Below are 144,179 nucleotides of genomic sequence, written 5' to 3'. Positions count from 1 at the left end.
AACATACAGTCAATAACACAATAGAAAAGTCTATATACAGTGTGTGCAAATAAGGTAAGATAAGGGAGGTAAGGCAATAAATAGGCCATAGTGGCGAAATAATTACAATTCAGTAATTAAGCACTGGAGTGACAGATGCGCAGAAGATGAATGTGCAAGTAGAGATACTGGGGTGCAAAGGAGCTATTTACAGATGGGCTATTTACAGGTGCAGTGATCTGTGAGCTGCTCTGACAGCTGGTGCTTAAATTTATAGAGGGAGATATGAGTTTCCAGCTTCAGTGATTTTTGCAATTTGTTCCAGTCATTGGCAGCAGAGAACTGGAAGGAAAGGTGGCCAAAGTAGGAATTGGCTTTGGGGGTGACCAGTGAAATATACCTGCTGGAGCACATGCTGCGGGTGGGTGCTGCTATGGTGACCAGTGAGCTGAGATAAGGCGGGGCTTTACCTAGCAACGACTTATAGATGACCTGGAGCCAGTGGGTTTGGTTACGAATATGAAGCGGGGCCAGCCAACGAGAGCATACAGGTCGCAGTGGTGGGTAGTATATGGGGCTTTGGTGACAAAACGGATGGCACTGTGATAGACTGCATCCAATTTGCTGAGTAGAGTGTTGGAGGCTATTTTGTAAATGACATCGCGGAAGTCAAGGATTGGTAGGATAGTCAGTTTCACGAAGGTATGTTTGGCAGTATGAGTGAAGGATGCTTTGTTGCGAAATAGGAAGCCGATTCAAGATATAATTTTGGATTGGAGATGCTTAATGTGAGTCTGGAAGGAGAGTCTAACCAGACACCTAGGTATTTGTAGTTGTCCACATATTCTAAGTCAGAACCGTCCAGAGTAGTGATGCTAGTAGGGCAGGCAGATGCGGGCAGCAATCGGTTGAAGAGCATGCATTTAGTTTTACTAGCATTTAAAAGCAGTTGGAGGCCACGGAAGGAGTGTTGTATAGCATTGAAGCTCGTTTGGAGGTTTGTTAACACAGTGTCCAAAGAAGGGCCAGATGTATACAGAATGGTGTTGTCTGCGTAGAGGTGGATCAGAGAATCACCAGCAGCAAGAACGACATCATTGATATATACAGAGAAAAGAGTCGGCCCGAGAATTGACCCCTGTGGCACCCCCAAAGAGACTGCCAGAGGTCCGGACAACAGGCCCTCCGATTTGACACATTGAAATCTGTCAGAGAAGTAGTTGGTGAACCAGGCGAGGCAGTCATTTGAGAAACCAAGGCCATTGAGTCTGCCGATAAGAATGCGGTGATTGACAGAGTCGAAAGCCTTGGCCAGGTCGATGAAGACGGCTGCACAGTACTGTCTTTTATCGATGGCGGTTATGATATCGTTTAGGACCTTGAGCGTGGCTGATGTGCATGCATGACCAGCTCGGAAACCAGATTACATAGTGGAGAAGGTACGGTGGGATTCAAAATGGTCGGTGATCTGTTTGTTAACTTGGCTTTCGAAGATTTTAGAAAGGCAGGGCAGATTGGACATAGATCTATAACAGTTTGGGTCTAGAGTGTCACCCCCTTTAAAGAGGGGCATGACCGCGGCAGCTTTCCAATCTTTGGGGATCTCAGACGATACGAAAGAGAGGTTGAATAGGCTAGTAATAGGGGTTGCAACAATTTTGGCTGACTATTTTAGAAAGAGAAGGTCCAGATTGTCTAGCCAAGCTGATTTGTAGGGATCCAGATTTTGCAGCTCATTTAGAACATCAGGCCCAAAAAACTATACAGACAATCCCTTCATCAAACAACACCGTTTCACGATGCATCAGTGACATGGCAGGTGATGTTTTGAAACAATTACTGCTTCGCATACAAGCCAGTGAATTCTATGTGTTACAGCTGGATGAGTCAACAGACGTGGCGGGCCTGGCACAGCTCCTGGTATATGTCCGTTACGTTTATGGGGGGTCAATTAAGGAACACATCCTCTTCTGCAAACCACTGGAAACCAGGAAAACAGGAGAGGATATTTTTTAAGAACTGGACAGCTTTGTAACATCAAATGGACTTTGGTCGTCAAGATGTGTTGGTATCTGTACTGATGGCACAAAAGCCATGACAGGGAGACATTGTGGAGTGGTAACGTGCATGCTAGTAGTTGCTCCCGACACCACTTGGGTACACTGCAGCATCCACCGAGAGGCTCTTGCTGCCAAGGGAATGCCTGACAGCTTGAAAGACATTTTGGACACTACAGTGAACATGGTTCACTTTTAAAGCAAGGCCCCTGAACTCTTGTATATTTTCTGCATCATGCAATGATATGGGCATCGACCATGTAACGTTTTTACAACATACAGAAGTGTGCTGGTTATCAAGGGGCAAAGTATTGACACATTTTTTTAAATTGAGAGACGAGCTTAAAGTTTTCTTTACTGACCATAATTTTCACTTGTCTGACCGCTTGCACGATGATGAGTTTCTCACACGACTGGCCTTTCTGGGTGATGTTTTTTCTCGCCTGAATGATCTGAATCGATGATTACAGGGACTCTCCGCAACTATATTCAATATGCGAGACAAAATTGAGGTTACGATTAAGAAGTTGGAGCTCTTCTCTGTCTGCATTAACAGTGACAACACACAGGTCTTTCCATCATTGTATGATTTTTTTTGTGCAAATGAACTCAAGCTTACGGACAATGTCAAATGTGATATTCCGAGGCACCTGAGTGAGTTGGGTGTGCAATTACGCAGGTACATTCCCGAAACGGATGACAAACAACTGGATTTGTTATCCCTTTCATGCCCTGCCTCCAATCCACTTACCGATATCTGAACTAGAGAGCCTCATCGAAATTGCAACAAGCGGTTCTGTGATAATTTTATTTAATCAGAAGCTACTGACAGATTTCTGGATAGGGCTGCGCTCAGAGTATCCTGCCTTGATAAATCGCACTGTTAAGACACTGATGCCCTTTGCAACCACGTACCTATGTGAGAGTGGATTCTCGGCCCTCACTAGCATGGAAACTAAATACAGGCACAGACTGTGTGTGGAAAAGGATTTAAGACGGAGACTCTCTCCAATACCACCCAACATTGCAGAGTTATGTGCATCCTTTCAAGCACACCCTTCTCATTAACCTGTGGTGAGTTATTCACAATTTTCAATGAACTAATAAGGTTTCATATGTAAGATGGCTAAATAAAGAGCAAAATTATTGATTATTATTATATTGTTATTTGTGCCCTGGTCCAATAAGAGCTATTTGTCACTTTCCACGAGCCGGGTTGTGACAAAAACTCACACTCATTCTTATGTTTAATAAATGTATCATATAGTGTGTCTGTGGCAGGCTTACAATGATGTCAAAAAACAATATTTGAGATTGCGCTGACCCTGGTGCTAGAGGGGGTACGCAGCTGGAGGTTGAATGTTTGAAGGGGTACGGGACTATAAAATGTTTGGGAACCACAGTGTAAGGGGTGCGTACTGGTGGCAGAGAAGTCAGGCGCAGGAGAGCAAAACTGTGTTTACAACGACGCAGTTTAATAATAAAAAACACCGGAAACATAGCAATCAAACAATGGGCACAAAACCCGTCGCACACCAGCAATAACGTGCACAAGCACTTACAAATAAACAATTCCGGACAAGGACATGGGGGGAACAGAGGGTTAAATAGACAACATGTAATTAGGGAATTGAAACCAGGTGTGTGGGAAGACCGGCGATGCCGTGCTAGAGTGGGCATCCAGCCTGGTAGGAGGATGCCTGCGCAACGCGTCTGGTCGCCAGTGCGCCTCCTAGAACCAGGCTACCCTACGCCCGCTCTACGCACGGTAACCATCAGGCCCCTGCACAGCCCAGTTCACCCTGTACTAGCACCCCGCTCGTACAGGGCTGCTAGTTCCATCCAGCCAGGACGGGTTGTGCAGGAGGTGCGATCAAGACCGCCTGTGCGCCTCCATGGCCCAGTATTTCCAGTTCCTGCCTCTCGTGCTGACCTGGAAGTGCGAACCCTTAGTCTGGCACGTCCAGTACCAGCACCACGCATCAAGCTTCCAGAGAGTCAGCCTAATCCTACTCAGCCTGTTCCCGCTCCTCGCACTAGCCATGAGGTGCGTGTTCCCAAACTGGCACTTCCAGTACCAGCACCACACATCAGGCTTCCAGTGCATAATACCAGTTCCACTCGGCCGGTTCCTGCTTCCCGCACTAGCCCTGAGGTGCGTGTCCCCAGGCTGGTACCTCCACTACCAGTCCCACGCATCAGGCTTCCAGTGCGTCAGCCCAGCCTCGAGTGTCCGGAAACAGTGCCCTGTCCAGAGTGTCCGGAAACAGTGCCCCGTCCAGAGTATCCGATGACAGTTCCCCGTCCAGAGTATTCGGCAACAGTGCCTCGTCCAGAGTATCCGACAACAGTACCCCGTCACGAGTATCCGGTAAGAGTGTTAAGCCCGGAACCGAGTGAGACGGCCTACAGTTCGGAACCAAGGGAGACGGCCCACTGTGCAGAACCGAGTGAGACGGCTTACAGTTCGGAACCAAGGGAGACGGCCCACTGTGCAGAACCGAGTGAGACGGCCCACAGTTCGGAGAGGGGTGAATGGGTCTACAGTCCAGAACCGAGTGAGTCTGCATGCAGTCCGGAACCGAGTGAGTCTGCCTGCGATCCGGAACCGAGTGAGTCTGCCTGCAGTCCGGAACCGAGTAAGTCTGCCTGCAGTTCGGAACCGAGTAAGTCTGCCTGCGATCCGGAACCGAGTGAGTCTGCCTGCGATCCGGAACCGAGTGAGTCTGCCTGCGATCCGGAACCGAGTGAGTCTGCCTGCGTTCCAGAACCGAGTGAGTCTGCATGCAGTCCGGAACCGAGTGAGTCTGTCAATGGTCCGGAACCGAGTGAGTTTGCCTGCGGTCTGAAACCGAGTGAGTGCCTGCGATCCGGAACCGAGTGAGTCTGCCTGCGATCCGGAACCGAGTGAGTCTGCCTACGGCCCGTAACCGAGTGAATCTGCCTACGGTCCGGAGCCAAGAGAGTCTGCCTACAGTCTGGAGGGCAGTAGGCCAGAACCTGAGCCACCTCCAGTATAGGTGGGTTGGGGAGGGGGGGGTGTAGCACAGCCACCCTTCCTTCCCTCCCTTTAGTTAGGGGTTTATTTTTTGGTTGTTTTTTGGTTGTTTAGGTGCATTCGGGGTATGCACCTTTGGGGGGGGGGGGTACTGTCACGTCCTGACCAGCAGAGGGAGTAATTGTATTAATATTTGGTCAGGACGTGGCAGAAGGGTATTTGTTTTGTATGGTTGGGGTTGTGTGTGTTATTAAAGGGGTGTTTGGTTTATGTAGTCTGGGGTTTGAGTATATGTTCTAGTGTTGGTTTTCTATGGTTTTCTAGTCTGTCTATTTCTGTGTGGTTTGTGTGGCTCCTGATCAGGAACAGCTGTATGTCGTTGTTCCTGATTGGGAGTTATATATTAGATGCTTATTTTCACCTGGGGATTTTGTGGGTAGTTGTCTTTAGCACTGCTGTTGTGAGTATAGCCTGTTAAACTGTCTTTTGTCGTTCTTCGTTTTGTTATTTTTTCCGTGCTCTCTGTGTTTAATAAATATTCAAGATGAGCATCCACATTCCTGCTGCGTTTTTGTCATCTCTACCCAACGACAACCGTGACAGCCTGGTCTGTAGGAAAGGGTGAACACAAAACGGGTGAAAAACATGGCCCACCTTGCCTGGCGAGGGTTCAGTCTCCTCGCTGCCCGGATGTACTCCAGATTGCGGTGGTCAGTCCAGATGAGAAAAGGGTGTTTAGCCCCCTCAAGCCAATGTCTCCATACCTTCAAGGCCTTGACGACAGCCAACAGCTCCCGGTCCCCCACATCATAGTTTCGCTCTGCCGGGCTGAGCTTCTTCGAGAAGAAGGCACAGGGGCGGAGATTCGGTGGTGTACCCAAGCGCTGAGAGAGCACAGCTCCTATCCCAGCCTCGGACGCATCCACTTCCACTATGAACGCCAAAGAGGGATCCGGATGGGCCAGCATGGGAGCCGAGGTAAACAGAGCCCTCAGGTGACCAAAAGCCCTGTCCGCCCCAGCCGACCACTGCAAACGTACCAGGCCCCCCTTCAGCAGTGAGGTAATGGGAGCCGCTACCTGACCAAAACCCCGGATAAACCTCCGGTAGTAGTTGGCAAACCCTAAGAACCGCTGCACCTCCTTTACCGTGGTGGGAATCGGCCAATTACGCACAGCTGAAATGCGGTCACTCTCCATCTCCACCCCAGAGGTGGAAATGCGGTACCTTAGGAAGGAGACAGACTGCTGGAAGAACAGGCATTTCTCAGCCTTGACGTACAGGTCATGCTCCAACAGGCGACCAAGCACCCTGCGCACCAGGGACACATGCTCGGAGCGTGTAGCGAAGTATATCAGAATGTCATCAATATACACCACTACACCCTGCCCATGCAGGTCCCTGAAAATCTCATCTACAAAGGCTTGGAAGACTGATGGCACATTCATCAACCCGTACGGCATGACGAGGTACTCATAGTGCCCTGAGGTGGTACTGAAAGCTGTCTTCCACTCGTCTCCCTCCTGGATACGCAACAGATTGTAAGCGCTCCTGAGATCTAGTTTGGTGAAGAAACGCGCCCCGTGCATTGACTCAATTGATGTGGCTATGAGCTGTAGCGGGTAACTATACCTCACAGTGATCTGGTTCAGACCTTGATAGTCAATACACGGGCGTAGACCTCCCTCCTTCTTCTTCACAAAAACGAAACTCGAGGAGGCGGGTGAAGTGGAGGACCGAATGTACCCCTGATGCAGGGATTCGTAGACATATGTTTCCATAGCCGCCGTCTCTGCCTGTGAGAAGGGATACATGTGACTCCTGGGAAGCGCAGCGTCTGCGAGGAGATTTATCGCACATTCGCCCCGTCGATGGGGTGGTAATTGAGTCGGCTTCTTTTTGGAGAAGGCGAGAGCCAAATCGGCATATTCAGGGGGAATGCGCATGGTGGAGACCTGGTCTGGACTTTCCACCGTAGTAGCACCAACGGAAACCCCTAAACACCTCCTCGAGCACTCTCGCGACCACCCTGTGAGAGCCCTCTGTGGCAAAGAAACAGAAGGGTTATGACAAGCTAACCAGGGTAGGCCTAGCACCACGGGAAATGCAGGAGAGTCAATAAGGAAGAGACTAATTCTCTCCTTGTGACCCCCCTGCGTCACCATGCCCAGAGGAGCGGTGGCCTCCCTAATCAACCCTGACCCTAATGGTCGACTATCTAAGGCGTGAACGGGGAAGGGCACAGCCACGGGAACAATGGGGATCCCTAAACTATGGGCGAACGATCTATCTATAAAATTCCCAGCCGCGCCTGAATCGACGAGCGCCGTATGCTGGGAATTACATTTTACATTTTAGTCATTTAGCACACGCTCTTATCCAGAGTGACTTACAGTAGTGAATACATACATTTCATGCATTTTTTATTTTTTTTTGTACTGGCCCCCCGTGGGAATCTAACCCACAACCCTGGCGTTGCACACACCATGCTGGCGTTGCAAACACCATGCTCTACCAACTGAGCATGGTGTTTGTGGGGAAAACTCAGGAAAAGTGAAATACAAAAACATATGTGCAACAGAGGGCTCTGGGTGAGAATGGTGCCGGCTCACCTGGGGTGACGCCAGAGCGCCCTGCCTGCTGCCTCGATACCCAGAGGAACCAACGCCGCATCTCCCTCTCTCCACACGGCGTTGGCCCACTCCAGGGCTTTCCCGGTGAGGCACGAGACGAGGGCGGACAACCTCTCACGGCCCGAAGGAGCCGGGTGGACAGTTGCCAGGTATAAGTCTAGCTGCAACAGGAACGCCTGGCAGTTCGCAGCCGTCCCATTGTATTCCTGGGGAAGGGAGAGACGAATCCCACTGGGACCAGGAGAAGGAGGGGCGCGTAGTGGAGACCCCGGTTATGCTGGTGGAGGCGCTGGTAGAACTCCCTGTCTCTCCCAGCGGTCCATTGTCTGGACAACGCGGTCCATGGCGGTGCCAAGATGGTGGAGCATTGCTGCGTGCTCCCGGACGAGCTCCTCCACCCCTATACCCAGGGTAACTGCTCCTGCTGAGTCAATAAGTTTGGTCCGGAATTCTGTATGGGTGCGTACTGGCGGCAGAGAAGTCAGGCGTAGGAGAGCAAAACTGTGTTTACAACGACGCAGTTTAATAATAAAAACCACCGGAAACATAACAATCAAACAATGGGTACAAAACCCGTCGCACACCAGCAATAACGTGCACAAGCACTTAAAAAGAAACAATTCCGGACAAGGACTTGGGGGGAATAGAGGGTTAAATACACAACATGTAATGATGGAATTGAAACCAGGTGTGTGGGAACACAAGACAAAACATATTGAAAATGAAAAGTGGATCGATGATGGCTAGAAGACTGGCGACGCCGACCGCCGAACGCCGCCCAAACAAGGAGAGGAACCAACTTCGGCGGAAGTCGTGACACACTGTGCTAAATGAATACATGATGATTGTGAGAAAAACCTATCTATTTTAGAAATATTCAAATCATTCAACATAACACATTGAAATATGCCACATAGTATCACATAGGCTGCAATTACACAGGCAGACCAATTCTGATCTTTTTTTTCCAGTAATTGATCTTTGACCAATCAGATAACTCTAAAAAAGGTTTGCTGTGAAAAGATCTGATGTGATTGGTCAAAAGACCAATTAGGGGGAAAATAAATATCAGAATTGGGCTGCCTGTGTAAACTCAGGCATTGTGGCATCTATGGATGCGTTTAGACAGGCAGCCCAATACCGATCTTTGTTTCACTAACTGGTCTTTTGACCAATCAAATCAGCCCTGATGTGATTGGTCAAAAGACCAAAATGACTGGAAAAAATATCATAACAGTCTAAACGTAGCCTAAGTGGAATATAAAAAGTCACATTGTGGTGATAACAAATCAAATGTAAATACTGAACGTAATATAGGTGTGTGACAAATCATGGAGGGGATGCATTGATTATTATCCAACCAAACTGATGCAGAAGCACGGAGAGAGATACCAGCCTGCTGTATCCTTCCAATAGAGCTGAGCCACCCAGTCTTTCTTCTCATCCCTCCCTCGTTCCCTCCCTCGTTCCCTGCCTGTGCCGCTATCTTCTCATGCCACCTCTGTGCCCAGGGCAATCAGGAGGAAAGCTGGCCCCATTTGGGGCCTACTGATTGGTTCCCACCCAGTATGTGCGCTTCAGCTCAAAAGAATCCAGAACACCTTTTGTATTTGATTCCCTTGTATACTAAACTAATCGGGATCCTGCAGTCATTGTGAAAAATGGGATTGGTAGGAGCAATAGGTTTTTCTTTAGTATTGGTATCTCTAACACAGGTAAATATATATTTTTCTTGGAATATACTTTTTTGTGTGCAAACTTGTATATTTATGTTATATTGTTTTGTCAAATGAATGTTGGAGTATAATTCACTTATATTTGCTGTTTTTCAGATATCATACACAAAAGCACAAGGTAAGTCTCCAGCTATATCATTAGTTGATGGACTTTGAATAAAGGGAAGATGTGGATGTCAAGCAGTCAATAATGTTTATTTATTCATAATATTTTTTTAATATGATTCTGTGTTCAAATGTTCAAACTACAGAAAAAGTGTAAGTGAAAGATTCGACACAATTTGGGGGAGATGAACTTGAAAACGTAGTGTCATCCCCTCAGGCAACGATGCTTGATAGAGTATTGAGATGTCTACTGATTTACTCATCAATCAATTCTACTAGGCTATTCTCTCCTAGATACCTTTTTTCTATTGAATTTTACTCAAACTTCTCTCTCTCTCTTTCAGTATGCAATATTACATCAATAACATCTCCAGCTGCGTCAACACTTCTAGTGAAATGGAACAAATACAATGGAGCAACAAATTACTTTTTGGACCTTCGGGTAATAAATGCGACAGATATAGCACCTGTCGTGGTAACGCTACCAGCTACCAGTACAGAGAAACTGGTCCAGGGCCTGAGACCTGGAACCTTGTATAGTGTTACGGTCAAAGTGTTCCAGTTCTACTATGTTATGTGCTTGAAATCACAAGTGGCCAAAACAGGTAAGTATCATTCTCCACCGGAAAGCAAAGTTGTGATAAACATGAATTTTAACCAGTAAACTCAAATATTTCATTTAAAAACATGTGCTATTTATCAAGCCTAGTCTTAGGCCCACCATGGCAACAAATCTTTTCCAAATACATTTTTTGCAGATTTACGCATGGACTTTTGCGCATGGACTGGTCTACTGAACAATATTCTAGAAATGCTAATAATAGCTTACATTGCCCCCTCTTGTTACTATTTTAGTTCCCGACACCTCTCAGATAACCTCCTCAAGGGCATTATCAAGTACTTCAATCCAAATAGAATGGGTGCGCGTGTACACCGCGGACCTTTATCACCTGTTGATGGAATCAAAGACCATGGTAGAGAGGCTTAATTTCACCTTCACCAACATAAGCGCAGTGGTCCAAAACCTGCAGCCATCAACCGTCTACGACTGTTACATCTACACCGCAAACCAAGCTGGTCTTGGAGCGAGAAGCAGAGTGAGGACCATTTCTACCTGTGAGTGAACTATTTTATCTCGATTAACATTAGACTACATTCTGGTTGTGGGTAAACTGGTTGTAAATGCAAGGTCTAAAGAATTTTAAAGGCAGCGTATTCTAGCTTAAATGTTTAACGTTTCACTTTTAGCTTTATACTTAAGGCATTCAGCCTTCAACTAGCCTACCACAGGTGAACTCTAGTCAGTGGTCCATTATAGGTCTACATGACCGTTCATTTGTCCCTCCATAGTGATCCAACCGCCAAAGGGAATTACAGCCAACCAGATTGGAAATAATTCAGTGCGCCTGTACTGGCAGCCAGTGGAAAAGGTTATTCTTTACCAGGTGACGGTTACCGACCTGGATGAACCAGACCACGCACTGTTCAAGACAAAAGTGTCACACAACCAACTGGACATAAGGGATATCCTGCCATGTTCCTCTTATCAGATATCAGTGGCTTCTGTCAACACCTTACTGGAGCCAGGAGAGCCTACTGAATACACATATACTACAAACAGTGAGTAAGCTTTTATAATCAGTTTTACAATTAGTCATTACTGTCCGATAAACTAGGTATTTTCAGACCTACTGTATATTTATATATTATTTTTTTTTCCTCAAAAAGGTTTCTCCTTTGCACTGAACTGATATTCAATAAGTAAATATGTAATTTTCAAGTAGGCAAGCACCGAATGATCCTCACATTCACATGAACCAAATCCAGTACTTATGCAAGAATTATATGTCATTTTCAGCATTAAGTGCTGTGATGTCCATATCAGTGGAGTACAGCTGTACCAGCGGCACAGCCATGGTATCCTGGGCCCGAGTGTTCGGAGCAGACTCGTACAGAGCAGTTGCTACCGGCAGCGGCAGGACCGTCCTATCCTGCACTTCTCAGGGCACAGAGTGCCAGATCACAGGGGTGGGCTGTGGAGAGGATTACATGGTGCAGGTCACCGCTGTGTCCAAGAGCTGTGAGAGCAAAGTAAACACCACCTCACACTTTGTCACAGGTAAGGACACTGAGACCAAGGAGGTATACTTTTGGACAGGTGAGACAGTGAGACACCTTTGACATACGTAGGACACCTAGAGACAGGTGAGACACAGGTGGGACACTGATTGAGAAAAGGGAAACACCAGGACCCACAATAAAGTGGACCCACAATAAGACAGAGGAGGACAGAATGGAGGGCAAACATTCTAGAAGGCTGAATGAATGGCACTCTTACACTTCTGACCCTTTAATCCCTCCAACTGAACACACAGCTATGCTCTCCCCTACTGTAGGCTACAGCTTAACCAACATCCTATCTCTCACACAGCCTCCTGAGGGCTTAGCTGCTGCAGATCAAGGGCAACAAACAAGTGTTGTTTCTCACAGGATGTACAGTACACCCACTGTACAAGGGATGTGTCCAACAAAGTGCTTTACCTGAATTCACTTCTTATATCAGATTTGACACATATTACAGTTCACATATGATGACAATACAACATAGTGTATAATGCAAAGCTGTAAACAGCCTTTCTTTTGCTGTTTTTGTTAGGATAATATCGGAGGTCATATGGGAATAGGTTTTTACCTTCCTGCTTTTCCATGGTCCTCTATGTCTGTTTATTTCTTATTCACATAGACACAGACCACACCCACAAATTACTGCATAGGCATCATCCTTGAGAACTAGGTCCTCTATTGAGCTGCAAAGTCATGTTATATTATATTCTGTAACCTATTTTAGAGAAAAGCAGTCCCTTTGTGAACTCTATACCCCAGTGGTTTGCTGTAATCTTATACATCAGGGTTTTGATGTTTCTCCCTTTTCTATCTCTTCTCCCATTCTTCTCTCTCTCTCTCCCTCACTCTCACCCTCTCATATTTCTCTCTCTTTTTCCCTCTACCGCTCTCTCTCCCTCCCTCCTCCCTCTCTCTCCCTCTCGCAGTCCCCTGTCCTCCCAAGAATCTCAACCTGTACCGTGAGTGTTCCAGCAACGTGATCATCTTCTCCTGGGCTGCCACCAACAACACGGCTCACTACAGGGCCAGGGCCGTGGACTCAGAGGGAGAAACCATGGACTGTATGACCTTAGACACTTCCTGTTTCTTCACCAACACTGTGTGTGGCCGTCGTTACACCTTCACTGTCTACTCTGTCAGTAGCGGGTGCAACAGCCAGGCCAGCCCACCAGTAGCAGTCCGCACCGGTACGACCACAGACACACTCAGGCTGCTTCTGAAATGGCAACTTAGTCCCTATATAGTACATTTTACATTTTAGACATTTAGCAGACCCTCTTATCCAGAGCGACTTACAGGTAATGCATTCATCTTAAGATACCGTAGCTAGGTGAGACAACCATAAGTACAACTTTTGACTAGGGCCCATAGTTTTTTCATTATGAGAATATAGTAGGCTATAGTGGTCAGCTGTTTGCTCACCCACACCCGACCGCAATTGCTAATAACCCAACCACCCAACAATATGTGATAAAGTGAACATCTGAGACCGCACCCAACCCTAAACCACTAATATAGAAAATGCACTGTAAACTACAGTCAGAGACAGATTGTTTTTTTGACAGGGGGTGCAGGATTTTCTTTTGCCTGATTTAGATATGTTTCTGTTTATAATTTCCAACATTTTGGTAGACTATATGTTAGTCAACTGGTCTATAATTAGATACATGCAGCTTCTCTCCTGTCATTATATGTTGTCCTAGAAGACTAAATAAACCCCTGCTCACCAGAATAATGTCATACACGTAAATCAATAGAATGAATGCTTCAAACAAGTTGACATCGGTAAAGTTGTCTCTGTCATCTCTGATTCTTTCGCGGAGTAAAGACGTTTAGGGACGGGGGAGAAAATGCAATAATCCAACCACAAAAAAATGGAAAGATTTTCTGTGCAAAATGTCCAAATGACATCAGTTTGACCGGTTGTAAGGAAATAGAAAGTTGTGAAAACAACCCAACATGTTTCTGATAAGATTTCAGTTCAACTTGGATGCATATTTTATGTGGTTGAAATACTATCAGCTTTTATGATGCTGATAAAGATAGCACCTCTACAGACGGTATTTAACTGCACATTCACATTCTCTCAAGATGATGAAAGAAATCATATTTCTCCATTAAATAAATTGCCTACATTTGCTGTATAATTTTACCACAAGAAAATAAGGGGAGGGACAGAAAAGTAATGTTTGGGAAAGATTTGTTGAAGTGGTAAAAAAATGTTTAATTCTGCAGGAGTTAATAGTAAGGCTATGTGAGAGGTTATAGACCTACAGTCAGTGTCCAGATTTCAGTTTCCATTTAACCCATCTGAACAGTAGGCTACAGTTCCCTTGACATTCCATAGGCTTATTTGAAGTCCCCGCCTTGTGACTGTCGAATTTGTATAGTGACTGTCGAATTTGTATAGCTTCTCACAATCATCACACATAACATATCATCCTCTTTTACCACTTCAACAAATCTTTCCCAAACATTACTTTTCTGTCCCTCCCCTTATTTTCAACTCTCCATTTCGCAGCTTTTCTCTTATTGAATTAAACTTCGACATTGTCCTTTTTGACTCCGTGAATCGATGTTAACTTTTTCTAACCCTTCCCAAAAGCGTTTGGCGATTGCTGTGTTGGATATTTGGTGCACACACAGCTAGGCCCTAAAGCGTAAGCTTATGCACTAATGCTAGATTGCATAAAATAATGAAAGATAAACCTCAATGTAGCCTATTGATATAAATTGCACATAAATGATACATTTGTGGATTTTTTCAGTTATTGTTTTCTCTTTATTCAACCAACCCGCCACCCACCCGTCCTTCATCCACACAATATTTCATGACCCTAAACCTGCCCGCCCTGCGGAAAAAACAGCGGGGACTGTGAGTTATAAATCAACCCACGCATTACTAGTAGACTACACTCATATTCTGTATGATTAGGATGACAACTGGCGCTGTGTGGGACCGTCTAGCCTAGCGTCTGATCTTGACGTTCTAAAGTGAAAGGACCAGTAGGTGTCAGGGTTCCGAAAGCATTCTACATGGAACCCAAAAGGGTTCTACCTGGAAACAACAAGGGTTATTCAAAGGGTTCTCCTATCGGGACAGCCAAAGAACCCTTTTAGATTGTAGATACCACCTTTCTTTCTAAGATTGTAATTTACAAAACTACAATGCTTGTGAAATAATAATAGCTTGAGTGGGAATCAAATCTATTTATAAAGCCCTTCTTACGTCAGCTGATATCTCAAAGTGCTGTACAAAAACCCAGCCTAAAACCCCAAACAGCAAGCAATGCAGGTGTAGAAGCACGGTGGCTAAGAAAAACTCCCTAGAAAGGCCAAAACCTAGGAAGAAACCTAGAGAGGAACCAGGCTATGAGGGGTGGCCAGACCTCTTCTGGCTGTGCCGGGTGGAGATTATAACAGAACATGGCCAAGATGTTCAAATGTTCATAAATGACCAGCATGGTCAAATAATAATAACTACAGTAGTTGTCGATGGTGCAACAGGTCAGCACCTCTGGAGTAAATGTCAGTTGGCTTTTCATAGCCGATCATTGAGAGTATCTCTTCCGCTCCTGCTGTCTCTAGAGAGGTGAAAACAGCAGGTCTGGGACAGGTAGCACGTCCGGTGAACAGGTCAGGGTTCCATAGCTGCAGGCAGAACAGTTGAAACTGGAGCAGCAGCACGGCCAGGTGGACTGGGGACAGCAAGGAGTCATCAGGCCAGGTAGTCTTGAGGCATGGTCCTAGGGCTCAGGTCCTGAGAGAGAAAGAGAGAGAGAGAGAGAGAGAGAGAGAGAAAGAAAGAAAGAATTAGAGAGAGCATGCTTAAATTCACACAGCAACTAACAGCAACTCTTTATCATCCCTCTCCAGCCCCCTGTATGCCTCAGAACTTGTTATCCTCAGCCAACTGTCGGTCTGAAGTCCTGACCAGTACATGGGACCGTGCTGAGGGGGCTCTGGCCTACACGGTTGAGGCATGGGGAAACAAGGATGAAAGCAACCGCTACAACTGCAGCTCCTTCACCAACAGCTGTGCCATACCCTCGGTGCATTGTGGGGAGAGTTTAACCATGTACATCACAGCTTTCGATGACAACTGCCCCAGCTACAGGACTCTGGGACAGGTGGCTGAGACAGGTGAGACATGGTCAACTCTTCACTGCAAGTAAATTACATACATTACATCCACATGATTTTTGTAGCCGTTACCCTCCACTGAATTCATTAGCCATATTGATGTGACTTTCATGCACGGCTTTCACACCTGGCTCAATAACCTTATCTTGAAGGGAAAAGCCATTAAGCAGTGTATATTGTTCAACTGGGGCATTCACTACCCTTGTAACTAACTAGTACCAAACCACACACAGACACTCTGAAACCAACACACACACACACACACACACACAACTGAATGTTCCCTCCCTGCTGCAGTTCCCTGCGCTCCTCAGAACGTTTCAGCAGCAATGCACTGTGGATCCGACTCCATCACTCTGAACTGGCAGGTTTCCTACGGCTCTCTGTTCTACATCGCCACAGCAACGGATGACGCTGGCGTGGTTCACACCTGTAACTCCATGGATACCAAGTGTCAGATCAAGGGCCTCCGCTGCAGCTCCACCTACAACGCCTTCGTCACTGCAACAAACCTCAAGTGCAACAGCTCCAACAGCGAGATAGTCACCATAAAGACAGGCATGTTACTGTCAATCAGTCAATCAGATATATTTATTAAGCCCTTTTTACATCAGCAGTTGTCACAAAGTGCTTTACTGCTCTGCTCTCTCCAGTTTGGGGACAGGCAGGCTGGTGATGAGTTCTAAATGGTTTTATAATAATAATGGTAATAATAATTATAGTTTTATTACACAGGAAGTAGTAGTAGTCTTGTTATTCCGTGCCTTTTGAGCAAGGCCTACTATAAAGCTCAATAAATACATGATTTCCAAACTGTTATTTGCCATGTTTATATGAGTGTTGAGTGTCTCTCACGTCACATGATCCCCTCTCCATCCCCCTCCAGCCTCCTGCCTTCCGGACCACATCGAGGCCTTCCTCGACTGTGCGGCGAACCACGCTCTGATTGTGTGGCAAAGCCATCACAGTATACTCTCCTACACAGCCACCATTGAGGACACGGAGGGAGGCCTTCTCAGCTGCAGCACCACAGGAAACAACTGCACTGTCCCCAGCCTGAAGTGTGGCCAGCTCTACTCTGTCTCCGTCATGCACCATGACGGCATCTGCCCCAGCATACCCTCCCAGGCCATCACCATGGAGTCAGGTAGGAACCTCCACCATTAACAGTACACACAATACTAGCCCTAATTGAAGAATTTGGCAACCGCCGAATCCTTAATCCAACAACTAGAGTCAGGTAGGGCATCGCAATGACTTATATGCAACTTACTTAACCTAACACTTATTGATTCAGTCTTACTCAGTTTTGACTTTAGTCCCCAAACCTCTCCACAGTTATATGACCCCTAGATTTAACCATAACCCTGATATACTTCTATTTTAGTATACTACTGTACATACTGCATGTCTTTGGTCAAACTTACCTCCTCTCTTCTCCATCACTCTCTCTCCAGTCCCATGCGGGCCTGCCAACGTACAAACTGAGATGGATTGTGGGTCTGGAACGCTGACGGTAAGCTGGGACACGTCGCTGCGTGCGTTAGGTTACACCACCATCATCTCCCACGGCAACAGAGAGCAGGTGACCTGTAACTCTACGGCAACCAGCTGTAGCGTGGACACACTGGACTGTGGAGAGGAGTATGTTGTGGAGGTTATGTCTGTTAACAGATCCTGCCTCTCTAAGCCCAGTCAGGCCATGATCATCAGGGAAGGTGAGACAGGATACAACTAGTTTGTGAAATTAATTCCGTTTCATTCCATTGAGTTCCAGCCGTTTGAACAATCTCTATCAAAATACTACTCAAATTTCAATCAGGTAGACGCAACAATGGAACAAAAAGGCGTTATATAAACTTGTATAACTGATCAGTTACTCTATATAAACTGTAAGAATCTATTTTCCTCATCTTCCTCCCCTCTCAGTGCCCTGTGTGCCCACTAACGTGACAGTGCACCGTACCTGTGGAGAGAGCCCTGTAGCCGTCACCTGGGACGCCAGCCGTGGGGCCAAGATCTACACTGCCATCGCCATAGGCAACAGCGGCCACCGTACGGAGTGCACGTCCAACGACACCACCTGTAGTCTGGAGGATTTGCTGTGTGGTCAGACGTACAGCCTCAGTGTATTGGCTGTGGACGACGCCTGCTCCAGCACGGAGAGCAGCATGGTCACCCTACAGACAGGTAAAGACGGAGTAATAAACAGTGGGGTTGATGTGATATGTTTCTGGGTTAAGCAATCAATCAATCAAGCAACCTGCTTGATTGGTTAAGTCAGGAAAAGAGCATGGTGTTTGGTGTTTGCAACACCTGGGTTGTGGGTTCGATTCCCACGGGGGACCAGTATGGAGAATAAATGTATGAAATGTATGCATTCACTACTGTAAGTCGCTCTGGATAAGAGCGTCTGCTAAATGACAAAAAATGTAAAATGTAAATGCCATGAACATTATTATTTTTGTAAGCTGCAGTAATGTGCGTTTGGAGTCATATTCTCAACAAAACCATGTTGACAGATACATTTACATTTACATTTTAGTCATACCCTAGTATGTGGACACCCCAGATACACACATGGCCAAAAGTAAGTGGACATGACTTCAAATGAGTGGATTCGGCTATTTCAGCAACACCCTTGCTGACCGGTGTATAAAATCGAGCACACAGCTTATGCAATCACCATAGACAAACATTGGCAGTAGAATGACCTTACTGAAGAGCTCAATGACTTTCAAAGGGGCACCGTCATAGGATGCCACCTTTCCAACAAGTCAGTTCGTCAAATTTCTGCCCTGCTTAAGCTGCCCCGCTCAACTGTAACTGTTGTTGTGAAGTGAAAACGTCTAGGAGCAACAATGGCGCAGCCACGAAGTGGTAGGCCACACAAGCTCACAGAATGTGACCGCCGAGTGCTGAAGCGCGTAGTATGTAAAGATTGTCTGTCCACGGTTGCAACACTCACGACAGAGTTCCAAACTACCTCTGAAAGCAACGTCAGCACAAGAACTGTTTGGTTTCCATGGCCGTGCAGCTGCACACAAGCCTAAGATCACCATGCTCAATGCCAAGCGTCAGCTGGAGTGGTGTTAAGCTCGCCACCATTGGACTCTGGAGCAGTGGAAACGCGTTCTCTGACGTGATGAATCAAGCTTCACCATCTGGCAGTCCAACGGACGAATCTGAGTTTGGCGGATGCCAGGAGAACGCTACCTGCCCAAATACATAGTGCCAACTGTAAAGTTGGGTGGATGATGAATAATGGTGTGGGGCTGTTTTTCATGGTTCAGGCTAGACCCCTTAGCTCCAGGGAAGGGAAATCTTAACGCTACAGCATACAATGACATTCTGGCCTGCACAGAGCCCTGACCTCAACCCCATCGAACACCTTTGGGATGAATTGGAACGCTGACTGCACTAGTATGTGGACACCCCCCATCAGTGCCCGATCTCACTAATGCTCTTGTGGCTGAATGGAAGGAAGCAAGTCCCCGCAGCAATGTTCCAACATATAGTGGAAAGCCTTCCCCGACGAGTGGAGGCTGTTATAGCTGCAAAGGGTGTACCAACTCTATATTAATGCCCATGATTTTGGAATGAGATGATCGACGAGGTGTCCACATACATATTTATAGGCATTCAGAGTGGTGTATCTCAAAACATAAGGCTAACTACATTACACAGAGCCACAATCCAAGTCGGACCATAACCTCTTCTCTCCTCCTCCCCTCCTGCAGTGCCTTGTCCTCCCACCCACGTCTCCAGCTGGGTGGACTGTGGCAGTAACACAGCCTCCCTCTCCTGGGATGCCAGTCCCAATGCCATCTCCTACTCTGGCAGTGCGGTGGGCACAGATGGGCACAGTGTGCGCTGTGGCGCTGCCACCCCAGGGTGCCAGATGGCTGGGCTGCACTGTGGTCAGGAGTATGTCTTCACTGTGTCTGCCTCTGATGGTAGCTGTGAGAGCCCTGAGAGTGACACGTTCACACAGGAGACAGGTGAGAGAGACAGAGACAGCGTCTTCTTCTTCTGTTCAGTTAGAGATTATATTACGGACCATCTTTTCTTCCTCTACTATCTAATACTACTACAACTACTACCGCTATTACTGCTACTACTACTGGTACTACTACTACTTACTACTATAACTACTACCGCTATTACTGCTACTACTTACTACTATAACTACTACTTACTACTATAACTAATACTACTACTGCTAATCTTTCAACTTCCTCTCACATTCCCCTTTGCTACAGTACTAAACATTCAAAAGTGATTTTCTATTCCATTTGATCTAAATGAGTATTCTTCCTCTCCCTGTCAGCCCCCTGTGCCCCTCAGAGTGTAGTGAACAGTCTGTTCTGCAGGACAAACACTCTGAGCGTCAGCTGGGCCCCTGCAGCTATCGCCCTGAACAACAGTGTCACCGCCATCGCTGGTGATGGTACTACACTCTCCTGCACAACAGAGGGCTCCACCTGCGAGCTGGACGGGCTACAGTGTGGACAACAATACACTGTTGCCGTGACAGCAACCAGTCGCAACTGTATCGGAACTACCAGCGCTTCACAGACAGTCCAGACAGGTGTGTTATCTGTCTAGCATTGCAGATGGAGAGTCTTATCAGAGGTATTTAAAGAAAGAGCAGTTGTACTGTACTGCATACTGTTATTACACAGATCTCTCTCTCTCTCTCTCTCTCTCTCTCTTCTCTCTCTCTCTCTCTCTCTCTCTCTCTCTCTCTCTCTCTCTCTCTCTCAGTGCCATGTGTTCCCTCCAGTGTGCATGGGGTTGTGGACTGTGCCTCTAACACCCTGCAGGCCTCTTGGGATGCCACGGATGGGGCTCACGCTTACATTTCCACAGTGACTGGGCCAGACAGTTACACCTCGACGTGCTCTACCGCCAACCTGACCTGTTTCTTCACCGGCCTGAAGTGTGCCAAGGAGTACAGCGTCAGCGTGGTTGCCAAAGACGACCAGTGCAACAGCTCTGTCAGCGTTGACGTCTCAGTGGCAACAGGTAAGCTCAGAGAAGATAATATAAGATAATATAATAATCCATGTATTACATTGTATTAATGTTACAGTGATGTACAAAAACCCTCTCTGACCCTGTTGCACAGTATCCTACAAATTGGTCCTTCGAGCCGGATATGAACAAGCAACCAATAGGCCAGGGATCATCAACTAGATTCAGCCCGGCCTGATTTTTTATTGAGCGGATGGTCGGGGGGCTGGAACATAATTGCAAATAATTCGACGGCAAATTTATTGCAAGAAGCCCAAACAGATATAATGTTTGACTAAAACATAATAATTTAAAAACTTGCGGACATTTGTATTCATTCATATTTCTCTCTATTATGTGTGGGAATACTTGGGAACAGATTTCTTAAATTAAAATCACTTGGAGCTGATTTCCTGGTGTTTTTAGTCTATTATGTCCAACAACAACAAAAAATTGCTAATAAAAACACATTTGGCACACGGCCCGCCAGTTGGGGTACCCTGCTATAGGCTTTGATGAGGCTTATTCCCCAAAACATGTGTAAACATACTGTGAGCACATTATCAGGTCATGTGACCAAGGTCATGTGACCAGTAAGAAAAAAGTATGAATAAGATAAGAGTGTCTGCTAAACGACTAAAATGTAAAATGTTATTATGTTCTCTGACCCTGTGCCACGACTTCTTCCGAAGTCGGTTCCTCTCCTTGTTCGGGCGGTGTTCAGCGGTCGACGTCACCGGTCTTCTAGCCATCGCCGATCCATTTTTCATGTTCCATTTGTTTTGTCTTGTTTTCACACACACCTGGTTTCAATTCCCTAATTACATGTTGTATATTTTCCCCCATGTCCTTGTTGGGAATTGTTTATTTGTAAGTACTCGTGCTATGTGTTACTGGTGTGCTACGGGTTTTGTACCCATGTGTTTGTTGTTTTGTATGCCGTTAGTTTTATATATTAAACTGCTCTGGCTATTCACCAAGTTCTGCTCTCCTGCGTTTGACTTCCCTGCGACCAGTTACGCACCCCTTACACCCTGTTTGTGACCCCCTCCCCAGCCCCATGTGACCCAGAAAACGTGGCTTCCCTGCTGCAGTGCAGCTCAGGCGTGGTGACGGTGTCCTGGGAGGCTAGTGCTGGAGCCACTGGATACACTGCCTCGGCACAGGAGGACGGAGAGACACACTTTACTGCCTGCAGCACCACAGGCACTTCCTGTGACCTCACCCAGCTGGAGTGTGGAGAGATTTACACCGTGACAGTTGTGGCCAGGGATGGAATCTGCAACAGCACATTGCTGGCAACAACCACCATCGAGACAGGTAAAGGAGGGAGAAAGATAGTATGTGCGATGGAGAGAATCTGACAGACATAAATATTGAGATGACGATAGAACCAAAGAGAGATAGATAACAGTATGTATCTCTGTGATATATAATTTGATCTAACACAGAGAGAGGCATTTGATATAATAGACAGAGACACTAGTCCATCTCCAGTCCCTGACCTGTCCTCTTCTCTTCTCCGCCTGCTCCAGTCCCCTGTCCACCCACCATCAAGGACCACTCCCTGGATTGTGCCTCAAACCAGGCCTACATCTCCTGGGTTGACAATGACGATGCTGTGGGCTTCCTCATCAACGCCAGCTCTGCCCTGGGTCACACCCCCTTCTGCAGCTCCACCAACACCTCCTGTCTCCTTGACGACCTGCTCTGTGGACAGACCTACACTGTGCATGCCATTGCCCAGGGAGACCAGTGCAACAGTGAGCCCAGCGAGTCGTTCGAGATCGTCACAGGTGTGTTTTTAGACTAGAGCTGTGTGTGATTGACGTGGGATTCATTTGCTGTTGTCATTATTATAAGACCCAGCTGGTCCACCAACGGCCCACTGCTGGAAAAGATGGCGGCCCACTGGCCCCACTCATGTTGTTGTGACCATCTGTCTCTTTTTGACTGATCAAGTGTATTTGTGTGTGTTTCCACAGCCCCTTGCACCCCAGCCAACGTCCGGTCCCAGTACGAGTGTGGTACGAGTATAGCTCTGCTGAGCTGGGACGAGACTCTGGGGCATGACAGCTTCATCGCCCGTGTAGAGTCTGGTGACCACAGTGACTCCTGCAGTACGACTGAGACCCAATGCTCTTTGACCACGCTCATGTGTGGTCATCTCTACAATGTGACTGTGAATGCTCTGGCTGGACACTGCAACAGCAGCCAGTCAGCTGCCACACAGATACAGACAGGTAAGGGGATAATGTTCCTCAGTGTAGTCAGTATCAGATACATACTCTGTTATATTTACATATATATTATATATGTACAGTAACAGTTTATTACTTTAACATTGTCTCGCTGTCCTATCCTCCCTTCAGCTCGCTGTGCCCCGCAGAATGTCAGTGCCAGTCTGCTGTGTGGAAACAACACCGTGGCTGTGACCTGGCTGGCCAGCTCTGGTGCCGTGGGCTACACTGTGACCGCCCTTGGTCGCGACGGCGACGCCAAAACCTGCACCACAGACGACACCAGCTGTGATCTGCCAAACATGCACTGTGCTCAGACCTATGAAATCACTGTCACCCCCTTCTCTGAGACGTGTGAAGGCTTCCAGAGCACTGCCTTCACCTTCATTGCAGGTGTGGAAAACAAATACAGATCAGGGAAGCTACTTAAAGACATTTATATTCTTAAGAGTGCTCCATTGGCTGCTTTAACTCTTAAAACCCCTGTCTCAAGAACTGTCCTTAACAACAAATCCCCCCCCCCTTCTCTCTCCCTCTATCTCCCCCCCCTCTCTCTCCCCCACCTAGGTCCCTGTCCCCCCACCGAGGTCCAAATCTCTCTGCAGTGCGAGAGTAATGTGGGTTCCGTGTCCTGGGTCGCCGCCCCCACCTCCAAGATGTACATTGCAACAGCGACCGACCAGGACGGCCACGCCCACACCTGCATCACCAATGGGACGGCGGGCTGCTCCTTCAGCGATCTGAAATGCGGCGAGACCTACAACGTCTCAGTGGTAACCATGGAGAGGGGATGCCAGAGCGAGCCCAGCGCACCAGTCACCCTCAAAGCATGTGAGAGAAGATAATAAATCCCTATACTAATGATTGTATTCATTAGCATTAACTTAACAATAACGATCTGTTAACTGTATATCTCAGTTTAAGTTTTCAACAAACCTTGACATGGAATGCATTTTGCAAAGTAATGCTAATTATTGGGTGGGTTGGATATGTGTGCAATTTCAAAACCAAAAAGCTAACACTCTTTCCCTCTTCCTGTTTCTCTCTTTCCCTCCCTCTCTCAGCCATCTGTCCTCCTACCAGCCTGGCTGGAGTGACGGCCTGTGACACCAACGACCTGACTATCACCTGGGACCAGAACCCAGAGACCGGTGTCACCTATTTCCTGTATTCCCAGAAAGAGGGCGGAGCCAACACCAGCTACTCCACTGTAGACACGTCCTATGTGATCTCAGGGTTGCAGTGTGGAGAACACTACAGCTTCAGGGTCACGGCCAAGGACTCTGTCTGCACCAGCAACCTAAGCTCAACCATGGAGATGGACACAGGTACCAACCACAGGCAGGGTCTCTTTACTACCTATTCTCAGATTATCACATTAAAACAATGAGACTCTTCATCTACTTTTTTTATACAGTGTGTCACTCAAAGCCACTAAATACTGTGACTGTGTATAACAGGCATACAGTTGCTACTTACTTAGACCTTTTACCGTTTTCTCCTGGAGCATAGGCCATCGACAACAGTTCCACCATTGTATAATCTATAAAGAACTTGTCTTGTACTGATTCACAACGTCCTTCCTTGTTCTGAAACTGATTTCCAATGCCCTATCTGGTTCCCGCCCACAGCTCCTTGCCCGCCCACCAACCTAACTGCCCAGGCAAACTGTAGCACCAATGGGGGCACCATCACCTGGGACTTGAGTGCAGGAGGCGTCACCTACACCGCCATGGTAACCGGTACAACCCACAGCCTCACAGCCTTCTGTACTTCCAACGCCACTTCCTGTTCTGTGAAGCTGGACTGCGGACATCCTTACTCAGCCTCTGTGGTTGCCTCCACTGGGACCTGCAACAGTACCATGGACACCATTCAGTTCGACTCAGGTAGTTAACAAAATAATGAACTAACAAACTAGCCGACTAACTAACTAACTGACTAACTGACTAACCTAACCAATTGACTAACCAACTTACTGACTAACTTACTGACTGACTAGAATTGAAGAGAATCGAATGGAATCTAACTTTTATTCTAATTATAAACTACAGGTGATATGTTCAATTAGTGAGCAGATGAAACGTGATAAAACTATTTCTATCCTTCAGTGTCGGCCTTCAGTTGTAGTTGTCTTACATTAGATGATCATACTGTTACTCAACCTTGTTTTCATTCACTATAGATAATGCACCATGCACTATGTTACAGTAGCGTCAGTCTCACAGTTATGTCTCTCTCTCACCTCCAAACCTGTCCCCCTCCACAGCCCCCTGTCTACCTGGCAACGTAGCAGCAGCCCTGGACTGCAGTGCCAACACATTTGCAGTGCAGTGGTCAGAGAGTGAGGGGCACCGCAACTCCTACACAGCCCTGGCCATCGGCAGTGACGGGTCTAATCTCAGCTGTGGCACCAGCTCTACAACCTGCACCATCAACAGCCTGGCCTGTGGCATCACATACAGCATCGCTGTCAGCACCGCCAATGTCAACTGTGCCACTATCGAGGGATCAGACTACCGAATCCAGTCAGGTAAGGCTCTGGTTCAGAGTCAGACAACCACCCGTCTTACTGTACACCTCAACTGCCTGGACCCAAGATCAGTCGATCAATCAATCCAAATTCTCATGGAGTTCTGGGATTCATACATTTTCCCTAAACCCTCATAAATGTAATGTCTTGTACTTCCTGTATGTATACTCTTTTTTCTCCCCTCCTGTCCTCTCTCCATCTTTACATTCCTCTCTCCATCCTTCCTGTCCTCTCACCATCCTTCCATCCCTCTCTCCATCCTTCCATTCTTTTCTCCATCCTTCCATTCTTTTCTCCATCCTTCCATCCCTCTCTCTATCCTTCCATCCCTCTCTCCATCCTTCCATCCCTCTCTCCTCTCCCCTCAGCTCCCTGTAAACCAGAAAGCCCTGCGGTGAGCCTGGAGTGCAGTACTAATGTAGCCAAGGTGACGTGGGACAACGCTGGACCTGACCAAATCCACATGGTGTCAGCGGTGGACTGGCAGGGAGTGAAGAGCTCCTGTAACAGCACTGGCTCCAACTGCACCTTCAGCTCTCTGAGCTGTGGACAGGCCTATACAGTCACTGTACAGGGCCTCACTGACACCTGCAAGAGCAAACTCAGCACCAGCATGAACCTGCTCACAGGTGACACACAGACAGATATGGTAGAGAGAAACTTTACTATGGAACGCCATTTATTGGGTCCTACCATGTCTATAAATAAATGTGTCAAATACTTAACAGTAGTGTAGTGACTCCAGATGTAGTGACTCTAGCTCTGTATAAGAAAACATGCTTCATTTTGTATAGCATATTGTGTAAGCAGCATGTAGGCTACTCTCCTTGGATGTCACAGTGTAATCTTAGTTTAGTAGGGCATGGAGCCATCTCTGGTTTCCCAGTCATTTGTCACACCTCTTTAATCCTCATTGCCATGGAATCAATGGCCACAAAATGGAAGTGTGCTCAGAAAAATATAATTTATAGAATGGGTTTCTACATTCAAGTCAATAGGTCTGTGACAGGTGGATGGGTAGAATTCTATCTCACTGTATCAGTATTAAAACTCAACACACACCCTGATCTAGCACTCACCACTCTGTCCCCCTAAGTGTTTATATTAACAGATGTTAATTAAATATAATAGTGTTAGAATCTTTAAAGCCCAACACACATGCACCCTCCTGATCCAACACATTCCTGTGTCCCCTTCCAGCCCCCTGTGTCCCCACCCACTTGACAGCCGATGTGGACTGTGAAGCCGGCATCACGTCTGTGACCTGGGACTCAGCCCGCGGTGCCACCGGCTACACAGTACATGCAGAAGGCAGCGGTGGGCACAATGCCACCTGTACCAGCTCAGACACCAACTGTGCTTTCCTTGATCTGGTGTGTGGACAGGACTACACTATGGTGGTGCTGGCTAACCACGACAGCTGTGTCAGCCTGGCCAGTGAGTCCATCACTACTACCACTTGTAAGTACGCCAGCACACCGGTAACCATGAAAAATGATCTCGATCTCTCAGATCAACCAACCAAGAATCTTATAACAGACAGTTATGAAGCCTCATTCACTGTAATTCACTAATATATTTTGTGAACGTTAACCCAATGCTGAACTAAGCCCGTCTAGTCAACTCCTCTCTCTCTCCTCTCTCTCTCTCTCTCTTCCCCCCTCTCACCTCTCTCCAAAACATATACACACCAACGTGTTTCTCTCTCTCCTCTCCCTCCAGTACCCTGCCGCCACACTGGCCTGCAGGCCTACCTAGACTGCAGTACCAACACAGCTCAGATCTCCTGGACGTCTGGTAACGGCACTCTGATCTACAAAGCCTTGGCCGAGGGCTTTGACATCAAACACCAGCTCACCTGCTCCAGTCCCGGCTCCGGCTGCAATATCAGCAACCTGCAGTGTGGAGAGAGGTACAGGGTCAGCGTCAGGGGAGAGGGGCGCACCTGCCCCAGCCCCGCCCGCGACTGGGTCGTAGTCAACACAGGTAAAATACAGTCCTAACATCATACCAACAGTCCTACCAGCAAACATCTACACACACCTACAGTACCAGGCAAACATCTACACACACCTACAGTACCAGTCAAACATCTACACACACCTACATAACCAGGCAAACATCTACACACACCTACAGTACCAGTCAAACATCTACACACACCTACAGTACCAGTCAAACATCTACACACACCTACATAACCAGTCAAACATCTACACACACCTACATAACCAGTCAAACATCTACACACACCTACAGTAACCAGTCAAACATCTACACACACCTACAGTACCAGTCAAACATCTACACACACCTACATAACCAGTCAAACATCTACACACACCTACATAACCAGTCAAACATCTACACACACCTACATAACCAGTCAAACATCTACACACACCTACATAACCAGTCAAACATCTACACACACCTACATAACCAGTCAAACATCTACACACACCTACATAACCAGTCAAACATCTACACACACCTACAGTACCAGTCAAACATCTACACACACCTACATAACCAGTCAAACATCTACACACACCTACATAACCAGTCAAACATCTACACACACCTACATAACCAGTCAAACATCTACACACACCTACATAACCAGTCAAACATCTACACACACCTACATAACCAGTCAAACATCTACACACACCTACATAACCAGTCAAACATCTACACACACCTACAGTACCAGTCAAACATCTACACACACCTACAGTACCAGTCAAACATCTACACACACCTACAGTACCAGTCAAACATCGACACACACCTACATAACCAGTCAAACATCTACACACACCTACATAACCAGTCAAACATCTACACACACCTACATAACCAGTCAAACATCTACACACACCTACATAACCAGTCGAACATCTACACACACCTACATAACCAGTCAAACATCTACACACACCTACATAACCAGTCAAACATCTACACACACCTACAGTACCAGTCAAACATCTACACACACCTACAGTACCAGTCAAACATCTACACACACCTACAGTACCAGTCAAACATCTACATACACCTACATAACCAGTCAAACATCGACACACACCTACAGTACCAGTCAAACATCTACACACACCTACATAACCAGTCAAACATCTACACACACCTACATAACCAGTCAAACATCGACACACACCTACAGTACCAGTCAAACATCTACACACACCTACAGTACCAGTCAAACATCTACACACACCTACAGTACCAGTCAAACATCTACACACACCTACAGTACCAGTCAAACATCTACACACACCTACAGTACCAGTCAAACATCTACACACACCTACAGTACCAGTCAAACATCTACACACACCTACAGTACCAGTCAAACATCTACACACACCTACAGTACCAGTCAAACAGCTACACACACCTACATAACCAGTCAAACATCTACACACACCTACATAACCAGTCAAACATCTACACACACCTACATAACCAGTCGAACATCTACACACACCTACATAACCAGTCAAACATCTACACACACCTACATAACCCGTCAAACATCTACACACACCTACATTACCAGTCAAACATCTACACACACCTACAGTACCAGTCAAACATCTACACACACCTACAGTACCAGTCAAACATCTACACACACCTACAGTACCAGTCAAACATCTACACACACCTACAGTACCAGTCAAACATCTACACACACCTACAGTACCAGTCAAACATCTACACACACCTACATAACCAGTCAAACATCTACACACACCTACATAACCAGTCAAACATCTACACACACCTACATAACCAGTCGAACATCTACACACACCTACAGTAACCAGTCGAACATCTACACACACCTACATAACCAGTCAAACATCTACACACACCTACATAACCAGTCAAACATCTACACACACCTACAGTACCAGTCAAACATCTACACACACCTACAGTACCAGTCAAACATCTACACACACCTACAGTACCAGTCAAACATCTACACACACCTACAGTACCAGTCAAACAGCTACACACACCTACATAACCAGTCAAACATCTACACACACCTACATAACCAGTCAAACATCTACACACACCTACATAACCAGTCGAACATCTACACACACCTACATAACCAGTCAAACATCTACACACACCTACATAACCCGTCAAACATCTACACACACCTACATTACCAGTCAAACATCTACACACACCTACATAACCAGTCAAACATCTACACACACCTACAGTACCAGTCAAACATCTACACACACCTACAGTACCAGTCAAACATCTACACACACCTACATAACCAGTCAAACATCTACACACACCTACATAACCAGTCAAACATCTACACACACCTACATAACCAGTCAAACATCTACACACACCTACAGTACCAGTCAAACATCTACACACACCTACATAACCAGTCAAACATCTACATACACCTACATAACCAGTCAAACATCGACACACACCTACAGTACCAGTCAAACATCTACACACACCTACAGTACCAGTCAAACATCTACACACACCTACAGTACCAGTCAAACATCTACACACACCTACAGTACCAGTCAAACATCTACACACACCTACAGTACCAGTCAAACATCTACACACACCTACAGTACCAGTCAAACATCTACACACACCTACAGTACCAGTCAAACATCTACACACACCTACATAACCAGTCAAACATCTACACACACCTACATAACCAGTCAAACATCTACACACACCTACATAACCAGTCGAACATCTACACACACCTACATAACCAGTCGAACATCTACACACACCTACATAACCAGTCGAACATCTACACACACCTACATAACCAGTCAAACATCTACACACACCTACAGTACCAGTCAAACATCTACACACACCTACATAACCAGTCAAACATCTACATACACCTACATAACCAGTCAAACATCGACACACACCTACAGTACCAGTCAAACATCTACACACACCTACAGTACCAGTCAAACATCTACACACACCTACAGTACCAGTCAAACATCTACACACACCTACAGTACCAGTCAAACATCTACACACACACAGTACCAGTCAAACATCTACACACACCTACAGTACCAGTCAAACATCTACACACACCTACAGTACCAGTCAAACATCTACACACACCTACAGTACCAGTCAAACATCTACACACACCTACAGTACCAGTCAAACATCTACACACACCTACAGTACCAGTCAAACATCTACACACACCTACAGTACCAGTCAAACATCTACACACACCTACAGTACCAGTCAAACATCTACACACACCTACAGTACCAGTCAAACATCTACACACACCTACATAACCAGTCAAACATCTACACACACCTACATAACCAGTCAAACATCTACACACACCTACATAACCAGTCAAACATCTACACACACCTACATAACCAGTCAAACATCTACACACACCTACAGTACCAGTCAAACATCTACACACACCTACGGTACCAGTCAAACATCTACACACACCTACATAACCAGTCAAACATCTACACACACCTACGGTACCAGTCAAACATCTACACACACCTACATAACCAGTCAAACATCTACACACACCTACAGTACCAGTCAAACATCTACACACACCTACAGTACCAGTCAAACATCTACACACACCTACAGTACCAGTCAAACATCTACACACACCTACATAACCAGTCAAACATCTACACACACCTACAGTACCAGTCAAACATCTACACACACCTACAGTACCAGTCAAACATCTACACACACCTACAGTACCAGTCAAACATCTACACACACACCTACAGTACCAGTGAAACGTTTGGACACACCTACAGTACCAGTCAAACGTTTGGACACACCTACAGTACCAGTCAAACATCTACACACACCTACAGTACCAGTCAAACGTTTGGACACACCTACAGTACCAGTCAAACGTTTGGACACACCTACAGTACCAGTCAAACATCTACACACACCTACAGTACCAGTCAAATGTTTGGACACACCTACAGTACCAGTCAAACGTTTGGACACACCTACAGTACCAGTCAAACATCTACACACACCTACATAACCAGTCAAACATCTACACACACCTACATAACCAGTCAAACATCTACACACACCTACAGTACCAGTCAAACGTTTGGACACACCTACAGTACCAGTCAAACATCTACACACACCTACAGTACCAGTCAAACGTTTGGACACACCTACAGTACCAGTCAAACGTTTGGACACACCTACAGTACCAGTCAAACGTTTGGACACACCTACAGTACCAGTCAAACGTTTGGACACACCTACAGTACCAGTCAAACATCTACACACACCTACATAACCAGTCAAACATCTACACACACCTACAGTACCAGTCAAACATCTACACACACCTACAGTACCAGTCAAACATCTACACACACCTACAGTACCAGTCAAACATCTACATACACCTACATAACCAGTCAAACATCTACACACACCTACAGTACCAGTCAAACATCTACACACCTACATAACCAGTCAAACATCTACACACACCTACAGTACCAGTCAAACATCTACACACACCTACAGTACCAGTCAAACATCTACACACACCTACAGTACCAGTCAAACATCTACACACACCTACAGTACCAGTCAAACATCTACACACACCTACAGTACCAGTCAAACATCTACACACACCTACAGTACCAGTCAAACATCTACACACACCTACAGTACCAGTCAAACATCTACACACACCTACAGTACCAGTCAAACATCTACACACACCTACAGTACCAGTCAAACATCTACACACACCTACAGTACCAGTCAAACATCTACACACACACCTACAGTACCAGTCAAACGTTTGGACACACCTACAGTACCAGTCAAACATCTACACACACCTACAGTACCAGTCAAACGTTTGGACACACCTACAGTACCAGTCAAACGTTTGGACACACCTACAGTACCAGTCAAACATCTACACACACCTACAGTACCAGTCAAACGTTTGGACACACCTACAGTACCAGTCAAACATCTACACACACCTACAGTACCAGTCAAACATCTACACACACCTACAGTACCAGTCAAACATCTACACACACCTACATAACCAGTCAAACATCTACACACACCTACAGTACCAGTCAAACATCTACACACACCTACAGTACCAGTCAAACATCTACACACACCTACAGTACCAGTCAAACATCTACACACACACCTACAGTACCAGTGAAACGTTTGGACACACCTACAGTACCAGTCAAACGTTTGGACACACCTACAGTACCAGTCAAACATCTACACACACCTACAGTACCAGTCAAACGTTTGGACACACCTACAGTACCAGTCAAACGTTTGGACACACCTACAGTACCAGTCAAACATCTACACACACCTACAGTACCAGTCAAATGTTTGGACACACCTACAGTACCAGTCAAACGTTTGGACACACCTACAGTACCAGTCAAACATCTACACACACCTACATAACCAGTCAAACATCTACACACACCTACATAACCAGTCAAACATCTACACACACCTACAGTACCAGTCAAACGTTTGGACACACCTACAGTACCAGTCAAACATCTACACACACCTACAGTACCAGTCAAACGTTTGGACACACCTACAGTACCAGTCAAACGTTTGGACACACCTACAGTACCAGTCAAACGTTTGGACACACCTACAGTACCAGTCAAACGTTTGGACACACCTACAGTACCAGTCAAACATCTACACACACCTACATAACCAGTCAAACATCTACACACACCTACAGTACCAGTCAAACATCTACACACACCTACAGTACCAGTCAAACATCTACACACACCTACAGTACCAGTCAAACATCTACATACACCTACATAACCAGTCAAACATCTACACACACCTACAGTACCAGTCAAACATCTACACACCTACATAACCAGTCAAACATCTACACACACCTACAGTACCAGTCAAACATCTACACACACCTACAGTACCAGTCAAACATCTACACACACCTACAGTACCAGTCAAACATCTACACACACCTACAGTACCAGTCAAACATCTACACACACCTACATAACCAGTCAAACATCTACACACACCTACAGTACCAGTCAAACATCTACACACACCTACAGTACCAGTCAAACATCTACACACACCTACAGTACCAGTCAAACATCTACACACACCTACAGTACCAGTCAAACATCTACACACACCTACAGTACCAGTCAAACATCTACACACACACCTACAGTACCAGTCAAACGTTTGGACACACCTACAGTACCAGTCAAACATCTACACACACCTACAGTACCAGTCAAACGTTTGGACACACCTACAGTACCAGTCAAACGTTTGGACACACCTACAGTACCAGTCAAACATCTACACACACCTACAGTACCAGTCAAACGTTTGGACACACCTACAGTACCAGTCAAACGTTTGGACACACCTACAGTACCAGTCAAACGTTTGGACACACCTACAGTACCAGTCAAACGTTTGGACACACCTACAGTACCAGTCAAACGTTTGGACACACCTACAGTACCAGTCAAACATCTACACACAACTACAGTACCAGTCAAACATCTACACACACCTACAGTACCAGTCAAACATCTACACACACCTACAGTACCAGTCAAACGTTTGGACACACCTACAGTACCAGTCAAACGTTTGGACACACCTACAGTACCAGTCAAACGTTTGGACACACCTACTCATTCAAGGGTTTTTCTTTCTTTCTTTTTTCTTTCTTTTTTCTTAGGGGTGAATCGGCTTTATATTGCGTAAAGTTTGTTGCTTCCATCAATGTAATTGTCTGCATCATTTCAAATCCCCCATATCTTTTTTGGGTAAATATAAACTCAGCAAAAAAATAAACGTTCCTTTTTCAGGACCCTGTCTTTCAAAGATAATTCGCAAAAATCCAAATAACTTCACAGTTAAAAGGGTATAAACACTGTTTCCCATGTTTGTTCAATGAACCATAAACAGTTAATGAACATGCACCTGTGGAACGGTCATTAAGACACTAATAGCTTACAGACGGTAGGCAATTAATGTCACAGTTATTAAAACTTAGGACACTAAAGAGGCCTTTCTACTGATTCTGAAACCACCAAAAGAAAGATGCCCAGGGTCCCTGCTCATCTGCGTGAACGTGCCTTAGGCATGCTGCAAGGAGGCATGAGGACTGCAGATGTGGCCAGGGCAATAAATTGCAATGTCCATACTGTGAGACGCCTAAGACAGCGCTACGGGGAGACAGTACGGACAGCTGATCATCCTCGCAGTGGCAGACCACGTGTAACAACACCTGCACAGGATCGGTACATCCGAACATCACACCTGCGGGAGAGGTTCAGGATTGCAACAACAACTGCCCGAGTTACACCAGGAACGCACAAGCCCTCCATCAGTGCTCAGACTGTCCGCAATAGGCTGAGAGAGGCTGGACTGAGGGCTTGTAGGCCTGTTGTAAGGCAGGTCCTCACCAGACATCACCGGCAACAACGTCGCCTATGGGCACAAACCCACCGTCGCTGGACCAGACAGGACTGGCAAAAAGTGCCCTTCACTGACAAGTCGCAGTTTTGTCTCACCAGGGGTGATGGTCGGATTCGTGTTTATCGTCGAAGGAACTGCTGGATCGGAGGGTGAGGGCTAGGGCCATTCCCCCCAGAAATGTCCGGGAACTTGCAGATGCCTTGGTGGAAGAGTGGGGTAACATCTCACAGCAAGAACTGGCAAATCTGGTGCAGTCCAGGAGGAGGAGATGCACTGCAGTACTTAATGCAGCTGGTGGCTACACCAGATACTGACTGTTACTTTTTATTTTGACCCCCCCCTTTGTTCAGGGACATATTATTCCATTAATAATATTATTCTGTTAATCATGTCTGTAGAACTTGTTCAGTTTATTTCTCAGTTGTTAAATCTTGTTATGTTCATATAAATATTTACACATGTTAAGTTTGTTGAAAATAAACGCAGTTGACAGTGAGAGGACATTTCTTTTTTTGCTGAGTTGAAATATCCATATACATACACGTACATACCCATACATATACAGTTGAAGTCGGAAATTTCCATACACCTTAGAGGTTTAAACTCAGTTTTTCACAATTCCTGACATTTAATCCTAGTAAAAATTCCCTGACCACCACTTTATTGTAAGAATGTGAAATGTCAGAATAATAGTAGAGAGAATGATTTATTTCAGCTTTTATTTCTTTCATCACATTCCCAGTGGGTCAGAAGTTTACATACACTCAATTAGTATTTGGTAGCATTGCCTTTACATTGTTTAACTTGAGTCAAATGTTTCGGGTAGCATTCCACAAGCTTCCCATAATAAGTTGGTTGAATTTTGGCCCATTTCTTCTGACTGAGCTGGTGTAACTGTGTCAGGTTTGTAGGCCTCCTTGCTCGCACACGCTTTTTCAGTTCTGCCCACAAACTTTCTATAGTATTGAGGTCAGGGCTTTGTGATGGCCACTCCAATACCTTGACTTTGTTGTCCTTAAGCCATTTTGCCACAACTTTGGAATTATGCTTTGGGTCATTGTCCATTTGGAAGACCCATTTGCGACCAAGCTTTAACTTCCTGACTGATGTCTTGAGATGTTGCTTCAATATATCCACATAATCTTCCTACCTCATGATGCCATCTATTTTGTGAAGTGCACCAGTCCCTCCTGCAGCAAAGCACCCCACAACATGATGTTGCCACCCCCGGTGTTCTATGGCTTGCAAGCATCCCCCTTTTTCCTCCAAACATAATGATGGTCATTATGGCCAAACAATTCTATTTTTGTTTCATCAAACCAGAAGACATTTCTCCAAAAAGTACAATCTTTGTACTTTGCAGTTGCAAACCATAATCTGGCTTTTTCATGGTGGGTTTGGAGCAGTGGCTTCTTCCTTGCTGAGCGGCCTTTCAGGTTATGTCGATATAGGACTCGTTTTACTGTGATAAATACGTTTGTACCTGTTTCCTCCAGCATCTTCACAAGGTCCTTTGCTGTTGTTCTGGGATTGATTTGCACTTTTCGCACCAAAGTATGTTCATCTTTAGGAGACAGAATGCGTCTCCTTCCTGAGCGGTATGACGGCTGCGTTGTCCCATGCTGTTTATATTTGTGTACTATTGTTTGTACAGATGAACGTGGTACCTTCAGGCGTTTGGAAATTGCTCCCAAGGATGAACCAGACTTGTGGAGGTCTACAATATTTTTATGAGGTCTTGGCTGATTTCTTTTGATTTTCCCATGATGTCAAGCAAAGAGGCACTGAGTTTGAAGGTAGACCTTGAAATACATCCACAGGTACACCTCCAATTGACACAAATGATGTCAATTAGCCTATCAGAGGCTTCTAAAGCCACAACATAATTTTCTGGAATTTTCCAAGCTGTTTAAAGGCACAGTCAACATAGTGTATGTAAACTTATGACCCACTGGAATTGTGATACAGTGAATGATACATGAAATAATGTGTCTGTAAACAATTGTTGGAAAAATTACTTGTGTCATGCACAAAGTAGATGTCCTAATCGACTTGCCAAAACTATAGTTTGTTAACAAGAATTTTGTGGAGTGGTTGAAAAACGAGATTTAATGACCAACCTAAGTGTATGTAAACATCCGACTTCAACTGTACATATGCATACATAAACATACATACATACATACATACTTTTTTAGAATATACCTTTATTATTCCCCTCAAACCCTACTACCCTTCCCCCAATTGGAGTAAACTAATAAACAATAACACTTAGGCTTCTACCTTCAGTTTATACATATTATACACATTTTACACACAATCTATTTTACAATAGTTATATTTTGTTTGTTTTTAGTCCTTTCTCTATTTCTGATGTCCATCCAGTTTTATTTCTATTTGTAACTGTGCTATTTAACAACATTTCTGAACCTATATACATTTTACAGACCTCATATGTTTTACATTGGTTATCTTGTTATTAGTCCCACCCTTCAGCTCCACTCAACCCCTCCCATCTATCTCTTAACACCATCCATTTTGGATTTCTATTTGCCATATATTTTTAACTGTACTGTGATGCTTCACAAAAAGTACTGAACCTTTCTATTCTCATAGCTTCTACAGATTGTAAATTAAAGATTAACATTTTTGCTAAAATAATTATTATATTATTGATTGATTGACTATGGCTTTTCAAATCACCCATTATTGCTATCTGCAGCGTTAGGTCTAGGCAAATGTTGCAATTCTTCTGCCAATCGTGGACCTGTGACCAAAAACGAGCTTCCAAAATAAATTATCTAATGACTCTGCCTCCTCACAGCAAAATCTACAGAGCTGGAAAGATTGTAACATTCTATTGGTTGCAAGAATTTTGTATAGTAATTTAAATTGTAAAATTAGAAGTTTTGAATCCGGCATTGTTTTGCGTGTCAATTCATAAACCATGTGCTATGGAATGGGTACATCGAAAATCTCTTCCCAACTCTTTTGCAATCTGTACATTTTTTGGTCCTAAATGAAATTGGTATATGTTTTTATTTATCACAATTTTCTTTAACCATTTATGTTCTTTAATGCAGGGCCGACAGACAAGTTCCTTACTTTTTTCCCCTTCTACTTGCCTCTTCCATTTTTGTGGTAATGCTGCAATTAGTTGGTTGTAATTTTGGGTAGAGCAGACATTTCCATATGTCTGTGTTAGCTGTCCTATTTATATCATTCACTAAAATTATACCTTTTTAAACATTTCATCGAAAAATATGTTTTTTTTATCAATTAGTATATTTGAGTTAAACTAAAATATTTGTTGTATTATTTGTTTTGTCTTTTCAGTTGAATTAAACTGAAATTGCAATCAACTTTCTAAGGCTTGTTTAAAAAATAAAGATATTTTGGAGACGATTTCCTTTTCAAACAACCGAAAGTGAGCAGTTGTAATCTGAATAAAGGGAAAAAGGCCATTCTTGAAAATGGGGTGAGACATTCCTACCAATTTACTAGAGAACCAGTTTGGATTTAAGTATAACTTTTGTATGACTGATGCCTTTAGTGAGAGGTCTAATGCTTTAATATTTAATCATTTCTGCCCTCCGAATTCATATTCGTTATATAAGTAGGCCCTTTTAATTTTGTCTGGCTTGCCATTTCAAATAAAATTTAATATATTTTGTTCATATAATTTAAAAAGCAGGTCACTAGGTGTAGGTAAAACCATAAGCAAATACGTAAATTGTGATGTGACTAAAGAGTTAATCAGGGTGATTTTTCCACAAAGAGACAGGTATTTTCCTTTCCATGGTAGCAAGATCTTATTTATTTTGGCTACCTTTCTATAAAAATGTATTGGATTGAGATCATTTCTTTCTTTTGGGAGTTGTATACCGAGTATGTCCACATCCCCGTCAGATCATTTTATTGGTAAACTACACGGTAATGTAAAATTAGCATTTTTTTGTGATCCAATACGTAATATAGTACACTATTCATAATTTGGTTTTAATCCAGAGATGTTAGCAAAATCATCTAGATCCTCTATGAATCCCGTAGGGATTCTAATTGTGGTTTTAAAAGAAAACATGAATCATCGGCGTACAATGACACCTGTTTTAAAGCCACAGATTTCTAATCACTTAATATCATTGCTGGATCTAATTTTAACAGATAACATTTTGATGGCAATAATAAATATATATGCCGATAGTGGACAACCTTGTTTTACTCCTCTAGACAGTTTAAAACTTTCCGAGATGTAGCCATTATTTACTATTTTACACCTAGGTGTTACTATACATAACTTTAACCCATTTTATAAGAGATTCTCCAAAATGTAAATATTCTAGGCATTTATATATAAACTCCAGTCATACTTTATCAAAAGCCTTTTCAAATCAGCTATGAAAACCAGGCCTGGTGTCCCCGATATTTCATAGTATTCTATTGTTTCCAGTACTTGTCTTATATTATCTCCAATGTATCGTCCATGTAAAAAATCTGTCTGATTAGGATGAATAATATCTGACAATACCTTTTTAATTCTATGTGCCAAGCATTTAGCTAGGATTTTTGCATCACAACACTGAAGTGTAAGAGGCCTCAAATGTTTTTAATGGACAGGATCTTTATATATACACCAGTTGGGTCCAGTTTCAGTAATAATGATATCAGACCTTCTTGTTGAATGTCCGATAATCTACCATTTATATAGAAGTGGATAAAACATGCTAATAATGGTCCTCTGAGTATATCAAAAAAGTTTGAGCCTGTAATCAAACCCACAAATGATGATGTTCCAGATACTCAACTAGTCTAAAGAAGGACAGTTTTATTGCTTCTTTAATCAGCACAACAGTTTTCAGCTGTGCTAACATAATTGCAAAAGGGTTTTCTAATGATCAATTAGCCTTTTAAAATGCTGAACTTTGATTAGCTAACACAACGTGCCATTGGAACACAGGAGTGATTGCTGCTGATAATGGGCCTCTGTATGCCTATCTAGATATTCCATGAAAAAATCTGCCGTTTCCAGCTACAATAGTCATTTACAACATTAAGTGTCTACACTGTATTTCTGATCAATTTTATGTTATTTTAATTTCTAACTGACCCCAAACATTTGAACGGTAGTGTACATGCAAAACCCAATACTGTACATCCAAAGACCAACTCAATTGCACACAAAGGCCTGGCAAACTACACCCCTAAACTCAGACAGTGAAATCCTTCACACACACCATACTGACTAATCCTCGTCTGCCCGCTCTCCTCAGCTCCCTGCCCCCCTACGGCTCTCAGCGTTCAGTCCTCTTGCAGCTCCGACAACATCTCTGTCTCCTGGGTGGCATCCCATGGTTCCATCTCCTACACGGCTATCGCCGTGAGCAACGAGGGCCACTGGTTGTCATGTAACACCAGCACAACAGCAGGTGATATCTCAGGACTGTTGTGTGGACAGGAGTACAAGGTCTACGCTGCCGGAGTGGATAACAGCTGTGTAGGAGCCAAAAGCAACATCTACATTGTCAATACTGGTATGTGTTTTTCTGAAGACTGGGACTAGATCATGGGATAGAAAAACCCCACCACTTGCTACTGTCCTATTTACTGTTAAGATCACATCATAACACAGCTATACTATTGGAACAGAGAGAGCTCTTTAAAATAAACTTTGGATTCAACATACAATTCATTAGACAATCCCTTTGGTGAACCCCTCTCTGACCTCTGACCCTCCTCTCTCTCCTCCCAGCTCCTTGTGTTCCCACGGACGTGCAGAATGGCTTGGACTGCTTATCAGGTGTTCTCACCATCACCTGGCAACAGAGCGGCTACACCCCCAACCATTACCACGCCGAACTGACGAGCAGCGAGGGTTTGCTGACCGTGTGCGACACGAATGTGACCACCTGCGTGGTTTCCAGAATGCAGTGCGGTCTGACCTACAGTGTTGTGGTGGTGGCTCACGACGATGTGTGCAACAGCTCCTACAGCCCCGCACAGCAGGTCACAGCAGGTAGGACTCATCTCTACTGAAACACACCATGGTCAATACTTATTGGCCATACATAGAAATAGTGGTATTCAGGGATATATTGATGACTACTAGAGAAATTGGTATTTCCTTGAGATACATTATAAAGTACTTAAAATAATCCTTCTACACTATGACTAAAAGTATGGGGACACCTGCTCGTCAAACATCTCATTCCAAAGTCATGGGCATTAATATGGAGTTGGTCCCCCCTTTGCTGCTATAACAGTCTCCACTCTTCTGGGAAAGCTTTCCACTAGATGTTGGAACATTGCTGCAGGGATTTGCTTCCATTCAGCCACAAGAGCATTAGTGAGGTCGGGCACTGATGTTGGACGATTAGGCCAGGCTCGCAGTCAACGTTTGATGTTGGACGATTAGGCCAGGCTCGCAGTCAGCATTCCAATTCATCCCAAAGGTGTTCGATGGGGTTCTGGGCTTTGTGCATGCCAGTCAAGTTCTTCCATACCGATCTCAACAAACCATTTCTGTATGGACCTCGCTTTGTGCACGGTGGCATTGTCATTCTGAAACAGGATAGTGCCTTCCCCAAACTGTTGCCACTAAGTTGGAAGCACAGAATCATCTAGAATGTCATTGTATGCTGTAGCATTAAGATTTCCCTTCACTGGAATTAAGGGGCCTAGTCCAAACCATGAAAAATAGCCCCAGACCATTATTCCTCCTCCACCAAACTTTACAGTTGGCACTATACATTTGGGCAGGTAGCATTCTCCTGGCATCCTCCAAACCCAGATTTGTCTGTCGGACTGCCAGATATGAAGCGTGATTCATCACTCCAGAGAACGCGTTTCCACTGCTCCAGAGTCCAATTGTGGTGAGCTTAACACCACTCCATCTGATGCTTGGCATTGCGCAAAGTGATCTTAGGCTTGTGTGTGGCTGCTCGGCCATGGAAACCCATTTCATGAAGCTCCCCACGAACAGTTATTGTACTGATGTTGCTTCCGGAGGCAGTTTGTAACTCGGTAGTGAGTGTTGCAACCGAGGACAGACGATTTTTACGCACTACACGCTTCAGCACTCGGCAGTCCCGTTCTGTGAGCTTGTGTGGCCTACCATTTTGCGGCTGAGTCGTTGTTGCTCTTAGATGTTTCCACTTCACAATAACAGCACTTACAGTTGACCAGGGCAGCTCTAGGAGGGCAGAAATTTGACGAACTGACTTGTTGGAAAGGTGGCATCCTATGACGGTGCCATGTTGAAAGTCACTGAGCTATTCAGTAAGGCCATTCTACTGCCAATGTTTGTCTATGGAGATTGCATGACTGTGTGCTTGATTTAGACACCTGTCAGCAAGGATGTGGCTGAAATAGCCGAATCCACTAATTTGAAGCAGTGTCCGCATACTTTTGTATATATAGTGTATCTGCCTCTCTCGTTTCTTCTCTTTTTATCTTCTCTTCTTCTCTCCTCTTCTGTTCTCTTCTACCCCCTCTCAGCTCCCTGCCCTCCAGATGCAGTCAGTGCCGTGGTGGACTGTGCCACCAACATTGTCACGGTAACCTGGGACAACAGCGTTGCCGAGGTGCTGTACACAGTTACTGCTGAATGTCCCAGTGGTCAGCACTACACCTGCAACCTCACGGGAATAGGCTGTGACCTCAGCACCCTGTCATGTGGCACAGAGTACAATGTGACTGTCACCCCGTCACGTGGCGGCTGTGTCGGTGTCAACACACCGTCTCAGCTGGTCAAGACAGGTAGGGATCAATCAATCAATTAGTCAATCAGTTAGATGTCTGTAATTACGTCAGTGACATTTCTGTAAATCTGCATAAATACTTGTGAACCCGACACACACACAAACACAGACACACTGCTCTCCCTCTCCTTCTAGCGCCCTGCGTACCCCGCCTCACCGAGGTAGAGATGGACTGTCTATCAGATTCCGCCTGGGTGGTATGGGAGGAGTCAGTGGGTGCCGAGCTTTACGTTGCCGTGGCGACGGACAGCCAGGGGCAGACGTTTGAGTGTAACTCAACCGACAGTAACACGTGCGCTATGCCAGAACTGCACTGCGGACATCACTTTACCTTTACCCTCACCGCCTTAGACCAAAAGTGCTCCAGCGCACCTAGCAACGCTGTGGTGTCCGAGACAGGTGAGAGACTGACGTACTTAATGCATGTTAACATTTGTATTGAAGTAGCTGAAATGTATATTTAGCAGTATATTTTCCTAGTGACATTTCTATTTGGTTAGCATTTTGGCATTTTTCACAGTGTTTGGTTGTACCACCTGGGAACTGTATACTCTATGTGCACCTCACTCAACCTCTCTGTCGCCCCCCCCCCCAGCCCCTTGCCCTCCCCAAGACATGCAGACCAAGGTGGGCTGTGAGAACCATACGGTGAGTGTGTCCTGGACCCCCAGCGTGGGAGCTCTGATGTACACGGTCACCCTGGAGCGCACAGACGGAGAGATCACCTTCTGCACCACCGATGGCACAGGATGTGACATCACACAGCTGCCCTGCGGAGAGATGTACGTCCTGGCAGTAACCGCTGAGGGACGCACCTGTAACACCTCCGAGAGCATGCGGACTATTGTCAGAACAGGTACGCGCGCACACTCACACACACGTTTCTATCCTTGTGAGGACCTTGACAAAACACCTACTAACTGAGGACCAGTCTATCTATCTCACACATATTAAACACAGACAACACACCTCCTAAAATATTTAGCCACTCCACTGTCAGAGCTATTAGAACATAATTTTGTAGTCACAACAGTTACATATCTGACACAGACAGAGTACATATTAAGAAGTAGTATGGGTACTCAACACTTCACCAAAAGCCATAGATCAGATCCCATTATAAACATCTCTCAGTCATGGCTTTACAGTGTTGCTGAATGAAAGTGACTTAAGTTCTATTCTTCCCAAAAGTACCCTGCATACCCCAGCGTCTGCAGGCCAGTGTGAGCTGCAGCAGTAATGTGGCCAATATGATGTGGAACACTAGCCGTGGGGGTCAGCTCTACTCTGTAGAGGCTACCGGAACCGACGGACACGTTGCAGGATGCATGTCCCATGACACCCGCTGTGATCTCACCGGCCTGCACTGCGGCCAGCACTACACCGCCACCATGGTGGCACAAGACAGTGACTGCACCAGCCCTGTGAGTGACACTGTGGAGCTCAAGACAGGTGAGCTCACAACACACATATGGGAAAATGTAGAGACACTTTATAAGCAGACAGTTCAAGTCGGTTAGGACATCTACTTTGTGCATGACACAAGTAATTTTTCCAACAATTGTTTACAGACACATTATTTTACTTATAATTCACTGTATTACAAATCCAGTCAGTCAAAAGTTTACATACACTAAGATGACTGTGCCTTTAAACAGTTTGGAAAATTCCAGAAAATTACGTAATGGCGTATTACGTAATTACGTAGACTAATTTACATAATTTGAGTCAATTGGAGGTGTACATGTGGACGTATTTCAAGGCCTTCCTTCAAACTCAGTGCCTCTTCGCTTGATATCATGGGAAAATCAAAATAAATCAGCCAAGACCTCAGAAAAAAAATTGTAGACCTCCACAAGTCTGGTTCATCCTTGGGAGCAATTTCAAAACGCCTGAAGGTACCACGTTCATCTGTACAAACAATAGTACCCAAGTATAAACACCATGGGACTACGCAGCCGTCATACTGCTCAGGAAGGAGACACGTTCGGTCTCCTTGAGATAAACGTACTTTGGTGCGAAAAGTACTAATCAATCCCAGAACAACAGCAAAGGACCTTGGAAAGATGCTGGAGGAAACAGGTACAAAAGTATCTATATCCACAGTAAAACGAGTCCTATATATCGACATAACCTGAAAGGCCGCTCAGCAAGGAAGAAGCCACTGCTCCAAAACCACCACAAAAAAAGCCAGTACGGTTTGCGTCTGCACATGGGGACAAAGATACTTTTTGGAGAAATGTCCTCTGGTCCGATGAAACAAAAATAGAACTGTTTGGCCATAATGACCATCGTTATGTTTGGAGGAAAAACGGGGATGCTTGCAAGCCGAAGAACACCATCCCAACCGTGAAGCACAGGGGTCGCAGCATCATGTTGTGGGGGTGCTTTGCTGCAGGAGGGACTGGTGCACTTCACAAAATAGATGGCATCATGAGGTAGGAAAATTATGTGGATATATTGAAGCAACATCTCAAGACATTAGTCAGGAAGTTAAAGCTTGGTTGCAAATGGGTCTTCCAAATGGACAATGACCCAAAGCATAATTCCAAAGTTGTGGCAAAATGGCTTAAGAACAACAAAGTCAAGGTATTGGAGTGGCCATCACAAAGCCCTGACCTCAATACTATAGAACATTTGTGGGCAGAACTGAAAAAGTGTGTGCGAGCAAGGAGGCCTACAAACCTGACTCAGTTACACCAGCACTGTCAGGAGGAATGGGCCAAAATTCTCCCAACTTATTGTGGGAAGCTTGTGGAAGGCTACCTGAAATGTTTGACCCAAGTTAAAAAATGTAAAGGCAATGCTACCAAATACTAATTGAGTGTATGTAAACTTCTGACCCACTGGGAATGTGATGAAAGAAATAAAAGCTGAAATAAATCATTCTCTCTACTTTTATTCTGACATTTCACATTCTGAAATAAAGTGGTGTTCCTAACTGACCTAAGACAGGGAATTTTTACTTGGATTAAATGTCAGGAATTGTGAAAAACTGAGTTTAAATGTATTTGGCTAAGGTGTAAACTTCCGACTTCAACTGTAGATATTCATAAACACTCACAGCAATGTAAAAAAATCCAGCCCATTGGTGAACCCTCATATAACACGCATGTACTGCAAAGTACAACGCACACTAAGCCCTGACGTTATCACCCTAAACCCAAAACTAACCATGTCCCTGTCTATCCCTCTACCCCTTCAGCACCCTGCATTCCTGCCACTGTGTCCACTGTGATGGACTGTGCTGCCAACGCCATGTCCGTGTCGTGGTCTAAGAGCTCGGGGGCTGACTCCTACATAGCCACCCTGCAGGACAGCGACGGAAACTCCACCACCTGTCAAGCCCTGAGTGGAGCAGCTTCCTGTAACGTCACCACACTCAGCTGTGGTCAGATCTACCATGTCACTGTAGCTGCCTCTGACAGATCCTGCAGCAGCCCATCTACTGATGTCACCGACACCCACGCAGGTAGGAAGGGACAAGGAAGTCTCACACACATTCCCTCTATCTAGAGGGAACCATACTTAGGTCAGTCTGCAGTCAAATATACATTTTCCTGAATATCACCAAAGGCTCCATTTCAGGGCCTGTTTTGTTCACCATTTATATCAATGTTATAGGCAAAGCATTGAAAAACTGAAAAACTTAACCTATGACTTATATTTGACCTAACTTGTATTTCCGAGTCTACTCTCCTCCTCTATCCTTCTCTCTCTTCCACCAGCACCCTGTGCGCCTAGTAACATCGAGACAGTGATGGACTGCGAGGCCCGTGTTGCCATGGTGTCCTGGTCTATGAGTGCCGGGACTGTGTCCTACGTGGCTACAGCCACCACCCTGTCAGGCCACGCCGTCACCTGTGAGACCAGCGACACCTTCTGTGAGCTGGGAAGCCTGGCCTGCGGAGAGAGCTACTCTGTGTCTGTACAGGCCTGGGGAGAGAGCTGCAGTAGCATGGCTACCATGACAGGACAACTGGTCACTGGTCAGTTGATGCTTCCTCCATGTTATTGTACATCACTCTGACAAAAAAATACTTTCGAATGTAATGATATTTACCGGTAACTGACAAAATAAAGGAAATACCAACATAAAGCGTCTTAGTAGGGCGTTGGGCCACCATGAGCCAGAACAGCTTCAATACACCTTGGCATAGATTCTATATGTGTCTGGAACTCAGAGTGATGCATCACCATTATTCCACAATAAATTCCATCATTTGATGTTTTGTTGATGGTGCTGGACAACGCTGTGGTGCTGAGTGATTAACTGACATTTTAGTTATTTTTCGTTTTTTAAACAACTAATTGACCGATGTCGGTTCAATTATTTGAATTCCACTTTGCTCTGTTTTTTTCTGTGAGCTCAATGTGCAGATCAAACCTGAACTGTGCAATGTAGTAGAGAGTTGTAGTTTTCAACAGGCTAATATTCTACATAGTTTAGCGTAGAAAATGTGGTATTAACTACAATGACCATAATCCATTGCATGTCCGCTTACACTTGTTTGTTCTGTGCGGAGCAGATACGGAGACTGATAAAAGAAAGAACACATGATCGAGAGGGATAGAAAGCAGTTGCTTCACAAGTGATTGTTAGTTGGTATTCAGAAGTCATAAAAGTATGCCTTAAGTACTTTTAATAACTACTAAAATACAGTAGTGATTTTGTCAGACAGCATAGGCAGCAGCTCTATAGAGATGCGATGATGACTTGGAATGAAATAATAAAGTCATCAAATAAAACAAATATACACAAAAATTGAAATATTTTATTAAAGTAATGTGATTTTTTTAATTTCACCTTTATTTAACGAGGTAGGCTAGTTGAGAACAAGTTCTCATTTATAACTGCGATCTGGCCAAAATAAAGCAAAGCAGTGCGACACAAACAACAACACAGAGTTACACATGGAATAAACAAACATGCAGTCAATAATACAATAGAAAAAGTCTATATACAGTGTGTGCAAATGAGGTAGGATAAGGGAGGTAAGGCAATAAATAGGCCATAGTTGCGAAATAATTACAATATAGCAATTAAACACTGGAGTGATAGATGTGCAGAAGATGAGTGTGCAAGTAGTGATACTGGGGTGCAAAGGAGCAGAATAAAAATAAAAAATAACAGTATGGGGGATGAGGTAGTTGGATGGGATATTTACAGATGGGCTGTGTACAGGTGCAGTGATCTGTGAGCTGCACTGACAGCTGGTGCTTAAAGTTAGTGAGGGAGATATGAGTCTCCAGCTTCAGGGATTTTTGCAGTTCGTTCCAGTCACTGGCAGCAGAGAACTGGAAGGAAAGGCGGCCAAAGGAGGAATTGGCTTTGGGGGTAACCAGTGAAATATACCTGCTGGAGCATGTGCTACGGGTGGGTGCTGCTATGGTGACCAGTGAGCTGAGATAAGGTGGGGCTTTACCTAGCAAAGACTTACAGATGACCTGGAGCCAGTGGGTTTGGCAACGAATATGAAGCGAGGGCCAGCCAACAAGAGCATACAGGTCGCAGTGGTGGGTAGTATATGGGGCTTTGGTGACAAAACGGATGGCACTGTGATAGACTGCATCCAATTTGCTGAGTAGTGTTGGAGGCTATTTTGTAAATGACATCGCAAAAGTCAAGAATCAGTAGGATAGTCAGTTTTTTACAAGGGTATGTTTGGCAGCATGAGTGAAGGATGCTTTGTTGCGAAATAGAAAGACGATTCTAGATTTAATATTGGATTGGAGATTCTTAATGTGAGTCTGGAAGGAGAGTTTACAGTCTAACCAGACACCTAGGTATTTGTAGTTGTCCACATATTCTAAGTCAGAACCGTCCAGAGTACTGATGCTGGACGGCGGGCAGGTGCAGGCAGCGATCGGTTGAAGAGCATGCATTTAGTTTTACTTGCATTTAAGAGCAGTTGGAGGCCACAGAAGGAGAGTTGTATGACATTGAAGCTTATGTGGAGGTTAGTTAACACAGTGTCCAAAGAAGAATAAATGATGGTTATTAAGTGATAAGCAGTATTGGGCAGTTACTGCCACTTCTATTGTTTTATTCAGTGTTGTTACAGAATTCAACCCACATAATACATAGTACATTTTATGTTAAAAAACAACAACATTGAAACCGAAATCGAAAACCGTGATCATTTTTTTATTATCAAACCGAAACGACTTCAAAAAGCACTAACCGCTCAGCACTAAAACGCTGTCTCAGGCACTGCTCCAGAATCTCCCATAAGTGTTCAATTGGGTTGAGATGTGGTGACTGAGACGGCCATGGCATATGGTTCACATCATTTTCAAGCTCATCAAACCGTTCAGTGACCACTCATGCCCTGTGGATGGGGGCATTGTCATCCTATGGGGGAATAGCCATGGTAGCGAAAATAATGGGCTGACCAGCATTTTTATACATGACCCTAAGCATGATGAGATGTTAATTGCTTAATTAACTCAGTAACCACACCTGTGTGGAAGCAACTGCTTTCAATACACTTTGTATCCCTCATTTACTCAAGTGTTTCCATTATTTGGACAGTTACCAATACACTAAACCTTCTACATATAGTATAATATTGCAATTAGATCCATGCGATGGGACCTCCCCACTTCCCAGTCTACCTTATCCTGTCTGTTCTCAGAGCCCTGTGTGCCTTTCCACCTGAGTGCTAAGTACAGCCTGACCATAGGCCAGGTGTTGTGGGACGTGAGTCAGGGTGCTACCCTGTACAGCGCTGAGGCAGTGACGGAGGAGGGTCACCTTATTAGCTGCAACACCAGTGACACCTACTGTGCCCTCTACAACATGGCCTGTAGCCAGGTGTACAACGTCACCGTCACCGCACACAACAACATCTGCCAAGGCATGGCTACGTCCAAGTCTATCAACCTCAAGACAGGTGAGTCCCTCTCACCTAGCAATGCACGGCACATAATAATGTATCATTGCGCTCCCATAATACCCTACCCAGCTATAACAACACATAGACCAGTATAATGTACTGTACCACCGTGGCTACTGGATACACTCATATCTTCATATTATATTTTCATTTAAACAGTAGTTAGAAGTTTTTCGAAGCAGCCATACCATCTGCATCGTTATCCATGGTGTCCCTTGTTGTGTGTGTTTCAGAGCCCTGTCCTCCCAACAACGTGGAGACAAGTGTTGACTGCGAGACTGGAACAGGCGCTATTTCCTGGGAGATGAGCGTTGGGGCATTGGGATACATAGCATTCTTCAACGGACGCGATGGAGACTCTCTGTCTTGCCACACCTTGGCACACCACACTTCCTGTAGGGTAGAGGGACTGAACTGTGGCACAGTTTACTACGCCCGCGTCAGAGCCCTGGGAGACACTCTTAATAGCACCGACTCTACCACTGTTCTGCTGGCCTCAGGTCAGTAACATAGCAAGGAAACATTCCTTTAGTGGTGAGTACAGAAACAAATCTGAGATCAGGGACATTATGTCTCAAGCATTTCAGAGAAGGAGAGCTGATTTAGGATCAGGTCCCTCATGTCCATATAATCCTATTGATTATGATCTAAAACGCTAAACTGATCTTAGATCAGTACTCTGAAACACTTGATACATAAAGCCCCAGTATAATTGCCATTAAGAAAATTCACTGGATATAGTAGACAATAGAAAAAAGATAAAGTACTAACAAGTTCCTCCGTCCCGTCCCCAGCTCCCTGTGTCCCCGCCAGCATGGAGGCAGAGGTGGACTGTGATAAGGCCACGGCCCTGGTGACCTGGGGCTGGAGCAATGGAGCCCAGTCCTACATCCTCACTGCTATGGGCAGCGACGGGCACCAGGCCTCCTGCCACACAGAGGAGAACTACTGCAACATGATCGAGCTGGCCTGTGGTGAGGACTACGACCTCACCCTGACCGCCATCAACAACAACTGCCAGGTGGAGACCCTGACTGAGGTCAGCTTCAGCACACGTGAGTAGAGAGCACGGACACAGGAGCCTCAAACACTATTTATAAATAGCGGATTATTGCCGAAAGTTAGTTTTTCACTTGCAATGACTGATATGTTGTAGTTTATCTACCTTAGTTGAATGCACTGACTGTAAATCACTCTGGATAAGAGCGTCTGCTAAAAGACCAAAATGTTAATTAAAGAAATAGAGCTGTGGATACTAAATAGTTTGGCTGTATTACAGAATTGTCATAACTATTGTTGGATGCATGTGCAACACAGTGCTCTAGTATCAACTAGCGCTCATGTGTCATAGAAACCTGTACTGCGGTGCAGGTCTTTAGCCCTGTAATGCCTGTAAGGTAATGTACAATAAGTTACCCTACTGTACAAACTCTCACATGGTCTGTATACTGACTCAATCTGACCTCTGACCCTTAGGTCCCTGTCCCCCCCTGCATGTGGGCGTGGACCTGCAGTGTGGGACCCACACTGCCACCTTGTCCTGGGAGCAGAGAGAAGGGCTGCAGTTCTATGTTGCTAGTGCCACCTCCAGGGCTGGAGGATCTACTGGGTCCTGCAACACTAGCAGCTCTAGCTGCCAGTTCCCTGCTCTGGACTGTGGGGAGACCTACAGCTTCACTGTGACCGCCCACAGCAGCCTGTGTCAGAGTGAACTCAGCAGCACTGTCGAGATCAAGACAGGTAAGACTTTTTCTCCTGGTCCTTCCATGTCAATCTACCTGTCAATCCCCTACTCTTCTACAATCTCTCACTGTTGTCATGTCCCTCTTGCATGTGCCTTATGTTGCTAAATTCTGTGTACATTTGATCAATTACGCCCCTGCCAGCGCTGACAATTCTATGATCAAAGAACAAAAGGTACATACATTTATGTAGCAATATTCTTCATGCTATAAACAATTCAAAAATAAATTCAATAAAGTCACCAACCCAACCTTTCCCTTTTACCTGCGTAGAACCTTGCCAGCCAGACCAGGTGACAGCTACAGGGTCATGTGACAGTGAGACAATGGTGGTTGTGGCGTGGGCCGAGGCCGAGGGGGCGGTGGTCTACATGGTGACGGCCATGGGAGACCTGGGATACATGACAGCGTTCCAGACCAATGAAAGCAGCCTGGAGGCGGAGCTGCCCTGCGGACAGACCTACAGCTTCACTGTGATTGGCCAGGACGAAAGTTGTGATAGTCCAATCAGTGATGCTGCAAAGTTCAGGACTGGTACGTGGAGATATTTAATTACTTCACAGAAATACACTCCTTATGTTTAGAGTTAAGTAAAGCAGGCTACGTATAATCTACTATCATGCTATGTATCTCATAATCTAGATCTAACCTATGTCCGTGCAGGTGCACAGCTCAATTCTGTGTCTCCATGTGTGGGTCTTGATTATGGAAGCACATTCATGCCAAAACAAATCCAAACAAAGACTTTGCATCTGTTTACATACCCTGTCTCCTCCTCCAGCTATGACAGTATGTTGTCTAGGGCCAGGCTATAATTCAATTCAATTGAAGGGAATTTATTGGCATGGGAAACATATGTTTACATTGCCAAAGCAAGTGAAGTGGAATGGATAAACAAAGTGAAATAAACAATAAAAAGTCAACAGTAAATATTACACTTACCCAAGTCTATATGAGTGTAGTGTTGTGTTTCTGTCCCTAGCCCCCTGTGTGCCCCAGCATGTGGAGAGCTACACTGTGTGTGAGAACAGCCTGGGCTCAGTGAGCTGGGCCGAGAGCGAAGGGGCGGAGTCCTACACCGCTGTCGCCGTCGGAACAGACGGCCACACCCACATGTGCACCACCAACTCTACCAGCTGCACCTGGGAGGACCTGCACTGTGGAGACCTCTACACCGTCCACGTCATCTCCAACGACTACCTGTGCAGCAGCTCCCCTAGTAACAGCACCACCGTACGCATAGGTAGGCACGACACACACCTACTCAGTCATACCATTGTCCCAGTTACCTCTTCTCTGTGGCACAGTTTTACCCACCACAGTTACCCACGTCTCCCCCATTGCCCAAATATTCATCCTGTTGGTGTTTAACTGACTTGTTTGTTATCTTCCACAGCTCCCTGCGTGCCCCAGAACCTGGTGCCCACTCTGGACTGTGGCAAGAGGGTTGGCTCCCTGACCTGGGACCTGAGCCACGGTGCAGACTTCTACATGGTGACTGCAGAGACCAACGCTGGCCACAAGGTGGAGCTGAGCACCAATGACACCAACGCTTACATCTCAGAGTTCCAGTGTGGTCAGGAGTACTACCTGTCTGTCCAGGCAGTGGATTCAGAGTGCAGGAGTGCACCCTCCCCCCCTGCAACACTCAGGACAGGTACATAACATCACACCCAGCAACACTCAGGACAGGTACATAACATCACACCCAGCAACACTCAGGACAGGTACATAACATCACACCCAGCCCACCTGCAACACTCAGGACAGGTACATAACATCACACCCAGCCCCTCTGCAACACTCAGGACAGGTACATAACATCACACCCAGCCCACCTGCAACACTCAGGACAGGTACATAACATCACACCCAGCCCACCTGCAACACTCAGGACAGGTACATAACATCACACCCAGCCACCCTGCAACACTCAGGACAGGTACATAACATCACACCCAGCCACCCTGCAACACTCAGGACAGGTACATAACATCACACCCAGACCACCTGCACGACACAGATGTCATACATACACTCACAGACACTGTGTAGAACAATTAATTACAGACAGGTACTGTGACAGGTGCTACACTGTTATTAAGCACACCAATGTAACCGTAAACAAACACAGGTTGCCATTTATTGGGATAAATCTTGTCCTGGAAGCAGCTTTGCAGGGTGGTCACTAGCAGGCCTAGCCACAAAGTCATAAACCTAACCCTAAACTTAACCCTAACCACACAGCTAACCTTATGCCTAACCACACAGCTAACCTTATGCCTAACTATAAACGTAACCCTAACCACACAGCTAACCTTATGCCTAACTATAAACGTAACCCTAACCACACAGCTAACCTTATGCCTAACTATAAACTTAACCCTAACCACACAGCTAACCTTATGCCTAACTATAAACTTAACCCTAACCTTATGCCTAACTATAAACTTAACCCTAACCACACAGCTAACCTTATGCCTAACTATAAACTTAACCCTAACCACACAGCTAACCTTATGCCTAACTATAAACTTAACCCTAACCTTATGCCTAACTATAAACTTAACCCTAACCACACAGCTAACCTTATGCCTAACTATAAACTTAACCCTAACCACACAGCTAACTTTATGCCTAACTATAAATGAAGAACAAAAAGCACATTTTGGCCAATTTTGACTTTGTGGCTGGCCCACCGCTCAGCTCTGCCTCCAGAACAATATTCATCCCAATAAATGTCAACTTGCTAAACAAACATGTCCACTTTCACCAAGCACACCTTAAAGATTTTAATCTGTGCATAACTCATATTCTTTTCATCTTCCCTCCTTCAGAGCCCTGCAATCCCACCTCCATCTCTAGCACGATGGACTGTCTCTCCAACATCGCCGTGGTAACGTGGGCGGTGTCTGAGGGCGGAGCCGAGTACTACACCACCACGGTGGAACACGAGGACGGCCAATCAAAGAGCTGCATGTCGTCCAGCTTCCAGTGCGGCATGCCCGACCTGCGCTGTGGCCAGAACTATACCGTTACCGTCACCGCATCCAACCAACATTGTCACTCCGACCCCAGTGTTGTCAACACCCTGACCACAGGTGAGACAGACCACCGGACACTTTAACCGAAGAGAGAGAGACCAGACTAGCAGAAGAGAGGTCCTTGCACCACTAACAAACTAAGAGGCCATGCTAACCCGTGATAGAAATAAACATGTCCCATATGGACCAGAGACCAGGCAGGCTACAGAGGTCTCTGAATCCACATCCAAAGGCTACCAAAACGCATATGTTCCCTCTCAAAAGATTAACCCTTCTCGGTCCCACTCCACAGTTCCCTGCGTCCCTACCCATGTTGTGGCCGTTATGGATTGTTCTGACAACACAGCCGCAGTGACCTGGAGCCCCACCCAGGGCGCGCTGTCCTACAGAGCCGTGGCTCAGAGCCCCCGCGGCGCCATCTCCTCCTGCGAGAGCACTGACCCACAATGCATCCTAGCCAATCTGACCTGCGGAGTGCCCTACACCGTGCAGGTGTTGGCGGTGAACGAGCGCTGCTCCAGCCTGCCCAGCCACATGGCAGAGTTCCAGACAGGTGAGATACTGAACACACCAGGTAGTAGCTGTACACTGCATACACAGTCAGAACACAGAGCACATAGTAGGTCTAAGTGTACTCAACAGGTCAAACAGCCCAGGTTGATACTGTAGAAGTTCCGGCCGATGGAAAAATCACCTCATCTCACCTTTAGTCTCACCCAAACACCTTCTATATAATTCTCTCATTTACGGTGGGTCTTCCACGCTCTAGTGTCTACCAATGTACTATTCTCCCTGTATCACTTTCCCACTCATACGACGCTCCTCTCCCCTGCAGTCCCCTGTACCCCTGAGATCACTGGGGTTCTCCTGGACTGCTACACAGACTCAGCTCTGCTGGGGTGGGCCTACGCTGAGGGAGCTGTGTCCTACACCGCCACAGCTCAGTCCGGGGACGAACAGACAGCCACCTGCAACACAAACCTCACCAACTGTCAACTTATGGAGCTAGCCTGTGGACAGACATACACTGTCACCTTGAGGGCATCTGATGGCCAGTGTGACAGCTTCCAGAGCACCAGTGTGAAAGTGTCATCAGGTGAGTTAACTATACTAGACACAACAACTATCATTATACAATGCAGATGCCAGGAGACAATTATGTGAGAGAGATCACTGATCCAGCATACCGTAATAACTCATCAGCATCGAGTTGAAAAAGATTAGTATATTAATGCTATTGTTAGCATTAACATTCATGCAGTTCTCATTTCAAGTGAATGCATCATAAAAGTTAATGTTAGCAATGTGAATATTGGTCTCTCTCTCTCTCCTCCTCTCCTCTCCTCTCCCTTCCCAGTCCCCTGTCCTCCCCAGGCTGTTGTATCGCAGCTTAACTGTTTAGCTAACTCAGCCCGTGTTGAGTGGAAGGCCAGCAGTGGAGTAGACTCCTACACCGTCCAGGCTATGAGCATGGAGGGAGACGTGACCGGCTGCAAGACCGATGGAAACGTCTGTTCCATATCGGACCTCGTCTGCGGCTCCACCTACAACATCAGTGTCAACGCCATAAACAAGGAGTGCAACGTATCAGAGAGCGCCATCATACAGATGCAGACAGGTTAGTCCCGCCCCTGACGATAACACATCCTCTCCTGTGACCTGTCACCCTCTCATTCCAACCGTGTGTTTATACTATATACATTACTTACTGTAACTGTCACGGTGGATGTAACTGTCACGGTGGATGTAACTGTCACGGTGGATGTAACTGTCACGGTGGATGTAACTGTCACGGTGTATGTAACTGTCACGGTGTATGTAACTGTGTACTCTCTCTCCTTCTCTCTCAGTGCCCTGTGTACCTGAGCAGTTGGAGGCCAATATGGACTGTGACTCTGGCTCTGTGTCCGTATCTTGGGAGCCTAGCAACGGTGCCACCTCCTACACAGCTGTTGCCCAGGGCAACGGTGGCTACGCATCATCATGCAACAGCAGTGACACCTCTTGCCAGTTCCCTGAGCTGCTGTGTGGCCTGTCCTACAGTATCACCGTTCAAGCCTCTGACGATGTGTGTAACAGCGCAGACAGCAGCGCCGTACAACTCAACACATGTAAGGTCGTCACTCTTCATGTACCATTTAGTGTACCGGGACACAGGTATATTCATTATAATAGAGAACAGCTGCACACACCTACTGGTGGGTAACTTCATGTAGCCAGACACTCAGCTTCAATGCAATTGATTGAATGTTTGAGCAACGTTTGGGCAATGTTTGGGCAGCAAGCTGCCATTGTTAGGGTTTCGTCTGGGTTGTCACACACCACAGATTATTGCAGCTGGCCCCAGTATTTCCAGAGCCCTATATTCCCCTCTAACTGGGTATGTTTTCTGCAGTAGATTCCTTTCTAACCTCTAAGGGTTTCTCTGTGTGCAGTACTCTGTGAGCCCCAGAATGTCAGTGCTCAGATGGAGTGCGGAAGCAATGCTGGACTGGTGTCATGGGAACAGGGAGAGCTTGTGTCTTCCTACCTGGTGCGTGCGGTTAGCTCCGACGGACACCGGACCCAGTGTGACAGCAACGCCACCAGCTGCAGACTACCCAGCATGCACTGTGGCCAACAGTACAACCTAACCGTCACAGCCCAGGACGGGAGGTGTGACAACAGCAATGCATACCTGACCCTGCAGTCTGGTAGGTTATTGATTGATTGATTGGTTAATGGAGACTGATAGTTCAAAAGATGCCACAATACATAAGAGTACATCAGAATACGGAGACAATTACAATGTTCTTCCATTCTCTCTCTCCTCCCTGTCTCTTTTCAGTCCCCTGTAACCCCACCAACGTGCAGGCATCCCTCCAGTGCCTCTCTAACTCTGCAGCAGTGACATGGGAGCAGGCCAGCGGCGCGGTGTTGTACCAGGCTGTTGGCACAACAGATGGAGGTCACCAGGCGATGTGTAACAACAGTCAGACACACTGTGATCTGAGCGGACTGCAGTGTGGACAGACCTACAACGTCACTGTGGTCTCCAAAGACAACACCTGCAGCAGCGTAGACAGCGACACGGCACACGTCAGGACGGGTAAAGGGAGAATTGACCTCTACATTATAGCAGATCGGAGTTCTAATTATTCAATCTTGTTCAGTGGGCAGCTCTGCCTTGATGCAGAAACAAATGTGACACCACTATAGGCTTAGAAACCTCCTGTGATTATCACTAGCCTCCTCCGTCTCTCCTCGCAGCTCCCTGCCCTTCCCAGGACGTGGCTGTGGATGTACAGTGTGCCGCCGGCTCCATGATGGTCACATGGTCCGCCAACCCTAACGCCGAATCCTTCCATGTGATGGCTGTGACCAGCGGCTCCACCGACCTGTCATGTGACTCCAGAGGTCATCCAATAAGAACCGGGTGTTCCATTGAGAACCTTCCATGTGGACACCTCTACAGCGTCACGGTTACCTCCATCAGAGGTGGCTGTAAGAGCAAAGTCAGTGGCGCCGTAGCGGTGTCCTCAGGTAAGACCAGAACACAGGTGACACCCACACTGCATTCATAGGGAGTGTTACACACACACTGCATTCATAGGGAGTGTTACACACACACTGCATTCATAGGGAGTGTTACACACACACTGCATTCATAGGGAGTGTTACACACACACTGCATTCATAGGGAGTGTTACACACACACTGCATTCATAGGGAGTGTTACACACACACACTGCATTCATAGGGAGTGTTACACACACACTGCATTCATAGGGAGTGTTACACACACACTGCATTCATAGGGAGTGTTACACACACACTGCATTGATAGGGGAGTGTTACACACACACTGCATTCATAGGGAGTGTTACACACACTGTCTCCAGGAGGAACAAGATTATTCCATCCACACCTGCTGTGTAGACCAGAACTGAACGAAAAGAAACACTCCTTTTTATGTGTGTGCTTTTCCCTTTTCTCCATGGAAGTAGAACAGTAGAACAAACAGTAGAACAAACAGTAGAACAGTAAAACAGTAGAACAGTAAAACAGTAGAACAAACAGTAGAACAGTAGAACAAACAGTAGAACAAACAGTAGAACAGTAAAACAGTAGAACAAACAGTAGAACAGTAGAACAAACAGTAGAACTAACAGTAGAACAGTAAAACAGTAGAACAAACAGTAGAACAGTAGAACAAACAGTAAAACAGTAGAATAAACAGTAGAACAGTAAAACAAACAGTAGAATAAACAGTAGAACAGTAAAACAAACAGTAGAATAAACAGTAGAACAGTAAAACAAACAGTAGAATAAACAGTAGAACAGTAGAACAAACAGTAGAACAGTAGAACAAACAGTAGAACTAACAGTAGAACAGTAAAACAGTAGAACAAACAGTAGAACAGTAGAACAAACAGTAGAACAGTAAAACAGTAGAATAAACAGTAGAACAGTAAAACAAACAGTAGATTAAACAGTAGAACAGTAAAACAAACAGTAGAACAAACAGTAGAACAAACAGTAGAACAGTAAAACAAACAGTAGAACAAACAGTAGAACAGTAGAACAAACAGTAGAACAAACAGTAGAACAAACAGTAGAACAGTAAAACAAACAGTAGAACAAACAGTAGAACAGTAGAACAAACAGTAGAACAAACAGTAGAACAAACAGTAGAACAAACAGTAGAACAGTAAAACAAACAGTAGAATAAACAGTAGAACAGTAAAACAAACAGTAGATTAAACAGTAGAACAGTAAAACAAACAGTAGAACAAACAGTAGAACTAACAGTAGAACAAACAGTACCATAAAAACCTTTCTTTCTCCCCTTCCACAGCTCCATGTGTCCCCCAGAATGCTAAAGGTAGTCTGGACTGTATTTCTAACTCTGTCTGGGTGTCTTGGGATGCCTCCACCGGGGCTCAGACATACACAGTCCTGGCCAACGGCGGCGGAGGTGTTAACTCCACCTGCACTTCTTCTTCTACTGCCTGTAATGTGCCTGACCTGGCCTGCGGAACCCAGTACACCTTCCATGTGACTGCTGTCAACACACACTGTCAGAGCTCACCCAGTAATACCTTCCAGATCGAGACAGGTACGTTACACACTGTCAGAGCTCACCCAGTAATATCTTCCAGATCGAGACAGGTACGTTACACACTGTCAGAGCTCACCCAGTAATACCTTCCAGATCGAGACAGGTACGTTACACTCTAGCTGTTCTTTATGATTTTGTGCTCAGACTCAGGTGCAAATCAAATTCCGTTCAGTTCATGGGCAATAAAATATTCATTTATAAATGACCTCACAGTAGTCTTAACTGTCCTATCTCCTAACCTGACTGTTCTCTGGCAGTGTACAGTCTGTGACTCTATAACTGAACTACCTTTCTTCTCTTCAGGTCCTTGCGCCCTGAAAACCATCACCGCGGTGAACACATGCCATAGCAGCAGTATCGTGGTTAGCTGGGAGCATACAGAGTTATCTCCTACCATCGTGGCGACGGCAGAGGGACAAGACCAATCCATGTTCACCTGTAACAGCACGTCCACTTCCTGTGAGCTCATGGGAGTGCGATGCGGCATGCACTACACCATCATCGTCTCCGTCCCCTCCGACAAGTGCAGCACCTTGAGGAGCCCACCCAAAAAGATCAACACAGGTAACTAGACCACTTCACCACTAGGACACCTTACTCTTGGTCAACACAGGTAGCTAAAGTTCTCCACCACGACAGAATAATCAACATAGGAAGCTGGAGTTCTCCACCACGACAACAGGACATATTAGGATACATTAGTCATGGTCAACACAGGAAGTAAAAAGTACCCCACCACTATATTGTGACGCATAAAGATACATTACCCATGGTCAACACAGGAAGTAAAAAGTACCCCACCACTATATTGTGACGTATAAAGATTCATTACCCATGGTCAACACAGGAAGTAAAAAGTACCCCACCACTATATTGTGACGTATAAAGATGCATTACCCATGGTCAACACAGGAAGTAAAAAGTACCCCACCACTATATTGTGACGTATAAAGATGCATTACCCATGGTCAACACAGGAAGTAAAAAGTACCCCACCACTATATTGTGACGTATAAAGATGCATTACCCATGGTCAACACAGGAAGTAAAAAGTACCCCACCACTATATTGTGACGTATAAAGATGCATTACCCATGGTCAACACAGGAAGTAAAAAGTACCCCACCACTATATTGTGACGTATAAAGATGCATTACCCATGGTCAACACAGGAAGTAAAAAGTACCCCACCACTATATTGTGACGTATAAAGATGCATTACCCATGGTTGACGAGAAACAGCACATAATAAAGCAAAATCAACAATGATTGCAATCAATACTGATCAACACACTAAGTGCTCTACACCAGAAATACTGAATACAGAGAGACTGTATTACTGAGGGGGTTGTTACTAGCTATCCCAATATCCTGATACTTTCCTTCTAACCTCTGCCTCCAGCTCCCTGTGTCCCTGAGGATGTGACAGTGGTAGCGTCCTGCAAGGCAGAAGGTACAGTGGTGTCCTGGGCTCACTCCTTGGTGGCCCAGTCCTACCTCCTCACCGCCACCAGCCGAGGTGGCGACGTCCGCACCTGTAACAGCTCTGTGAACAAATGTACCCTGGCTAAGCTCCACTGTGGTCAGCCCTACACATTCAGCGTGACCGCCAGCACCAGCACCTGCACCAGCCAGGCCAGCCCCAACGTCACCTTCAGCACAGGTACAGGGACATTATGATACAGCAGATCAGTACAGTATTCTCTGTTCAGTATATACAGTATTTAAGAACATGGATCGAAGGGAATATTTTGTTCCGAAGGATCAGACAATTGACATCAAATACCCGATTATTCGATCCAAATGTTCCTTTTGATCAATGTTCCTTTGATGCACTTCTCATCAAGTACACCATCCCTCCTTTTATACTGACTTTAAAAACTCCAATCTGCTATAATGTAGAGGTAATCTGTAACATAACATTGCTGTTGTATTCAAGTAACATTGCACTGCACCATTGTTATAACATTGCATCTATTCTCTTCTCCCAGTGCCCTGTGACCCCATTGGCCTGTCCGTTCATGTCCAGTGTGAGACTAGCTCAGGCGTGCTGTCCTGGTCCCCCAGCCAGGGCTCTGTGGGGTACTACGGCTTTGCCCAGTCTGAGGATGGGGACATGCTGTACTGTGACAGCATGGACACGTCCTGCACAATCCAGGGTCTTGACTGTGGAGCCATGTACAACTTCTCTGTGCTGGCCTCTGATGGAGCCTGCAACAGCTCGTACAGCCAACCCCTGCTTGAGGGAGCAGGTAATAACCCATCCAGTTCTTTCAGCTAGAGATGGTTGAGGAGTAGAGTTAGTGAATGAATGACATCAGGAGGACAGGGAACACTGCATACAGTACAATGTATTCAAACGGTCTAATCAGATACTGGCTAACTAATATAGAGATGAATGCAATAGTATAGATTCTAATGATCTTGATTTCTTCTCTCTATCCTTTCTAACCTCCTTCCTCTCTCCTTCTAGCCCCCTGCGCCCCTGCCACCGTGCGGAACCGCATGCGACTGATCGGCAAGACCCACTTTGCCCGTACCTCCTGGAGTGCGGTCGTCTGCCCCAATGTCGAGTACCTGGTTGAGATGACCGGCAGTATCCTGGATGACCCGCAGGCCATGTTCGATGTCTCGTCCTATTGGATGAAGTACACCTTCTTTGAGTTGGCCCTGCCCTGTGGCTCCTCCTACAGTCTGACAGTCCGTACCAGGAACTCTGCCGGAACCAGCAAGCCCTCCACCCCCGTTACCGGGACAACAGGTATGTTAACTAAACAGGGAGCCATAAGGGTTTGAATGTGGACACTGATTTAATATTATAATGGAAATGCAAATGATCAGCAATGCAACTGAATTCAGTCTGTCTATTCTGAGGATAATGTGACCTTAGTCTATAAAAAGAGTGTGACAGTTTTGGCTGGGAAGTTACTTCTGCCCTGAGGTGGGGGATTATCCTGAGAGTAGGGCTGAGGGATGTTATTCCAGAGTTGACATTACTAAAACAACCCTTTCCCTTCCAGCTCCCTGCGCACCTCTGGCCGTGAACTACACGGGTGACAACTTGCCTGCCATGCTGTCCTGGGAGGCTGCAGTGCTCGCCACACAGTACACCGTCTACGTCGTGACCGGAGACGGCCGCACGCAGGTGTGTTCCACCACGGAACTGTCCTGTCAGCTTAATAACGTCCAGCCAGGCGCCATCGAGGTTACCGCTAGCAACGCTGTGGGAGAGAGCGTCCCCACCAAAGACATCAACGGTGAGATGGGAAAATATGAGACAGAAGGAAAAGATTCATAGTAGGCAAATTAGGCTACATTTGGACATTGTTTTGCCTGTTTTTATCAGTGATTCCAAGTGAATCCAACCACACTGTGATGAATAAACCAATATGGATGATGATCAATATCTACTGCACATGGTGTTGTGCTTGTATTCAAGCTTTCAATAACACATTCTGTCTCTGATCCTCTTTCTCAGGGCCATCAAATCGCCACAGAAGAGATTTGGGGATGGCAAAGCCTGCCATGTTTGCTGACTTCCGCATCAGAGGTGAGCACATTCTCAAACTGCCATGCCATCTCTAATCTTTGCACCATATATGCATAATTATATTCCTCACACTCTCAAAATAGTTCATGTCTAGTCTACAAATATGCTAAAGGTCAAACAAATAGTGAAATCAATGGTTTATAATAACATTACTTTTCCTCCTTCCCTTCACAGAGGAGCTGTCCGAACCCAAGGTGCTAGTTGCTACGGTAACAGGTGTTTCCCTGCACATGGAGTGGGCACCGGTGAGGGACGCCACCCTCTACACCATTATCATCGTCCAAGAAGACACACCCTCCAGACGCCAGGTGCTGACCGTCTCTGAAGAGCTGACCAATGTGAACGACCTCGAGCCCTCCACAAGATACTGCATCTTCGTCTCGGCCAAGAACGAACACACCCAGAGCAACTACTCCAAGGAGTGTGTCACTACTGGAGTCCCCATGTGATTGGCTTGACTTTCACCCCAACCAAATGGACATTACGGTTACCAGGGCAACCACCAATCGATGTAGTGTAAAGAAAATCATCAGTGACTGCTTCCTGTCTCTAGAAGTAAACACCCAAGGCAGAAGAGAGGCTTTTCAACAGACTGAGGGACAGGGAGGGGTTACTGTTGTTAAGCATAAATTACTATCACAAAAGGCAGTCTTTATCGCATAGATGATCCTACTAAAGCTATGTTATTTTCGATTAACTTGAAAGCTGAAATGTGGTATTTTTTAGTTATTTTATACATTGAAAATACTTTTTAGAGCTAGGTATGATTTTCTTGTTTTTTTGTAGTCGATAAGATAGCAGCATGTGTCTTTATAATGTGTAGTTCTTTGAAAAAAGTATGACTAAAAATTTATTTTTATTTATCTTAAAATTGTTATATTTTTGAGACCTAAACGAACAACACTTTTCTGTCCACTAAATGTATTTTAGATTATTCTGCTGGTTGTATACATCATTTGATTTGAAACAAAGAAAAAGTAGATCAAGAGAGCAAATAAATGCTATCAAGCAAGTAGTAATTTATGAAGCAATATTTTTGTTAACCATACAGTATGTGTTCTATCTGATGTACTATACATCTTGTCTCAAAACTATAGCTACAATAGCTCTTTTTATATCAAGAACAGATTTAAGGAATAAAAGTATGTGAAACATTAAAATAGTTATTCTCCATAAAGAGAGCATAAGATATCAAAATCCTGGGTCTTTCACTTGGCAGCTATCATTGTATCCATTATATATAACAGCCAATGATGACTCCTCATCTATTATCTACAGTAGTTATATGGGAGTCTGGATGATGGGAGTCAGTACTTTTGATTTCATGTACTGTAGGAAACATTTCTGCATGGAGCCGAAAGACAAGTTAGAATGTTGAACCCGGACCATTCAGCAGACAGGTCAACTGATATCTGAGGATCAGCAGACTCTCAAACAAATGGACATACTTGATGCCTCCTGTGAGACCCATGTGAACATCCCTGGTTCAGATTCTTCTTTCTTGTCATCGAACCAAGGCTATAGAAAAACAAACAATCAAATATAACACATGCATCAATAACTGGGAAGAATTAACATTTAATCCATGGAATAAAGTTAAAAAACTTTACAAAAATAGATCAAATCCGAACTATGCTGTAGCCTATTATTTTGGCCAGGGTTCCCCAAACTCGGATTTAGTCCACAGGAACTGTCATTGATTCAGAGAGATGTTGCGCGATTCGACCTCTAGCAGCAGTGTTTCAAGTAGTAACTAGTTAATTGTTTATGATGAACACGATATTTACTCCACCATTGTGCATACAACGATACGAATTTGTCATCGACTTCGTCAAAAAGAACAAACCCCAAAAGGTACTGTATAAAACTACTTTGCGTGGTTGTTCAGTTGTGGCTGCCGTCTAAACAACCCACATGTAACGTTAGCTAGCTAGCTAATCGCAGAACTACACGGTATAGATGCAGACCGTCTTTGGCCTGCCTTATGTTGAAGTTATGTTTAAAGTCTGACCCCCTAATTGAAAATAAATGGGGAAAACTATCACAACTTGTCAACTTATCTGTAATAGGCCCATTACAACTGTATTTTCTGTGTGCTTGTCCATTCTCTTCTTCAGGTGGTAGACTTGGGATGCAATGACTGCACTCTCCTTAGGAAGCTGAAGTTTCACAAAGAAATTGAACTGCTTGCTGGACTGGACATTGACAGTGCAGTTATCAGGGATAACATGTGTGTTTTATTAAGTTATTTCAACAAATAAAATATATTGTCCATTGATTTGTGAGATCCTATCCTATGACCTAGGCCTATCTTTGTGAGACTGTAATACACACACACCTACCTGTTTTAATTTATCATAACCTAAACTAAGAACCTTTACAATTAAATCCTGAGCAGGTATGAACTGGCACCGATTCCAACTGACTACCTGCAGCCAGGTGATCATCCCCTGACCATTGAGCTGTACCAGGGGTCAGTCACAGAGAGGGATCCCCGCACCAAAGGATTTGATCTGGTGACGAGTATTGAGCTGTAAGTGACAGGAAGTCTGGGTGACTATGGGAGGGATTAGCCTCAGACAATGTTTTCCTACTTTGTCTGATACTGTATTGTATGAGCACCAACATACGGGTACATCAATTCCATGTTGATTGCCACATAAGGGTTCATGTGCCCTTCAATATTGCCATGGTATTTTATGTTAACCACAAACCTGATCTCTCTACAGCATTGAGCACCTACAGTTTGAGGATGTGGATAGGTTCACTGAGGTTGTATTTGGCTACATGGCCCCAGTAGCAGCGATCATTAGCACTCCAAACGCTGACTTCAACCCCCTGCTCCCCGGGCTGACAGGGTTTAGACACTACGACCACAAATTTGAGTGGACTAAAGTAGAGTTTCAGACCTGGTATGTGTACATTACCATGCAGTCAGTATGTCTGTATTTTAATCATCATTCTAAAAAAATATACATTTATTTTTCTTATTTGTACTTAGTTTGCACTCACCCTCTCTCCGTCTTCTCCATCCATCCATCCCGCTCTCCCAGGGCTCTGAAGGTGTGCAGAGAGTTTGGTTATGTGGTGGCGTTTACAGGTGTAGGACAGATACCGGCCCAGGAGGAGAGCATCGGGTTCTGCTCTCAAATCGGAGTGTTTCAGATAGACAGGTCAGGAGGTGACGCACCACGTCTGCAAAATAATGTGGCAGAGGAGCATCTTCCTTACAGACTGGTGAGAAGGAGGCACAGATGGGGTCTACTCTTGTTTAATCCTGTCTCATTACCTGTGTGATCAGAGATCAAAGTATCAGTGTCACTTGGTTTTTGCATGCGTTTCAGAAAGTGGTCAGTGAGAATAAAATAGGCCCCTCTGTCCTAACCTATTTCCCTTACCCTTTCTCTCCATCCCTCATACTCCAGCTATACAACGTGGTGTACCCAAGCCTGTGTGACAGCAATATCTTCCAGAGGACCCTGGTGAATGAGGTCCTGTACTGGGCTGAGACCCTGAAGCGAGTGTGGCTGGAGGAGACATGTGGAGTGGGGGAGGTAGAATCAGAACAGACAGATGAAGAAGAGGGTTGTTCGAGAGAAGGAATGGACAGAGAGGAGAGTAAGACAGGTGAAGAACAGGCAGACAGGGAGCGAGTGGAGGCGGGTGGTAGAGGGTTTGAGGTAGAGAATGTGGAGGTGGGGGGAGAGGGTAGAACAGACATGGGACAGGAGGAGCCCTACAGAGAAGGTCAGTCTGTGTGTGTCCCCTTGGTCAGGTTGTGCTCCTGCCCCAGAGTGCAGGCTCTGAGTGGGACAGTCCAGCGTCTCACAAAGTTCCTACTGGAGGACTCTAGAGTACATCTAACCAACGATGGCACTGCCGTGGTGTTGGTGGACAGCGATGATGAAGATTTGGAGTGTGATGAGAACTGTGATAACACAGGGACAGGTCGGTTCTTGGTCAGTAGTGTGGAGAACGAGGACTGGGAGACAGAGCTTGGTCAGTAGTGTGGAGAACAAGGACTGGGAGACAGAGCTTGGGTGACCTTTGTCATATAAGGAGTGTATTCTTTGATGTACTAGTGGTGCAGATTTTCTTTTACCCTGGCAATATACAGTTCTAGAACTAGGGGCCATCAGATAAGATTCAACCATATCCTTAAATGAGGAAGGAACATGTTCCTAATAAAATGTCATGAGAATATAGTCATTGCCTGGTTCACACACAATCAACATTTTGAACCGTTTTAATCAACAGTGCATGGTGCACAGGAAAAGCATACAGTACACCTGGTAAGGAAGCAAATGTTGGTCAAAAAGACAGGAACATTGGACACTGTCGACACTGACAGAAAACGTCACTTTTACAGGAGGATACGGGTTACAGCTCCTTAATACACACAGCTTCACAGAAGAGAAAAGGCAACCATGTTTGTTACATGTTAGGTACTGACTGAGCTGGGAAACAGGAACTTAGGCTGCCTGTCTAACACCTGTCTACTGGAACTGATTTTACTGAAGGAAGGTAGTTAACAGGCTTATTTCTATTCAAGAGGAATAGTGAATGGTAATACAATGCACCAAGTGCCTTGCTAAAGGTTACAATACTCATTATTAGTTTCTACCATGTTCTGGATCTATACATCAGTTCTGTTCTCAAATGAGGCCGTAAAGAGAACTTCCAGGTAAGTGATGGCACAACATAAATGAATCACACAGGTATTTGTGGTCTTACTAAACGTACAGATGTAAGAAACCTTGAACCACAACACTAGTTCAAACATATGTGATGGTGGAATTGTGGTTTTCAAGCTCTGTTTTAACTCGCTGAAGAAATTCAAAAATCATGCAAACAATAAACATCTACACAAAGAGAAATAACAGATTAATTCAGAGTTATAATACCATACACTGATGACACTGCAGAAATCAGCAAATGACGGAACATAACTTAAGAGGTCAGGATATGGTTAACCTCTAGTATGGCTTAAGACAGGAGACGATCACATACACTAAATGTGTGTAATGCCATTATATCTTAACTTACTCTGAATATGTATTGTTATTTCTATTTAATGAGACAGACCAATTAACAAGATTAATCATCACAAAATCTTGTAGTGTATACCATTCCCCCCCCATGTCAGTTCCATAACAGTATTTGACATAGATTATATTCAAGACATGGGGGGGACCAATCCATTACATAGTTCAGACAACGAATAGCAGAGTCATCATCAGCCTCATCTGATGTAACTCTTGGCTTTTTGTCATATAAGCATATCATCATCATACCATCTGATATGCTGCTGAGAGAGAGAACCTTCATGGACCACACCGTCTCACACTTCATGGACCACACAGTCTCATTCTTTGGAGTTGTACTACAGAAGGTGACCAATAAGTATGTACAATGGCAGTTCAATTGTTGACAATTTGTCCTGTAGCCTTCATCTTTACCTACGGAACAACGTTCTGTACCTACGTCAGCTTGGCATCAGTTTCTAAACCGTACTGTCATCGGTCGTTGCAAAAAAAGAGCCATCTGGATTGGAACCCTGATATCTTAACCTGAGAGTCTGATTCTTTCAGAAGAAGCAAACACAAGCTTGACCTCACTCAAACAGAGCTTCTCTCCTCTTCCTCGCCATCTATTTCCCTCCCAACAAGCATATAAAAAGAGCAGAGCGGTTAGATTGTAAGGCGGTTTCTATTTCTGCCAGTAATGAGATCAGCAGAGGAGAGGAGCAGGGTCACCTTCAGTACCAAGTACATAACCTGCAGTCTCACTCCCAGCCCTGGCTCTGTATACTGCAGGATTATTGTAGGCTTACTATTATTACAACAGACTAGTGGCTTTAACACTTTACCAGAGACATATAGACACGCACACAGTCATGCATACACACAAACACATAGCAAACACACACATGCACACCATTGGAGGCTGGTGGGAGGAGATATAGGACAGGTTCATTGTAATGACTGGAATGGAATAAATTAAACGGTATCAAACATGGAAACCACGTTTGACTCCGTTCCATCGATTCCATTCCAGTCATTACAATGAGCCCATCCTCCTATAGCTCCTCCCACCAGCCTCCACCGACGCGCGTGCGCACACACACACACACACAACCTTTTAGCAGCTTATTGGTGGACAAAAGTTAAAATCCTACATTAAAAGGCAGTTCCAAATAAAAAACATTTTTGAAAAACCAAAGGACTGAAAACTAGGGGACTAGTGTTAACTAGGGAATGTATTGAAAAAGCATGGCATCATCCTCTTCAGCAAAGGCTTCATTCATTCTGGTGACAAACACAGAACCAAATCACTTTGATCTCCAGCTGAAAAGGTCAGGTTTTCCTGTGACCTCAACTGCAGATTTTAATAGTCTGACTCCTTTCCCAGATCGAGGCATGGTGATGTTCTTCGACTTCACTGAGCTAATCTAACAGGGGACTACAGACAGTGCACATAGTCTGTAAGCACACCAGAGGGCGCTGTTGCAGTCCATTTCTGACAGGCCAGTTTGCTGGAATTAAAGAAAGATAAAAACCACTGATGGATCTTTTGGATGTCAACTGTGCCACTCATCCTCCTGGTGGGGTTTAGGCCTAACGTTTAATCACCACCTGTTCATATGCACCAGCGCCAACCCTAAAACAAATAGGACAAATTAGCAATCACAAGTAAGTACCTGAGTGAGGGGTGAAAGTGGGTTGAGTTTAAATAATAAGCATTTTAAGTAATCATTTAATAAACAAATCTATGCATGAATAAATGAGATATATCCTATTTTAAGTGTGCGTTATTGTGAGTGTAACTCTGTTAAAGACTTAGGCTACCTGGTAGGCAGGTGATGGCTTCCAAGGGCAGTGCTTCCTCCGGGACCAACAAACAACCGCAGGCCTTCCTCTGAAACAAACAGAAACAGACAGACACAAACTTTGAGTGGCATTTGTGGTGAAACCGCTTTATTTATTTAGCAGATGGAACATCAACACTCCTCATCAGGAGCCTGGTTGCTAGGCGATCAAAAAATGAATCCAGTATTGACAGGAGCATTCTATTTCCAGCAGCATTCTGCTCGCTGTAGAGGAGGCCGGGACCTTGAAGAGTATCAGCGACACAATCCTTCCTCAGTAGAGAGATTCATTAAAACATGCTGATAGAAACCCCACCAACCCCTTCTGCATAGGGTACTCACCCACGGTAAGAATCGACTCCATATCACTGAGGTCACCAGGGAGCAAGCAAATGTATTACTATTACGTTATTATTATTATAATCATTTATTTATATTATTACTTTATTATTCATTTATTATTGCAGCTGCTACCTCATTAAAGCCGTTAGATGCAGTTTATCATAGCGCACTGCGCTTCATTACGCGTGACAATTTTAGTACTCATCACTGCATTCTCTACCAGAAAGTTGGTTGGCCCTCTTCGATGTCACCTAGTTTGATACATTGCTATGTTTTCACTTATAAAGCCCTTTTACAAAAAGTCCCACTGTACCTAACATCATAACTAAACTTTAGACATACGAGTTACCACACCCAGTCTCAGGGATGGTTAACTCTGGGAATTCCATTGGTCTCTACTGAGTTTGGTAAATCAGCTTTTAGTTTTCTTGCACCTTATTTCTGGAACAATCTTAACATTTTCTTAGATTTGATGTGCTGGTACCTCTGGGGGAATTCGGAAAGCTGATTGAGGACCGTATTACTGATGAATGTGTTTGTTTTCTATGACCGTGTTTTTCTTTCTGATTACATTTTGTATTTATAATTTGTGTCTTTTCTGTATTTAGGGCTCATCTCTGAAAGAGACATTGGTCTCAGTAGGACTCCCTGATAAAATAAAGGTTAAATGAGATGTGTATATATATATATACATACACACACACACAGAGTTGAAGTCGGAAGTTTACATACACTTTAGCCAAATACATTTAAACTCAGTTTTTCACAATTCCTGACATTTAATCCAAGTAAAAATTCCCTATTTTAGGTCAGTTAGGATCACCACTTTATTTTAAGAATGTGAAATGTCAGAATAATAGTAAAAATAATTATTTATTTCAGCTTTTATTTCTTTCATCACATTCCCAGTGGGTCAGAAGTTTACATGCACTCAATTAGTATTTTGTAGCATTGCCTTTAAAGTTTAACTTGGGTCAAAAGTTTGGGGTAGCCTTCCACAAGCTTCCCACAATAAGTTGGGTGAATTTTGGCCCATTCCTCCTGACAGAGCTGGTGTAACTGAGTCAGGTTTGTAGGCCTCCTTGCTCGCACACGCTTTTTCAGTTCTGCCCACAAATTTTCTATAGGATTGAGATCAGGGCTTTGTGATGGCCTCTCCAACACCTTCACTTTGTTGTCCTTAAGCCATTTTGCTACAACTTTGGAAGTATGCTTTGGGTCATTGTCAATTTGGAAGACCCATTTGGAAGACTCATAACTTCCTGACTGATGTCTTGAGATGTTGCTTCAATATATCCACATAATTTTCCTACCTCATGATGCCATCTATTTTGTGAAGTGCACCAGTCCCTCCTGCAGCAAAGCACCCCCACAACATGATGCTGCCACCCCCGTGCTTCACGGTTGGGATGGTGTTCTTCGGCTTGCAAGCCTCCCCCTTTTTCCTTCAAACATAACGATGGTCATTATGGCCAAGCAGTTCTGTTTTTGTTTCATCAGACCAGAGGACATTTCTCCAAAAAGTATGATCTTTGTCCCCATGTGCAGTTGTAAACCGAAGTCTGGCTTTTTTATGGCGGTTTTGGAGCAGTGGCTTCTTCCTTGCTGAGCGGCCTTTCAGGTTATGTCGATATAGGACTCGTTTTACTGTGGATACAGATACTTTTGTACGTGTTTCCTCCAGCATCTTCACAAGGTCCTTTGCTGTTGTTCTGGGATTGATTTGCACTTTTCGCACCAAAGTACGTTCCTCTCTAGGAGACAGAACGCGTCTCCTTCCTGAGCGGTATGACGGCTGCGTGGTCCCATGGTGTTTATACTTGCGTACTATTGTTTGTACAGATGAACGTGGTACCTTCAGGCGTTTGGAAATTGCTCCCAAGGATAAACCAGACTTGTGGAGGTCTACAATTTGTTTTCTGAGGTCTTGGCTGATTTCTTTTGATTTTCCCATGATGTCAAGCAAAGAGGCACTGAGTTTGAAGGAAGGCCTTGAAATACATCCACAGGTACACCTCCAATTGACTCAAATTATGTCAATTAGCCTATCAGATGCTTCTAAAGCCACAACATAATTTTCAGGAATTTTCCAAGCTGTTTAAAGGCACAGTCAACTTAGTGTATGTAAACTTCTGACCCACTGGAATTGTGATACAGTGAATTATAAGTGAAATAATCTGTCTGTAAACAATTGTTGGAAAAAATTACTTGTGTCATGCACAAAGTAGATGTCCTAACCGACTTGCCAAAACTATAGTTTGTTAATAAGACATTTGTGGAGTGGTTGAAAAACGAATTTTAATGACTCCAACCTAAGTGTATGTAAACTTCCGATTTGAACTGTATATATTCTTTTTATTACAACTAATTTGTATTGACAATTTTCGCAGTAACTTTTATACAGTATTTTAATTAATCACTCATGAATACTGGTGGAAATGTTACTGGAATGGAGTGTAATTTAACTTCATGAATTCTAATACCATATCTCAAACATGCTTTCAACTTTATTTTTAGACCCAGTATACAATTTTAGAGTTAGAACTGCATGTAGAGGTAGAACTACCCCTCTAAGGTCAAACTATAACCTGCCTTGGTCTCTGACTGGCTCTGGAACTTGGTCTCTGACTAGGTTGTTAGGTACCTTCATGGCTGGAGTCCAGCAGGCTGGGGGTGAAGTCTTGACTCTGAAGGATCTTCTCCACCACGTCATCAGCATCCACCCTCGATGCCTCCACCCTCATCATCTGACCCTCCATGGACCCTTGCTTCACCAGGTGTCTGGTGGTGGGACATACAGGATCAAGTTACAACACATAGGTTACATGCAGTCTCTTCAGATAAAAAGTGTTATCTTCTTTTTTTAATTTTTGTGTGACATCCGTGATGCTGAGAATGTTGTGTAACAGGAGTGACTCGTCCAGTAACTCAGAAATGTCATTGAGATACAGGGCTGTACAGTAATGTAAAGACTGTTGCTTAGGCTACCTCTCTTGTATCTCAGTATAGCAGCTTGCTCAGGTGTGAGGTTGTCTATTTATTTATCCTTTGTTCAATTATTAAGTCAACATTGAGATTACAGAATCTTTTTTTCAAGACAGCATCAGCATCATTGATCAGGGGAGTCTCTCAGTCTCACCTGTTGAGGCGTTCGCAGGACAAGGCGCTCTTCACCGGAGTGCCTGTACAGGAACCAGTGGTACCGGTGGGGGTGGGGTGTTCAGGCAGGGCTGTGCAGGCTGACGCCCCAGCAGTAGGGGGCATCATCCCCATCCTGGCTTCCCTGTCTCCCCTCTCCCGGTCCCTGCTCTCCCTCTGGTCCCTGATGTCCCTAGTGTCGTCAGAGGGCTCCAGGATGCTGGCGATGCCGGTGGAAGCGCTGCCCACAGAAGTGTTCCTGCGGTGGGTACACTCTGACAGGCTGGAGGAGCGGGAGTGACCTGTGCTGTAGCCTGGGGTGGAGAGGGACAGAGGGGTAATAGCAAGGAGGTTAGAGCACACACAAGCATTCAGACACATAGGCAGGCTACTTCAAAATATTGATCATTAATATCAATAAGTATTAACATCAAGGCATAATGCACTAAAGCACATACTCACACACTAAGTACATGGTCACTCATATACACACAAACACACAAAAAGAGTCACAAGTTTGCATACAACATGTCAATCATTCACAATTTTAGAGAGCAGTTTTGTGTTATGGAAAAGGACTCAGAGTGGAGCAGATTGAAGCCTTGCGGTGTGATCAATGATTTAGCAGCAGAGATGGATGCTAGCCTAGCGCCCACACACTCACATGGCATTCATGTCTGCAGGAAACTGTTAACGCAGAGACACTGCAGAGTCTCAATGTACCGCTAGCTAGTCAGGCTACGGTGAAGGGAACAAATCTCCCACACACTAACACTCCCTACAGGATCACTACAAGCCAACCACTGTGTGTCTGAAATGTCTCTCAAAGCTAACTGATATAAAATCAACCCTCCAAACTATAAAGAAAATAGAATATTGTTCAACTAGTCTATAGACTTTTCTCTTGCTTTAATGTCTGTAGGAAGCAATGGTAGGAGTAGGTTTATCAGAGTGAGTTGGCTATCAGAGGAGTTGAGTGAACTCTTCACTTTCCTACAGACCCTTCATTATAGGGGATCTGATCTGCCTGTAACAGATCCTTCATTCACTAGCCAGACCACCCGTGTGTCTAGTTATAGGATACTGATGTAAAGGATTTTACTTGTATTAGTTTACCACAATAAACATGTTTCTTTTTTAATTACCACAGTAAAATAGGTCAAGGTTAGAGAGGCACATCAAAGACACCAGGCATGCAGACAGAGGAATTCAGCAAAGTAAAAATTGAGAAAAAGATAGAGAAAATAAAATGCTGAGACAGACAGTTGTACAATGGCCTGTATGGAAGTGACAATAGCCATACTGGGACTTTGAGTGATGACTAGCTATTTTGTATGTTAGCATGGTAGAGAATGAGGCACACCAGCTAGATCTCCACGCTACATGTTGCATTGTACATTAGAATGGCTGTGTTGGGAGTATTAGGAGGGCCTACCTGAGACTTTAGACTGCTGACTAGCGTAGCTGGATGTTCGGGAATGGCAGGAGCCCCCAAGTTCATCGGAAACAGAGGGACACTTTCCTTCCCGGCTCTCTGTCAGGTTTTTAAAACAGGACATAGGGGTTGGTAATGGGTTGAGAGTAGACTGGGATTACAGTAATATTCCTATAACAGTATTCAGAGTGAAGAGATTAACTAGGGCCAGCACACTGTGAAACGGGACCATGTCTATGTTCCCTCAGTCCTGTGCTCACAGGATGGACCGCTGTGAAAGGGGACCATGTCTATGTTCCCTCAGTCCTGTGCTCACAGGATGGACTGCTGTGAAAGCATCCAAACAGACAAGTGGAAATGAGGGGGAAACCAATAGGTTGTCCTTAGTAGTCTGTCATCCCCTTATCAACACAATTTCAATCAAAATCACTTTCACTATGGACCTCCCCTCCCACAGACACAAAAGTGTGTTCCTATTTTTAACCAATAACCACGTGAGGGTCGGCGGCAGAGAGATCGGAGAGAGCATCAAAAAAACAGCCTGAATTATACATGAAGCCTCCTGGGGAGTAGAGCACCCCTCACTTCAGACAGAGGGAGAGAGAGAAAGAGCGAGGGGAGAGGAGAAGAGTGGTCTTCTCTTCTACACATGTTGGATATGACACATTAACAGCAGTTGAATCACACTGAGACCGATTCACATTCCTGTATCAGGTGAGGATTAAAGATTGAGAGAATCTATAGGTGCAGCTGGTTATACAGCAAGTCAGTCTGCCATTCAAGAATATTATTATTAGTACAGGAACAAATCTCAAAGTTACTGCAGCCAGAGAGAAAAGCAGACTTCGATCAATCACAAGAATCAATCACAGAGACTGAGAGGAATGATGGTCAGTAACCAATGCTCCATATACAGTCATTTATATCCTCGCATTTCACATCTGGTTTTCCTCAGTCCAGGTCTGTATTTTCTGAGGCATACAGCTCAGCAGCTGGCAGGGTTTATTCATGCTAATCACTTAATTGTCAAACAGAATAAGAAGCAAGTGCCTTGATTAATAGGCCTACAGATGTAGGATCTTCATTTGACCTGAATTGTCGCAGCAAAATAATCCTGCAGCAACAGGATTTTAATGTTTAGTCCATAACGTTGCTTGATCGGTGGTTAGGCTAATATCTGGTCAAAATGAGGCTACATGAAAAGTGGAATACTGTTAATATAACAGTGTATTAGTGTGGGTTTTCAGTACATTTATGTAAATCACAAAGCTCATCTGCATTTCCTGCGGTGCAAGAAAATTCTCAGCAACGAACGAAAGAGTGATCAAATTAAGATCCGACACCTATATATAATCTTGCCTCTGATTTACCATAGATTTATTATACCGGACATGTTTGTGAAAAGCTGCTATATTTCATGATGCAGTCCAACGCTGACTGAGGAACGCTGACTGAGTCATATAAACCCACTGTAGTGAGTTCTGTGGGAGAAGGGGTGTAGTAAGGAGTAGTTAGTCTAGTCTCATTTTACCCATGAAGGCCTTCTGGTTGTCCCCTCCCTTCCTCTCTTCCAGGAGGCTCTCTGCATCTCCCTGGACGCCAATAAATGTGCCTGTGGAAGGAGGCCTGTGGAGGACAAACAGAGGGGGTTGGTTCATGCACAGCAACACAAATTATTCGTAACAAAGCCTCCTTCACTCACGCCGCCAAACATACTCTCGTAAAACTGACTATCCTACAGATCCTCAACTTCGGCGATGTCATTTACAAAATAGCTTCCAATACTCTACTCAGCAAACTGGATGCAGTCTATCACAGTGCCATCCGTTTTGTCACCAAAGCCCTTTATACCACCCACCACTGCGACCTGTATGCTCTAGTCGACTGGCCCTCGCTACATATTCGTCGCCAGACCCACTGGCTCCAGGTCATCTATAAGTCTATGCTAGGTAAAGCTCCGCCTTATTTCAGCTCACTGGTCACCATAGCAACACCCACCCGTAGCACGCGCTCCAGCAGGTATATCACACTGGTCATCCCCAAGGCCAACATCTCCTTTGGCTGCCTTTCCTTCCAGTTTTCTGCTGCCAGTGACTGGAACGAATTGCAAAAATCCCTGAAGCTGGAGACTTATATTTCCCTCACTAACTTTAAACATCAGCTATCTGAGCAGCTAACCGATCACTGCAGCTGTACATAGCCCATCTGTAAATAGCCCACCCAATCTACCTACCTCATCCCCATATTGTTTTTATTTACTTTTCTGCTCTTTTGCACACCAGTAATTCTACTTGCACATCATCATCTGCTATTTATCACTCCAGTGTTAATTTGCTAAACTGTAATTACTTCGCTACTATGGCCTATTTATTGCCTTACCTCCTCACGCCATTTGCACACACTGTATATAGACTTTTTTATTGACTGTACGCTTGTTTACTCCATGTGTAACTCCATGTTGTTGTTGTGTCACACTGCTTTGCTTTATCTTGGCCAGGTCGCAGTTGTAAATGAGATATTATTCTCAACTAGCTTACCTGGTTAAATAAAGGTGAATAAAAAAAAATTGAAAATATGATTATGGAAAGAGTCATAAGTATTTGTCTAAAACATTAATGCAAGTGTTTTTTAATTAAAGCTCTGTCAGTGATTTTCTCTGTGTTTTTATTAAAGGAAAGGGAAGGAGAAGGGGATACCTAGTCAGTTGTACAACTGAATGCATTCAACTGAAATGTGTCTTCTACATTTAACCCAACCCCTCTGACTCAGAGCGGTGCGGGGGGCTGCCTTAAACCCTCCAAGACAGTGAGTCTGATGATCAACAGCTTTCCTCCACTATCTGCCCAAGGCAATAGCACATAATACATTTTGGGGTCATCTCCTGCTCCAGGGGCAGTTGGCGTTCCTTGCCATTTTCCAACACAGACTGGGGCTGAAATAACATATTGTCCACTCTACTTTATCCCTTATATCACCCTGGCCTCTTCAATGCCTCTGCCTCTCCGTCCGCCCCACTCCTCTCGTGTTCTCAGAATACATGGCTGAAACAACTCCACAGTCACCTAGACCTCCTAGAGACAGTGAGACTATAGACCTACCCTGGATGTAGGTCTGCTGTTTTAACCCTGTACAGGATGACTATGTGGTGTGGTACTTGGCCAGCCAACTCAGCTGTGACCCTGGTCTGCTCTAGTTTAGTTTACACAGACACATCTGCTAGGTACAATCCTCCTCACATTCTTGGAACCGCTCCCGCACAAACATGGACACTGGCCAAAATGGCCAAAATGGACCTGCGTTAGGGTTGCAGGGTTGGAGAGATGAGCACGTCCCCCTGGCACCCATCATAACTTCATCCCATGTAAAGCCTTCTCTAATGCTGTGCTGATCCCTGACTACCCATGCTACACACTCCTCACACAGTCTAACAGGCAAAGCCCTCAAGACCTGGAGCTTATTCAGGATGCAAAACCACAGAAATAACAGATACATTTCTAAGAACAGACATGACTCTCTGTCATGTCCAGGAGGGACATCTCTCTGTGCAAGATTAGGCTACATTTCTATTTACAACATTGCAACCCACTGAATACGGCCTTAGTTTGAAAGAGTATGTGCAAACCCCTTTCTTTTGCTAGACTTTACAGTATAACACAGTATTTACTCTAAAGTGGTGTTGACAGTTTTATGTAACCTGAAATGTAGGACACTAAATCAGTGAGGAAATTAATTGCTTTAATGGTGAATGCTTAGTTTGAAATGTTCTTGCTCTCACCTACAATCTAAATGACACCCACTGTGTTCCTACTCTGTATTACAAATAAATACTATAGAATAATTATCCTTCCTTAAACCCCCCACACAGCTGTAGCCTATCATAGAGAAGCAGGAAGGAATCCTTGCTGCAGTGTAGGTGGGCGGATAAACATTGGTCTCAAAGGGAAATGCTATGCAAATCTGAATGTGCTTCAATGTAGGGGGAAATCTGAGTGCATTTTCTTCAATTGCTTTTTAAAAATGTCTCGTATCTAAACACCAAATCATAATAGGCCTTAATTTAAAAAAGTGAAGGCACCACTTACGTTTTAAAACAGGGGTCCCCGGACATCAGTTGTGTGCTGATGATAACCTGTTACAAAAAGAAAACGGAGGTTTGAGCTCTCTTGACACTGACATACAAAACCTAGCCTGGCCCCAGATCTGTTTGTACTGTCTAGCCAACTCGCTTGACAATGACTATAAAATAAGAGTTGGCAAGACATCACAAACAGATCTGGGACCAGGCTAGAAGAAAGCAGCTGAGACTGATATGATATACTGGAATTGATAGAAGCCATCTCCCCATCAGTACCTTGAGTATGGAGTTGTCCTGCCGGGTGTTCTTGGTGTCGTAACCTTCCAGTAGACATCTACGTGTCGTGTTCCCAGAACCAGCAAACTCAGCCAGGTTTAGGTCTGCAAAGCCAAGCTGAGGAGAGAGGATCAGGTTAACTTGCAGACAGAGCTGCAGGGCTGAGGAGAGAGGATCAGGTTAACTTGCAGACAGAGCTGCAGGGTGGTGTTGTGGGCTTTGTTGTTTTTCTCCTATCAATCCCTTTCTGTACCTCAACCTTTCAGTGTCTCTATAGAGAAACCAAAGGAAGAACCGTAGACTAATCCATTTTCTCTGGCTTTATTGATTTAATTTACTATTTTTAGTCTCTGGAGCGTAAACTTTAATTGGATATACTGGCTATTATCTAGGTTATTTCCCATTTAAGGTAAAAGCTAATCATTACAATTTAAATTGTTTAACACTGTAATACATTCGTGTTTTTTCACTTCCTGTAGGCCTAAGTATGAGAATATTTTTAAAGGGTAAATATTTTACCACTAGAAAAAATAATTTGCAGTGTACCACATGGACAGAACTTAACTGTGACACCAACTCGAGACTACCTGCAGGCAGAGAAAGCAATCTGTTCACTAAGCATAGATCAATGTACAGTGAGGGAAAAAAGTATTTGATCCCCTGCTGATTTTGTACATTTGCCCACTGACAAAGAAATGATCAGTCTATAATTTTAATGGTAGGTTTATTTGAACAGTGAGAGACAGAATAACAACAAATAAATCCAGAAAAACGCATGTCAAAAATGTTATAAGTTGATGTGCATTTTAATGAGGGAAATAAGTATTTGACCCCTCTGCAAAACATGACTTAGTACTTGGTGGCAAAACCCTTGTTGGCAATCACAGAGGTCAGACGTGTCTTGTAGTTGGCCACCAGGTTTGCACACATCTCAGGAGGGATTTTGTCCCACTCCCCTTTGCAGATCTTCTCCAAGTCATTAAGGTTTCGAGGCTGACGTTTGACAACTCGAACCTTCAGCTCCCTCCACAGATTTTCTATGGGATTATGGTCTGGAGACTGGCTAGGCCACTCCAGGACCTTAATGTGCTTCTTCTTGAGCCACTCCTTTGTTGCCTTGGCCGTGTGTTTTGGGTCATTGTCATGCTGGAATACCCATCCACGACCCATTTTCAATGCCCTGGCTGAGGGAAGGAGGTTCTCACCCAAGATTTGATGGTACATGGCCCCGTCCATCGTCCCTTTGATGCGGTGAAGTTGTCCTGTCCCCTTAGCAGAAAAACACCCCAAAGCATAATGTTTCCACCTCCATGTTTGACGGTGAGGATGGTGTTCTTGGGGTCATAGGCAGCATTCCTCCTCCTCCAAACACAGCGAGTTGAGTTGATGTCAAAGAGCTCCATTTTGGTCTCATCTGACCACAACACTTTCACCCAGTTGTCCTCTGAATCATTTAGATGTTCATTGGCAAACTTCAGACGGGCATGTATATGTGCTTCTTGAGCAGGGGGACCTTGCGGATGCTGCAGGATTGCAGTCCTTCACGGCGTAGTGTGTTACCAATTGTTTTCTTGGTGACTATGGTCCCAGCTGCCTTGAGATCATTGACAAGATCCTCCCGTGTAGTTCTGGGCTGATTCCTCACCGTTCTCATGATCATTGCAACTCCACGAGGTGAGATCTTGCATGAAGCCCCAGGCCGAGGGAGATTGACAGTTCTTTTGTGTTTCTTCCATTTGCGAATAATCGCACCAACTGTTGTCACCTTCTCACCAAGCTGCTTGGCGATGGTCTTGTAGCCCATTCCAGCCTTGTGTAGGTCTACAATCTTGTCCCTGACATCCTTGGAGAGCTCTTTGGTCTTGGCCATGGTGGAGAGTTTGGAATTTGATTGATTGATTGCTTTTGTGGACAGGTGTCTTTTATACAGGTAACAAACTGAGATTAGGAGCACTCCCTTTAAGAGTGTGCTCCTAATCTCAGCTCGTTACCTGTATAAAAGACACCTGGGAGCCAGAAATCTTTCTGATTGAGAGGGGGTCAAATACTTATTTCCCTCATTAAAATGCAAATCAATTTATAACATTTTTGACATGCGTTTTCCCTCACTGTAACTATGTATTGTGAAAGAAAGCAAGACGAGTGTAAAAAGGAATCAATCTCTGAAACAGTACCTTTGCGTACGTCTTCCCACCCTTTAGCTCCTATCAAATAAAACAGTGAAATCATTTGAATGTAAACAGTGACAAAACAGAAACCAGTAAACTTTATAGACATGCATTATGCCAATCTATGTTCCAGATGAGGTTTTACAACATTAATAGGAACAGGATGAACAGGTTGAATAGGAGTCTGAGGGCCATACCTTCCTGACAGACACGCGGCACACACAGGGGTCAAGCACGCCCGTCCCAGCGGTGGCACTCATCTTACAAGGGAAGGAGAACCTCTTCTTCCAGCGTACACAGTTAGCATGGACCGGCTCCCTGTAGGAGAAATACAGAAATGGTCACATATTGATACACAACATCAGCACCAATCACATGGCATAGGTGATAGTATCACACACCGTCTGAAAGCGAGGCTAGACAACTGGAAACATGGAACGGTCCAACTATGGACATGGGTCAGCTTGACAATCCAGAGGGATAGATTTATCTGTCGTGGCAACATAATGGAAACATTATGATCATTAAACATGGGACTAATAGGTTATTGATTACGGATTGTCACTAGAACCCATCCCTACATGTTAATGGAGACCAACTGTAGAGTATTTAACCATGTGGTTTGCAGAAACACTTGATAGTCCATTGAAATGGATTATTATCCTGTTTCAATCATGTCATTTTACTAACCCTGCTCAGCATAGGCCTAAGTGTTGAGAGAGAGACTGGTAGGAGGGGAAGAGATTGAAAGAAATTGAAAGAGAGAGAGTGTGTAGGGGTAGTATTCCAGTTCTCCAGATAGCTCTTCTTCCTCTGGCATCCTCTCTGACTTCACCCACTCAATGTTCTCACCATCTCCCTTCTGTCCAATCCCCCTGATCTAAATGGACCAATACACTTACAACTCTCACATCTCTCCTCTATAGTGAACAGCTGATGATGTCGTTGGAAATAAAAATATAAATTAATAATCCTTACAACATGACATCATCTTGTGAGAAAAAAAAACTCCTTACATAATACTCAAACAGGGAACTCCCCATCCAGCTGAGTATTCCATTTCCCATACTCCTCAGGGTGAGCCTAGGGTTCTAACTAACTACACTCCTTTAATCCAATAACAGGGTGTGACCAGTGTGCAAATTACAGGGGTGGGGTGGGGCTGGTCTCTAATTCTATTTGTTAAAATGCAATTTTGTACAGCTACATTAGTACTATGAAAATAAAAGCTTATTCCAAATTAAACAAACAGCCCTGCCTCTCTGACAGTTGATTCAGGTTCTTTCAATTGCATTAATCTCTCTACGCCGCCTGTCTGCCTGCCTGTCTTGAGCTTTCGCTAGCAAACGTGCAACATTGTTTCAACTGGGCCCTCAGTTTCCTGTGGCAATGAGCTCGGGACAGATACTGCTGTATTTGCTTCAGTATTTCAACCCCTTTTCAGATGTCCCGTCATTTTAGGTCATTTCCACGTAAAAGGACCCATGAGAACTAACATGGGAAGTTCATATGAGCATGTCAAATTGGGTGTCAAATGAAAGCTAAGAGTCTATATTTGTTTTAATGAAGGCAGATACAGTGCCTTCGGAAAGTATTCAGACCCCTTGACTTTTTCCACATTTTGTTACGTTATAGCCTTATTCTAAAATAGATTAAATAAAAACCTCAGCAATCTACACACAACACCCCATAACGACAAAGCAAAAACTGACATTTTTACAAAACTTTTACAAATGAAACACTGAAATAACTTATTTACATAAGTATTCAGACCCTTTGCTAGGAGACTCGAAATTGAGCTCAGGTGCATCCTGTTCCCATTGATAATCCTTGAGATGTTTCTACAACTTGATTGGAGGCCACCTGTGGTAAATTCAATTGATTGGACATGATTTGGAAAGGCACACGCCTGTCTATATAAGGTCCCACGGTTGACAGTGCAAGTCAGAGCCAAAAAACAAGCCATGAGGTAGAAGGAATTGTCCGTAGAGCTCCGAGACAAGATTGTGTCGAGGCACAGATTCAGGGAAGGGTACCAAAACATTTCTGCAGAATTGATGTTCCCCAAGAACACAGTTGCCTCCATCATTCCTAAATGGAAAATGTTTGGAACCACCAAGACTCTTCCAAGGCTGGCCGCCCGGCCAAACTGAGCAATCGGGGGAGAAGGGCCTTGGTCAGGGAGGTGATCAAGAACCTGATGGTCACATTGACAGAGCTCTAAAGTTCCTCTGTAGAGATGGGAGAACCTTCCAGAAGGACAACCATCTCTGCAGCACTCCACCAATCAGGCCTTTATGGTAGAGTGACTGAAACCACTCCTCAGTAAAAGGTACATGACAGCCCGCTTGGAGTTTGCCAAATGGTACGTAAAGACTCTCAGATCATGAGAAACAAGATTCTCTGGTCTGATGAAACTAAGATTGAAATCTTTGGCCTACATGGCAAGCGTCACTTCTGGAGGAGCCCAGGCACCATCCCTACGGTGAAGCATAGTGGTGGCAATATCATGCTGTGTGGGTGTTTTTCAGCGGCAGGGACTGGGAGACTAGTCAGGATTGAGGGAAAGATGAACGGAGCAAAGTACAGAGAGATCCTTGATGTAAACCTGCTCCAGAGCGCTCAGGACCTCAGACTGGGGCGAAGGTTCACCTTCCAACAGGAAAACGACCCTAAGCACACAGCCAAGACAACACAGGCATGGCTTCGGGACAAGTCTCTGAATGTCCTTGAGTGGCCTGGAGAGACCTGAAAATAGCTGTGCAGCAATGCTCCCCATCCAATATGAGAGCTTGAGAGGATCTGCAGAAAAGAATGGGAGAAACTCCCCAAACACAGGTGTGCCAAGCTTGTAGCGTCATACCCAAGAAGACTCGAGGCAGTAAAAGCTGCCAAAGTTGCTTCAACAAAGTACTGAGTACTTATGTAAATGTGATATTTCCCCCAAATGTTTTATTTATAAATTAGCAAACATTTCTAAAATCCTGTTTTTGCTTTGTCATTATTGGGTAGGTGGAGACAAACTGAGGGAGATTTTAATTCAGGCTACAAGAGTGTAGGCCTAATGACAATCTCCAAATGACATCACACTTGTTGGTAACACATGTCTCTTTCCCTTCATCAAACGGCAGGTGCATAGTGCACTGTTTGGATGCTGGAATTCTTTTTGGAGTGGTCGAATGTGTGCAGGTAGCCTACTTTTTGAAGTGATTCATTTGGCTATTAGACGAAAACTTTAGTTTGTGTTGATGCCATATTAAAAATGTAATACATGTTTACCATTAAAATACACGTCTTTACTATTAAGCCCATTTAAAAAAAAAATTCTCTCAAATAGGAAGTCTTGTGAAATTATTATTTTTTGTTCACTGAGTCGGTGGCATTATCCGGAGTCCGGGTATTGCCGGAGAAAACTTTGCTACATTGTTTATTTTCTATTCTTCTATTTCAGCAACTTCATGAACTTTGGTACCCATAGAGACCTAATAAAACTGGGCGCCAGGGATTTCTGTCTGGCAGACAATGCAGAAGGAATGACACGCCAAGAGAAGGAAAGATAGAAAAGAAAGCAAGGCAGAGAGAAAATCTTTCCCCTACAAGGGACACAGGATGAATCATAGGTCTGGTTCTTCTCCCAGGAACAAAACACATTCTGCTTAGATTTAAAAAACAATCTCATTAACTTGTTATTTTCAATGAGAAACACCAAAAGCACTGAGAACTGTTCTCTTTGTTTAAAAATACCAGCCTGTAGAATGGTGCATTGTGGTTGTTCTCTCACAGAACTAACAGAGAAGGCATTTGTCTTTCACATTATTTATTTCCTTAGAAATAATCTCACAGGGAATCATATCCACTGGCACTTACTGTAGGATACATTACAGTAGAGCATCAGCTCATAATGTATCCCTTTATGCTCCAGTATAAACTATGGCCTAGTAGCAGGCTTATCCATGTCAATTGATTGAGCCATAAATATTGGACTATAAATTGTGCCTTCCTGTATTATACTAACATGTTTATTCTATTCTTTTTTTCTTTAACCTTTATTTAACTAGGCAAGTCAGTTTAGAACAAATTCTTATTTACAATGACGGCCTACCAAAAGGCCTCCTGCGGGGGCAGGGGCTGAGATAAAAAGAAAATAATTAGATGTAATGTAAATCTAGGACAAACACACATCGACAAGAGAGACAACACAACACTACATAAAGAGAGACCTAAGACAACAACATAGCAAGGCAGCAACACATGACAACAACATGGTAGCAGCACAACATGGTAGCAGCACAAAATATGGTACAAACATTATTGGGCACAGACAACAGCACAAAGTGCAAGAAGGTAGAGACAACAATACATCACGCAAAGCAGCCACAACAATCAGTCCATGATTGAGTCTTTGAATGAAGAGATTGAGATAAAACTGTTGCAGCTCGTTCCAGTCTTTGGTCCCCTAAAATGGGGGGGGGAGAACTACGTACAATAAGTCATTTCTAAACGGTTTTTATTTAATTTATTTAACTAAGCAAGTCCCTTAAGAACAAATTCTTATTTTACAATGACGGCCTTCCCAGCCAAACCCTCCCCTAACCCGGACAACGCTGCGCCAATTGTGCGCTGCCCTATCGGTTCACCCGATATGGATGAAAATACCCTCAAATTAAAGCTGACAGTCTGCACTTGAACTTTATAGTCATTGTATCATTTCAAACCCAAAGTGCTGGAGAACAGAGCCAAAACAACAACTAAATTGTCACTGTCACAATACTTTTGGAGCTCACTGTATCTTTAAGATATTTTCTAATTTCTCTCCCTCATGAGGAGAGGATATAATGATAGTTCCAGAAGTAACAAGTAATGGTAGACCTACCAATTAGTTATATACAATGAGAAATCAGTAGTCACAAACCACAGTAGGGTCACCTGCTACTGTCCTCCCTTCCACTGGTATACTGTTACGTTCAGCTCATAACTGTTTCTTTGTCTTTCTGTTGTCTGTTGGTCAAACCAAGAGTGTTAAAACAGTCTGAATCTGGACAAGCACTCCCTCTCTCCCTTGCCCTACCTCTCTCTCCAGTTAATGTCACCTCTCCCAGCTCTTACTGACACCTACCATGAGCCCCCCTCTCCTCCCATTTACTGTAACTAGCAACCACTGAGCACTGACCGACAGCGGACGTCGATGGACGTTGAAAAGTAGTTGAAATTTGGTCAGTTCACCCTGGCCTTCATGTTAACGTCCACAGACAGACCGGACTGGACCAAATCCGAACGCATCATAGGCATACGTTTCAGTTTGGATAGTACAGTAGTACAATGCAGTACATTAAAGAAAATCACAGTGTATTGTACTGTGATGTCCAAACTTGTGAAACATGAAGATGGCATTTATAGCCATAATTATGCACTTCTGTGTAGTAATTCCATTACCGGGTATAAAACCACTACACTTACGGTAGTTCAATAACCAAAAGAGATTTTTTTCAAACTCAAGGTGCCATGTCATAGCTGACAGCCCATTCTTTCTGCAGGCATCTTTGCATCTTAATTCGGAGCCCCTATTTATTTATAGCCACTATGCTGCATCAGTTGGGCTACAGGGGATCATTCTTATTGCTAATAGCATACCTGATAATATGGACCATGCACAAGCTATATGCATGGTCCAATATGTTAAAATAATTTTTACTAATAATTTTACAAATATGTTATTGGGCTCATTTCTGGATGAGGAAATTACATTTTAGATGGTGTCATAATTTTCTATTCATTTTGGAGTAGAATGTCCTTTTAAAAAGTCACCAGAACTGAGCTACTCAGTCCTTCTACATACAAATTCTCCGGAGGGGACCCTGGATGCGGAAAACAAAGGGATCAACCCCTTTTCCCCCCAAATGCTACAAATTCTTCTAGAGGAAACACTGTGGCACTGACAGACTCATAAATATACATTACTGAGGCCATTACAGAAGCACCCGCACACTGAAGAAATCAGCGATGGTATCAGAGGGGCTGGCGTGGTGTGGTCTGGCTAATTCACAGTGAAAGGAACCCAAACAGACAGAAACACAGAGGCTCTCTATTCATACACAGGCCTACCACTCAGTCAGAGGAAGTTTTTACCAGATTAAGAGAAGGATTTGCCAAAGGCAAATCATTTAGAAATTAAAGTATCAAGCTTGCACACAACCCCTGCATAGGCTAAGCTCCATCTCACGTCTGCAAATCTGACAAGCTTATCTGGGCCTGGGGACGTGTGCAGAGCTACGGACAGGCTCCAGAGTACAGATGTTAGGTAGGCTAATCTGACCCGAACCAGCCCGTTTCAGACACCCAGACTCAGGCCCTGTATCCTGCCTTGCACAAAGAGATGCAGCATCACGACCATGAATCAGGAAGAAGCTGCTGTCACATCACTGCTGAATGGATGGCACAGTGAAATCTAAGATTCGTGTCAATCAATGGAAAGCGGAAGCAACAAAAGTTTAGGAAAAAGTATGATGTCATAGTGAATACTGGAGGCTTGGACTGACAACAGCAAGCCACACTGACTCTGCTGAAGGATTGCTGTACATATTTAGCCTCCTCACCACATTTCCTCTCTCCTCCTCAGGTATCAGGTTAATGTGGAGTTAAAGCTACAGTAGGAGATGGCTTTCAGAGGCAAGGAGATTAGCTACTTGATTAGCTAAACATGATGAAATCAAATACAATCCACTCTGTGAGAGGAACTCAGACCATTTATCATAAAACCAAACGAGTGCACAGTGCACCCTATGACCCCTGTCAGTAGTTGTCACACGCTACTTCGAGGAGTAATTACACAGTAATAAGGGCACTAATGTAAAGTGTTGCCTGTATTTATTTTGGATCAATCACCCATTTACTGAGCCTGGACTTTGACCATGTCGTGCACCATGTAGTGTGATACTGACAATGTTCTCAAATGTAAAATGGAACATGTTCATACTTGTGACTCTCTCCACTCCATCGTCCTCGCAGACAGACATATTTTGTGCACACTAACGACAGGGTTTAGCAGTACCTTCCTTACTAACTATACATGCCGATCCAACCTGGCATTGTTTACAGCCGAAGCTGTGCACCGATGTGATGGTGCTAGTCAGATGACTGTCGCTAGCCTGGCAGCCAGCTAACGTTATCTAGGTTACGGTAACAATGTTATACCTAGCTACCAATGTATGGCTATTGCCTAATGTTGGAAATTCCGAACGTAACAGATAATAGACACAGGTACAAGATAATAAAACATTATCTAGCAATGAGTTGCTAGGTAGCTAGCAGTTAACGTTAGCATTCTTACCGAGAGGACTCCTCGGAGAAACCGCCGTCAAGGAGTCGGACTTTACAAAACAGGACACCGTTGACAAAGGGGACAGAAGAGAGCTCATCCAGCTCGAAATCCACTTTAAACTTGAATTTCTTTTTCTTCATCATCATGAAATCCATAAACCGTTAGTTGAGCCTGATATTGTGTCTTTCTTCTATGGATGTCAGTCCATTTTAATCTCAACACACCCCCATAGCAGCGGCGATGATTGGTGAGTGACAATGTCGCGCTACAGTCAGCTGCGGAGGAAGTCTTCGGGCTCGTTCCGGGTCACCTGTATTTATAGGGGACTGCATGGTGCGTTCCAGGTCACCTACATTATAAGCGCTGCGGTCAATCTGTTTTCTTTCTTTTGGTTAACTTGTTTGTTACTGTTTTTAAAGTTGGGATCTATTCTGCTTCCATATTTTATTAACTCCCCAGCCAATAAGTAACATTAAAAAAAAATGTAAAGAGGGAAAGAAGAGTGCATCCAGTCCTTAACAGTACAATCTATCGGTGTAGTCTGAATGGAAAAGGCAGCAGTAATTTGTCACCATCTTGTGGCAAATGAGCGGACTTACACACACACAGGAGAGAGAGAGAGAGAGAGAGAGAGAGAGAGAGAGAGAGAGAGAAAGAGAGATGATTTGTTATATAAGTTATAAATACATTATGTAGCAGCCAGTGAGTTACAGGGAGATCATAGAATTTACAGACCATACACTGCATACTCAGCTGTCAGAGTTGGGCAGGGCAGATAATCTATTCAGATGACTAATAGAAACGTGGTGATGGGGGGAGTAGGAGGGCTTATAAGGAGGTGAGAGACTGTAACCAAACTAATTTAGTCTAACTTTCCTTCCTATTGAAATCTCTGTTGCACCAAATATATGATAGGCTATGATATCAATAGCCTTTACTGGGGAATCCACACGCTTCCAGAGTGGCACAAAGCAGCAGGGAGTGATGTAGAGACTCTGTGTAGACACACTGATAGAATAGACTCGGCTACTTGTTTACACTAGGGTGTGTCCATCCAAAATGAAATGAGAGGAGGTCTCAAAACGCACCCTTTTTTCCAGACAGTTTACCCTACCAGGATTTATTCTATCTGAAAGTAGTTAAATAGTTGTTAACATAAATTATTGTTGATCAGTGAATGCTACTGAATTATGACACATATTTTACGGCGATTCTAGGCTGCAAATCGCGGAAGTCCTCTTGACACTCAAACCAAAGATGGTGGGAAAATGAAGATAGGTCACTCAGGCCCTTTACCATTGAAAAAAGAATGTCAGTTCCGGTCTGCTTAACGGGGTGGTTCTCCCTCTGACATCAATGCGATAGCAGCTGGGTCTGGTCCGCTTAGCTCATTGACAGTAACGTAACCAGAAGAAAATAGGGAGTTAGATGTCTCGCTTCCTCTATCGTCTCTGGCCAAACCACAGTTGGCAGTGGCACGCAATTAATTGATCTTCCAGTTTTTCTCCGCGTTCTCCTGTATTCATTATCCTGTCGAGTATCTCCTTTGAATTTGGATAACTGCAATAATGTATCAAGTCGTAAGAAAACTCGTGTTTACAGATTCATATTGTGCCAGTAACGCTCCGAAGACTTATGAAGAATTATTTGAGAAATTAGATGCCAACAAAGATGGGAAAGTGGATGTTGCAGAACTCAAAGAGGGCCTCTCTGCTTTGGGCATTGCTTTCGGGAAAGGAGACGCGCAAGTAAATAGCGTTTTACATATGAACATATAGACTGTCTATATGACAAAAAAACGTGTTATTTTAGTGTCAAAATGTTATTATTGTGTAGCGCAATTTATAGATTTACACAATATGATGGTTGTAGCCCCTCCCATTGGCAAATCGTGTTGACAGATGCCAAGCAAATATATGAAAAAAACGTGTTATTTTAGTGTCAAAAGTACATTATTGTGTAGAGCAAGTAGAGCTACACAAGATGAAGGTTGTAGCCCCTCCCATGGGCAAATAGTGTTAACAGATGCCAAGCAAATGTGGCATTTTAACCAGTGACAAGGGATAGGTTTTACTTACTAAGCTATACAAAATTAAATGTATTCTAGTCTATTATTTGTTTGTCATTTAGCAGACGCTCTTATCCAGGGCGACTTACAGGAGCAATTAGTGTTAAGTGCCTTGCTCAAGGGCACATCGACAGATGTTCTAACCACTAGGGGCAGCAGGTAGCTTAGGTGAAGTACTGCATATCTTGCAGTACTTCACCTCTCTTTAACGGATTACCATTAAACAATCCATTTACTGTATTACACGTATCTTATATCATAAAGAGAGCAATGCACATGGGCATCCCGTGTAATAATTTCCCTAGATATGACTGAGGATGTTGGTTTTTGATAAGACTCAGTATCTCAATAAAGTTTCCATATTTATTTCCATATACATATAGATAACACCTGGATCTGTCATATAGTACCAGGTAGCCTACTGTGCCATCTGAAAGCTGCAAGGATAGGGCATCATTAGAGATCATTTTGCCTGTAGCTTCAAAAGTTGAAACAGGAAAGGCAAGGTTTTATTGTTGCGGTGCGACTAAGGATAAGGCCACACCTTTAAAGGTAAAATATGGCATTCCTGCATTCCTTAGTTTTCTCCCAGTCACAGCCTTATGACTTTTAATTTATCTGTTTGCACAGAAAAGTGAAAGGCAACTTCTAAAACATTCATTCATGAAGGTCAGCATCAACTCATCCTTGATACTTATAATGATATGAATGCCCTATGCCCTGTTGTATGGAAGTTGAGTTGACATATAGATTAGATAATCTGCTCAGTGCCTGTATAGCCTACAAGCATAATTTTAAAGTCAGGTAGCCCATCCCTAGGTGAGGCAACACACCAATGCACTTTGACCCCATTACATTGATTTGGTCATACAGTCTATAGTACAGCATCCCTGTAAATTCAATGAATCCTCAGTGTTCTCTATAAAGAAAACAGTAGGTGGCACAATAGTCCAGCTAAAGGTTGAACAGCCAGCTGCCACTCTCCAGTGAAAGTGTTTCATGTAAGGGTTTTGAAGAGATTTTACAATTATTATTTCAAGCTAGGAATGTCTACACTACGAAAATGAACAATGGTGGTGGATTGTAAATGTGTTTTTGTTTTATTATTCCCAGAAAATAGTTTCATCTGGAGACCAGGACAACGACGAGGGTCTTGACATCAATGAGTTCTCCAAGTATCTGAAGGAACATGAGAAGAAACTGCTGCTGACTTTCAAGAGCCTGGATAAAAACAATGACGGTATAGTAGTCTAACCCCACTACAACATATCAATACTTAAAATACAATCAATTATTTGATTCAATGTAAATGATTCTATATTTTATCTCATGGCATTGTTTTTTCCTACAGGACGCATTGACTACATGGAGATAAAGCAGTCCCTTGCCGAATTGGGGATGGACATCAGCAAGGAAGAGGCAGAGAAGATCCTTCAGACGTAAGCCCTCAGTCATATATCTCACTGTCTGGTGTCATGGCGGCATCAGCTGTTAAACAACCCACATTGGGCATATATTTACTTTGAGGATACAGTACATCAACTCCAGCATGTTATCTGAGCTCACTCTGTGGTTGTTCTCAGTCATTAAATGTTTATGTTGGGCCTGGCACTTTCACTGTCCTCTGCTTGTGATGGGTGGGGACCTCTACATGGCTGCATTCTAGCCCAGCTAAGCTCTCCTGCAGTGGAGCTGATAACATTAATACAGCCCCTGACTGGGGATGAGGGTGGATGATAAACACCTAGAATGAAAACCAGGAAATAGCCTTTACATTGATGTGTAGTTTCTAGACTGTGTTGATAGCGTGAATATTATATTCTTTAAATAGATTATAGTTGAGTTGGAGAGTTACTACAGGACAGGGCACGACAGAGAGTGTTCATTTCCATAACCAAAGCACTCAGATAGACTGACTCACTTTTTGTCTAACAAATACTGGAGAGGTAAGTGGAGAGAGAGGGATGAAGCAAGATAGAAGAGATATAGAAATGGACAGGGAGAGCAGGTCTCCAGTAAAGTACAGAATGGATCAGTAATCTCATTTACTTATTGATTACTGTCGCTGCTGTCTGCTCTCAGCGGAAGTGCAGCCGTGAACTGTCCCCATTGTACAGACTCAATGACAGTGTCACACTTCTGTCTCTCTGTGCTGTAGCATTGATGTGGATGGAACCATGACTGTGGACTGGAATGAATGGAGGGAACACTTCCTTTTCAACACCGCCACCAACCTGGAGGACATTATCCGCTATTGGAAGCACTCCACAGTGAGTGAGTGAGTGAGTGAGCATGTTTGTTTGTGTGGGAGTGTGTGCTGGCTGGGTTATCCTATACATCAGAGTTAACAGTAGGGCAGCTTTCAAGGAACGGGACATGCTACGACCTCCGACGAGCCATCAAACATGGAAAAGGTCAATATATAGGACTAAAATAGAATTATACTTCATCGGCTCGGATGCTCTCCGGATGTGTCAGGGTTTGCAGACTATTACGAAGGGAAATGAAGCCGTGAGTTGCCCAGTGAAGCAAACCTCCCAGACGAGCTTGAATGCCTTCTATACTTGCATCGAGGCAAACAACACTGAGCCAGGCATGGGAGCCCCTGCTGTCCCGGACGACTGTTTGATCTTGCTCTCTATGGCCGATGTGAGTACGAATTTTAAACAGTTAACACTCGCAAGGTCGCTGGGCCAGACAGAATACCTTGGTGCATTCTCAGAGCATGCCCAGACCAGCTGGCAAGTGTTTTCACAGACAATTTCAACATCTCCTTGTTCCGATCTGTAATTCCAACGTTTCAAGCAGACCACCAAGAACTCAAAGGTAACCTGCCTAAACCACTATTGTCCTGTAGCAATCACATCTGTAACCATGAAATGCTTTGAAAGACTGTTCATGGCACACATCAACACCATCAACCCAGACACCCTGGGCCCAGTCTAATTCGCATGCCGCCCCAACAGATCCACAGATGACGCAATCTCTATTGCACTCCACACTGCTCTCTCCCACCTGGTCAAGAGGAATACCTATGTGAGAATGCTGTTCATTGACTACAGCTCAGTGTTCAACACCATAGTCCCCTCCAAGCTCATTACCAAGCTCAGGTCCCTGGGACTGAACACCTCCCTCTGCAACTAGATCCTGAACTTTCTGACGGGCCGCCCCCAGGTTGTGAGGGTAGGGAACAACACATCTGCCATGCTGACCCTCAACACTTCGTCCTCTCCTGTACTCCCTGTTCACCAACGACTGTGTGGCCACGCACGACTCCAACACCATTATTAAGTTTGCTGACGACACAAAGGTGGTAGTCCTACAGGGAGGAGGTCAGAGACCTGGCAGTGTGGTGCCAGGAAAACAACCTCTCCCTCAACATTAGCAAGACAAACGAGCTGATCGTGGACTACAGGAAACATCGGTGTGGCTGTACTGGAGCGGGTCAAGAGCTTCAAGTTCCACTGTGTCCACATCACTAAATTCTTAACATGGTCTTCTCACACCAGCTCAGTCATGAAGAAGCCACGACAGTGTCTCTTCCCCTTCAGGTTGAAAAGATTTGGCATGGCCCCTCAGATCCTTAAAAAGTTCTACAGCTGCATCTTGACCCGGCTGCATCACCGCTTGGTATGACAACTGCACCGCTCTTGATCGAAGAGCGGTGCAGTTGGTGCGGATGGCCCAGTACATCATTGGGGCCGAGCTCCCTGCCATCCAGGACCTCTATACTAGCCGGAAATTTGTCAAAGACCCCAGCCACCCAAGCCATAGACTGTTCTCTCTGCTACCGCACGGCAAGCGGTACCGGAGCGCCAAGTGTGGGACCAAAAGGCACCTGAACAGCTTCTACCCCAAGCCAAAAGACTGCTGAACAGTTAATCAAATGGCTACCTGGACTATTTGCATTGACCCTTTTTTGCACTGACTCTCTTACACCGACTCTAATGTACACTCACTGGACTCTACCCACACAGTCACACATGCTTACACTGACACTCCAACACACACACTACACATGCACACACACACAAAACACATTCACACATGCATATTGATGCCACACACATACACACACTTTCAAAGTATTCAAATACCCTGCTGCTACTCTGTTTATTATGTATCCTGATTACCTAGTCACTTTTACCCCTACCTACATGTACGTATTACCTCAACTACCTCATACCCCTGCACATTGACTTGGTACCAGTACTCCTTGTATAAAGCCTCGTTATTATTATTTATTGTGTTACAATTTTTCTATTTTTATTTGCTAACTTACTTACTTATTAACTGCATTGCTGGGAAAGGGCTCGTAAGAAAGCATTTCACAGTAAAGTCTACACCTGTTGTAGTCGGCACGTGACAAATGAGCTCAACTATATCACAATCAGATATCAAAAGATTGGTGGTGACAGTTTTGCACCTTGCATACAAGCTCAACTTGTAACAAAACTTGCTTGAATATAGTAACTATTGTTGAAACAATGCTTCAACTGTCATTACATAAGGACAGTGCAATGCTGCGGTACCCTGTCTGCCCTTCACAACAGTTTGACAGACAGTAGAGGGGAGAATTGTGAATTAGAGTTCCTTTCCTGCTGGTTCTGGAGATGTCCCAGGACTTGTGTAATGACATGGTTCCTCTCTATGTCAATGGGATCAGACGGAGTCAAGAGTCAGTCAAGAAACAGGCAAAGGAGGGCAGGAGGGAGAGGAGGAGAGATAGAGGTGAAGTAATAGGCTTTGTCTTCTGTTTATACACTCATGTAGAGGGGAGGATTGTCTCCTGAATGAAAGACAGGCAGTGATGTGGAGGGAACCAGCCAGTCACAGTAGAGGAAGGAACAGTCAACAAACTGACAGGTCATGTGGCAGTGCAACCTGGGGGTGCCGTTTTTATTGCTGAATATTTTGATATCCTCATGTCCTACAACAGTGCTCTCCAACCCTGATCCTGGAGAGCTTTGGATCCTCTGCCCATTCATCCACCCAAGAGAGAGAGGTTGAATAAACCTGCATGACTTAGCTAAACTAGGCTACCGGTAAGCTAATTTAAGGCTGTCCTAGGAGCGGATTAGCTCGTTAGTGGCTTGGGACGGTGTGGGGGGTAAGGAAGTCAATGTGATGTCAGTCTGGGCGGGATAGGACCATCTTGTTGTTATTGGGGTGGAGGTAGGCTACAGTGCCACTGGGACGTTGACTGGCTGGCCCAGTACATACATCTGGCTATTGCATGGCTCCGAATCGACAGACCGACCAGTACCAGGATCAGTATCACGGCTCAGATTCGGGCTGGGGCGACATGGCACTGCTGCAGCATCCCAAAGAAAAGTGGTTCTATATTGATTTTGAGGATGATGGAAATATCTATGAGGTGGAGATTGAGGTGGTAAGTTCCATAGAGATCCTATTAAATTACAAATTCTACGGTAAGATCACTCCTCTGTTCTCTATCAGCTCAGGTGTCACAATGGACTTAAACTGAATTTATACTTTGTTTTGTCCATGATAAAGTATATTTCTTTACCAACACTGAGCACTGAGGTGATCGTATTGGACCTGGAAGTCAGTATGCACATAAATTGTTTGGTTTGTTTATATTGTTGGTGGCGAATCTGTTGATTATGTTCATTACTGCATCCAGAGTTGTCTTCTAAGTTTAGTTTTTATTGTTGTATTGAAAATGGTGCATTGAATTTGCATTACATTGAAGGTGGTCATTTTTGTCCTCGAAAATTGGAGCAATCTGCTATGTCATGATGATAACACAATTGTACCACTGTAATAATATACTGGTATGTAATTGTTGAAATGAGATACTTGTTTCCATTGTACCATATTGTTAAATGAGTGTTTTGCATTGTTGAGCTAATACGCTGTAATTGGCATCAGTGGTGTCCATGTAGACAGACACATAGACACACCATGTTACATAAAGTGAGAATTAGGCCAAGGTAAAACATCAAGGGTTCGGTAGGATTAGGTTCAAGGATGGCATGAGGTTATAATTGGTCAGGGTGTTTGGACAGTGCTGAGGGGTATACTACAAAGCTGGGTCAATGACTTAGTTAGCTAACTTTCCTACATGTTCTGAATTTTAACTTTACATTTTTTTTTAAAGATAAGCTTGAAATGGGCATGTTCTCATTGTTTCAACAACCAAAATCACTTATCTAAGTTTAGGTTTTTACTGAACCGAAATATCTATAGTTATTTCTGGTTGTTCATCAAAGTTAGCTGACTAATTCATTGATCCTGCTAGTATACCCCTCTGGTGTTATGTCACAGATCTTGGGAGGTGAAAGGGTTTGTTGCTGTGCAGTGCTGCAGTTGTGGGGTTCAGGTCTCTGGTGAAGGATGGATGTAATTACAATTGGCTCATTCATCCCCCTCCTCTCCCCTGAAACTATTCCCCAGGTCGTTGCTGTAAATGAGAATGTGTTCTCAGTCAACTTACCTGGTAAAATAACGGTAAAATAAATAAATAAAATAGAAAATAGTGAGTGGGACTTAAAGATCTTGGTGAGATATTATCAAATAGGACCCATCTCCTTTACATGTTGGTCACCCTGATGATTTTGATGATGCTGCTCATAATTGAGCCTCCATTGCCTCATCATTCATCAAAGTATTCATAATCAAATGTTATCAGCATTTGTTCTGTTTGACGCTCTTTCGATGTGGTCTTTTTTTTCGCGCATTTCCGAACAATGTGCTTTGCTACTCCGAGACCCACATATATTTTAATTCATTACTAGAATATTTCAGCACACTTTGAACCAAAATAGACCAAATCAAGTTTAGTGTGGAGGTGCTGTTGTTGTTGTCGGTCTAGAATTAAACCTGGTCCACGCCACGCGCTTCTATAGTTTTATGCATTCATATGCATTTTATGCGATGTATAATTGCAATTTTGTTTAGGCTACTGGTAATTTATTTAACTTTAACTTTTTGTTCGAATGAACTACTTATTTCTTCGACCTGGAAATCAATAGTATTGATTGGGGGTGTGTGCTTTCGTGCGTAAGAACATGCGTGTTAAGACTTTATTGGGGGCAAACTCAGTGTTTCTAAATGTTGGCTATATTCGTTAACAGTATGCATGTGTATTGTGATAGGTTCTGGATATTGGGGACAGCCTCACCATCCCTGATGAGTTCACAGAGGAGGAGAAGACAACAGGTGTGTGGTGGAAACAGCTGGCAGCCGGCGCCATGGCTGGGGCGGTCTCTCGTACAGGCACTGCCCCTCTGGACAGGATGAAGGTGTTCATGCAGGTATGTACTGTGGGCCTACATGCCTACCTCTATTAAGCATATGTCCAAGAAATGTATTGTGTATGTCCTTCTTGGTGAAGTTAGATGCAGTATACAGTAAATGTCAGGACCATATCAAATTAATTTACCTTTGTTGTGATGTTTGGATGACATGGGGAGATCCTACCTGCAGGGATCCAATTACAGGGAGCTAAGGAGGGGGCCCCCACAATAATTTAAATATCAATGTGCCCCCCCCCCCCCCCACACACACAAATGATACTGACAACAGGCACCACCAAGTGATGTTTGGCACCCCCAAGAGTCGCTGTGTAATTCGAACACTGATTATCTGTGATTTCCCTTTCTCAGGTGCACGGCTCCAAGACCAATAAGATCAGTCTGGTGGGGGGCTTCAAGCAGATGATAAAGGAGGGGGGCGTCAGCTCCCTGTGGAGGGGCAATGGGACCAATGTCCTGAAGATCGCCCCTGAGACAGCCATCAAGTTCATGGCCTACGAACAGGTGAGAAACAATCAACCGTCTCTCTTTGTTGTTTTTAAGACCTGTGGATCAGGTCTATTTCAAGTTACTTGTTTCTTATCTGGCTAACCATGTAGCCACAAGACCGGGCATTATGTCTACTGCATTTGCATTCTGTATATATGTCTCTGGGCCATCAGCACAGTTTCACTTTGTTGGCTCTGTTCCTCTTGGCAGTATAAGAAGATGCTGTCGTCAGAGGGAGGAAAGGTCCAGACCCACGAGAGGTTCATTGCTGGATCACTGGCCGGGGCCACCGCTCAGACGGCCATCTATCCCATGGAGGTGAGAGGATGCGAGGGCAAGGGAATGGGATGGGAATGAAGTGGAGGGGAGTAGAGAGAAGGGAAGGGTAGAGGAGATAAATAAATGGGGATTAACATGAGTAGGAAGGAGAGAGGAGGGGAGTGCAGAGAGAGAATATATTCTGTGTAGTTTTATAACCAGCTAAAGTCTCTCTGCTTTGTCCTTTTAGGTAATGAAGACTAGGCTTACGCTGAGGAAGACTGGACAGTACTCAGGAATGTTTGACTGTGCCAAGAAGATCCTGAAGAAGGAGGGCGTGAAGGCCTTCTATAAGGGCTACGTTCCTAACATCCTGGGCATCATTCCATATGCTGGGATAGACCTGGCAGTGTACGAGGTGTGTCCAAACATTTGTAACTGGATAAAACAGTTTTTTTGTTTTTTTTGGACAGGTCATTGGTGTAGCCTGGTCCCAGATCTATGTGTGCTGTACTGTGTTGTACTTCTTTGGTTGTTGGTTATAGAGCAAAAACCTTTGATGTTGACCCAGTTTTACCACTAAATGTAGGTGATTGTGATCTCTTGGCCTAATCATGATTCCTGACTCTCTCTTTGTGCTCTACTCTACCCCTTCTTACCTCAGAGTCTGAAGAATGCGTGGCTGGCCCGTTATGCCAAAGACACAGCCAACCCTGGGATCCTGGTGCTGTTGGCCTGTGGTACCATCTCCAGCACCTGTGGCCAGCTGGCCAGTTATCCCCTGGCTCTGATCCGAACCAGGATGCAGGCAGCAGGTAACCGTTGTCATGTCTTTGACTATGCCGGATTAAGTGATATGACATGCTATTCTATAAAAATCCTTTCTCTGTAATTAATATTACTTGATTAAGCTAATCATGTAAATGTAATTAACTAGAAAGTCGGGGCACCACAAAAGTGTTTATAGAGCTGTTATCTTCTGAATAAACTCTTAAAGACCTAGTAATATTTTACATCAATAGCAGTCAATATTAATCGTCACCTTATTTCAGTCTCATCTGAACATCGTAGAATTCTTGGTTATCTTCACGAACACTGGCTAACAAGTTGAATCAGCAATACAAACTTTGGTTCAATTATTTGTTTACTAAATACCTAACTAATCACACAGAATTACATATACACAGAATGGATCATACATTGATTACTAATTATGTCCTACAAGAAAACGTCCCTGGGGGAGGAACCTGTATGACGTCTGGTTACACAAGTTGAGGGGGTTGGGCTTGAATGAAAGCGTGGGAGGACTGAAGAACAAAGGGAGAAGCTATGCTTCTTATGCATTCTAAATAACTGCCCATTTGGAAAAGGAAAATGCAATAAATATTTACTCTGAGCTGCGCTTCGGTTGGTAGGTCGTAGATGCTGGCCATGTTGCCCAACAGAGATCTTCCTTGTCCCTTTAAGAGTGTCTCTGGTGGTAAACCCAATTCTCTCATTTAGAAGCTAAGATTACATTTCATCTTTTCACAAATAGTTTCATATTTAAATTGCACAACAATACCATGTGAATCTGATAACTATAATGTGTAGACTTTCTACGATACAGTTTGTCATCCAATCATTAATAAGAATGTCTCAGATGACAACTGAACTGACATCATATTCATTAAGTACCAACGCATATTCTCCACTGGTTGGATTACCGAAATATGGTTCCTTTCCCCCCACCGTTTGATGTTCGCAGACTCTCTATATTTAACAAAGGCTATTCAAGAGTCCTTCAGTAGAGTCAAGAGAGAGAGGGAAGGGAGAAAGGTATTTATGGGGGGGTCATAAACCTTACCCACAGGCCAACGTCATGACACCATCCTATCTCAGAGAGCACTCAAAACCCAAACCTGTGACTGTACAAAGTGTTACAACACTGTCACATATTGAAACAGACTGGTCTCATAGACTAGATGTAACATAGTAAGGTAAAGGGGGATACCTAGTCAGTTGTACAACTGAAGGCATTCAACTGAAATGTGTCTTCCGCATTTAACCCAACCCCTCTGAATCAGAGAGGTGCGGAGGGCTGCCTTAATCGATATCCACGTCTTCGGCGCCCAGGGAACAGTGGGTTAACTGCCTTGCTCATGGGCAGAACAACAGATTTTTACATTGTCAGCTCTGGGATTCGATCCAGACACTGACACACCAACGCTCTTATGGTGTGGTTACATAAGACAAAAACAAAAGGAGGGTGGTTGGTTGGGGTGGATGGAAGGGTTTATAAGGCAAACTTCTAGCAACCCATAGGTTGAATGTTTGTGTCTCATCATGGACATGTTTAGCATTTTAGCTAATTAGCAACTTACATGTAAAAATACTTGTAGCTACTTTACAACTACTTAGCATGTTAGCTAACCCTTCCCCTAACCCTTTAACCTTCCCCTAACCTTTTAACCTAACTACTAACCTTAACCCTATCCTTAACCCCTAAAGGCGTCTGCCTGCTTCAGTTCGGCTGACAGCTACCAGAAGTCGGCTAGGTGAATCAAACGAGTGTGCTCGCATACTCTCTTAATAAAAGACCTTCGAGAACAGTGGCAATAGTACTGTTTGGCCATTTTGAGACGCCTTAGCCAGTATACACTTCCTCAAAATAGTCAGAATTAATCTAAGATAACTCAAGAAATCTGTCATTAATTTTGACGCTTTTTGCTGAGGAGATCTTAGTTGCGCAATTTTACATCTAAGATGTTTGGTGCAGTATTTCTCAATGAAAAAATCTGCATGAAAACGAGTCGTCTCTCATTGAATGACAACAAAGAATCCCTACATTTGACGAAGTGGTGTACACTTCGGCTCCTGAACTTTGGCTGGCCTTGGGAAAAAATGTTGTGTGCCCGAACAGCCAGAAAAAACCCTTACCTTAGTATAAAACATAAAAATGTAATCATAATATATGCAGAAATACTTCCGAACTGTTTCAGCTGGAAAGCGTGTGCAGGAAATTGGAATTCATAACATATTGTACGAATTTAAATTCGGAACATATCATACAAATTGCAATTCCGAATATATCATGCGAAATGTTTGATGGACATCCACAAATTAATGCATACCATACGAAACGTAACATACTAAATGGAGTGTCTCAGATTTATGTACAGAATAATACAAAATGCTTTCGGACCACGTTGAGAGAAACACCAAATCCCACTCCGGTCTCAAACACGATGTATTATCATGGCCAAGATGACTGACTGAATTATATCCACGAAACCGAAGTCTTCAAAATATATAACTTTAGCAATTACTCTTTACAATCTATAGAGGAAATGGTGTTGATCGATTCAAATTAGTCCATGGTAATACCAACTTAATTTCCTCTCTGTCTTTCCCTTTTCTCTCAGCATCCATCGAAGGCTCAGAGCAGGTGACCATGAACCGTCTGGTGAAAAAGATCTTGGAGAAAGAAGGATTCTTTGGACTGTATCGTGGAATCCTGCCCAACTTCATGAAAGTCATCCCAGCTGTCAGTATCAGCTATGTGGTGTACGAGTACATGAGGACTGGGCTGGGCATCTCTAAGTGATGAGTGGTATTGTATTAGTGTGTGTGGGTTCGCATATGTGTGTCAGTTAGATTATTTGATACCATTTCCCTCCATATTTTCAGTCACATTTGTTGGGGTAAATTGCAAAATGTGAAATGCAAAAATACTGTTTACCTGTTCCACCAAAGCCTGGATTTAATCTAGCTGTTGCTAGGGTGTTAGTCCATTGTCCTGGGACCTTTTTTTATTACAACCACGCACACAAACTTTCCAAGGCAGTCTGAATGGTCATTAGTCAAACACTATAGTGGTTTACATATTTCAAGTTTACCCAAGCTTCCCAAGTATACCCCATTACCAAAGAAAGATACAGAGGTCTTTTTACATGTTTCACCTGAGATGCACAAACCTTAGATAATGTTATTATTTTAACATAACGCACTAGACAAGGTCAGTTACTGGAGAAATAAAATAAAAAATATTCTGGCGGAATTAGGGTTGTGTTCTAAATTTGAGTGCCAGGGTGAAATAGAAGATGGCTCCTGTCTTGTTGGAAGGAGGAGTCATGCAAATTTTGTTTTGCACATTTTGGGTCCATGAAAAAGGAGTATGTGCCTTATTGTGTGATTTGTTCAGATCTCTGCATGGGACCTGTGGGCCTGTCCATCCATCCAATTCGTCTTGCCTTTTTTCCAAAGTTTTGTTAAATGAAATACTCCTGTTTTACAATAAAAAAAGACAATATTTTAATACAAAGGTGTGCCGAGTACGTTCTTTCAAGCCTTTCACACATTCATTCATTGTAGGCTGAGGCTGGTCACGCCGCCATTCCATTGTTTTATTATCTGCAATAATAATGCATGACACACCACCACATGGATATACAGCAGATGTCTGAAACGTACCACCAGCTCGTTACAGTATTGCCAGAACCAGAGCCTAAAGGATACACATTTAGTATCAGTCAGACATTTTTAAGTACCATAAATAACACAATCAAGCATATGCCATCACAAACACTTTGCCATTTTAGAGATCTTTCCATTCACACTTAAAATATGTTCAATTACAAATGTGTCTGTACTCTGTAGCATGAATTCATTGCTCTGAGAATATCTTCTTCTCCGGGTAAACTCCCTTGAGAACCAGTGTGGCCACCAGTGAGAGGAAGGCCACCACCGACAATATAGTACGCAGGGCTTTGAACCAGCTGGGGTAGGTGGGCAGCAGAGACAGGTCATAGTGTAGGGCGATGCCTAGCCCCATGATGACCATCATAGCTGCTGGGGTAATAGTGTCGCTGAACAGCATGGCCAGCCAGGCTAACAGGGATGGAACCACGCTATTGGCCAGGTTGATCCAGTCTGGCTTGGCCGGGCTAGTCTCCGGGATGGCAAAGCCCCACCGTGCACCGCCCAGAAAAGACAAGATAGACGCTCCATAGGCCACCTGGGCGAAGGCCACTTCTGGCAGGTAGGTCTCGGTCACAGCCATGATGAGCGGAGCAGCGATGAAAGGGATAAGGCTGGAGAGGCTCAGGTACAGCGCTGGTTTGGGGCTCTTTCCCAGGTCTCTCATGTCATAACGGAGCAGGTCCAATTCTCTGGGTGGAGGCTCTGGTTGTTGTCGTTTCTTCAGCCTCGCAGCAGAGCTGTGGAAGTACTGGTTCCTCAATACACCAACAGCATCACTTATTTTAGGGAGCAGCCTGGCCGAGGAGACCCTGCAGGGCCACAGGGGACAGGAACTATAGGAGGCATCAGACACCCTGGCTGAGGCACCAGCAGACAGGCAGGACATTTGCTGTGGAGAGTCCCAATGCATCCATGGAAATAGAGATTCAATAAGATGAGTAGATGGACATGACATGAAACAATGTTTAGACTCCTCTTACAGGTAAACTCACCTTGTGAGCAGTAAGGATGGGTCTTCTAAATATACCAGCCAACATCTTATCTGAAAAGGTAGACAATGTTAATAGATACCCCAAAATCTGAATAGCATAGTGCTATATGAATGTCTGAAATCTCTGCAGTAACCTGCCTGCCTGTTTAGCACGGAGTTGCTTGTGTAGAAAGTCATATACTGTTAATGTCTCATCAAAATCACTGCCTCTGCGCAGAGAACATCTCTATACTATCTCGGATTATTGTATTCTTACTTGTTTTTCAGATGGGAATTAAATGTTGTTATAAATAAGTACAAATCCGCTGTCCCTGATGTCAGACATACACCCTGCCGATTTGTGTGCGAACGTATATTTCTTCCGTCCATACAGTGACCTATGAGAAGTCTGGTTCCACAACAGTTACCCCCCCAGTAACGATGAATTGTTCAATTAAATGTGATGGATATATTTGCTACATCATTAAACAAATAAACTGACAGTCAAAGACCACATGTTACAGGCACAGCAGAGACCATTGTTTATAAACTGTTTATAACGCGTGGACATGTGCTCTTCCATCGATTAGTATGTCTAGGACAAACAGGAACAAGTAGCAAGCTAGGATAGCTAACGTTACTGTTAGCTAGTTCAAACGAAAGTCTGATAAAACGGGATCTCACAACTCAAATGTACTAACTACGACAGCTCAAATTATATATTTGCAGTTGCAAGACAGGCATGTTCCGCTTACACGTATATATCGGATATTAGCTGAATTGACAGAGACAAGTGATCACAGTGGTCTGTGTGAGGCTCGAGACATTTATCTCTAGGTAGGTGGCCATTTTGACACAGTTGATTTCGTCTGCTGCTAGCTCCATTTATCATCCATGGCCGTTGACAGTTACACTGTTCGATGTTCATGTGTCATCACGTCAAGTAATGCATATATAGTATTTTATGTTGTTAGCTAATATAATAATATTGGAAGTTGCACCATGCGTAATCGTTCATTGGCGAGTCGCACCCATTCAAAGGCCTGCTAGCAGTAACGTTAGCTTGTACGTAATGCTTGTTTACAACCGAGCCTGCTAACTAGTTTTCTAGCTGCTAGCCATATTACATAACTCTAACTGCCCATTGTCATTTTCTTGCCTAAATGTTGTGTTTCTTAACAGTGTTGATCTGCTGCAAAGGTGTGAAGAAGTAATTTGAAGAGACGGCTGAGAAGTAAAGAAGAACACTTAGTTTTGTTTTGTTCAATGCCAATCCTTACAACAACTTCAGCAACAATCTCTTCTGCCAGATGCTACAGCAAAGTCAGGATTGTACAATCTAGTAAAAGGCAGACAGTTGTTAGGTATCTTTTTGAAAATTATATGAGTGACCTTTTATTAAGGAGAGTTGCCTCTGTATGACTCGAGTATAATTTTATAGCTAAGAAGTGAGTCAGTTTACACGGGTATGTGCTTTGAATGAATGGTGTATCTGACCAACAACAACAGCCTGGGTTTGTCGTGTCTGAGGGTAAGATAAATGCAAAAAGGTGCACAGAACCAAATCTCCAGTACGTTCTCTAGCAATACAAGCTCTTCAATAGTGAGTTAATGAGAATGTCAGGCTCCTTCTCACACCCCTTCTCAGAAGAGTCAGGATTTAGGGTGTGTTGATTGATACTACTAACAAACACAATGCTAGTCACATCATAGCGATAGGCCCCCCTTGGGTTTTGTTATGTGACTGAACCGTGACCCCCCCCCCCCCCCGTTTCTCCCTGTCGTAGCCCTCCGGTTGTGTGGATGAGGTGAACACAGGCTTTTCGCTGTTTTCCCCTTGAAGCGGCACTGTGAGGTAGATTCCCCCCCCCCCCCCCACACATTTTTTTCAGAGTGTCCACATCTGGAGATAGGATGAGTTGGTGAGGAGGAATCAGTGTCAGGGCTGGCACAAAGTGCTGCTTCCATAAACCTTTTGAGAACATAGAACAGTTGAGTTGACTTTCCTCACTGACTCACAAAGACAGGCCTAGATCAAACAACCAAACAGATCCCTACTACGTATGCTTGCTTTTCATTCATGTCTGTCTGACTGATTCAATCGAATCATCTCGACACCAGCCAAGACCTGCAGTACCGATAACTGTGCCAGTCTCCTTACCACCCAAGCCCCTTCTCCAGTCATCGCCTCACCCTGGGAACTGGAGCTTCTCTCTGCCAGGGGCTCTGTCTCGCTCAGGCTGAAGAGTGGTTCTACCTCCTGGTCTGCCTTAGCTTAACAGACACCAGGCCTGGGCCAGCTGTACCAAGAGGAACACATACCACACTGACAGAGAGAAGGGCCACTGGACTACAGAGCTGACTACTCTGGGTAAGAAGATTTGTTATGTCATTCTGGTCAAGCTGTCGGTGGGTACAATCAGTGTCCTCTCTTTATACTGAAGTGAAATGACACTAACTACCAAGTGATTTGGCAGAGTTCACATTCGCACACACTTCGAAAAGCTGCAATGATGATCGGTGTAAATCCTAATTCATTAAAATCATTCATTTTCATTATTTGGGTAAAGATGAATAAAGACTACCATAAGTTGTCTGACATAAGCAGCCTGACATTATCTTGCATGAAACACCAACTCCTCTGAAGTAACAATGATGGTTATTCATACTAATTTCTGTCTGATGTCTGTTATTAGAGGTCAGGCAGTGATATCCCTCTTTCCTTGCCTCTCCAGATCCTGGCCATGAGGTTTGATGCCACGCTCTACTGACGGGAGACACTGGACCTAAATGGCGCAGCATGACTTTGTTCCAGCCTGGCTTAACTTCTCCACGCCTCAGCCCGCCAAGGTAAGTGAGCAGGACCGGTACTGGCCGTCCTAGTCTGTTGCTCCTCTATTGTTCCTCAAGCAAGTCGGAAGGCTGATGACATCAGGACTTCCCATCAAACCATCACGACTTCCCATCAAAACCTTTGCAGTTGTCTAAAAAACACTATTTTGCTCAAAACATACACTGCTCAAAAAAATAAAGGGAACACTTAAACAACACATCCTAGATCTGAATGAAAGAAATAATCTTATTAAATACTTTTTTCTTTACATAGTTGAATGTGCTGACACCAAAATCACACAAAAAGAATCAATGGAAATCCAATTTATCAACCCATGGAGGGCTGGATTTGGAGTCGCACTCAAAATTAAAGTGGAAAACCACACTACAGGCTGATCCAACTTTGATGTAATGTCCTTAAAACAAGTCAAAATGAGGCTCAGTAGTGTGTGTGGCCTCCACGTGCCTGTATGACCTCCCTACAACGCCTGGGCATGCTCCTGATGAGGTGGCGGATGGTCTCCTGAGGGATCTCCTCCCAGACCTGGACTAAAGCATCCGCCAACTCCTGGACAGTCTGTGGTGCAACGTGGCGTTGGTGGATGGAGCGAGACATGATGTCCCAGATGTGCTCAATTGGATTCAGGTCTGGGGAACGGGCGGGCCAGTCCAGTCCATAGCATCAATGCCTTCCTCTTGCAGGAACTGCTGACACACTCCAGCCACATGAGGTCTAGCATTGACTTGCATTAGGAGGAACCCAGGGCCAACCGCACCAGCATATGGTCTCACAAGGGGTCTGAGGATCTCATCTCGGTACCTAATGGCAGTCAGGCTACCTCTGGCGAGCACATGGAGGGCTGTGCGGCCCCCCAAAGAAATGCCACCCTACACCATGACTGACCCACCGCCAAACCGGTCATGCTGGAAGATGTTGCAGGCAGCAGAACGTTCTCCACGGCGTCTCCAGACTCTGTCACGTCTGTCACATGTGCTCAGTGTGAACCTGCTTTCATCTGTGAAGAGCACAGGGCGCCAGTGGTGAATTTGCCAATCTTGGTGTTCTCTGGCAAATGCCAAACGTCCTGCACGGTTTTGGGCTGTAAGCGCAACCCCCACCTGTGGACGTCGGGCCCTCATACCACCCTCATGGAGTCTGTTTCTGACCGTTTGAGCAGACACATGCTGCTGCTGAGTTGTTGCCCTCCTACGGCCTCCTCCACGTCTCCTGATGTACTGGCCTGTCTCCTGGTAGCGCCTCCATGCTCTGGACACTACGCTGACAGACACAGCAAACCTTCTTGCCACAGCTCGCATTGATGTGCCATCCTGGATGAGCTGCACTACCTGAGCCACTTGTGTGGGTTGTAGACTCCGTCTCATGCTACCACTAGAGTGAAAGCACCGCCAGCATTCAAAAGTGACCAAAACATCAGCCAGGAAGCATAGGAACTGAGAAGTGGTCTGTGGTCTCCACCTGCAGAACCACTCCTTTATTGGGGGTGTCTTGCTTATTGCCTATAATTTCCACCTGTTGTCTATTCCATTTGCACAACAGCATGTGAAATGTATTGTCAATCAGTGTTGCTTCCTAAGTGGACAGTTTGATTTCACAGAAGTGTGAATGACTTGGAGTTAGATTGTTTTGTTTAAGTGTTCCCTTTATTTTTTTGAGCAGTATATATTGTTTTACCCTTTAAGCCAAGTGCACACTACACCATTTAGCTGTCCCAGACAAGTTTTTGAGAACGGAGACAAAATCCTCATGTCGTTGCCCTCTCGGTGCGCAGTCTTCACCGACGCGTTTAATGTGAGCAGGTCAGAAACGCAATCTGATTACTTCCGATCCCGTCTTTGAGCAATCCGACGTCCCAATATTTTCGAACATTTATTTTATCGGCACAAAATCTACAACGCTCTTGTAGTGTAAGATGTGCAATGACAAGTTTTGAGAACAGTGATCAGCAATAGCCAATGAGAGCTCATCAGAGAAGACATTGTTTCGAATCACCCAGAATGTGTAGACTCTTGAGCCGGAGCGATGACTACTTGCGTTTCTACTTGCCAAAGTCACTTTAACCAAAGTCAGTGTCAAATTGTGTCATCTCTGAAGTTCACAAGCAATGTTATTTATTTTCTTAAATTTCTTCTCAGACTCCCCAACTCCCAAACGGGCTCGGGAGGCGAAGGTCGTGTCATGTGTCCTCCGAAACATGACCCGCCAAACCGCGCTTCTTAACACCCGCCCGCTTAACCTGAAAGCCAGCCGCACCAATGTGTTGGCGGAAACACTGTTCACCTGACGATCGAGGTCAGCCTGCAGGATTCGCTATCGCGAGATGAGCCATTGATTTAAGTAAAGCGCCAAATCCTCCCCTAAGCCGGACGACGCTGGGCCAATTGTGTGCCGCCCTATGGGACTCCCGATCACGGCCGGTTGTGATACAGCCCGGGATCAAACCTGGGTCTCTAGGGAGGCCCTACAAGCAATGTTATTTCATTCAAAATGTTGGCTAGATATTTCAACTCTGTATGCCAAGCGTGAATGAGGCTGCGTTAACAATCTAATCTCATCATCACATCATTGTGTTCATGAGACAGCGTGGTATGGAGAATCCTCACGACCAAGTGAAGAATCTTGTAGTGTGTGACCCCCGTCTGTGCCACATCGTTTAGTGTGCGCACCACTAAGTTGGCAAGACAAAAAACAACAGGAAAGACAGTCGTTTAATGTGAGCGGCTCGGCGATGTTTGGATTTTGAAAGTCGTGTGGTGTACACCAGGCATTAGTTTGTGTACTTTACTGTATTTATACGTGGAATATCACTTTTCAACAGGAAAAGTAAAGAAATCACTGGAGGACGTCTTTATGCTCTGAATATCAGCTCCCCACCTTTATACCCACCTTGATCAAACTTTTCTTTTTCGCTGTGATGCAGCTCGTCAAAAATATATACGAATACAAACTTGAAATCACTGATTATCATGACAATTTAGCCAACTGTGTGAAATTCCTAGACAGCAGTTTCCTTTGACCTGTCCTGTTTTTAGGATATACACCTGTGGGTTAGGCTATTTGATCAGAAAAATGTGCATGATGTAAAAAGTGTCTCATGACATTTGTCATAAATTTGATCTCCAGCCTGTAGGCTACAGAAAACACCACTCTGTCTACCTTAGGCTATAGGCTACATGATTTACAGTGCCTTCAGAAAGTGTTCACACCACTTTACTTTTTCCACATTTAGTTGTGTTACAACCTGAATTAAAATTGTATTCAATTGTGATTTTTTTTTTGTCACTGGCCTACACACAATACCCCATAATGTCAAGTTCAGAAGTAGTAATGTGCTTGACAAGTCGGGTAATAAGTTGCATGGACTCACTCTGTGTGTAATAAGTGTTTAACATGATTTTTGAATGACTACTTCATCTCTGTACCCCACACATACAATTATCTGTAAGGTCTCTCAGTCGAGCAGGGAATTTCACACAGTTTCAAAGACCAGGGTGGTTTTACACTGCCTTACAAAGGGCACGTATTGGTAGATGGGTAAAAAATAAAGAAAAGCAGACATTGAATATCCCTTTGAGCATGGTGAAGTTATTAATTACACTTTGGATCGTGTGTCAATACACCCAGTCACTACAAAGATACAGGTGTCCTTCCTAATTCAGTTACAAGAGAGGAAGGAAACTGCTCAGGGATTTCACCATAAGGCAAATGGTGACTTTAAAACAGTTAGAGTTTAATGGCTGTGATAGGAGAAGACTGAGGATGGATCAACAACATTGTAGTTACTCCACAATACTAACCTAAATGACAGAGTGAAAAGAATGAAGCCTGTACAGAATAAAAATATTCCAGAACATGCATCCTGTTTGAAATAACAAAATAAAAAAAATGTGGCAAAGAAATTAACTTCATGTCCTGAATACAAAGTGTTATGTTTGGAGCAAATATAACACAACACGTCACCGAGTACCACTATCAATATTTTCAAACATTGTGGTGGCTACAACATGGGTGTGCTTGTCACCTGCAAGGACTAGGGAGTTTGATAATAAGAAATGGTATAGAGCTAAGGACTGGCAAAATCCAAGTGGAAAACCTGGTTGGTCTGCTTTCCAAGAGACACAATCACCTTTCAGCAGGACAATAACTTAAAACACAAGAAGAAATATACACTGGAGTTGCTAACCAAGATGACATTTAAATGTTCCTGAGTGGCCTAGTTACACTTTTGACTTGAAAATGGCTGTCAAGCAATGATCAACAACCAACTTGACAGTGTGAAGAATTCTGAAAAAAAGAATGTGCAAATATTGTACAATCCAGATATGAATATCTCTTGGAGACTTACCCAGAAAGACTTACAGCTGTAATTGCTGCCAAAGGTGATTCTAACATGTATTGGTTGAGTACTTATCTAATCAAGATACATTAGTGTTTTATTTTTTACAAATGTTAGAATTTTTCTTCCACTTTGACATTAGAGTATTTTGTGTAGATTGTTGGCAAAAAAATACAATTAAATCTGTTTTAATCCCACTTTGTAACACAACAAAATGTGGAAAAAGTCAAGGTGTGTGAATACTTTCTGAAGGCACTGTATGTTAAATTATTTTTGACGGGACATTGGTGGAGTGCCTCAGCGGTGTGTCTCCTACTGCACCCTGGAGACGCGCGCTGGAAATTGACAATATTTTGCACCCCTGCCTTTGACAAAGTGGGTACTGCACGGAGTGGCCTCAGCTCTCACCTAAATAGCCCATATGCCACTGGGTGAGATAAATATTAATTGTTTGGGGCAGAATTATGTAAGGTATATGTGTTGTTGGAGGTTCATCTTGGTCTGTTTAGCTCAGGAAATGTCCCAGCACCTCTCTGGGTCTCTCTTACAGGGCCCTCCTGCCTTAGGCCGCTGCATAATCCTGCCTAATAGGGGGGCCGGCCCTGTAAGTGAGACCTAGAGAGGTGCTGGGGGTTAGGACAGGACAGGCATCCTATAATTCCTACTACAGACCATCACTGCCTGGTACGGCAATTGCTCGGCCTCCGACCGCAAGGCACTACAGAGGGTAGTGCGTACGACCCAGTACATCACTGGGGCTAAGCTGCCTGCCATCCAGGACGTCTACACCAGGCGGTGTCAGAGGAAGGCCCTGAAAATTGTCAAAGACCCCAGCCACCCCAGTCATAGACTGTTCTCTCTACTACCGCATGGCAAGCGGTACCGGAGTGCCAAGTCTAGGACAAAAAGGCTTCTCAACAGTTTTTACCCCCAAGCCATAAGATTCCCCCCCCCCCCCCCCCCAACCCCTCTTTTACGCTGCTGCTACTCTCTGTTTATCATATATGCATAGTCACTTTAACCATATCTACATGTACATACTACCTCAATCAGCCCGACTAACCGGTGCATGTATGTAGCCTCGCTACTGTTATAGCCTCGCTACTGTATATAGCCTCGCTACTGTTATTTATCACTGTATTTTTACTGTTGTTTTATTTCTTTACTTACCTATTGTTCACCTAATACCTTTTTTGCACTGTTGGTTATAGCCTGTAAGTAAGCATTTCACTGTAAGGTCTACATCTGTTGTATTCGGTGCACGTGACAAATACACTTTGATTTGATTTGTTCTGTAAATATGTTTTCTCAGAAGTTACTCTGCTACTTGAAAAATTGCTTCTGGGAATGCCATGCTTTGTTAAATCAAGCTTTTTACGTGGCTGCGTAAAATGTTAGCAGACTATGCATAGTAGGTCCAATGTTTGCGCTGCGGTGCCTGGTTGAACTTTGACCCCAAAGGTATGTTGTGGCCTTAAATGGCCCAGGTAGTTATGGCTGCCTGTCTCTGTTGTAGAGGACAATATACAATATAACACTATAGTCTGTATCACTTATTTCTAGTAGCACTTGTCAGAATTCTGTAGCTGTTAAAGTCATGGTTCAAAGTAATATGAATGACAGTCTAGACAGTTTTTTTTGAGAGAGAGATTTAAGACGTTTAAGGATTTTGGTGTCTTTATGCAGCCAATTCAATAATAAGAAAAAATTATAAAATTCCACGTCAAATTAAAATGCAGAATAATGGTTGTATTACGTATGTATGACCTCTAGGGCCCGGCAATTAACTTACACTATATATACAAAAGTATGTGGACACACCTTCAAATTAGCTATTTCAGCCACACCCGTTGCTGACAAGTGTAGAAAATCGAGCACACAGCCGTGCAATTGACATAGACAAACATTGGCAGTAGAATGGCCTTACTGAAGAGCTCAGTGACTTTCAACATGGCACTGTCATAGGATGCCACCAAGTCAGTTAATCAAATTTCTGCCCTGCTAGAGATGCCCCGGTCAACTGTAAGTGCTGTTATTGTGAAGTGGAAACGTCTAGGCGCAACAAGGGCTCAGCCGCGAAGTGGTAGGCCACACAAGATCACAGAACGGGAGCGCCGAGTGCTGAAGCGAGCAGCGCGTTAAAATCATCTGTCCTTGGTTGCAACACTCACTACCAAGTCCCAAACTGCCTCTGGAAGCAACATCATTATAATTACTGTTTGTCGAGAGCTTCATGAAATGGGTTTACACACAAGCCTAAGATCACCATGCGCAATGTCAAGCGTCAGCTGGAGTGGTGTAAAGCTCGCCACCATTGGACTCTGGAGCTGTGGAAACGCGTTTTCTGTAGTGATGAGTCACGCTTCACCATCTGGCAGTCCGACAGACGAATCTGGGTTTGGCGGATGCCAGGAGAACGCTACCTGCCCGAATGCATAGTGCCAACTGTAAAGTTTGGTGGAGGAGGAATAATGGTCTGGGGCTGTTTTTAATGGTTTGGGCTAGGCACCTTAGTTCCAGTGAAGGGAAATCTTAACACTACAGCATATACTGACATTCTAGATAATTCTGTGCTTCCAACTTTGTGGCAACAGTTTGTGGAAGGCCCTTTCTGTTTCAGCATGACAATGCCCCCGCAGAAAGTGAGGTCCATATAGAAATGGTTTGTCGAGATCGGTGTGGAACTTGACTGGCCTGCACAGAGCCCTGACTTCAACCCATCGAACACCTTTGGGATGAATTGGCACACCGACTGTGAGCCAGGCCTAATTACCCAACATCAGTGCCCGCAGAAATGTTCCAACATCTAGTGAAAAGCCTTCCCAGAAGAGTGGACCAACTCCGTATTAATGTCCATGATTTTGGAATTAAATGGTTGACGAGCAGGTGTCAACATACTTTTGGCCATGTAGTGTATGTCTACCACAACCCTATGCAGACATAGAACACATCTACAGTAACATGTCGATAGCGACAATTGATACATTTTCAGACAAAATAAAAAAGGTTCCGCATCAGGTCTGTACTTTTTTAAGACAGTAGAATTCTGCTCCGGGGTAAAATGTTATGTATTTTTTCCTGACAACAATACACGTTGCTGATTTATGTGCTGCTGTGTTCTTGTTTTTAAAAAAAAAGTATGGTATTGTAGCTAGGTGTGTTTTATTTCTACAAAATGTCTTGGTAAATCACAGTATTTAACAGACTTTAAAGTACTTTTCTAGGGAGAGTGGCCTGCTTGCAGCAGCTCGAGATTATTTGATTGACACTTCTGGTTGCCTAGTGATGGATTTTTGTCCCGTTTCGGCAAACCTTCATTAAACACAAGTAAAAATGCCCGTTCATATCACCAGATAAGGTTTCGTAGTGTAGTCTACCCTAATTGACAGACAAACAAACATGCCGTAGCCGAGTGGCTTTCAAGGGGCCACATTCCATTATGTCTGAAACGTTATCGATACAGGCTACCGGTAGCCTACTGTAATTTCAAGTGAGGCAAAAACGAAAAGTAGGCTCGCAAGACTGGCCCGAAGACATCGGTGCCATGAATAGGCAAGGATATTCTACAGGCGTCAGACCGAAGACTGAACACACACTTGCATCATTAGCAAAGAGACGGAGCAGGCAGGCCAGCGCGAGGGAGAGAGAGGCAGAAGCGTGCTCATATGTTTTGGTCATCTGCATCTCGCAATGTCTTGTCTTGCCTACCTTGCAAATTTAAAGCCTCTTCCTCTGATTTTATGTGAATTACACAACTTCCCCAGGCCTTTATAGCCTGTTGGTTATAACACGGAAAATAATGTTTTGTGATAACTGAACTGGGATTTTAATTAAGTGGGGGGGATTTCGGTTAGGGATTTTTCTTAACGTTAAGGATCCCAACTTCGTTTAAACGGTTATTTTCACACACCTATTTTGGTATAGTGTAATGGCTTGTGAGCTATTGCTCTGAGTGGTTACTGAGGCTCTTATAAATGTGCCCCTCTGTCTCTCTCTCTCTGTCTCTCTCTCTTTGACTCTCTTTCTCCATCTCTGTACATCTCTCTTTCCCTCTCTGTATCTCTCAGTCTCTTGCAGCGTTTGAGAGGCACGGAGAGAGTCTTGCCCGTGGTGATGCTCGGCCCGCTGTGAGCCGCCGCCGTCATAACTCCTCCGACGGCTTCTTCAACAACAGCCCTCTCAGAGCACCGGCAGGTAGCACATACATATGGTCTCACCCTACCTGACCCTGACTACCAAATCAAAGTGTATTAGTCACAGATATACATATGTTAAAGCAGGGTGTGTGTGTGGGATGGATTATGTGGTCCAATCAGTTCTTAACCTTGATTTTATTTTTCCACTCCTGGATGCTAGGTGATGGGTTGCACCATCCCTCTCTCCTGCGGCATGACTCTGTGGACTCAGGCGTGGCTAAGGGAGGGCAGGGGGGCCTGGGCAGCGGTCTCTGGGGGCAGGAGGGACCCCACCATGGGCGCCACACCAAGCGCCCAGTGGGGGACAGGGAGAGGGACAGGGAGCGACCAGGGCCCCACCGTCAGCGCAACGGGACCTTCCACCCCCGGAAAGGAGGCTTCCTGCCAGTTGAGGGAGACCATGAGGACAAGCTGAAGTTTGTGGAGGAGGATTTTGTGGGTGCCCTCATCTTTCTCCAGATTTTCATTGCTTGAATTTAAAACAACTCCAAAGCTTTGGTTTATCAAGCTGTTTCAGATCATTTTAAAATTGTTAGCGACCTGCTGGGTGATTACTATGTTTACCGTAAATTCCGGACTATAAGCAGCAACTTTTTTCCCAGGCTTTGAACCTCGCGGCTTAAACAATGACGCGGCTAATATATGGATTTTTCCCGCTTTCAATTTTTTTCTCTCCAAAAAAACACATTCTGTGACGTGTTCAGTTTTTGGGCGGCATGAAGCTTTCATTAGACCAATGAAATTGCCGAACGGGTTAAGGTCAAACAACTTTTTTGTTTACTGTTTAGATTAAATCGAGCGCTCTCAAACTTCCCATCATTCTGATTACGGTAGTCATTTTGTCACCCTCATCATGGCACAGACACGGAGAAATGCATATGATGCAGCTTTCAAGTTGAAGGCGATTGATCTGACTGTTGGAAAAGGAAATAGAGCTGCTGCACGGGAGCTTGGTCTTAATGAGTCGATGATAAGACGTTGGAAACAGCAGCGTGAGGAATTGACTCAGTGCAAAAAGACAACTAAAGCTTACTGCTAATTTTTTATTTTTTGTTTTAAGCCGTGTTTCGTTAAAGCCTATATATTTTTGTTACAAGCCGTGTTTAGTTAAAGCCTGTGTAAAGTTCATTTGTTTCAATGTACCGGTAGGCACCTGCGGCTTATAGACGTGCGGGTTATTTATGTTCAAAATAATATATATTTTTTAATTCAGTGGGTGCGGCTTATATTCAGGTGTGCTTAATAGTCCGGAAATTACGGTAAATTACTTCAGACAACTTTTGTTAAGTTACGGGTGTTTTTGCTTTTTTCCACAGCCCTCACTCAATCAATCAGAGAGCAGTGGGAAGCCGGTGGCCCAGTCTCATGCTGTAGGGAGTCCTGTAGGAGTTTGGGGTGAGTGAGGAGCTCTGCCAGTGACTGGCTTTGAAAGGGAGCAAGCCTGATTGATTGATTGGTCAATCCTTCCCCCACAGAGCACCCCCCTAGTGCCAAGCAGACCATAACTAAGATGTTGGTCATCAAGAAGGTTTCCAAGGAAGACCCTAGCGCTGCTTTCTCTGCTGGTTTCGCCAACACAACGGTACCCCACCTAACCAACGGCACCAAAACCCCTATCTCCTCATCCAGTATCTACAAGAACCTGGTGCCCAAGCCAGCTATCACCCCAACCAAGGTAGGTAAAGAAAAAAAAGGTAGGTCATAAATATTGTCACGTCCCCAGCCAAGGTAGGCCCTCACTACTGCCATCTCCTCAACCAGGACAGGGTATAATCACTAGTCACATCCTCAGCCAAGGTAGGACCTCACTACTGCCATCTCCTCAACAGGACAGGGTATAATCACTAGTCACATCCTCAGCCAAGGTAGGACCTCACTACTGCCATCTCCTCAACCAGGACAGGGTATAATCACTAGTCACATCCTCAGCCAAGGTAGGACCTCACTACTGCCGTCTCCTCAACCAGGACAGGGTATAATCACTAGTCACATCCTCAGCCAAGGTAGGACCTCACTACTGCCATCTCCTCAACAGGACAGGGTATAATCACTAGTCACATCCTCAGCCAAGGTAGGCCCTCACTACTGCCATCTCCTCAACAGGACGGTATAATCACTAGTCACATCCTCAGCCAAGGTAGGACCTCACTACTGCCATCTCCTCAACCAGGACAGGGTATAATCACTAGTCACATCCTCAGCCAAGGTAGGACCTCACTACTGCCGTCTCCTCAACCAGGACAGGGTATAATCACTAGTCACATCCTCAGCCAAGGTAGGACCTCACTACTGCCATCTCCTCAACAGGACAGGGTATAATCACTAGTCACATCCTCAGCCAAGGTAGGCCCTCACTACTGCCATCTCCTCAACAGGACGGTATAATCACTAGTCACATCCTCAGCCAAGGTAGGACCTCACTACTGCCATCTCCTCAACCAGGACAGTGTATAATCACTAGTCACATCCTCAGCCAAGGTAGGACCTCACTACTGCCGTCTCCTCAACCAGGACAGGGTATAATCACTAGTCACATCCTCAGCCAAGGTAGGACCTCACTACTGCCATCTCCTCAACAGGACAGGGTATAATCACTAGTCACATCCTCAGCCAAGGTAGGCCCTCACTACTGCCATCTCCTCAACAGGACGGTATAATCACTAGTCACATCCTCAGCCAAGGTAGGACCTCACTACTGCCATCTCCTCAACCAGGACAGGGTATAATCACTAGTCACATCCTCAGCCAAGGTAGGACCTCACTACTGCCGTCTCCTCAACCAGGACAGGGTATAATCACTAGTCACATCCTCAGCCAAGGTAGGACCTCACTACTGCCATCTCCTCAACAGGACAGGGTATAATCACTAGTCACATCCTCAGCCAAGGTAGGCCCTCACTACTGCCATCTCCTCAACAGGACGGTATAATCACTAGTCACATCCTCAGCCAAGGTAGGACCTCACTACTGCCATCTCCTCAACCAGGACAGGGTATAATCACTAGTCACATCCTCAGCCAAGGTAGGACCTCACTACTGCCATCTCCTCAACCAGGACAGGGTATAATCACTAGTCACATCCTCAGCCAAGGTAGGACCTCACTACTGCCTTCTCAAATCAAATGTTACTTGTCACTAACACGTGTTTAGCAGATGTTATTGGGGGTGTATCAAAATGCTTGTGTTTCTAGATCTAACAGTGCAGTAATATCTAACAAGTAATATCTAACAATACACACAATCTAAAGTAAAGGAATGGAATTAAGAATATATACATATTTGGACGAGCAATGTCAGAGCGGCATAGACTAACATACAGTAGAATAGGATAGAATACAGGATATACCTATGAGATGAGTAATGCAAAATATGTAAACATTATTAAAGTGACTACTGTTCGAATGATTAAAGTGGCCAGTGATTTCAAGTCTATGTATATAGGGCAGCAGCCTCTAATGTGCTAGTGATGGCTATTTAACAGCCTGATGGCCTTGAGATAGAAGCTGTTTTTCAGTCTCTCAGTCCCAGCTTTGATGCACCTATACTGACCTCACCTTCTGGATGATAGCGGGGTGAACAGGCAGTGGTTCGGGTGGTTGTTGTCCTTGATGTTCTTTTTCGCCTTCCTGTGACATCGGGTGCTGTAGGTGTCCTGGAGGGCAGGTAGTTTGCCCCCGGTGATGTGTTGGGCAGACCGCACCAACCTCTGGAGAGCCCTGCAGGGGGGGCTCCCTCTGCTGTTTCCTGAAGTCCATGATCAGCTCCTTTTGTTGACGTTGGGTGAGGTTATTTTCCTGGCACCACACTCCCAGAGCCCTTACCTCCTCCCTGTGTAGGCTGTCTCGTCATTATTGGTAATCAGGCCTACTACTGTTGAATCGTCTGTAAACTTGATGATTGAGTTGGAGGCGTGCATGGCCACGCAGTCATGGGTGAACAGGGAGTGCAGGAGGGGGCTGAGCACGCATCCTTGTGGGGCCATAGTGTTGAGGATCAGCGAAGTAGAGGTGTTGTTTCCTATCTTCACCACCTGGGGGCGGCCTGTCAGGAAGTCCAGGACCCAGTTGCACAGGGCGGGGTTCAGACCCAGGGCCTCAAGCTTAATGATGAGCTTGGAGGGTACTATGGTGTTGAATGCTGAGCTATAGTCAATGAACACCATTCTTACATAGGTATTCCTCTTGTCCATATGGGATAGGGCAATGTGCAGTGCGATGACGATTGCATCGTCAGTGGATCTATTGGGGCGGTAAGCAAATTGAAGTGGAGCTAGGGTGTCAGGTAAGGTAGAGGTGATGTGATCCTTGACTAGTCTCTCAAAGCACTTCATGACAGAAGGAGTGCTATGGGGTGATAGTCATTTAGTTCAGTTACCTTTGCTTTCTTGGGTACAAGAACAATGGGGGACATCTTGAATCATTTGGGGACAACAGACTGGGATGGGGACAGATTCAATATGTCGGTGAACACTCTAGCCAGCTGGTCTGCGCATGCTCTGAGGACGCGGCTAGGGATGCCATCTAGGCCAGCAGCCTTGCGAGGGTTAACACCCTTAAATGTCTTGCTCACGTCGGCCATGGAGAAGGAGAGCCCACAGTCCTTGGTAGCAGGCCGCGTCAGTGGCACTGTGTTGTCCTCAAAGCAGGCGAAGAAGGGGTTTAGCTTGTCCGGAAGTGAGACGTCGGTGTCCGCGACGTGGCTGGTTTTCCCTTTGTAGTCCGTGATTGTCTGTAGACCCTGCCGCATACGTCTCGTGTCTGAGCCCTTGAATTGCGACTCCACTTTGTCTCTATACTGACGTTTTGCCTGTTTTATTGCCTTACGGAGGGAATAAGTACGCTGTTTGTATTCGGCCATATTCCCAACCTTGCCATGGTTAAATGCGATGGTTCGTGCTTTCAGTTTTGTGCATATGCTGCTATCTATCCACGGTTTTTGGTTAGGGTAGGTTTTAATAGTCACAGTGCATACAACAGCTCCTATACATTTCCTGATAAACTCAATCACCGTATCAGTGTATTCGTCTATGTTGGCAGAGGCTACCCGGAACATATCCCAGTCCGCGTGATCAAAACAATCTTAAAGCGTGGATTACGATTGCTCAGACCAGCGTTGAATAGTCCTTAGCACGGGTACTTCCTGTTTGAGCTTCTGCCTATAGGAAGGGAGGAGCAAAATGGAGTTGTGATCAGATTTGCCGAAGAGAGGGCAGAGGAGGGCCTTGTAGGCATCCTGGAAGTTGGAGTAGCAGTGGTCGAGTGTTTTAGCAGCGCGAGTACTACAGTCGATATGTTGATAGAACTTCGGTAACGTTTTTCTCAAATTTGCTTTGTTAAAATCCCCAGCTACAATAAATGCGGCCTCAGGATATGTGGTTTCCAGTTTACATAAAGGCCAGTGAAGTTCTTTGAGGGCCGTCGTGGTATTGGCTTGAGGGGGAATATACATGGCTGTGACTATAACCAAAGAGAATTCTCTTGGTAGGTAATACGGTCAGAATTTAATTGTGAGGTATTCTAGGTCGGGTGAACAAAAGGACTAGAGTTCCTGTATGTTATCACAATCACACCATGAGTAGTTAATAATGACAAATACGCCCTTCTTCTTCCCAGAGAGATATTTATTCCTGTCTGCGCGATGAACTGAGAAGCCCACTGGCTGAAAGAACGGACTCAGACAGTATATCCTGAGAGAGCCATGTTTCCGTGAAACAGAGTATGTTACAATCCCTGATGTCTCTCTGGATGGAAATCCTTGCCCTGAGCTCGTCAACTTTATTATCCAGAGACTGAACATTAGCGAGTAATATACTCGGAAGTGGTGGCTGGTGTGCTCGCCTTCTGAATCGGACTAAAAATCCACTCCGAGTACCTCTTTTCCGCCGGCCGAGTTTGGAACATCCTCTGGGATCAGTTCAATTGCCCTGGTGGGTACGAACAAAGGATCCGGTTTGGGAAAGTCGTAATGCTGGTAATGCTGGTGAGTTACCGCCGCTCTGATATCCAAAAGTTCTTCCTGGCTGCAGGAATACTGCAGAGTTTCCTAAGAGCTTGAAGCACGGCAGCCCTTTCACTGTGCCATTTTCCTCAACCAAGATAGGGTATAATCACTAGTCACATCCTCAGCCAAGATAGGACCTCACTACTGCCATCTCCTCAACCAGGACAGGGTATAATCACTAGTCACATCCTCAGCCAAGGTAGGACCTCACTACTGTCATCTCCTTGTGGGGCGGCAGGTAGCCTAGTGGTTAGAGCATTGGACTTGTAACCGAAAGGTTGCAAGATCGAATCCCCGAGCTGACAAGGTAAAAATCTGTCGTTCTGCCCCTGAACAAGGCACTGTTCCAAGGCAGTCGTTGAAAATAAGAATTTGTTCTGTACTGACTTGCCTAGTTAAATGAAGGTAACATTATTTTTAAAAACAGGACGGGGTATAATCACTAGTCGCATCGTCAGCCAAAATAATGAATCACTACTTTACTTTATTTTTTCCCTCTGTAGGCTGGTCCCTGGAAGCCAAGCGGGAGAGAAACCAAAAGCAGTTTTAATTTTTCCGGCTGGGACTCCGCCTTCACCAGCCCTGCTGCCTCTGTGAACAAACCTCTTACGCCTGTCACTCCCCCGACCTACGGCGCGACCTACGGAACACCCAAGGAGGTGAGTCTGACCTCTGACAGGGACCAGAGGGCAACTTACTTACAGTTGAAGTCGGAAGTTTACATACACTTAGGTTGGCGTCATTAAAACTTGTTTTTCAACCACTCCACAAATTTCTTGTTAACATACTATAGTTTTGGCAAGTCGGTTAGGACGTCTACTTTGTGCATGACACAAGTAATTTTTCCAATAATTGTTTACAGACAGATTATTTTACTTATAATTCACTGTATTACAATTCCAGTGGGTTAGAAGTTTACATACACTAAGTTGACTGGGCATTTAAACAGTTTGGAAAATTCCAGAAAATTATGTTATGGCGTTAGAAGCTTCTGATAGGCTAATTGACATAATTTGAGTCAATTGGAGGTGTACCTGTGGATGTATTTCAAGGCCTACTTTCAAACTCAGTGCTTCTTTGCTTGACATCATGGGAAAATCAAAAGAAATCAGCCAAGACCTCAGAAAAAAAATTGTAGACCTCCACAAGTCTGGTTCATCCTTGGGAGCAATTTCCAAATGCCTGAAGGTACCACGTTCATCTGTACAAACAATAGTACACACGTATAAACACCATTGGACGATGCAGCCGTCATACCGCTCAGGAAGGAGACGCGTTCTGTCTCCTTGAGATGAACGTACTTTTGTTCGAAAAGTGCAAATCAATCCCAGTACAACAGCAAAGGACCTTGTGAAGATGCTGGAGGAAACAGGTACAAAAGTATCTATATCCACAGTAAAACGAGTCCTATATCGACAAACCTGAAAGGCCGCTCAGCAAGGAAGAAGACACTGCTCCAAATCCGCCATAAAAAAGCCAGACTATGGTTTGCAACTGCACATGGGGACAAAGATCGTACTTTTTGGAGAAATGTCCTCTGGTCTGATGAAACAAAAATAGAACTGTTTGGCCATAATGACCATCGTTATGTTTGGAGGAAAAAGGGGGATGCTTGCAAGCCGAAGAACACCATCCCAACCGTGAAGCACGGGGTGGCAGCATAATGTTGTGGGGGTGCTTTGCTGCAGGAGGGACTGGTGCACTTCACAAAATAGATGGCATCATGTGGGAGGAAAATGATGTGGATATATTGAAGCAACATCTCAAGACATCAGTCAGGAAGTTAAAGCTTCATCGCAAATGGGTCTTCCAAATGGACAATGACCCCAAGCATACTTCCAAAGTTGTCAAAATGGCTTAAGGACAACAAAGTCAAGGTATTGGAGTGGCCATCACAAAGCCCTGACCTCAATCCTATAGAAAGTTTGTGGGTAAAACTGAAAAAGCGTGTGCGAGCAAAGAGGCCTACAATCCTGACTCAGTTACACCAGCTCTGTCAGGAGGAATGGGCCAGAATTCACCCAACTTATTGGGGAAGCTTGTGGAAGGCTACTCAACACATTTGACCCAAGTTAAACAATTTAAAGGCAATGCTACCAAATACTAATTGAGTGTATGTAAACTTCTGACCCACTGGGAATGTGATGAAAGAAATAAAAGCAGAAATAAATCATTCTCTCTACTATTATTCTGACATTTCACATTCTTAAAATAAAGTGGTGATCCTAACTGACCTAAGACAGGGACTTTTTACTAGAATTAAATGTCAGGAATTGTGAAAAACTGAGTTTAAATGTATTTGGCTAAGGTGTATGTAAACTTCCGACTTCAACTGTGTGTGTGTGTGTGTGTGTCTATATACACTGCTCAAAAAAATAAAGGGAACACTTAAACAACACAATGTAACTCCAAGTCAATCACACTTCTGTGAAATCAAACTGTCCACTTAGGAAGCAACACTGATTGACAATACATTTCACATGCTGTTGTGCAAATGGAATAGACAACAGGTGGAAATTATAGGCAATTAGCAAGACACCCCCAATAAAGGAGTGGTTCTGCAGGTGGTGACCACAGACCACTTCTCAGTTCCTACTGCTTCCTGGCTGATGTTTTGGTCACTTTTGAATGCTGGCGGTGCTTTCACTCTAGTGGTAGCATGAGACGGAGTCTACAACCCACATAAGTGGCTCAGGTAGTGCAGCTCATCCAGGATGGCACATCAATGCGAGCTGTGGCAAGAAGGTTTGCTGTGTCTGTCAGCGTAGTGTCCAGAGCATGGAGGCGCTACCAGGAGACAGGCCAGTACATCAGGAGACGTGGAGGAGGCCGTAGGAGGGCAACAACCCAGCAGCAGGACCGCTACCTCCACCTTTGTGCAAGGAGGAGCAGGAGAAGCACTGCCAGAGCCCAGCAAAATGACCTCCAGCAGACCACAAATGTGCATGTGTCTGCTCAAACGGTCAGAAACAGACTCCATGAGGGTGGTAATGAGGGCCCGACGTCCACAGGTGGGGGTTGTGCTTACAGCCCAACACCGTGCAGGACGTTTGGCATTTGCCAGAGAACACCAAGATTGGCAAATTTGCCACTGGCGCCCTGTGCTCTTCACAGATGAAAGCAGGTTCACACTGAGCACATGTGACAGACGTGACAGAGTCTGGAGACGCCGTGGAGAACGTTCTGCTGCCTGCAACATCCTCCAGCATGACCGGTGGGTCAGTCATGGTGTAGGGTGGCATTTCTTTGGGGGGCCGCACAGCCCTCCATGTGCTCGCCAGAGGTAGCCTGACTGCCATTAGGTACCGAGATGAGATCCTCAGACCTCTTGTGAGACCATATGCTGGTGCGGTTGGCCCTGGGTTCCTCCTAATGCAAGACAATGCTAGACCTCATGTGGCTGGAGTGTGTCAGCAGTTCCTGCAAGAGGAAGGCATTGATGCTATGGACTGGCCCGCCCGTTCCCCAGACCTGAATCCAATTGAGCACATCTGGGACATCATGTCTCGCTCCATCCACCAACGCCACGTTGCACCACAGACTGTCCAGGAGTTGACGGATGCTTTAGTCCAGGTCTGGGAGGAGATCCCTCAGGAGACCATCCGCCACCTCATCAGGAGCATGCCCAGGCGTTGTAGGGAGGTCATACAGGCACGTCGAGGCCACACACACTACTGAGCCTCATTTTTACTTGTTTTAAGGACATTACATCAAAGTTGGATCAGCCTGTAGTGTGGTTTTCCACTTTAATTTTGAGTGTGACACCAAATCCAGACCTCCATGGGTTGATAAATTGGATTTCCATTGATTATTTTTGTGTGATTTTGTTGTCAGCACATTCAACTATGTAAAGAAAAAAGTATTTAATAAGATTATTTCTTTCATTCAGATCTAGGATGTGTTGTTTAAGTGTTCCCTTTATTTTTTTGAGCAGTATATATATATATATCAGGGAGTCCTACTGAGATCAAGGTCTCTTTCAGAGATGAGCCCTAAATACAGAAAAGACACAAATTATAAATACAAAATGTAATCAGAAAGAAAAACACGGTCATAGAAAACAAACACATTCATCAGTAATACGGTCCTCAATCAGCTTTCTGAATTCCCCCAGAGGTACCAGCACATCAAATCTAAGAAAATGTTGAAGATTGTTCCACAGATAAGGTGCAAGAAAACTAAAAGCTGATTTACCAAACTCAGTAGAGACCAATGGAATTCCCAGAGTTAACCATCCCTGAGACTGGGTGTGGTAACTCGTATGTCTAAAGTTTAGTTATGATGTTAGGTACAGTGGGACTTTTTGTAAAAGGGCTTTATAAGTGAAAACATAGCAATGTATCGAACTAGGTGACATCGAAGAGGGCCAACCAACTTTCTGGTAGAGAATGCAGTGATGAGTACTAAAATTGTCACCCGTAATAAAGCTGTACTTAAGCCAACAAGAGTTGGATTCTGAAAACACTGCTCTAGCATTCCACCACTGACCCACTCTACACTTGATATGATACAATTTACTTGAAAAGACTTACAATTTATTTGGTAAGTCCTCTCTCAGCCTCCCTCCAGCATCACCCCTCCCATCGACGTCACCCCTCCTCGTCTGAAGCTGATGCGTCGCAGCACCGACCGGAAGAGTGAGTTCCTGCGAGGCCTGAAGGATGATTGGAACTGGGACGGGCCCACCTCTACCAGTCCCTCAGACCCTAAGGAGAACAGAGGAGACTTACAGGAGAATGGGTTCCCTCACTCTCTCAGCGACTCAGACACAGATCACCTTTCCAGCTCGTTGGAGGCAGAATACAGGTAAGTTTCACGCACGTGCACATACCCTCTCTTCCTTCACACCCCTCAGTGACTCAAAACAGTAAGATCCTGAAGCTGTGGGGTGTGTTGGGTTGGGTGTGATGTAGGGCGGTGGACCCCTGGGGTCAGGGTGGGGCGACCAAGCTAAATTGTGTGAAATTAACGAGAGCCCTACATTATTATTATGAAATTAATTATATGGAGGCTTTGCTGTTGCTGTATGTATACGCATGGACACTGAGTGTACAAAACATTAAGGACACCTTCCTAATATTGAGTTGCACCCCTTTTTGCCCTCAGAACAGCCTCAGTTCATTGTAGCATGGACTACAATGTGTCAAAAGCGTTCACGCGGATGATGGCCCATGTTGACTCCAATGCTTCCCACAGTTGTCTCAAGTTGGCTGGATGTCCTTTGGGTGGTAAACCATTCTTGATACACACAGAAAACTGTTGAGCATGAAAAACCCAGCAGCGTTGCAGTTCTTGACACACTCATACCGGTCGCCTGGCACCTACTACCATACCCCGTTCAAAGGCACTTAAATCTTTTGTCTTGCCCATTGACCATCTGAATGGCACACATACACAATCCATGTCTCAATTGAATCAAGGCTTAAAAATCCTTCTTTAACCTGTTTCCTCCCCTTCATCTACACTGATTGAAGTGGATTTAATACTTAAGAGTCTATAGACGCACCTGTGCGTCAATCTGAGTAACATGATACAAAATCCCCATCAAAATCCTCATGGGCTGCGTCTCCATCCACCACATCTTCCGATGTCAGGCCTTCCGCATCTGCGGTGGAAGGTGGCTGAGCTACAGGGGTGTTTGTCAGACCATGAGACTTCCAGAAAATCTGTCTTCTCAAGAAAACGTTTGTAGTGTCCGAACGGTTTCCGTTTTGCTCTACGACCCCCACAAGTGTCACGGGACACATCTGAACTCGGTAACGCTGATGTGCCAACTTTTGTCTGTAGCGTCCGAACCGTTTTGGTTCCGACGCTACTATGACCCCACCGTGGAAGGGGAGACTCATGAACACAATGGTGTTCTCCGTTTTGCTCTAGGACCCCCACCACTGTCACGGGACTAGTCTGAAGGTAACCCATACAAACACATGGAAGTATGGAGGTAGTTTTGTGACATAAAAATAAGGGGTTAAATGTGGAAAAACATGAATATTTCCTGAGCTTTCTTACATCTCTTAGATATAGGACAATCACTTCAAAGCTTGTTTTACCAGTGATCTCCGCCTCCTCTGGTAGGTTGCTAAAAACTATGGGCTGGCAGGAGTACCCAGAGAATGATGACAACTTTTTGCCCATCACTGATGCTGAGCTCCAAGAATTTCAAGCTAAAACTGAGAAGGTAAAAGCTATACATAACTATTTACATGCGTTACTGTGAGTGGATATCTCTCTATAGCTAGGTTTCCATCCAATTGGCGACAGATTTTCAAGAAAATATTCAAAAATGTGCACAAAAACAAATGCGCAATATTCCCACAAGAGGGGTGTTTTCATCACACTGACTTGTTGCAGATCAAGTGTTGTGCATGGTGATGACGTAGTGCACATAAAAACCACTTCTGCAGTTAAGTTCCCATGTACGAATAAAAAAACACAAATGGGTTACCATTGCATTTTCAACTCTAACAATGGTTTTGTCACAAAAACTGTTGCCATAAATAGCAAACTTGCCTAATGTTGTTCTGGTGCATGCTCTCTGGACAACAGTTTGCTGATAAAGTGGACCGGTTATATGATGAGATATGGATAAGAGCAAGGTCATTTTATTTGATAATTGGCAACAAGAACCATTCAAATAGTAGTCTACCCTCGATATTTAGCCTATTGGAAATTTGCATGATCACTGTGCACTTAACCAACATGTGAAGTTCATCATAAATTATTCCATATTGTGAAGTTCATCATAAATTATTCCAACATGTGAAGTTCATCGTAACTTATTTCATCTGCCTATAAACTTTTCATGCTTTTCCATGTCGTGGTGAAAGGCCATAGACTGTGGTAGACCTACAATGTGACATATCATTGCGTGATTATATCAATATTTTCATCACCATATCCCATCATTTCGAACATACAAATTGTCTATCGACATTATGAATTTGGACCGACATTTCCTGTTTCCAATAGCCCGGTTGTGACTTCTCATGCATCAGGTCTGCATGAAAAGTTTGGAAACCTGGTTACTGTTGTTATTAATCTATCTGTCTGTTCTAGCTGAAGAGGAACAGGCTGGGCCAGAACGGTGTTCTCCTGAAGCCTCTTCTCAAGGGTGCGCCCCTGCCCCTGCTGTCCTGGAGAAGCCCTGTAGAGCCTGAACTAGAAGAGGTCTCAGAGTCCGAGAGCACTAGCAGCAGCCAGACAGACGACGACGCCGACACCTAGCATGGCTTACACCCCTCCTCTTCTTCTTCCTCACGTCACGCTCCCTCACTCATTGCACTCGTCTGTTTTACACTTCTTCCTCGTTCACAAGAGACTGGTCATACAGACACTGGTGTGACAGAGAGGGGTCAGAGGTGATGCCTGCCTGAGGGTCTTTCTTCTTGGTTTTCCTTCTGCTTTTTCTTTCCTTTCTTTTTCTTCATTTTGACCCGTTTGTTTGGTCTTCTCCTAGAAGCTAAAATGATTTTTGAAAGCAAAACGCATCAGCATTTTTCTTTTGATTTTGTGATGAAAAAAGCTAACCCATGATGTTGACAACAACCAAACCAATAATGATTTTACTTGCAAATGACTTCATCGATCGATACTTTATTTTGTTGAAAGATGGCTTTGACACCCACTCTTGCTGAAACAATTTGTAGCATTTGTGTTGAGATGAAACAATCATTGTGAGCAGTTGATATTGACATTGCTTCCAATCCCCTAAATAACCCTTCTGTAAGGATTTAGGTTTGTTTTTTGTTTTGGTCCATTTAAAGCCAATAAATGGTAATGTATCTGTCTTATTTGAACAGTTTAAGGCATGCTTTTGCTCATCATTATATTTCTCCTAAGTGGTAGGAGAACATTCATTTACAGTTATGGACCACCATTACTTTTATTGCAATGCTGATTGAATGTAGCCAGTAAGGGCATAAAGAATAATAAAACAACGTTCCGAAGTAATGGAAATGTCACTTTACCAAACTTATTCTGGAGAAAAATTCAATTATTCCATCGTAGCTGTTCAAGCTGATTGTCTGTTCTTAGTTCACCAACCACCATCATTTTAAGATGTTCAAAATTCCAAGTTCTGTGGTTGATAAAGACTGTAAACGTTCAGCCCCCCCAAATACTCCTGCTTCTTGTATTAAGATACAACCTGGTTTTCTTTCTTACATGAGGGACTGCTTTTGAAAATTATGCATTTAGCAGATTTAGAAATTGCAACAATTTTCCTGGCTGGTAGAATGTTCAGCTGGCTTTACCACAGATTTAAGGCTCTTTGTTGTTGTTGGGTTTTCTTCTAATTTGGTACAGCTGTAAATCCCACATAGATATTTCTTTTTTTTGCATATTGTTCTTGCAGCCTTGATATTCAGGGTGGATTGTAAAAAAATATAATACAAATTGTGAGTTTTGAAAAATGTAAGATTATTTTGATAACATTATTTACATATTTTTAAAGATAAGGTTTCCTGTATGGGACTGTCTGTATGAGAAAGAAACTACTGCATCTTGTAAAAATGTAATTGTAATAAATATTTTGCATCGGTTTGCCAAACATTTGTCTGCTTCTCTATCTAAGAGTCTAAATGATCCACAAGTGATTTGTTTAGTACTAGATTTATCCAGTGACACCTATAAAATCAATTTGCGTCATCAAAGATAGAGCTGATTTGAGAAGTCTGCAGCCGGGGTGAGTTAGTTGTAGCCACTATAGGGCAGCAGAGGACACTTGAGAAGTCTGTGTTGAGGCCCCCACCACACAGCCATCGACATGGTGATTGTAACCAACAAACAGGGAAATCACCAGAAGCATAACCAATACTTTATGCTCAAGAGTAAACTAACTGTATACCTATGTTGATTTGGAGAAAAGTGGTAAATTTAGGAGTATATTTAGTTTTCACTCTTGTGATACGTGGTGTGTGCCTTTATTGTTGCCCAGTGGACGTGGTTAAAAGGATGCAGTGATGGAGTCATTGGGAGAGTTTCGCTGTCCGCTGTGTATGGTATTCCTCTCCCTCCGACTCCCGGAGAAACATAAAGCATTGTTCTGTATCGGGAGCAGCATTGGAGATCCCGTGGTGCTAAGACAAGGGCAGCCAGAGCGCAAGGGGATCTATCCAAAACCGGCACGCACCCATAATCTTATATGAGTAAGTCCGTTGGCTCTTCTGTTGTAGTGTGTGTTTCTGTCTAACATTGATTGTTTCTGACAGCTGAGAGAGCAGAGGGGTTTGCCCCTCCGGAACATGCAGGGGAGGGCCAATGCCACAGCATGGAGGGCTGGGAGAGAAGACAACCTACAGGGCAGTGTGTCAGAGAGTCTAGCCTTGAGGAACCTCACTGACGAGGTGCCTACCAACGCTCAATCCCACCCATCTAGTCATGCAATACAACTTATAGTCATCTTGATAGTCCCTTTAATATTAAAGAATATTACTTAACATACAGACAAATATCATGCTTTAATTTATCAGTTTCACAAGCTGAGGATGTTGATTGAGGAGAGCATGCCCAACCTGCCTAAATGACCCACTGAGACAGAGTGTCTGGAGATCAAGGTTTCAGGGAGGCAGTGGGGCCACAGGGAGAGGCTAAGAAAGCTGGCAGAGCACCATGACCGCCAGCTGGCAGAGATACAGGCCCACAACCACTTCCTGGAGCAACAGAGAGTGGGTAAGTAAGTTGCCGTAGACATAGAGAGTTTACACACCAATAAAATACGTGTACAGACAAATAAATACTGTAGATTGTATCTGATGATGCTGTTCTCCCATGTAGAACACGGGCTAATATGGAGACAGATTGACACCATACAACACAGAAAAAACAACACACACTATAGATACCGTTATGCAAAGCAAGCAACAGTGTGAGTAATTCAACACACTTTCACTTTGTGTGTGTTTGTCAGAGATAGTGAGGCAGCTTGGGGCCCTGTCAGGGAAGGGCAGCACGGCCCACCTGGAGACTATGCTGCTGGAGCTAAGGGCTCACAAGGAGTTGAACAGTCTCAGAGACCAGATCACCACCCTGCAGCCGGGTTGAGTTAGTTGTAGCCACTAGAGGGCAGCAGAGGACACTCTCACAACAGGCCTGCGGAACAGGTCGCATGGTAGTCCCTCCCTGTTTCAGTCCATGTACCTCCGTTTGGTGGCTAATGACCTTGACCCTGATGTGTTATAGATGTCTGTCCGAAAAATAAATAAATATGTTCTTCTGTGCTCTTCATAGGGTCAAAGAGGTTAGGTCTGACTCACACAGCCCTACCCTGCCTGAGGACACGAAGGGACATGTCAACTTTGACCTCATATACTCTGTGGATGGCCCCCTCTCCTCCCAAATAAGGTACATATGTCTTAGCGTACAGCTCTGATTAAACAGATGAATAGGTTACTTCATGGTAGAGATAGTACCACCTCTATGCAGTAGTATCAGCTATAGTGTGATCATCGATGCACCTGTTATTAGTGCCAGATTAGTAGCTCTTATGACATAAAAAAAACATGTTTTTATTGTCACATACATGTGTTTTACAGGGTCAGCCGTAGTAGTAAAACGTGCCTCTAGGAAATTAGGGTTAAGTGCCTTGCTCAAGGGCACATCAACAGATTTTTCACCTTGTCGGCTCGGGTATTCAAACCAGCAACCTTTCTGTTAATGGCCCATCGCTCTAACTGCTAGGCTACCTGCCGTCTGACGTTAGCATGCAACACCCCAATCAGTGCAGTAGGAGCAATGTATTACTATCCTGTTCCCTATCTGTATCTATGACTGTGTTTGACTGTGGCTGTGTGTGTTGGTATGACAGAGCTCTGAGGCTGGCCTACATGCAGTCCGGTGGATCTGTTCCAGCCGTTCTGGCCCAGGTGCATGCCTGCAGGCTGAGGCCCACACTCTGGAGCAGCAGGCCCAACCTGGGGCTGAAACCAGCTGCAGGAGGAAGAGTGAGTGTCAGTCCTGCATGGTCTCTCATTGGGGTATGGAGGGTGTCACATTTTATGCGTTGTTTCCACCGTCAGTGATTTGTGTCTATTGTTCATGTGTACCAGTGACTTCCGAAAGTATTGTTGTGTTATAGCCTGAATTCAAAATGGATTTTTTTTAAATGCTCACCAATCTACAAACAATACCCCATAATGACGAAGTGAAAACATTGTTTTCAGTCATTTTTTCAAATGTATTGAAAATTAAATACAGAAATACAGTGAGCTTCAAAAATATTGGGACAGTGAATGTTTTGTTTTTGTTTGTAATGATGTAATGACTATGAGGTTAAAGTGCAGACTGTCAGCTTTAATTTCAGGGTATTTTCATCCATATTTGGTCAACCGTTTAGAAGTTACAGCACTTTCTGTACATAGTCCCCCCATTTTAGGGGACCAAAAGTATTGAGACAAATCCACTTACATGTGTATTAAAGTAGTCAAAGTGAAGTATTTGGTCCCATATTCATAGCATGCAATAACTACATCAAGCTTGTGCCTGTACACATTTGTTGGATGCATATGCTCTTTGTTTTGGTTGTGTTTCAGATAATTTTTTCCCCAATAGAAATGAATGGTAAATAGTGTATTGTGTCTTTTTGCAGTCACTTTTATTGTAAATAAGAATACAATATGTTTCTAAACACTTTTAAGTAATGTGGGTACTACCATGTTAAGAATAATTCTGAATGAATCTTGAATAATGATTAGTGAGAATGTTAGACACACAAATATTATACCCCTCAAAAATGCTAAACTCCCCTGTTATTGTAATGGTGAGAGGTTAGCATGTCTTGGGGGTATGATATTTCTACCCACCCCTTCTCTCCCTCTCTCTCTGCCCAGAGATGAAGCATCCTCACCGGGCTGGGAACTCAGAGGTCCTCGCTGTGGAGCAGGAGAACCAGAGACTGGAGGAAGAGATCTTCAGGATACAATTGGCCAGGGAGAAACACTGCGGGGAATACGGTGGGTTGTCCTCTCCATCTAATCTTTGTCATGAATATAACATACGCATCATTCTATACATAGAGAGGCAACATTGCTGATAAACAATGACAGTAAGGAGTTACCACATTGTTACGTCATGCCAATAAAGCGAATTGAATTGAATACAGTGATCACCACGGGATGTATAGAATTAGAATACATGGAATTAGAATTCACTCTAATGATTCTAGAATTATTTTAATTCGATGGGATTCTATGTTCCCCTGATCCAGTAGCAGTGGGGTCTGAGCTCCATCAGATCCAGATAGAACACACCCACCACATGGCCAGCATCCAGGCTGAGATCAAGAGCCTTCACAGGGAGGTAGAGGGGGCAGAGAAGCTCCCAGGAACCAGAGGCTGCTCCCACCCCTTCCACCTCCACCCCTGTTCCCTGCCCTGCCCTGCCAGCCATGCACCATCCCCTGGCCCAGATTCATGCTCCTCCAGCCCTGGTAAAGCTGTGACATAAATATTGCTTTCGTCTATCCAGTTCTCTATGATCAGTGAAAATTATGTGAACAAAAGAAGACCCATATAGTATATCCACCCTATGTTCCTGTTACAGACCCAGCCCAGACCCCATTCCTCTCCCTACGACCCTGCGTGAGTCCATTATGACATCTATGTTGTCTTTAAGACAATTTGAGATTTCTATATTAGTCAAATTAAACCCTTCCTTTACTTACAATTATTAGAGACTATTTTATTGTCTCTAACACATTTTTAACTCTCTACAGGTGTTCAGGTATGAAATACCTCTAAACTACTCTAAACCCTGTTGGTTTGCAGGGCTGGTTTCGTGGTCTTCTATGACCTGGTGCTGGGGTTAGATGCCATGCTGAGGGTTCTGCGTCTAGTGCCTGGTCTCTACTCTGGGGGCCAGGAGGTGGGGCGTCCTACTCCACTGCTCCCTGTGAAGTGCCAGCTTGGAGGGGGTCTGCCTTACTCCCACACTGTGCCCCCCGGGAACTATGTCCCACTGGCAATCAAACAGCCTATGCCCAGGTAAGCACTGCACCCTGAGAAGAAAAAGTAACTGTGAAACTAACCCGTAGCATGTTGGCTGGGGTACATCAGTGACATCACACCTTCCCTTACAGAGAGACAGACTTGTCTCTTGCTCTGTTAGCTCAGTTTGCCTTTGAGTTGTGTGTGTTGTTCAGAAGGTCGCCGTTCGTGCCCACCCGGTTTGGAGCAAAAGGCACTTTGTTACATTTGTCTAAGACAAAACTCTCTCTCTTCAGGATGCAGCCGTCTCCCTCCTTGTCTTTGATGGTTGAGCTCCAGGCTGCTGGGGGTCTGGACGCCTACGTTCAGGAGGTCCAGAGGCTGGTGTCCCAGGGCTGGAGCTCTTCAACCAGCACAACTAGTTCCAGAGCGGGTACTCGAGGGTCCCAGTACGTGCCCTCCTTGTCCGACCCTTCCTTAGCCCAGGCCAGCTGAACTCAGTTCCCAAGGTGAGGGTAGACACCTGTCTGGCTGACTGCCAGTGGTTAGAATTAAGTTGGATTGGAATATCCATTCTACGTAATGATGGCTTAAAATTACAAAGAATATCATTACAGGTGATGACATAGGCTACAGTTGAAATCGGAAGTTTACATACACTTAAGTTGGAGTCATTAAAACTTGTTTTTCAACCACTCCACAAATGTCTCCACAAGTTTTGGTTTCCAAACTCCCTGCAACTCTTCAAGGAAACACACTCCTTACCATGTCAACATTACAGCTGTCAGCAGCCAGTTAATTTCTCTCTCTCCTTCCCTACACTGATCACAAGGACCCTCCCCCCATGGAGGAACCAAATCAGAGGTGAGAAAGAGAGATGTTGTGGGATGGAATCTCTTCCTCACCTCTGATGATGATGACTATGATGATTTAAGCATTTGGTAATCAGTAAAGGAATACTAATTCAGTCTGGAGAGTTGTGTGTCTTCATTTGATCACTTCCATTGATTGTTGTAAGTCAAATCAACTGTTAATGGTTGCATACACATATTTAGCAGATGTTATTGTGGGTGTAGCGAAATGCTTGTGTTCCTAGCTCCAACAGTGCAGTAATATCTAGCAATTCACAACAATACACACAAATCTAAAAGGAAAAGAATGGAATTAAGAAATATATAAAGATTAGGAAGAGCAATATCGGAGAGGCATTGACTAGAATACAGTATAATACAGTACATACATATGAAATTAGTAAAACCGTATGTAAACATTATTAAAGTGACCAGTGATTCCATGTCTATGTACATAGTGCAGTAGTTATGTGGAAGTCTTCTTCATTTTATGAATAAAAACTTGTTTAAATTGTTTGTTTTCTATTATGGTAATGATTATGGTAATGATGACATCTATTATGGTAATAATAACATAAACTCAATCCAAATAACTTCACAGATCTTCATTGTAAAGGGTTTAAACACTGTTTCCCATGCTTGTTTAATGAACCATAAACAATTAATGAACAAGTACCTGTGGAACAGTCATTAAGACACTAACAGCTTACAGACGGCAGGCAATTAAGGTCACAGTTATGAAAACTTAGGACACTAAAGAGGCCTTTCTACTGACTTTGAAAAACACCAAAAGAAAGATGCCTAGGGTCCCTGCTCATCTGTGTGAACGTGCCTTAGGCATGCTGCAAGGAGGCATGAGGACTGCAGATGTGGCTAGGGCAATAAATTGCAACGTCTGTACTGTGAGACACCTAAGACAGCTCTACAGGGAGACAGGACGGACAGCTGATCGTCCTCGCAGTGGCAGACCACCTGTAACAACACCTGCACAGGATCGGTACATCCAAACATCACACCTGCGGGACAGGTACAAGATGTCAACAACAACTGCCCGAGTTACACCAGGAACCCTCTATCAGTGCTCAGACTGTCCGCTATAGGCTGAGAGAGACTGGACTGAGGGCTTGTAGGCCTGTTGTAAGGCAGGTCCTCACTAGACATCACCGGCAACAACGTTGCCTATGGGCACAAACCCACCATCGCTGGACCAGACAGGACTGGCAGAAAGTGCTCTTCACTGACGGGTTTTGTCTCACCAGGGGTGATGGTCGGATTCGCGTTTATCATCAAAGGAATGAGCGTTACACCGAGGCCTGTACTCTGGAGCAGGATCGATATGGAGGTGGAGGATCTGTCATGGTCTGGGGCGGTGTGTCACAGTATCATCGCACTGAGCTTGTTGTCATTGCAGGAAGTCTCAACGCTGTACGTTACAAGGAAGACATCCTCCTCCCTCATGTGGTACCCTTATTGCAGGCTCATCTGGACATGACCCTCCAGCATGACAATGCCACCAGCCATACTGCTCGTTCTGTGCGTGATTTCCTGCAAGACAGGAATGTCAGTGTTCTGCCATGGCCAGCGAAGAGCCTGGATCTCAATTCCATTGAGCACGTCTGGGACCTGTTGGATCGGAGGGTGAGGGCTAGGGCCATTCCCCCCCAGAAATGTCTGGGAACTTGCAGGTGCCTTGGTGGAAGAGTGGGGTAACATCTCACAGGAAGAACTGCCAAATCTGGTGCAGTCCATGAGGAGGAGATGCACTGCAGTACTTAATGCAGCTGGTGGCCACACCAGATACTGACTGTTACTTTTGATTTTGACCTACCCTTTGTTCAGGGACACATTATTCCATTTCTGTTAGTCACATGTCTGTGGAAGTTATTCAGTTTATGTCTCAGTTGTTGAATCTTGTTATATTCATACAAATATTTACACATGTTAATTTTGCTGAAAATAAACGCAGTTGACTGTGACAGGACGTTTCTTTTTTTGCTGAGTTTAGCTCAAGTACAGGTACTACAGTTGAAGTCGGAAGTTTACGTACACCTTAGCCAAATACATTTAAACTCAGTTTTTAAAAATTCCCTGTCTTAGGTCAGTTAGGATCACCACTTTATTTTAAGAAAATGAAATGTCAGAATAATAGTAGAGAGAATGATTTATTTGAGATTTTATTTCTTTCATCACATTCCCAGTGGGTCAGAATTTTACTTTCACTCAATTAGTATTTGGTAGCATTGCCTTTAAATTGTTTAACTTGGGTCAAACGTTTCGGGTAGCCTTCCACAAGCTTTCCACAATAAGTTGGGTGAATTTTGTCCCATTCCTCCTGACAGAGCTGGTGTAACTGAGTCAGGTAGGCTTCTTTGCTCGCACACACTTTTTCAGCTCTGCCCACAACTTTTCTATATGATTGAGGTCAGGGCTTTGTGATGGCCAATCTAATACCTTGACTTGACTTTGTTGTCCTTAAGCCATTTTGCCACAACTTTGGAAGTATGCTTGGGTCATTGTCCATTTGGAAGACCCATTTGCAACCAAGCTTTAACTTCCTGACTGATGTCTTGAAATGTTGGTTCAATATATCCACATAATTGTCCTTCCTCATGTAGCCATCTATTTTGTGAAGTGCACCAGTCCCTCCTGCAGCAAAACACCCCCACAACATGATGCTGCCACCCCCGTGCTTCACGGTTGGGATGGTGTTCTTCGGCTTGCAAGCCTCCCCTTTTTTCCTCCAAACATAACGATGGTCATTATGGCCAAACAGTTCTATTTTTGTTTCATCAGACCAGAGGACAATTCTCCAAAAAGTACGATCTTTGTCACCATGTGCAGTTGCAAACTGTAGTCTGGCTTTTTTATGGCGGTTTTGGAGCAGTGGCTTCTTCCTTGCTGAGCGGCCTTTCAGGTTATGTCAATATAGGACTCGTTTTACTGTTGATATAGATACTTTTGTACCTATTTCCTCCAGCCTCTTCACAAGGTCCTTTGCTGTTGTTCTGGGATTGATTTGCACTTTTCGCACCAAAGTACGTTCATCTCTAGGAGACAGAACGCATCTCCTTCCTGAGCGTTATGACAGCTGCGTTGTCCCATGGTGTTTATACTTGCGTACTATTGTTTGTACAGATAAACGTGGTACCTTCAGGTGTTTGGAAATCGCTCCCAAGGATGAACCAGACTTGTGGAGGTCTCCAATTTGTTTTCTGAGGTCTTTGCTAATTTTGAAGGTAGGCCTTGAAATACATCCACAGGGCACCTCCAATTGACTCAAATTATGTCAATTAGCCTATCAGAAGTTTCTAAAGCCATGACGGAATTTTCTAGAATTTTCCAAGCTGTTTAAAGGCACAGTCAATTTAGTGTATGTAAACTTCTGACCCACTGGAATTGTGGTAAGTGAAATAATATGTCTGTAAACAATTGCTGGAAAAATTACTTGTGTCATGGACAAAGTAGACAGACTTGCCAAAACTATAGTTTGTTGACAAGAAATTTGTGGAGTGGTTGAAAAACAAGTTTTAATGACTCCAACCTAAGTGTATGTAAACTTCCGACTTCAACTGTATCTAATTTAGCTGTAATCTCTAATACATTTTCACAACACACATTTCCAGTGAGATCAATCCCTTGCTTCTTGGAGGAAGAAGACGTAGAGAAGTGTTGGGTGTCATTGTGGACAGGGTGAGGGGAGCACCTCAGGGAGGGAAGCCCCTGCACATTGACCCGGTACCAGTACCCCTGTATTGCCTTGTTATTGTATGTACAATTCTTGTGTTACTTTTGATTGATTTGATATATATTTTTATTTCTTGAACTGCATTGTTGGTTAAGGGCTTGTAAGTAAACATTTCACTGTAAGTTCTACACCGGTTGTATTTGCGGCATGTGACAAATAGCATTTGATTTGAAGCCTTTGACTGACAGGATACAGCCAGAGGACTGGAAAGGTGAGCCAAAGCCCGGGGAATTATCTGTGTGTGTGAGGAGGGGTGTTAAATGTTGTACCTTGTAGTGATGTGGGATTATCAATCTCTATGTGTTTGTCTGTATCAGTCTTCTGGGCAGACAGGGTATATGTCTATCTGTGAGGCAGGTTTGAGAGCCTCATCAGACTTTATTTTCCCTACTTGTTGCCTCTCACAGGTGCTAATGTGTGGGGACTCAGGATTCCACTGCTGCACTTCCACAGCACGTTACTCCATAACATATGGTGACTTCATCTTTGGGGAATCCCTTTGAGCTGTATGGTGATGATGCTGTGGTCAGACTGCAAATCTACAGTGGAGATTAGGCACCACCGCTCTTACCCCTGACCCACGTTTAGCCCCCTCCATCACTCCCTCCAAGGACTGCTTCCAGGTCAGCCTTCTCCACCTGGTGTTCCTTTGATTTTATTGATCAATTAATCAATTATTACACTATGACTGGTAGACCATCTTTGGGCCTCTGTATCAGTTATGTGTTACTGCTTTGTGACAGGTGTCTGTGGATGGAGCCTTGGACCTCCCAGGGTCAGGCTATACCCTAGATCTCTGCTCCCTCAGCCCCGCTGGAGCCTTCTTCCATGGGTCCCGCTGGGTGGCCCAAGGTCCCCCAACACCCATCCTCCACCTAGACCCCAGCAGCAGCCTGACTGCACCCCAATGGACAGACGGATTCAAGGTAGCCAGACTCATCTATCTGGTGGGCTACTAATCACAGTCCTACTAGGGTTAGGCTCTGGTCACATCCTTGAACTGCATTTTGTAATGCTCATCACATCTGAGGACTGGGTGAGATGGGTACAATACTACTTTTTAATGTCCATATGTTACAGAGAACTTAACAACTTTTGCTCAATTCAACCCTGTAAGTACATAAGTGAGTTATTAAATTCTACTAACCAATTTTACTGAGACTAAGAAAAGACAACCTATATTCTGAAAGCCCCCACATCACTCAATCTGCTCCTATGAATGAACCTGTAGGGCAACCACCCTTTACTCTACACTGCACCTTAGAGACTGCTGCCCTATGTACATAATCATTGAACACTAGTCACTTTAATGTTGACATACTGTATTCTATTCTTTGAACACTAAATGTTTACATGCTGTTTTACCCACTTTATACAGTGCATTCGGACAGTATTCAGACCCCTTGACTTTTTCCACATTTTGTTACATCATAGCCTTATTCTAAAATGGATTAAATAAAAAAATGTTCCTCATAAATCTACACACAATACCCCATAATGACGAAGCGAAAACAGGTTTTTTGACATTTTTGCAAATGTATGATTTAAAAAAAAACAGAAATACCTTATTTACGTAAGTATTCAGACCATTTGCTATGAGAATCGAAATTGAGCTAAGGTGAATCCTGTTTTCATTGATCATGTTTTTACAACTTGGAGTCCACCTGTGATAAATTCTATTGATTGGACATGATTTGGAAAGGCACACACCTGTCTATATAAAGGTCCCACAGTTGACAGTGCATGTCAGAGCAAAAACCAAGCCATGAGGTTGAAGGAATTGTCTGTTGAGCTCCGAGACAGGATTGTGTCGAGGCACAGATCTGGGGAAGGGTACCAAAACATGTCTGCAGCATTGAAGGTCCCCAAGAACACAGTTTGGAACCACCAAGACTCTTCCTAGAGCTGGCCGCCCAGCCAAACTGAGTAATCTGGGGAGAAGGGCCTTGGTCAGAAAGGTGACCAGGAACCTGATGGTCACTCTGACAGAGCTCCAGAGTTCCTCTGTGGAGGTGTAAGAACCTTCCAGAAGGACAACCATCTCTGCAGCACTCCACCAGTCAGGCCTTTATGGTAGAGTGGCCAGACGGAAGGCACTCCTCAGTAAAAGGCACATGACAGCCCACTTGGAGTTTGCCAAAAGGCACCTAAACAACTCTCAGACCATGAGAAACAAGCTTCTCTGGTCTGATGAAACCAAGATTCAATTCTTTGGCCTGAATGCCAACCATCACATCTGGAGGAAACCAGGCACCATCCCTACGGTGAAGCATGGGGGTGGCAGCATCATGCTTTGGGGATGTTTTTCAGCGGTAGGGACTGGGAGACTAGTCAGGATCGAGGGATGGATGAGCGGAGCAAAGTACAGAGACCCTTGATGAAAACCTGCTGTAGAGTGCTAATGACCACAGACTGGAGCGAAGGTTCACCTTCCAACAGGACAACAACCCTAAGCACACAGCCAAGACAACGCAGGAGTGGCTTCGGGACAAGTCTCAATGTCCTTGAGTGGCCTAGCCAGAGCCCGGACTTGAACCCGATCGAACATCTGTGGAGAGACCTGAAAATAGCTGTGCAGCGACGCCCCCATCCAACCTCACAGAGCTTGAGAGGATCTGCAGAGAAGAATGGGAGAAACTCCCTAAATACAGGTGTGTTATGACTATGAAAAGCCAACTGACATTTACTCCTGAGGTGCTGACCTGCTGCACCCTCGACAACCACTGTGATTATTATTTGACCCTGCTGGTCATCTATGAACATTTGAACATATTGGCCATGTTCTGTTATAATCTCCACCCGGTACAGCCAGAAGAGGACTGGCCACCCCTCATAGCCTGGTTCCTCTCTAGGTTTCTTCCTAGGTTCTGTCCTTTCTAGACAAGTTTTCCTAGGCACCGTGCTTCTACACTTGCATTGCTTGCTGTTTGGGGTTTTAGGCTGGGTTTCTGTAGAGCACTTTGAGATATCAGCTGATGTAAGAAGGGCTTCATAAATCCATTTAATGTGTGTCAAGCTTGTAGTGTCATACCCAAGAAGACTCAAGGCTGTAATCACTGCCAAAGGTCCTTCAACAAAGTACTGAGTAAAGGGTCTGAACACTTATGTAAATGTGATATCATTTTTTAAATTTTATTATGGGGTATTGTGTGTAGATTGATGAGAAAATGCACTGTATGTACACTACATACAAAAGTATGTGGACACCTGGTTGTCGAACATCTCATTCCAAAATCATGGGCATTGATATTGAGTTGGTCCCTCCTTTGTTGCTATAACAGCCTCCACTCTTCTGGGAAGGCTTTCCTTCGTTCTTCTGGCATCCGCCAAACCCAGATTAGTCCGTCGGACTGCCAGATGGTGAAGCGTGATTCATAACTCCAGAGAACATGTTTCCACTGCTCCAGAGTCCAATGGCGGCGAGCTTTACACCACTCCAACTGACGCTTGGCATTGCACATGGTGATTTTAGGCTTGTGTGCAGCTTCTCGGCCATGGAAACCCATTTCATGAAGCTGCCGACGAACAGTCCTTGTGCTGATGTTATTTCCATAGGCAGTTAGGAACTCGTCAGTGAGTGTTGCAACTGAGGATAGATGATTTTTCAGCACTCAGCAGTCCCATTCTGTGAGCTTGTGCAGCCTATCACTTTGCGGCTGAGCCATTGCTCCTTGATGTTTCCACTTAATAACCGCACTTAGTTGACCGAGGCAGCTCTAGCAAGGCAGAAATTTCACAAACTGACTTGTTGGAAAGGTGGCATCCTATGACAGTGCCATGTTGAAAGTCACTGAGCTCTTCAGTAAGGCCATTCTACTGCCAATGTTTGTCTATGGAGATTGCATGGATGTGTGCTCGCTTTTATAGACCTGTCACCAACAGGTGTGGCTGAAATAGCCAAATCCACAAATTTGAAGGGGTGTCCACATACTTTTGTATATAGTGTATTCTAGTCATGGCTCATCCTAGAACTACTGCTGTATACAATTTTTCCATTCATGTCTTTACACCATTATATATATATATATACTGCTCAAAAAAATAAAGGGAACACTTAAACAACACATCCTAGATCTGAATGAAAGAAATAATCTTATTAAATACTTTTTTCTTTACATAGTTGAATGTGCTGACAACAAAATCACACAAAAAGAATCAATGGAAATCCAATTTATCAACCCATAGAGGTCTGGATTTGGAGTCACACTCAAAATTAAAGTGGAAAACCACACTACAGGCTGATCCAACTTTGATGTAATGTCCTTAAAACAAGTCAAAATGAGGCTCAGTAGTGTGTGTGGCCTCCACGTGCCTGTATGACCTCCCTACAACGCCTGGGCATGCTCCTGATGAGGTGGCGGATGGTCTCCTCCCAGACCTGGACTAAAGCATCCGCCAACTCCTGGACAGTCTGTGGTGCAACGTGGCGTTGGTGGATGGAGCGAGACATGATGTCCCAGATGTGCTCAATTGGATTCAGGTCTGGGGAACGGGCGGGCCAGTCCATAGCATCAATGCCTTCCTCTTGCAGGAACTGCTGACACACTCCAGCCACATGAGGTCTAGCATTGTCTTGCATTAGGAGGAACCCAGGGCCAACCGCACCAGCATATGGTCTCACAAGGGGTCTGAGGATCTCATCTCGGTACCTAATGGCAGTCAGGCTCTGGCGAGCACATGGAGGGCTGTGCGGCCCCCCAAAGAAATGCCACCCCACACCATGACTGACCCACCGCCAAACCGGTCATGCTGGAAGATGTTGCAGGCAGCAGAACGTTCTCCACGGCGTCTCCAGACTCTGTCACGTGCTCAGTGTGAACCTGCTTTCATCTGTGAAGAGCACAGGGCGCCAGTGG

General features: G+C 44.5%; 9 protein-coding genes across 13 annotated transcripts; 7 read left to right on the top strand and 2 right to left on the bottom strand.

Moving 5' to 3' along the window:
- The first annotated feature begins 49,452 nt into the window (after nt 1–49,452).
- On the top strand, nt 49,453–50,362 carry LOC145858545 (fibronectin type III domain-containing protein 7). Its single transcript, XM_082956597.1, has 2 exons — nt 49,453–49,838; nt 50,075–50,362. Exons 1-2 carry the CDS (start codon nt 49,529–49,531, stop codon nt 50,347–50,349), a joined length of 585 nt encoding a protein of 194 aa, XP_082812723.1. The 5' UTR covers nt 49,453–49,528; the 3' UTR covers nt 50,350–50,362.
- Nucleotides 50,363–50,655: 293 nt separating this feature from the next.
- Nucleotides 50,656–59,928, top strand: LOC106560443 (fibronectin type III domain-containing protein 7). Its single transcript, XM_014123350.3, has 14 exons — nt 50,656–50,896; nt 51,318–51,581; nt 51,857–52,117; nt 52,566–52,826; nt 52,980–53,240; nt 54,421–54,684; nt 54,920–55,180; nt 55,463–55,723; nt 55,985–56,245; nt 56,478–56,738; nt 57,063–57,320; nt 57,455–57,715; nt 57,877–58,149; nt 59,465–59,928. The coding sequence occupies exons 1-14, from the start codon at nt 50,656–50,658 to the stop codon at nt 59,809–59,811; spliced, it is 3,735 nt and encodes a 1,244-aa protein (XP_013978825.3). The 3' UTR covers nt 59,812–59,928.
- Nucleotides 59,857–64,316, top strand: LOC145858552 (fibronectin type III domain-containing protein 7-like). The gene is made up of 8 exons (XM_082956603.1): nt 59,857–59,878; nt 60,032–60,292; nt 61,131–61,391; nt 61,720–61,980; nt 62,202–62,489; nt 62,749–62,985; nt 63,207–63,278; nt 63,453–64,316. The coding sequence occupies exons 1-8, from the start codon at nt 59,857–59,859 to the stop codon at nt 63,725–63,727; spliced, it is 1,677 nt and encodes a 558-aa protein (XP_082812729.1). The 3' UTR covers nt 63,728–64,316.
- A 241-nt stretch (nt 64,317–64,557) lies between these two features.
- On the top strand, nt 64,558–67,483 carry henmt1 (HEN methyltransferase 1). Its single transcript, XM_014123346.3, has 6 exons — nt 64,558–65,132; nt 65,396–65,508; nt 65,677–65,811; nt 66,008–66,190; nt 66,332–66,515; nt 66,704–67,483. The coding sequence occupies exons 1-6, from the start codon at nt 65,046–65,048 to the stop codon at nt 67,283–67,285; spliced, it is 1,284 nt and encodes a 427-aa protein (XP_013978821.3). The 5' UTR covers nt 64,558–65,045; the 3' UTR covers nt 67,286–67,483.
- A 25-nt stretch (nt 67,484–67,508) lies between these two features.
- LOC106560442 (EEIG family member 2) lies at nt 67,509–89,198 on the bottom strand. Of its 2 annotated transcripts, XM_014123348.3 has the most exons (11): nt 88,908–89,198; nt 81,778–81,898; nt 81,587–81,616; nt 79,413–79,529; nt 79,144–79,190; nt 76,593–76,687; nt 75,062–75,160; nt 73,628–73,940; nt 73,133–73,269; nt 70,127–70,196; nt 67,509–69,938 (listed from the first exon to the last, which is right to left on the bottom strand). In XM_014123348.3, exons 1-11 carry the CDS (start codon nt 89,051–89,053, stop codon nt 69,896–69,898), a joined length of 1,218 nt encoding a protein of 405 aa, XP_013978823.1. In that variant the 5' UTR covers nt 89,054–89,198; the 3' UTR covers nt 67,509–69,895. The 2 variants fall into 2 exon arrangements, with proteins under 2 accessions (XP_013978823.1, XP_013978824.1); XM_014123349.3 differs by lacking the exon at nt 75,062–75,160.
- A 1,137-nt stretch (nt 89,199–90,335) lies between these two features.
- On the top strand, nt 90,336–103,296 carry slc25a24 (solute carrier family 25 member 24). Its single transcript, XM_014123342.3, has 10 exons — nt 90,336–90,646; nt 92,080–92,206; nt 92,318–92,405; nt 93,125–93,236; nt 98,088–98,246; nt 98,598–98,750; nt 98,946–99,053; nt 99,244–99,411; nt 99,658–99,808; nt 102,398–103,296. Exons 1-10 carry the CDS (start codon nt 90,467–90,469, stop codon nt 102,577–102,579), a joined length of 1,428 nt encoding a protein of 475 aa, XP_013978817.1. The 5' UTR covers nt 90,336–90,466; the 3' UTR covers nt 102,580–103,296.
- Nucleotides 103,297–103,357: 61 nt separating this feature from the next.
- On the bottom strand, nt 103,358–104,836 carry tmem69 (transmembrane protein 69). 2 transcript variants are annotated; one of them, XM_014123296.2, is made up of 3 exons: nt 104,702–104,836; nt 104,447–104,496; nt 103,358–104,343 (listed from the first exon to the last, which is right to left on the bottom strand). In XM_014123296.2, exons 2-3 carry the CDS (start codon nt 104,489–104,491, stop codon nt 103,639–103,641), a joined length of 750 nt encoding a protein of 249 aa, XP_013978771.1. In that variant the 5' UTR covers nt 104,492–104,496; nt 104,702–104,836; the 3' UTR covers nt 103,358–103,638.
- A 162-nt stretch (nt 104,837–104,998) lies between these two features.
- Nucleotides 104,999–130,355, top strand: LOC106560440 (vasculin-like protein 1). Of its 3 annotated transcripts, none has more exons than XM_014123343.3 (11): nt 104,999–105,261; nt 105,607–106,795; nt 107,160–107,274; nt 115,679–115,805; nt 115,968–116,242; nt 117,124–117,202; nt 117,283–117,482; nt 122,311–122,466; nt 126,366–126,613; nt 127,883–127,985; nt 128,864–130,355. In XM_014123343.3, exons 3-11 carry the CDS (start codon nt 107,215–107,217, stop codon nt 129,029–129,031), a joined length of 1,416 nt encoding a protein of 471 aa, XP_013978818.2. In that variant the 5' UTR covers nt 104,999–105,261; nt 105,607–106,795; nt 107,160–107,214; the 3' UTR covers nt 129,032–130,355. The 3 variants fall into 3 exon arrangements, with proteins under 3 accessions (XP_013978818.2, XP_013978819.2, XP_013978820.2); XM_014123344.3 differs by having other exon boundaries at nt 105,009–105,367; XM_014123345.3 differs by having other exon boundaries at nt 105,261–105,489.
- A 1,639-nt stretch (nt 130,356–131,994) lies between these two features.
- On the top strand, nt 131,995–136,092 carry LOC106560474 (coiled-coil domain-containing protein 17). The gene is made up of 7 exons (XM_014123431.3): nt 131,995–132,148; nt 132,612–132,747; nt 133,633–133,755; nt 134,013–134,231; nt 134,345–134,382; nt 134,569–134,784; nt 135,024–136,092. The coding sequence occupies exons 4-7, from the start codon at nt 134,190–134,192 to the stop codon at nt 135,220–135,222; spliced, it is 495 nt and encodes a 164-aa protein (XP_013978906.3). The 5' UTR covers nt 131,995–132,148; nt 132,612–132,747; nt 133,633–133,755; nt 134,013–134,189; the 3' UTR covers nt 135,223–136,092.
- Nucleotides 136,093–144,179: the final 8,087 nt, after the last annotated feature.

Source organism: Salmo salar, chromosome 10, assembly GCF_965601325.2.
Source record: "Salmo salar chromosome 10, fSalSal1, whole genome shotgun sequence".
Classification (NCBI taxonomy): domain Eukaryota; kingdom Metazoa; phylum Chordata; class Actinopteri; order Salmoniformes; family Salmonidae; genus Salmo; species Salmo salar.
This window is presented reverse-complemented; position numbering and strand designations above follow the sequence as displayed.

Coding starts and splice junctions, on each gene's coding strand:
- LOC106560474 (XM_014123431.3), top strand. CDS start 134,190: ATGCACCATCCCCTGGCCCAGATTCATGCTCCTCCAGCCCTG. Junction 134,383..134,568: donor TCCTCTCCCTACGACCCTGC/GTGAGTCCATTA, acceptor GTTGGTTTGCAG/GGCTGGTTTCGTGGTCTTCT. Junction 134,785..135,023: donor ATCAAACAGCCTATGCCCAG/GTAAGCACTGCA, acceptor CTCTCTCTTCAG/GATGCAGCCGTCTCCCTCCT.
- slc25a24 (XM_014123342.3), top strand. CDS start 90,467: ATGTATCAAGTCGTAAGAAAACTCGTGTTTACAGATTCATATTGTGCC. Junction 90,647..92,079: donor TCGGGAAAGGAGACGCGCAA/GTAAATAGCGTT, acceptor TATTATTCCCAG/AAAATAGTTTCATCTGGAGA. Junction 93,237..98,087: donor GCTATTGGAAGCACTCCACA/GTGAGTGAGTGA, acceptor GTATTGTGATAG/GTTCTGGATATTGGGGACAG.
- LOC106560442 (XM_014123348.3), bottom strand. CDS start 89,053: ATGGATTTCATGATGATGAAGAAAAAGAAATTCAAGTTTAAAGTGGAT. Junction 81,899..88,907: donor TTCTCCGAGGAGTCCTCTCG/GTAAGAATGCTA, acceptor TTTCTCCTACAG/GGAGCCGGTCCATGCTAACT. Junction 73,270..73,627: donor TCCTGCGAACGCCTCAACAG/GTGAGACTGAGA, acceptor TCCCACCACCAG/ACACCTGGTGAAGCAAGGGT.
- LOC106560443 (XM_014123350.3), top strand. CDS start 50,656: ATGGAGGCAGAGGTGGACTGTGATAAGGCCACGGCCCTGGTGACCTGG. Junction 54,685..54,919: donor TGTCAACACCCTGACCACAG/GTGAGACAGACC, acceptor CCCACTCCACAG/TTCCCTGCGTCCCTACCCAT. Junction 55,724..55,984: donor CAGTGTGAAAGTGTCATCAG/GTGAGTTAACTA, acceptor CTCCCTTCCCAG/TCCCCTGTCCTCCCCAGGCT.
- LOC145858552 (XM_082956603.1), top strand. CDS start 59,857: ATGATTTTGTGCTCAGACTCAG. Junction 61,392..61,719: donor CAACGTCACCTTCAGCACAG/GTACAGGGACAT, acceptor CTCTTCTCCCAG/TGCCCTGTGACCCCATTGGC. Junction 61,981..62,201: donor ACCCCTGCTTGAGGGAGCAG/GTAATAACCCAT, acceptor CTCTCCTTCTAG/CCCCCTGCGCCCCTGCCACC.
- henmt1 (XM_014123346.3), top strand. CDS start 65,046: ATGATGAACACGATATTTACTCCACCATTGTGCATACAACGATACGAA. Junction 65,812..66,007: donor CTGGTGACGAGTATTGAGCT/GTAAGTGACAGG, acceptor ATCTCTCTACAG/CATTGAGCACCTACAGTTTG. Junction 66,516..66,703: donor AGCATCTTCCTTACAGACTG/GTGAGAAGGAGG, acceptor CTCATACTCCAG/CTATACAACGTGGTGTACCC.
- LOC145858545 (XM_082956597.1), top strand. CDS start 49,529: ATGCGATGGGACCTCCCCACTTCCCAGTCTACCTTATCCTGTCTGTTC. Junction 49,839..50,074: donor GTCTATCAACCTCAAGACAG/GTGAGTCCCTCT, acceptor TGTGTGTTTCAG/AGCCCTGTCCTCCCAACAAC.
- tmem69 (XM_014123296.2), bottom strand. CDS start 104,491: ATGTTGGCTGGTATATTTAGAAGACCCATCCTTACTGCTCACAAG. Junction 104,344..104,446: donor CCATCCTTACTGCTCACAAG/GTGAGTTTACCT, acceptor GACTCTCCACAG/CAAATGTCCTGCCTGTCTGC.
- LOC106560440 (XM_014123343.3), top strand. CDS start 107,215: ATGGCGCAGCATGACTTTGTTCCAGCCTGGCTTAACTTCTCCACGCCT. Junction 116,243..117,123: donor AGTTTGTGGAGGAGGATTTT/GTGGGTGCCCTC, acceptor TTTTTTCCACAG/CCCTCACTCAATCAATCAGA. Junction 117,483..122,310: donor CAGCTATCACCCCAACCAAG/GTAGGTAAAGAA, acceptor TTCCCTCTGTAG/GCTGGTCCCTGGAAGCCAAG.